Source organism: Microtus oregoni, unplaced genomic scaffold (genome assembly GCF_018167655.1).
Source record: "Microtus oregoni isolate MIOR12 unplaced genomic scaffold, Mior012 000054F_ref0000373, whole genome shotgun sequence".
Taxonomy (NCBI): Eukaryota; Metazoa; Chordata; class Mammalia; order Rodentia; family Cricetidae; genus Microtus; species Microtus oregoni.
The window spans coordinates 11925399-12069577 of NW_024543830.1; the positions used below are offsets into that span (position 1 = coordinate 11925399).

The 144179-nt window shown below is 44.0% G+C and overlaps 1 protein-coding gene across 3 annotated transcripts; it reads right to left on the reverse strand.

Annotated features, from left to right (window-relative positions):
- Positions 1–22357: 22357 nt before the first annotated feature.
- On the reverse strand, positions 22358–72819 carry Lrig2 (leucine rich repeats and immunoglobulin like domains 2). Of its 3 annotated transcripts, none has more exons than XM_041638025.1 (18): positions 72368–72819; positions 59587–59652; positions 56145–56219; positions 55791–55925; positions 53753–53896; positions 53494–53637; positions 52873–53016; positions 52524–52667; positions 47503–47583; positions 45301–45372; positions 44952–45020; positions 36584–36747; positions 33958–34278; positions 32180–32461; positions 30863–31312; positions 29719–29820; positions 28499–28786; positions 22358–26639 (listed from the first exon to the last, which is right to left on the reverse strand). In XM_041638025.1, the coding sequence occupies exons 1-18, from the start codon at positions 72613–72615 to the stop codon at positions 26422–26424; spliced, it is 3147 nt and encodes a 1048-aa protein (XP_041493959.1). In that variant the 5' UTR covers positions 72616–72819; the 3' UTR covers positions 22358–26421. The 3 variants fall into 3 exon arrangements, with proteins under 3 accessions (XP_041493959.1, XP_041493958.1, XP_041493957.1); XM_041638024.1 differs by having other exon boundaries at positions 29719–29847; XM_041638023.1 differs by having other exon boundaries at positions 29719–29868.
- Positions 72820–144179: the final 71360 nt, after the last annotated feature.

Genomic DNA, 144179 nt, shown 5'->3' on the forward strand with positions numbered 1-144179 from the left:
GCCCAAGCAGACAACAGTGAATATACACAAGAATCACTCTTGATGATGGGGAGTGTCGTGCTTTCTCAGGGATCAGCAACCTGATTCAAGTCTCATGGGTTGTCATCATAGACAGAGGGGACCAGGCATGGACATGAACTGGTACTGGCACAAGCCAAAATATGAGTTCTCATATTTTAGATTAATTTGTTTTTCCTCTAAAAGGTGAATGTTAGGAGGAGAGTATAAGTCAATGGTGGTCTAATGAACTGAGTGCTCTTGAAAAGTGCACGAAAAGAAGGAAGGGAGGAAGGAAAAAAAGGAAGGAAGAAAAGACGGAAAGAAGGAAGGAAAGAAAGGAGGAAGGAGGGAGGGAGGGAGGAAGGGAGGGAGTGAGGGAGGGAGGGAGGGAGGGAGGAAGGAAGGAAGGAAGGAAAGCAGTTAAGCTTAATCTGCTTAATCCTTCTAGAGTTGGGGAAAAGCTAAAGGGAGAGACAGACAGACAGAAAGGAACAGAAACAGACTCAACAGTACCATCAGTCAATTGGATCCTTGGACAACTTCAACTGACTACTTCACTACATTAACCAAGAGCTGCAGAAGCCACACTCTTCTCACAAGCCCTTAAGAAGCAGCAGTAAGTTCTATGACCTTTGTGGCTATAAAACAAACCTTAACACATTTGAAAGAATAGAAATCATATGACCTGTGCTCTCGGGCTACAAGGAAACAGAAACTAGAAATCAGCAATGAAAAGGCAGCTGGGAAACACCAGCACAGCCGCCCCATGAACAGCGTATTTACAATAACACATGGGTCAGAGACAAAGTAGCATGAGGAATATCCAAGCGTCTGAAATAAAACAAAAATATAACTTATCAAAATGTGCAAGATGCAGCAAAGTCACTGTGGAGCAAATATATCTGGCACCGACTGTGTGTGTTGGCAACAAAGGAGTAGTAAAATCACTCATCTAAACCGAGTTTAAGGTCAGCAGGAGAGGCTGGGCAGCAGAACATGGCTTTAATCCCAGCACTGGGAAGCAGAGGCCTCATCTACATGGTGAGTTTCAGGCCAGTCAGGGCCACATAGGAAGACACTATTTCAAGATAAATATATAAACAAGCAATAAAGTCAACAGAAGAAAAGAAATAACGTAGGCTCAGCGGTGCGTGCCTGTGGTCCTGGGTGTATAGTGAACGAAAATGAAGGCATGACTGCTCCTGTAAGGAGGATTTTATTGTAGATACGAGGGAGAAAACAGTCATAGGCATCAGGAAGAGTCCAGAATGAACACAACCAGCAGGATAGACTGGGCCATGAGAGGAGGTTGTGGGACGAGCAAGAGAGGGAGACAAAAGAAAAATCAAGAGAACAAAAGAAACCAAGAAAGCATATGGCCAAAATAGCTGGGTTATAATATAGGAAAGAGAAGCTGGGGAAAGGCAAAGGAGGCTCAGGCTGGAAAGGTTTAGGGTAGGGACAGATGCTGAGACAAGCCAGGACTCTGTAACAGGGACTTGAGATGCTGGGACAGCCTGACAGTCAGTGTCTGCTTTGATACCCTAGTAGGCATCTCAGTTAAGCAAATGCCCTGGGTTCTTTGGGACCAAATACTTAGGAGGCTAAGGCTAGATGATCACATGAACTCAGGAGTTTGAGGCTAGCCTGGGGTATCATAGCAAGACCCTGTATCTTAAAAAAAAAAATAATTAAAGAAACCGAACAGGAAATCAATAGAGAAAGGCAGTAAACCTAGAAGCTGGTTCTTTGTAAAGATCAGTAAAATCCATAAGCCTTTAACCAGACTACGAGAAAGAAGAGATATAGATTACTGGTATCGGAGATGAAAGGGAGGTTATCACTACAGTTTCTAATGGGCATTAAAAGGATAACGGAGTAATAGTACAAACAGCTCTATGTCATAAATTTGACCACCTAAGTGAAGTAGGTTAATTCCTTGGAGAGAGAATCTGCTTAAATGCAAGCCAGAAAAAAAAAAAAAAAACGGACAAATCTGAACAGGCTTTTGCGTATGAACAAGTTTGAATCAATGATAAACCGATTGAATAAATTAACTGGTGGATTTCATCAAATGTTTAAGGAACCACTGATACCAATTCTTTCCTCTATTCCCAAAGACAAGAGCAAAAGTAATGTTTCCTTATCACCCTATGAAACCAACATGGCTATATCACCAAAACCAGTGTCTACAAGAAAAGAAAATGTCTACCCAATAGTTCCTGTGAATATAGACACAAAACTTCTCAGCAAGGGGCTAGAGAGATGGCTCAGCCAATAAGAATTCTAGTTGCTTTTGCAGAGGCCCTGGGTTTAATTTCCAGCACCCACACAGTGGTTCACAACCTTTTGTAACTCCAGATCCAGGGCTTCCAATGCCTTCTTTTGGCCTCTGTGAACGCTGCATGCACATGGTGCCAGATACATGCAGGAGAAACACCCAAACACAGAAAATAAAAACAAATCAGGTGGGAAGTGTGTGTATGTGCATGCTGCGGCCTATGTGTGGAAGTCAGAAGACAAAATGCAGGAGCTGGCTCTCTCCTGGGTGAGTTTGGGGTGAGGGTCGAACCCAAGTCATTAGGCTTAGTGGCAAGAATCTTTGCCTTCTGAGCAGCCCGCTGGCCCTCAATAAGATACATTAAGGGGAGTGGTCAGAGTGTAATATATACAATAAGGGTATATCTTATAGTGTATTACACTATACTATAATAGAAGTATAATATATAATAAAATTAAATTTTATTATAAATATGTGGAACCAGGAATAACATCATACATAGGTTTCAGGTATTCACTGGGTCTCTTAGATCCCTCGAGGACGGTGGGGCGACTCTTCTTTCTGCACTTTCACATGTGTGTGCACACATATGTGGGTGTGTGTACATGGAGATATGAGGTTGATGTCACCTTCGGTAACTCTTCCAGCCTATCAGCTGAGGCAGGATCTCTCAGCCAAACCCAGAGCTCATTGGCCTAGCTAGTTCTCCTAACCAGTTTCCTTTGAGGATCCGATTTTCTCCTCTGAGACTGGATGAATGACAGGTGGGTCGCCATGCCCACCTGGCATTTAAATGGATTCTAGAGATCTGAACTTGGGGCCTCATGCTTGCGCAGGAAGCTCCTTACTACCAATCCATCTCCCAGTCCCCTGGCAGCCTTTCTTAAGAGCCATGTTGGCTGTGGGTGAGGGAGACCCTCTCTAGCAAGGCATCTCGAACCTTCTCCAGTCATGACCCCTTTTCACCCAAGAAATTTCTATGTGACTCTGAGTGTATTTGTATATAAAATAGGTAAGCTAATCAATTACTGATAGTAAATCACTCATTTATTTTAAGTAATTATTTGATCATCACATACTTTTATAATTTGTAGTAAAAACGAAATCAAATTTGCATACCAATGAGAGGATGTGCATATTTACTTTTACATAAAGGATTAAATCTTGATCCAAACATTTGATACTGCCTAAGAGAGAACATGAAGGTTCTTCGGAGTTCATGGATATTTTGATTTTATAGTCAGTGCTGGAAATGTCACTTTGCATAAATAGTATGCACACTGCTAAATGCCATAAAACAAAAATTTCTGAAATGGCTGGAAATTCTTTCCTCATCCTAAGCTCAAGATAGCAGCTCAAACAACAATTTTTCCAATGAAACATGCTAAGACAGTCGGATCCAAAGATCTTAACATGCTGAGTAATGGTGATAGGGACATTCTGAGACTTCGTTGTCTGTAATTAAACCATTATTTTCTCTAAGAGCAGTTCACACTGCAGTTCACAACACAGTAGCCTGGAGTTTGAGCAGAGCTGTCTGGGACAGCACAGGCGTCTCCTGGCCAGACAGTACGCACAGGGCACGTGCTATGGTCCAGATCCAAGGCCACAGAGAAGTCATGTGATACAACACAGGGTTGTCCTCCCAGAGACACCTGATTCACCATGAGTTGGGATTTCAGAATTAATTTTTGCTTGTTAGATATTCAGAAATCACTTACTTTGGCCAAATTTTCCAGTACTCCTACACTCAGTTACGAGCCCCCCTTTGGGACTCGGTTTAAGAAGCTCAGCTCCGTATGAAGAAGACTGAACTATGGAAGAACGTGACACAACCATGGGGGAGGTGTTGTTGAATTCCCAGAGTGTACAGCACCACAAATAAGCTCTCGTGTGAGCTCTGGGCTCTGGTAACAGTGATGGAGTGATGTAGATCATCAATCTTAAGAATGAAGAGTTCTAACATGGGGTAACTTCAGCAGGTGAAGTCGTCCACGCATGGGGACTGGGTTGGGGGTAACTACTCTACCACTAAGTCACACCTCAGCCCCTTTCTACTCAATTTTGCTGTGACCCAAAACTGTTCTAAAAAATTGTGTTTTGGGGGACTAGAGCTCAGTAGGTGAAAGCATTTGCCCGGCAAACCTGGCAACCTAAGTTTGGTCTCTGGAACCCTCATAGCGGTAGAAGAAGGAATAACGGAAGTTGTCCTCTGACCTCTACGTGTATGCGTGCCTTGCATGTGCTCATCCTCACACACGTCATATACACACTATTCATTATGGTTTATAAAATCATCTTTGTTACTTGGAAAGTAGAAAGGCCACTGGCAAAAAGTCTTTCTTCCCTACCACCAACTGACTCAGCGCCTTGCCATCTGTGACTCACCTGGCATAACTTCTGGAGAGTTTGTCAAAAATATCCTTGGTTAGGGTGGAGAGATGGCTCAGAGGTTAGGAGCACTGCCTGCTCTTCCAGAGGTCCTGAGTTCAATCCCCAGCAACCACATGGTGACTCACAACCATCTGTAATGGGATCTGGTGCCCTCTTTGGTCTGGTGGCATACATGCAGACACTGTATACACAATAAATAAATAAATCTTTTTTAAAAAAGCTGCAAGCATATATATATATATATGTATATATATATATATATGTATATGTATATATATATCCATCCTTGGTCTTCATAAACACCAAATGTGGGACCAGGGATAGATGCTTGCTGCCAAGCCTGAGGACCTGAGTTCAAATCCCCTGGAAGCCACGTGGTGGAAGGACAGATTCCCATAGGCTGTCCTCCAATCTCTATCTACATTGTGTCAAGTATGAGAACCTCTGGTTGCTCCTTCTCTGAGATATATATAATCTCAAGTGTGTCCAATTGGACAAACTTGTGACTTTTTATGCCATAGCTCCCTCCTCCAGGAGAAGTGTCTGGAGTTAACCTGCAGAAACCAGCCCTTCCCTCCACCCTCTCTAAGCTCCATTTGAACTTCAGGTGCTCAAATGCCAACAGCCAACCGGGAATGTTTCCATGTTTTTCCTGAACGCTGACAAGACGTCATGGACAAGCCTGGTCCCTGGAGTCTGTTGGGAGAAGATGCAACAGTAGAAGGAGTACCGACTTCCCCCCTCAGCTAAAAACAGCACAGGGCAATCTCCCTTACCTCCAAGGGCCTGCTGTGTGCAGAAACCAGAGAGCAGGGGAAACATCTGGCATGTCTGGCCCGTCTCCCTCCCTCCTACAGTTTCTCCAGCGCTTCTTCCAGGAGACAGGGAAAGGAACCGCAGATCTCCACCATCTCCACACTGTTTAAGCACCAGCTTTGACCTAATTCTACTTCAAAGCACTATCCTCTCCCTCCTACCTCCCACAGACGCCCACCCGCCCAACTGGCTGGGCTGCCAGAGAGAACACCGCCGAAACTTAGGCCAAATGGGAACCTGGGATGGTAAAGCCTTTGAGAAAACAGCTGTTTGTTTGTTCGTTTATTTTCGTGTTTTTGCTCCTGTCTTTGATTGCAAGGGCCTGTTGGGGAAAATAATAATCCTTTGCGCTTTAGAGGAGGCTGCGCCGGGCTCTTCCAACCTTCATTCCACTTCAAAGCAACTCCGGGAAAGGGGGTTGGAAACAGTATGCTTTAGCTAAAAGGCCCTGTCAAACAGTCCTCCTCCTGTTCCCTGCCTCCTTCACTGTGGCCTTTATTCTTATGCAATCCCTGAAGGAGGCCCGTGGCTGCAACGGACAGAGAACTCTTGCAGCTAGAGACGCAGGGTCCTGATTTCAGGAGCAGCAGCCTCCGCAGTGGCTCTGCCTGCCCCTCACCCCAACTGTGGGTCCTCCTCCTCAGGAGGCCCTGCGGGAGCAGATGTCTTTCAGGCTGTCCAGCATTGCTCCAGCCTCCACCTCAGGTCATTTCCCTTCTGAGGAAACCGCCCAGTGTGTGAAGCTTCCCTTCTGTGGTGACCGGAAGTGCTCCTTTGTTTCTCTTCCTGGCCCTGGCCCTGTGGGGGCGGGGAAGGATAGAAACCTGAGGTTCGCCCAAGTAACCTCCCTCCCAGATGCTGGATTGTTCCAGGCCAGCTGTGGCAGTGAGCAGTTGGCGTTTCTCCCAGGATCACTGCTTGGGTAGCCACCGGGACTCAGACCCCTTCCGGTGGCGTTTCGCCCTGACTTTCTCCGGCCCTCTTGCCTCTTCCCCTTCATTTCCTCCTGGGGAAGCCGTGGAAACTAGAACTCATTTTCCCTAAAGCCAATCTGAAAACATGTCTCTGTCATGTAAAGTTGACCACAGGCCCTGGAGAGACGGTTCACTGGTTGAGAGTACTGACAGCTTTTGAAGGGGACCTGGGTTTGCGTCCCAACACCCACATGGTGGCTCACAGCCGCCTGTAACTACAGTTCCAGGGGATCTGCTGCCCTCTTTTGACCTCTAAGGAAGCCAGCCACACATGAGGTACACATACATACACTTAGGCAAAATACCCATACACACAAGATAAGAATAAATCTGAAAAATAAAAAGAAATCTGACAGCCAGTGTTGGTGAGAATGTGGGGGGAAAGAGGAATTTTATTTGCTGCTGGTGGGAGTGCAAATTAAAACAGCCATTGTGGAAATCAGTCAGAGCCTCCATAAAAAAATTAAAAATAGAATTACCATAAAATTCACCTATATCATTCCTAGGCCTTGGTTTCCACAGTCCACCTTTGTGGGAAGCCAAGGCCGAAGCTGGAGGCAGGAACAGAATGAAGCTGGGACCATGGAGAGGTGCTGCTTACTGGCTCGCAGGCTATGACCTTCTAATATAACTCTGGACCGTGTGCCCAGGGGTGGTACCACCCACAATGGCCTGGGCTTGCCCACGTCAATCATTAATCAAAGAAAATGCCCTACAGACTTCCCTATATGCTAATCTGATGGAGGCAATTCCTGAGCTGAGGGCCCCTCTTCCCAGGTAACTCAAGTTTGTGACTAGTTTGACAAAACTAACCAGCTCACCTGTAAAATGTTGTTTGTAATGCTATAGCCCCTGGGATTATGGACAGTTCCAAGCCTTTTTGCTACCATGTGCCCCTCAACCTAGACCCAAGCATGGAACCAGGCATTGGCTTGTGGTGTGTCTGAGGAGCCGTAAGCATGAGGTTCTGACCCAAGCTCCGCTCCTGAGACCTTTGTCAGTGTGACCTGAAGTCAGACCGCATTCCTCTCTGGCCCTCAGCTTGTTCACTTGTGAAATGAAGTCAGGAGTTAAAAGGATACCTAGACTTGGTCCTGCCTTCTGAACACCTCCAGATACCACAAAACGTGGGTTCCCTGCTCAAATCTTGTTCTCTGGAACATCAGCATCTCGTCAAGCTCCCCAGAGGTTTGTGGTGTGGTGTTCAGGTGCTGTATGTGTGGGAGGGATGCAGTGTGTGTTGGGTGCTGGGGACTGAACCCCACACCTCATGGATGCGGACTGAACCCCACACCTCATGGATGCGTAGCTGCCATTCATCCACTAAATCCTGTTGGGTCCGGTTTGAAAGCCACTGACGAGAAACGCTCCATTGCCGCCTTCAATATTCAGATTTCTAAGAAAAGTGATGATGTTCTCATCCAGCAGAGAGCAGCTTTGAGAGTCTGCCTTGTGGTCCAGGGAGGATGGATGGCCACTTGCCTGTGAAGGGCCCGCTGATGTCCTGGGTGGCTCTTCTACGCTTAATCATTCCCAGCATGGGAAGAAGCGGCTCTCACTACCTCCTCAGACACCTCAGTTCAGCAATTCGCCTCCCTCTCTGCAGCTTTTGTTCTAAATGCTGTGGATAAAGCTGGTACCTATCCCCAGAGTCCCCGTTTCAATGGCCTGAAAGCTCTTGAAGACACTGGCAAGTACCTCTTGACTATGAGCCCTCTTTTTCTGTTTCTATTGTAACTGCCCTCAATGACTCTGTTAATATCTCTTGTGTTCATTTATTTTCTTTGATATATTTTAAGTGTTTTGAATAACTTAGATGGACCTTGAGCTCCCTACATAGCTAAAGATGGCCCAAATCTTCTGATCCTCTTGCCTCTACCTCCCTAGTGCTGGGATTACCTAGTACTTGTGCCACCCCATGCATGGATTTAAGCATCACTAGGGGATGAACCCAGGACTTCACACATGCTAGGAAGCATTCTACCCACTGTGCTACATCCCCAGTCCTGTTAATAGCTCTTACTTGGACCACACAACAGTTCCTTACTCTTTGTGGTGGTTTGAAAATGACCCCCAAAAGAAGTGGCACTATTAGGAGGTGTGGCCTTCTTGGAGCAGGTGTAATTGTTGGAGGAAGTGTTTCACCATGGAAGCACACTTTGAGCTCTTATATATGCTCAAGCTGCATCCAGTGTTTCAAACCATTTCCTGTTGCCTGCAAGCCAAGATGTAGGACACTCAGCCGCTTCTCCAGCATCCTGTCTGTCTGCAAGCCACCATGTCCCACCAAGATGAGATTGGACTAAATCTCTGAAAATGTAAGCCACCCCAACTAAATGTTTTTCTTTTATGAGTTGCCATGGTCATGGTGTCTCTTCACAGCAATAGAACACTAAGAACTCCACTTCAGCCTCTCCTTCACAGTCCCCACAGTGATTTTCCTAAACCAGCCTTTGTTTCATCACCTCTGCCCACAAGTTCTCTACCTCCCAACCAAGACCAGACTCCTCCCCTGTCATTCAACCAAGACCAGACTCCTCCCCTGTCATTCAAGGCCTTTCAGAACTTGAGCCTCCAGGACATGACTCTTCTATACCTCCTTCAGGCCAATCATCGCTTTGAGGTGATGTGAATAAGGGCTATTGTATAGTATGAAAATTTAACTGTGATTTTTACTATACCGTTAATAGCTTCCAATGAATAATAAATAATCCACTTTGGGCTCAGTAAGCTGTGTTGAATTCTTTTCACAGGATTCTCTTGGTTGCTGGAACCCCCATCACTGCCTGATTTTCATGGCAAAACATTTACAGGAATGTCGTCAGGGATGCTACAACCTGTCAGGGGTGCTGGGTGATGTGCAGAGCTCAGGTGGGAAACACTCCCTGCCCTTGCATCTTCTTACTGATGGCTTCTCTCTCTCTTCTAGGGTCTACCCCAGTCTTAACCCCCAGCCCAGAGCAAGCATATCACTTGTCTTTGCCACCTGAGTGTTTTTAATATGGACAAGTATGCAGGGACCGGGAGCATGAATGTTCCTCTACCTAGCCAGAGCCTACCTTCCTGTGCTGCTGCTCAGTGCCCTTTGTGAGCTAATGAAATGAGCATCCTTGACCAGTCAACCATCTTTATTTTCCCAGCTTCCAAATAAACAACCCCCTGTTCTCATCAGCAGCCAGAGCAGGGACAGATCCACCACTCCTGGGGCGGATGACGTGGTTGTCAGAGCACTTGCCCCTGGGTGTCAGGGGACACACACACTCAGACTCCTCCTCAATGCGATTTCCCAGGAAGGTTATGTCCATCAGTCAGAGAGCACAGGTGCCTGAGACATGCCTTCCTGCTTACCATCAGCGGCCCAGCTGCTTAATGGAGAACGTGTTTGCTAGGCAAGCTCCAAGAGCTTTAATTTCAACTCCCCGTGGTCCCCTAAACTAGAGGAGCATCCAGTTACATTCTGTCTGCTCTGAGCCTTTCCGGCTGGGCAATCTGGACGGCGGGTGGGCTCTTTCAGAAGTCTTATTTGGCCTGAGAATTGGAATAAGACGGTTACAGTGAGAAAAGCTTCTATTAAGAACTGCCCTGGATGGCGCTGGGGAGATAGGTCAGTGATGAAGAGAACTGACTGCTCTTCCAGAGGACCAGGGTTCAATTCCCAGCACCCACATGGCAGCTCACACTTGTCTGTAATTCCCCTCCCAGGGGATCTGACACCCTCACACAGGCATACGTGCAGACAAAACACCAATACATAAAATAAAAGTAAGTTATTAAAAAAAAGAAAGAAAGAAAAGAAGGACTACCCTGGAGTGCTAAAATTGTGGCTCAGACGGTAGAGTGCTTGCGTAGCATGCACAAAATCCTGGGTTCGATCCTCAGCACCACATTAACCAAGTGTGGTGATTCACACCTGGACTCCCAGCCCTGGGAGTAACAGTGGAAGGACAGTTCAAGGTCGTCTTCAGTATACTGCAAGGTCCCCATCAGCCTGAGCTAAGACCCTGGGGAAGCGGGGTAACATTTGAAGACTGGTCACTCCAGCTCTGCTTTCCTCCTCCTCTGGCCTACACATACGCCCAACGAGCTGGCTGGTCTTGAGCCATAAAGAGAGGTATCAATCGAAGAGGCTACACAACAAATTCCCCCACAGAACATGACTCCTGGGCAAACAGCAACTGGAGCCACCTTCAGTGCCCCAGGGTAGTGGCAAGGTTTTCGACCTGGCCTGAGAGATGGAGCCCTGTGCAATGGAAAAAACGATGCCTCTGGCAGATAGTGGGGAGCTATGGTTTCTTCTCTCCTACCCACCCCCTTTCTCTTCCAAGCTGATCGCGTTTCCACGCTTAGTCAGAAGACTTACGGGATAGCTTTGCATCCCCTAGGAGCTTGTCCAGATAAACTTTTGTGGGCTAATTAGTGTTGTCATCTGTGCAAGGTCCCTTCCTTCCTGTCGGTCATGACTATGTACTGGACAGCTTCCACGCGCTATACTGTGAGCTCTGGGTAGAGACGAGAGCCTCTGAACTCTGAATGGAGCCCCTGGAGAGTCTGAAGATGAAGATGTCAGTTCCTCCGGCAGAAGAACAACACAAAGCCAGGGCATTTCAAGGTGTTTCCTCCACTCCTTAGAGCACAAGGAAGTTATAACTGGGTCAGGAGGTAGAGGCGCACGCCTTTAATCCCCGCACTTGAAAAGCAGGGGCAGGCGGATCTCCATGTGTTCGAGGCCAGCATGGTCTCGAACAAATTCCAGAACAGACAGGGCTACACAGAGAAACCCTGTCAAAAAGCTGTAACGGAATAGAGAAGGTGAGAGCCTGGCAGCTGGTCCGAGGAAATCCTACACAATATTGATGAGACACCCCCCACCACCACCACCACCACTCCAGAGTGCACCAAACCAGCTCTCAAGTACAGAATAACTACAGAGGGACAGGTAAGACATGGGGCAGGGACCTCTCAGTGGTAAACACTTCCACTTTTCTTTTCTTTTCTTTTCTTTCCTTGGTTTTTCGAGACAAGGTTTCTCTGTAGCTCTAAAGCCTGTCCTGGAACTAGCTCTTGTAGACCAGGCTGGTCTCATACTCACAGAGATCCACCTGCCTCTGCCTCCCGAGTGCTGGGATTATAGGCGTGTGCCACCACCGCCCATAGCACCTCCACTCTTAAGCATACACACACTCATTTTTCTGGGTATTAGCCCCTGAAACGTTTGTGCCACCCAAGGCCGACCAGACAGCGAGTAGGAGGTTGGGCTGGGACTGGAACCCGGCCTCCTTCAAGTCCCACACTGCCTGAAACATGCAAGTCTAAACAAAAACCAAAGAGCTGGACCCTGATCCAAAGGGGTAGGATAAAAGCTACAGGTACACTTCCCCCGTCCAGGGCATCCTCAGTGACGTCATAAGGCTTTTGATAAGTCGGATCAGAGTGCCTATTCATGCTTTAAACAAGGCCTCAAAAATACCACTCATTCCCTGTCCCCTTAGAGACAGGCGCCCCAGTGTCCAACCCGGAGTCATGATGAGTTGTCAGGCCCTGAGACGAATCTGCATGGGTCCTTTATGTTCCTACATACTGTGCTTCTGCCTGAAAAGCCGTGTGCTGTAATTGGTGCCCAGTGGAGCCTTGCTACCGGCCCTAGGTGTCTGAAGCCCTGACTTCTAGCAAACAGTCTGCCGATCAGCTCCTCCATCCAACTCTTCATCTGTAAATGCTTCTTCATGCTGTAGATAGTTTCGAGCCCTCCTCAGTGCCAAGCTCTGAAACCACCAAGTCGAATTCAATATTTGCCCGCGTTGCTCAGTATTTGCTAGCGGAGAGAGGCACAGCAGGAGACCTTCTCAAGAGGTCTTTCAGAGAGTAGGGACTGAGAGATGGCCCCAATCTGTCCCTCTACCTCGGGAGTGGGAGCTGCAAATGAGATCACACCTGGAAATCGATTTGTAAATAGCATAAGGTGAGAATGGGCTGTGGAGGGAGGGGAGGAGAGGAGCCGAGGCGGAAGGCCAAGAGAAAGGACTGCAGCCTCGGAGCAGTCCGCTTTGCCTGAAGACCTCCGCTAGCCCGGCCGAGCTGAGCGTTCAGCCATGGGCTGGGAGCCCAGAGCATGGCCTGCAGCATCGGAGAACGAAACCCGAGCTATAGCCTCACCCTCCCAACAGGCCGAGCTGCCCTGGGCTTCGTCCTGGCAGCGGCCTAGAACTTTCGGAGCCTTGTACCACCCCGGACAGATTTAGAGTCCACAGTCTGAGCCATGACAAAGACCAGGCCTTTCCTCCGTTGTGCAAGCCGAGAAGCCGGATTTCCCTGAATGCCCTTACGTAAGGGCATCCTGAGCAATGGTGGCCTGGGTAGCGCCGTCAGCTGCCATTCTCTGTGCTGAAGCGCCACCTGGAGGCCAGTTCTCGCTCAAACCGTTGTGTAGTAGAACTTTCTAAAAGCAGCCTGAAGCAAGAGATGCCTTGGAACAAAAAGGCAAAATATGGCACCTTTTGAAAGGTGTTTGTTCACTGCCTCCTGCTGTTTGATGATGGGATATTCAAGCGCTGAAGGACGCGGCTTCTCAACGGGACAGGATTTCTCCTTGGCTTGGGACCACAGCGGTCTTGTCACCTCTTCTCATGAATTCTAAAATCTGGATCTGAAGAGCCCACGTGCGGAGAACTGCAGCATCTCCAGCCTCTTCGTCCACCTACTGCAAAATCCAGAACTGACCAACTTGGGAAGAGGGCCTGGGGTGCGTCGTAGCTTCCTCAGTCAGCTTCCGGACGCTGAGCATGACCACGCACCGGCTGGGCTTAAAAGGCACCGAAGATTAAGGCGATTGTTTAAAATGGGCTCCAAGTTGTTTTAGCCTGAAGAAATTATAAGTAAATGGACCCAGGGAACAGGGAGTGTCCAATACAAAGAAAAACGGCTCAGGAGCCCAAACTGAGAAAGAGGATTTTGTTCTTAAGGCAAGCAAACAAGCAAAGAACAGAAGGGCGGCGGGGGAGGAGGGGGCACGAACCAACGGACACACACGACCTTTCATTTTTCAGATTTTTATGTTTATTCCTTTGGCAGGTCAGCAGTTTAGCTTCCCAAAGACAGAAAACCCTGAGTATTTCAAGCAGGTCCTTGTCAGAAAGAGGAAGATGCTGCCGGTATCAGAAATACCCGTCTCAAACCATATTACAAAGTCATGGGAACAAAAACAGCAAGGTATTGACTCAAAAGCAGGCCTGTTGATCAAAGGGATCGGATAAAGGACCCAGAAATAAGCCCACAAAGCCGTAGTTAGCTAACATTTGACAAAGGTGTCAAAAACACACTAGAGGAAAGATAACCTGTGTGACAATGGGTGCTGAGAACATGGTTTCCACACCTAGGGGAATGAGTAAACCTGTCTCTATCCCTACACAAAGATCAACCCCACGTGGATCAAAGACTTGAACGTCCTTCCTGAAGCTTTGAAAGTGCTAGGGAAAAAAAAAAAAAAACACTTCAAGATACACAGGCACAGGCAAGAACTTCCCGAGAAGAGCACCCGCTGTACAGCAAATAGTGCCAACAATCGGCAAGTGAAATTACAGGAAACTAAGAAGCTTCTGTTCGGCAAAGGAAGAAGCACCAGAGCCTAGAGGATGGTAATAAGGCCTTTGCCAGCTACACATCTGGCAGTCCCTTGTATGTACAGAACAGCACAAATTAAACACCAGGGGAAAAAAATCCAGCCAAAAACAAGCTAATGAACTGAACAGAGAGAGAGTTCTCAAAGAAGGCACGCAGATAGCCAATACGTACTCAAATAAGTGTCGGCACCCTTATCATGGCGGTGCAAGCCAGAATGGCTATTACCATAAAAACAAATGACAGTCCCGGCAAGACTGTAGAGAAAGAGGAATCCTCGTCACTGCTAGTAAACCTGCGCTGTGGGCGTTAGTATGGAGGGTCCTACGAAAGCTGAATCACTGAACCGAGGGCAGGAGAGGCGGCTCAGCAGTTAAGAGCACTCACTGCTCTTGCAGAAGACGTGGGCAGTTCCCAGAACCTACATGGTGGCTCACACATATCCATAACTCCAATTCCAGGGGATCCAGCACCCTCCTCTGACCTCCATAGTCACCAGGCATGCATGTGGTGCATGCACACAGGCAGGTAACACCCATACACAGAAAATGTTTAATTAAAAAACCCTGAAACTAGAACTACGCTTGAACCAATTATACCACTCTTAAGGATACGCCAGACAGATTCTAGGTCAACAACACATTCCGGAGATAACTTGCCTGTCCTCGTTCACTGCTGGGCTATCCACAATGTCCAGGAAATAGAACGAAACTAGACGTCCATCAATATCCTAACAAAGAAAGAAATGTGGTCATAAAAAAGAAAGATGTGCCCACTGGTATAACCGTGGCATGACCCATGGGTAACTGACCACTTCTAGACTGAATCTGAACCTGTTCCGCAGGAGAGGATTTAATCTAGTGAGAAGCTAAGGAGGCCACAGCGTACTGGGAGGAAAGTAGCTTAAATGTACTTAAAAGTCCTTGGATTTATTTCTAAAAGTTTATGGTTTCTAATTATTACATTGAATTATTTGTGTGTAGGGGGCACACATGCTACAGCATGGGCATTAAAGTCAGAGAACGACATGTGGGAATAAGTTCTCTCCTACCATATGGGCCCTGGGGATTGAACTCAAGTCATCAAGCTTGGCAGCAAGCCCCTTTACCTGCTAAGCCATCCCATTAGCCCAATATTTAGGCTTATATTGATATAATGTTACTGTCAGCCTTGGTCAGAGAAGCTTCATATTGCTGTGGTTACTGCAGAGATGCGTAACCAGCGGAAGTGCTGAGAAAACCGACAGCTGAGTGCTCAGCCCTGATTGAGACTCAGAGAGCATCATGGGAGAGGAGGCGGAGAGAACGGAAGAGCTGGGGGGCGGCGGGGAGGGGTGGATGCTATGGAAATGCTCAGCTCTGAATGAGACTCAGGGAGCCTCGTGGGAGAGCCGGAGATAACGTAAGAGCTGGAGGTCAGGGGGATGCTATGGAAAGCCGTTAGACTTACAAAAGCTGAGCTGGGTATGGTAACTTATGATTGTCAGCCCAGCTGAGGCAGGAAAGGTCCAAGGCTAGCCTGGGCTACATAATGAGGCTGAGGCCAGCCTGACTGTCTAGTGAGAGCCTGTCTCAAAAATAAATAAAATGCTAATGTTTGCCTCCTTCTGGTTAAAATTATTTCACATGATGCTCACACAGTGACCTTGTGGAGTGAGGATTGTCATTACTGTCCCGCAGAGAAGAAAACAGAAGTTAAAAGAAATTTAGTAATTTGCCTGTAATACAAGTGGCCATAATGGGAACTCAAGCATTCTGGCTCCAGAACATTTGTGATCTTCCAAGATGTCAGCTCCCATTCCAGCGAGAAGCCAGAATGCTAAGTACTGAAGATAATATTCTGAGAAGCAATTCCGTTTGCCAGGGAGCGCTGTGGGATTCCTATGCAGTGATGAGGACTGAATTACAAGGGGAACGTCTGGGCCAAAGAGGATCCCCAGTCAGGAATAAGGCCCACTGACGGTCTCGCCACACATGACACTTTGTAGAAGCCTCAAAATGTGTTGCCCTCAACCCCGTTTAAAGCAGCTGAGTGCTCTGTCCTCTTTAAAATTCCATGCATGCATTCGTAATCACTGTTCCTTAATAGAGTCTTTTCTGGGAGTTAGGAAACTGGAAAACAACTGGGGGCACAAAAATATGCTGGAGGCGGTCTTGGGAACAGCTCCCCGTGTTTGAGAAGATCTACAGGACTCCAGCGCTGAAAGGGCTTCCAGGGGCATCGCAGGACGCGTACGTGAGTCCTTGGCATCAAGGGTGCCGTCCAGGCTCCACCAGTGGCTTACCGAGATCACATGATGTGAGTGTGCGCAGAGCCAGTCAGAATCTCAGTCCCACTGAGTCCTGGCTCAAGGGCACTTTCCACTTCTTCAAAGTTTCTTGTTTCCAAGCCAAATTTACCCAGGAACCCAAGTATCCAGGGCTGGCCCTAGAAAACCAACCTTCTCCCATTCTCTACCCAGAGCCATCTCAGACGGGGGGAGGAGAAAGGAGGGTACACTCCATTTTGAGAGCCGGTGATGTACGGACCGCTGTTGAGCGCAGTGCTTCATTTGTTATCCACATCACCTTACAACGAGTCTCCCGGAAGCAAGGCGTGCGTATTTGCATTCTGCAAATCAGAAGGGCGAGGTCCGCAAAACCAAGGGACTGGCTTGAGCTTCTGCAACTGGTAATAGACGGTAGTCGGACTGGAGACCTGCCAATGACTTTTAAATTCATGTGGTAAATGCAGGGCCCAGCTGACCGGAAGACACCTCCGTGTCCTAGCCGGCCGTCTCCACAGGAAGTGGGCAGCGTCTGCCTAGGCGTGGGACTCCCACCATAGATGACAAATTGTGCCCTTTAGAAGCTTAACATTTTGTACTTTGCCAAGATGCCCTTACTGAGAACCAGAGGAAGGCAGAGGAAGCAGAAGGAAGGACACATTGGAGTTTGTCGAGAAAGAAAACAAGCCTTTTTTCAAGGGAGGGGAGAGGGGTGTTCTGTTTGGTTGGTTGGGTTTTTGTTTGTTTGTTTTTTGTTTTTTGAGACAGGGATTCTTTGTGTAGCCCTGGCTGTCCTGGAACTTGCTCTGTAGACCAGGCTGGCCTCGAACTCACAGAGATCCGCCTACCTCTGCTGGGATTAAAGGTGTGCTCCACGGCCGCCTAACAAGCCTGTTCTTAACCAGAGCTATAGCAAAACCATAGCTTGCCTTTAGGAATCCCCAAACTCTGCTGATCTTGATCTTCCGCCACTCTCGTTAGTCATCTCGCTAGCGAGGCCCGCACTATGTACAACTAGGACACAAGAGGGGACTTTAAAGAAAGTGACGAACCAGTCCTGACTCTTTCCTGGACCGAGGAAAGCAATGAACAGAGGCAGCTGAGAGGCCTCCCTAAATTAAGGCTGCCCAAAGACAGAAATCTGGAAACATTCACAGTTGAAGGTGTGGGGTCCTTCGCAAACCTCTCCTGACCTCCCTGGGCACTGACGTCTGTTGCACTCTGGGTAAAACTGGGAGACTGGTGGCTCAGGGCTAGGAGAGGTGTCAGAGAAGGCTGGTGCTGGTGGCACAGGCCCACGGGGCAGCATGCCTGCCAACATGATTCATGGCTTCCCCCCAGACCTGCAATTTATTATGATTTTGTGTTTCTCCAAAAGTCAAAAGTTCTCAACATCACATGCTTGAATTTTCACCTTAAAAGTCCCCTTTTAGTAAGAGCAGCTTGTGCAGTCCCTGAGTCCCCTCCCTCCACTCCCAAGGGACATGTGTAGAACAAGGCCGCCTGGGTGGCAGCAGTTCCTCTTGGAAGAGAAATGTGTTTCTTCTCTGCCCTGCTGTTTCTGGCAGGGGACACACACTCCTGTGCTTGTCTCTGGAGCTTGCTCCAAAGGATAAATTATACAGGCAACCATCACTGCCAACAGCAGCCGTGTGCCCCTTGTTTTCAAGACTGAGGGACTCACACTGGCTTTGATAGAGCATTTAGAAAAGAGACAAATTGAAACTACTTGGGTCTTGGAACTGGAGTGGTGGTCAGTGGGTCGGAGCGTGTTCTGCTCTTGCAGAGGACCTGAGTTCAGTTTCCAGCACTTGTATCAGGTGGCTTACGACGGTTGTCACTACAGCTCCAGGGGGATTTGACATCTTTGAACTCTAATCTCACGTACTGACACACGCATAAACACACAACTAAAAGTAATGAAACTACATCTTTAAACAATCCAGTCTTTCAAATGCCTCAAGAGCTCCTGGCTGTTACTCTGTGTATGGGATTCTATTGAATCTGGTTTCTCCTTGGAAAAGAATAAAATAGGAGTTTACAAGTGTTCACTAAGCTGGGCACGGTGGGGCGCACACTCAGCACTCACAAGGCAGAGTCGGGCAGATCTGAGTTCTAGACCAGCCTGATCTACGATAGCAAGTTTCAGGCCAACCAGGGCTACATGGTGAGACTGTGTGTTGATAGATAGATGATAGACAGACAGACAGACAGACAGATGATAGATGGATGGATAGATAGATAGATAGATAAACAGACAGATAGAGCAAGCACATACTTTTGAATGTTCCAAATACCTTTCCTTGGCTTTTGCTCCTAGCCACACTCACTTTCTGGCGATTTCCTCCTTTCTGGCGAGCCTACCCATCTGCGATCCCTGGGGTGGATCAGACCACAGCACACCAGCCAATCTGTTTGATTTCCCATTTCTCCTCAGGAAATCTAAAAACGCTAAGTTTCTAGGATGCATTTCAAGGTACAAAGACCTGGAGAGGGCTGGGAGATGGCTCAGCAGGCAAAAGCACTTGCTGATCGAGTGTGAGGACCTGGGTTTGACCCCCAGAACTCACTAAAACCAGGCGTGGTGCCTCTGTCATCCAGGGCTCCTACAGGGTGCTGGGCAGCCGAGACAGAACTCCCAGCTCAGCCTGTACAACAGAAAACAGGACAGCCCCCCTCAAACAAGGTGGAAGGTGAAGACTGACACCCACGGGTGTCCTCTGAGTGCCACATGCACACCACACTACACCCATGTGCATTCCACCTCCCTCTCCCTACACACATGGGAGGGGGGAAATTAAAAATAAACAAAACACTGGCAGCTGGCTATGGTGATGCATATTTTTAATCTCAGCACTCCGGAGGCAGAGGCAGGTGGATTTCGGTGAATTCAATGTCACCCTGGTCTAGATAATAAATGCCAGGACAGCCAGAGCTACATAACAGAGAGACCCTGTTTGAAAACAAAACAAAACAAAAAATCAAGACAAAACTGAACATGGTGCCAGACAGGTGCCTACCCTGGAAGTGGAGCAAGAGGATCACAAAGTCAAGACCCTACTCTGCTAATAGTGAGTTTGAAACTAAAGTTTGAAACTAAACATGAGACCCTACCACAAAACAAAGATAACAAACAAAATTAAAACCAAACAAAGCAAAACAAAACAAAAACCCTCTGACGGGGACAGAGTACAGTCTCTTTCAGTAGAAAGCTTTGAGGCATGTGACTTTAGGCAAATCACACAATCTGGGCTGAACTCTCTCCCTGCAAAAGAGGTATCCAGCCAGCTGGCCGGGCTGTTGGATGAGTACCTACTGAGGCCGCTGTGGTGTTCGACGGATTGGATAAAGAATCAGTTTAGAGGAGGCTGGAGAGATGACGGCTCAGAGCAGGTAGTGTGATTGCAGAGGCCCCAGGTTCAGTTCCCAGCACCATATCATATAGACAGTTTCTTTATTAACCAATGGTATTCACAGCATACAGAGGGGAATCCCACATCAACCAAGTGCTCCTAACCACTTAGTCATAACCTCTCCAGCTCCAAATCTGAGATGTCAAAAAACACTGGCTGAACAATGCAGCCGAGGTGACAAATTCAACAGTCTCGTTTCAGCCACTTCCACAAGCTATGTGACATCCATATTGGCAATCCATCTCCTTTGCAGACTGACCCATGCATTTTCTTTTCCCTTAAACTACCTTGTGATAGTTTCCCTGGTAACAAACCACAGGCTTCCCATTCCAGAGAGCATTGGCTAGAAACACAGCAGGCCTGCAGAATAACCTGCACTTAGCAGAGGAGGAGCTGGCACACAGAGAGGAGGCTGTGCAGCACTGCTGCTTCTAGTCAGGGCTTCTGGACGGAGGTGTGGTCTTCAAATTTCAACTGTTCTGTAGCAGAGGGTTAAAAGGAACCGTGAGGAATGAGTACAACCAAGCCCCCAGTGACCACATGGCACTGACAGTCAGAGAGGTAGCCATCCAGAAGGTTGCAGACTGCTCCAGACTGTACTTGCTACTTGTCCTTGAAAAAGTACAAACTGAGCAAGGGGTCAGAAATGCTTACAGATAAGAGTATCCACCTCTGGAATATGCAGTTCAATTCTTCTACTTGCATTCTTTCTGGTTTTGTGAGTGCATGTTCACCTGAGGGTGCACGTGTGTGGGGAAGCCAGAAGAGAACCTCGGATGTCATTCCTTAGGGGTGGCCCTTTGTTTTTGCTTTTTTAAACATAGTCTCTCACTAACCTGGAGCTCACCAAATGGGCTAGCGTGGCTAGGATCAAGCCTAGCTAGGATCTGCCTGCCTGCTTCCTCCTCCACAGCGCTAGGATTATAAGAACACTCACCATGCAGGGCTTTTAACAGGTTCTGAGACTCAATTTAGGACTTTTCTGAGCTCTCTCCCTAGCACCCCTACCCCCACTTTTATTTTTTTTTAAGACAGGCTCTTATGTAGGGCGGATTGGCCTCAAACCAGCTATATAGCCAAGGATGGCCTTGCACTCCCTGTCTCCTGCCTCCACCTCTCAAGGACTGGAATTATAGACATGTACCAGTAGATCCACCCTGTATACTTTGTCTTTTTATTCATTTTTTTATGGCTCTTAATATTCACTCATGTTTCATAAATGTATTGCTCTGTAGCAAGCAAGCAAACTATATGGACATCTCAGTACTAGGTTAAAAACTTCCAAAATTTTCAGTGTGAATGGGTATGGGTATTTTTACAACAGCAGGATATTGCTAGAAGGCCCTAGAGTATTCCACTCCAGACGTAGAAGAAAAGGTAATGAAACTATGGTGTTGGGTGTGCTGCTGCATTCAACTTTACAAGCGAACCAAACGATAGTTGTTTCTCCATCAGAATTCAGTAGAAAAATCACGAATCTTCTAGCTCGTTTTCACCCTGGGAATGAGCAGCGGCTTCATTCCTGTGCTTTAGACTGTAGCCAACGCATGGTACTCAGTACCAGAAGGCATCCTAGCTGAAAACCCCTGAATCCGTCAAAACCCGATTCAACCCCTACCTTCGCTGCTTGACAGCTTCTGGCCTCTGGGTATATGGCTTCACTGAAGCAGTTTCCTTAACTACACATGCAGATGAAAGTAAGCGGAGCTGTCCGTCTCATCTGTACCCCCCAGACTGCTGGGAGAGTCGGTGAGTGCACCCCAAAGCACAGCAGATGTACACGATGAGATCGATGTGACAATCCCAGTCTTCAAAGAGCTGACCCAAGTTGGTGGAGCAACAAAGTTACAGAATACTGATATTCCTCAAATACGTTAACCAAAGACTTTACCAAACTAGAAAATATTGCTAATTCTCTCCTTGTAGAGAACTCTTTCATGGCTCTTGAACCATTTGTCTCCCAGGACATAGCACCACAGAGGACCTCTGGAGGGACAAGAAGAGAGCACACAATGCCTGTCCCACGCAGCTCAGTGCCATGGTGCTGCCAGCACTGGGCACAGAAAGGACTTGGTGATAGCAAGAGAAAAGCGATCTCATTTTAACTTGTTTAACTATTCATAATGTTAGGTATATTTCTAAAGAGGAGTCTCTCTGCTGATGCAAATAATTCCGATCAGACCAAATTAGACCGAATAAAAGATGCCCACGTTTAATGCAGCGCTCCCGGGTGGCTGGGAAAAGCATGGTGAGGGAAAGAGCAGGGGAGACCACACAAATCCCGGAGACCACGTGTTCCTTTTCTGGGTGGGAGCCTAAATAGCCTGTGGGAGTGGTCCTGACCGTCCCTGGGGAGGGGTCAGTGCTTGGCAGGCTTTCCCGGAGGTGGAGTCTGAGGGGTCTTAGGATGGATGCCAGGGGCTGGGGTGATGCTTCCAATCATCCCAGGCTCCTTGGATATAGGGGTGTCAGAGGGCTGAGATCTCTTTTGACCAAACATCCCAGAGCCCCTGGATATAGGGGTACCAAGGGACCTCACTTTTGACCAAATAACTCCCCTCAAAAGGGCCCAAACAGAGCACACTCTTCATTCCTATACTTTAGGCAAGACAAATGATTCACGGTTTAGCTTTATTGACATTACAGTAGACAGGACGAACACATGCTCTATAAAATATACATTCTTATGTGAGAAAATATAATCAATACCGCGAAACAGCCACACTGAACAATGTGGCTTGTATATCTTTAGAGGTGCCTTATAGGAGGGCTGCTTAGCTGGCAGCCTCTAACGGGAAAAGAGAACAGAAGACAGCAGGAAGCAGAAGTCACTTGTGGGCGAAGAAGCCATCTCCAGCAGCCAGGACATACTTCAAGGGTACATGAAGTATGAAGATCAGTTTCTCTTTGGAAACAGTCACAGTTGCTACAAACTCACTGCATGTCAGAACACCAGGTGCAGACAAGTCAAGCTGCTCTGCACCCTCACTCCACCACTTGGTCATTACCAGCGCTGCAAAGAAACAATTCACAACCGAGAAGGAAGAATCATAACTTAAAGCACACGGGGCTGCGAGTGCTTACCTGGGTTTGGTTCCCAGGACACCACACACCAACCTCTCCTTCCCCTCCCACCTTCTCACAAAGCCTACGAGTCTTGGGTTTTCAGATGTTCTAAGTGCAGTTTCTAATACATCCCTAATTCAGAAGCTTGGTACTTCTGCCAACAAACTAATGTTCAAAAAAGAACAAGAACAGAAAAATCTAGGCTAAATGCTGTATCCTTAGATCATGTTTCAAACAAAAAGTTTAAAGTGGAAAGGGAGGTGCAGCACACCTCCATACTGGACTGGCAGAGAGCACCACCAAACAGAAAAAAACTCAGCTCAGCCATTTATGGTCCCATCGTTTTTATAACCACTCATTAATCTGTAGCAAAACATTTCAGCCAAGGCTGCAGCTCAGAGGTAGACCACTTGCCTGGTATGCAGGAGGCTATAGATCAATCCCCAGGACTGCCAAAAGGAAAAAAAAGAAAAAACCCAAAGATAGACCAAGTTTCACACAAAAAGAGAACAGATGTGGGAGAACATGAACTTGCCACTCACAGAGTTGTAGGCTCAAGGCCCAGCACCAGGGGAAAACAGCCACACTTACCGGCAGCATGTCAGTGCATAGCCAATGAGAAAAGGCTATCCTCACACACTTGGGTAAAACATCCTAAAACTGCAATGCCAACTCCACTCCAGTTGGGCTCCATGGGCAAAACCAAAAATTAATCAAGACAGACAAATACCTATAGTTGCCACATTTGAGAGGGTGAGGCAGGAAATTGAGAGTTCAAAGCCAGGGGGCTAAAAAAAAAAAGCAATATTTTTTTTAAAAATCAGAGTAAAGAGTTATAATACAACACAGGCTTAAATTTTTTGTTGGAGGAATGGCACTTGTGTCAGAAGTATAGGGTTTTTCTTCAGAGAAAATAATGCTACAATTTCATGCTTTTAGCTGGGAACACAGATCAGATTCCTTTGTTAACCAAAGTCCCAAATGGCTTGGTTTAAAAAAAAATCCTGAAGTGTACTAAACCAAACATAAAGATCAAAGGACAAACTCCCAAGCTAATGACAACATGGCAGACGTCACAGGGACCTTGCCCGTGTTCCACTCCATCGGAGGTCTCTGTGCAGTATGGCTAGCAATGACGTCTGCACACACTTCCCCACAAAAGGCAGGTTATTTCCATCACCAGAGAAGTGTACTTTATACCTCTCTACAACCAGATGCACATAAAGACTTCTCTCATGTCCCCCTTTTCACAGAATGGCTGACAGTGCCGAAACTCTTGGTCCTTTACAACCCTTCACTGGGCCACGTACAGCCTGCTGAGTGAGAGTCACCTCACCAAAAACTGCCTGGGCAAAGCTTCTGAGGTGGGGTCTTACAGACAGCTGTTCACAGGGCTGGATTTCACATACTTCCTATCTGGACAGCAGCCTGCAGATGAAGGTACAACCAGCAGAAACCCATCAGCTGGAAGAAGCACTGAGGAAATGCCAATTTTATCACTATTGGAGGGTAGACACTGCTTGGTCAAACATGGGCAAGTTTTTTCAGGAATTCCTTTCTCTAATGTAAGAAGCTATTGTTATTCTTAAAGCAGAAACAGGCTCTTCCCATCTGTAGATGGATTCCTAATAAGTTATGTAACAAGCCAGGGATATCTGGGAGGGAAGTCCAACATTTCGCAACCCTTAGGAGACCAGCCTGACACCCCAGCAGAAAGGTTACTGCTGAAGCTTGGAGGTGACGTCCTGGATGAAGTATTTCTAGAGGACTGGGTCAGGGCCTGCTTTCTACCCTGACAGATCACAGCTGACAGCGCGCTGAACTCTGACCACAGAACAAGCGAGCGGCAGCACACCTCCACTCTGAGCCCACGTGCTGGAGCACTGCTACTCCAGAGACAAAATGCAGCTTTTCAATCCAGACGTGAGTCTGTTTACTGACACTGTTTAAAAGCAGAGACTGTTCCCTCCCCTGAGCATTTCTTAGACCATTAGTCCTGTTTTGGGGAAATAAATACAGCTAAAGTCAGAGCAAGCAGCATGACTCTTGATCTAGCTAACAGCTGACAAAGGCGGCTCTTTACTGAAGTAGCACAATCCTCTCTGGTTCCTGGAGAGCTGGAGAGCGGCTTAGAGCAGCTAGTAAACAGCCTCTTTCCGCAGTAAGAGTCAGATGTGGCTAGCCAGGGCAGCACCAGGAAGGGGCCGGCTCTTAATTTCTAGTCAGACCACTATAAAACTGGAACACAGTCCAAAAGGAAGAAAGCGTATGGTCCAAAGGAATGAAAGACTATAATAATTTTTTAAAGGTTCAAAATGAAAATGAAGAAAACATGACCATTTAAGTAGGAGGCTGGTATTACACAGAGGACAGGCTGAAAGCACGTGACATTTCGTTAGCATTAGTGTTGACATTTGTTGTTTACATAAAGTTTTTTGGCTCCCGAGGGCACACTTCCCTTCTTAATACACTGCTACATTCGTGGAGATTAAAAACAAAGTAAACATAAAAAAAAGAACAATCTTTGGTTTCCTTGTCATCAAAGCACTTTGCTGAAAGAAGACAATCCCCAAATAAGCCATCTTCTATGCTCACAGGGCTGTGGCAAGGCTGCCGGGCTCTGGAAGAACAAGACATTTATGCTACGAGAACAAGGTTATCACCTGGCACTTGTAAACAGACGGTGAGTGATTGGATGCGCGGACCTTCAGGCGTGAAGCAAGCAGTTAATTACACCAAGCTCGAGTTTGTGAGCACACAATCACAAAGTACCCTGTCCCTCTACTTGAGCTTCGTGACAAAGTCTTAGAGCTTTAAACAGAGTTTGTAGACCTCACTAAACTAAGTTATGCAAAGTCTATGATCTTGAGAAGTTGCTGCCCATACAGTAACTAGATAGGCATTATATATAATTTGGGCATATCAAAAATATTTACACTGTAGCCAACACACAAGGTCAATGAGTAGAAAAATTATTTATAAATGTACATATATTTACAATGACATCCCTGGTTATAGGGACAAAACAAACATACAACACACACACAAAAACAAAAAACAACTCCAGAAGAATACAAAAGCCTTTGCTCTGGTACCAGTTGGCGAAAGGATTCCAGCCGAAGACCTTGAATATCAAAGTCTCGGCCTCCATTCTCGAGTCTCAGTCAGACTCAGGAGAGCTCAGAAGTTATCTCTGTTCCTTGCTTGGAAGGCAAAGTAAAATGTCAAAGCAGTAATGTCTTCTCACGACCATTCTGAGGACTGGGGCAAGCCAGCAGCTAAGCAGCAATGACACCCTTCATGGCAGGCAGTGCACACCTAGGCATGTCACTGTGAGGCCGTCTGGAGGGACACTTGTCCATCGTCTTCTGCCGGGGCTGTGACCTCTCAGCGTGGTACACACTTCTGTAGTACATTTCTGCCAGCCACTACCTTTTCTTCGCCAGGTGTAAGGCCAAACATCAGGCTACTTTGGTGTGGCCAGATATAATTCGAAGCAAAGAGTAATGCAAACGCTGACTTTGGGGGTTCTTCTCAACTCTGAGGTAGTAAATGAACCAACCTGAGTCTCTGCTCAGACTTTCTCGTGGACGGGCTTCATGTGCCCTCACTACCATCTTGAATGTTCCGAGTCCTGCTGAAATCAAAAGTGTGGTCATGTAACTTGTGGCAGGACACAGGTGAGGAGCAGTTTGGATCCCTCTCTGCCAGGCCCTCATGTCGCGGAAGCTGTGGTGACTCAAGGACAGGCTGTTGGCAAAAGGGAAGCAGGCCTGGTTCTCTGTTCATGTTCCACAGAGGCCGCTGAAATATTTCTGAGAACAAGAGACAAGAAATATCATCAGAGACAGCAGGAATTTCAAAATTAATTTCTTGGTATCGTTTTTTAAAAATGTGTATGGGTGTTTTGCCTGCATGTATGACTGTATATCACATGTGTGTCTGGTACCCAAAGAGGCCAGAAAAGGGAACTAGATCTCCTGGAACTGAAGTTACAGACAGTTGTGAGCTGCCACGTCAGAGCTGGGAATCGAACCCAGGTTCTCTTTAAGAGCAACAAATGTTCTTTATCCCCAGCCCCCTGATACCCTTTTAACCTAATCATCAAAAGAAGTAAAGATGCCCAGCATCCTTGATAAGGACACTGAGATCACAATGCCAACATTAAAAACAACAACAAAATAAAAACTGGAACTACAAACTACCAAACCTTTATATTCAACAGAACTAAAAAGCTAGTTTCTAATACCATGCTTTTTTTCTTCACCTGCAAATTTAGTGGCTTTTCTGCTTTAAAAACTGTGTTGGCTAATTTCATGTCAACTTGACACAGGCTGAAGTCATTGGAGGGAATCTCAACTAAGAAAATACCTCCCTAAGGTGGGGCTTATCGGGTTATAATAAATAGCTATATTTATCAGACCGGGATGAAAACCTGCTAGCTATCTGATGGAGAAGGGTCATCTGTCTTTTGGTTAAGGTCATTTGTCTATCTGTTGCTTTCATTGGTTAATTAACAAAGAAACTGCTTGGCCTTTGATAGGACAGAAAATTAGGTAGGTGGAGTAGACAGAACAGAATTCTGGGAGAAAGAAAGCCGAGTCAGGCAGACACCATGGATCCAGCCACCAGGTCAGACATGCTGAATCTTTCCTGGTAAGACACCACTTCGTGGTGCTACACAGATTATTAGAAATGGGTTAATCTAGATTTGAGAGCTAGCCAGTAAGAGGCTAGAGCTAATGGACCAAGCAGTGTTTAAAAGAATACAGTTTCTGTGTAATTATTTCAGGTAAAGCTAGCCATGCGGAGCTGGGCGGGAATGCAGCCCACCGCAGCTCCCTACTACAGAGTGGCACCCAGACATGGTAACTAACTCCACATAAAACCTGAAAAAACACTATACCTTCCTGTGTGACCCTGTGATGTGGGATTCCCCTCTGTATGTTGTGATTATCATTAATGAATAAAGAAACTGCTTTGAACCTATAGCAGGGCAGAACTTAGCTAGGTGGAGAAAATTAAACTGAATGCTGGGAGAAAGGAAGAGGAGTTAGAGAGAAGCCATATAGCCCTACTGGGCAGACGCCGGTAAGCCACAGTGTTGTGGCGATATACAGATTACTAGAAATGAGTTAAATTAGTATGTAAGAGTTAGCTAAGAAGAAGCTAGAACTAATGGGCCAAGCAGTGATTTAAATAATATAGTTTCTTTGTGATTATTTTGGGGCTGAGCAGCAACAAGTGGCCTTCCTCACAACAACCCTGCAATTACTGCCCTGTGCCCCATTCCCCATGTTCTTCCTCTGAGAGGAAGTGACAGCTGATTGGTCCAGAAAGAGCTCTGTTTTGCTGACAAAAGCTAGGTATATGGTGCTGTGATTGCTTGCCTGACAGAAGAGCAAACAAAACACGTTAGGTTTTTCATGCTGTATGTGTAGCACTTCATATCTCCATTATTTAAATGAAGATAAGTAAAGACCTCTATTTGACACTAGCTAATTTGTATACTAATATAATATAGTATAATAAAGTATAATATAGTATAATATAATATAATAGTATAGTATACTAATTTGTTTCCTGTGAAATGAGTGTACTACCGATAGAACAGAAGGGCAGATCAGGTGAAAGTGAAATCAAAAGTTCAGAAAGGAACAAAAGCATCCATTACCACTGCTCATCTGTGAGAAGGGAAGCTTCTCAGTCATCCTCTCATGGTTGGTGGGAAAGGCAGAAAGCTCTCTCTCTGTTGATGGTATCAGACTCTCCAGAGTAGCAGCATCTTGGGGAGGATGTGATAAAAATGTCTCTTTGGGCATCTGAACCATGAGGCTGGACAGAGTCTGATCCAGAACATCCTCCTCAGCAACATAGGTGTATGGACAGTATTCTCGGGTCCTCGAGTAGATGTTGGCATTGTCATAACAATCTGAACAGATCACCCGGGTACCAGTGCCACCTAATAAGATGGGAAAGAACCCATATGCTTTTCTGTTAAGGTAGAGTTTTGTCATAATCAACTTTCTTCTACAGTTGTAACGTTTACTACACACTTACTTTATAAACCAGGTGAGATTTCAAGGTCCTTATGCGAATTAACTCACTTTTTCCTTACAGCATCCCCATGGAGCAGATACAGTTCTCTCTCCACTACTGAGAGTTACGACAGGAGGAAGAGCTGAAATGTGCACCTAGGCATTCCGGCTTCAGAGCCCATGCTCTTGAATTCTAATGTTAAATCTCTGTCTAGCCTACAGAGACTAAACTCCAACTTTAGTTTTAAGACAGGCCTGAACCTGTGCTCTGAGATACAGCTTGGCTTGAACAAACGAAAGCATGGCATGAGAGCCCATGTTACTTTTATCAGTCAATCAACAGTAACTTCTCACATTATCCCTAGTCAAATCCACCTTCCTGGGTCTGTCACCTTCTACAGAAGTGAGGGGGGAAGGGCAAGAGGAGGCTCTAGTCACTTTAGTAGGGGACAGCCCTTTGAAGTTCTCCATTATAGGCTGAGAGTCATATTTTACTCAGTATCTACCTGTCAGGAGGAGAACCTAATGTCCTTTGGATGCTATCTGAAGGATGCTCATCTCTAAAAGGGCAAGAAACACTTGAAAAGAGTTTCTAAAACATCCTCTTCTTGTGATGACAGAGATACAAGAGCCTTGGCTGTGTCCTTCAATTCCTGTTTAAGGGTAACGTGTTTTGTTTTTAAGATGGCTCCTCTGGTTAAGACTTTATAGTCAATTTTCATTCCATGTTGCATGAAGTTAAATGTTCTAAGTATTTTACCTTAAAATATTGCCTCAGGCTAATAGGAAAACTACAATGAACAATAAACCCACTAGAACAGGCTGAAAGTGTAACTACGAACAGTAAAGTGCCTACCGTCAGTGCCTTTGTGTATGTATCCGTTGGCAGGAGGCATAAGTTGCTGATGACTGCCTGCCTCAGAGTTGCTGTAGCCTTCCTGTGGTTCAGACAGTGTTCCTTGGGAAGACAAATAGCTGGGAATGTCTGCAGGCAAATTAAGCTCCTCTGTAAAGAGACATCTGTAACTCTCAAACTCAGGCAGTTGAAGTCAACATTCAGAAGGCAATTTTATAAATATGTTCTACTTTGACACTGTCCTGGAAAACGGTATGGACTTGGGACCCCAATAGCTCGTCATATTCCCTTAGCATAATTTTTTAAACTAATGTTCTTCTCAGAGTTTCATTTTAGAAGTATGACTTGGTTTGCCTAATGTATAGGCTGTGGGTTCACTCCCAGAATTACCAGCGGGGGGTTGGGGGTGAGCGGTTAACAAAAGGAAAAACAAAAAACTAAACATTAAAATCTTATCTACAGCTACACTTTAACAATCTCTCTACCTGGCTTGCTTCTCTTGCAGACCCTGGGTAAAAGACCTAGTCACACACAAGGGTTCAACTCTCCCCTAAAACAAACTATGGTGGAAATGAACCTTAGGCTCTATAGAAAAATATATATATCAGCTAGGCATGGTTCACCACACCTGTAATACCATGCCAGCACACAGGAGGAGGAAGCAGAGGATCACTGCAAACTCAATGTCAGTCTGTAGTTCCAGGTCAGTCAGGGCCATACACTGAGATCCTCTAAAAAGAAAAGAACAAACTGGGCACGGTGGTGCACACCTTTAATCCCAACACTCCGGGGGCAGAGGCTAGTAGATCTCTGAGTTTAAGGCCAGCCTGGTCTAGAGATCAAGTGATGATAGCCAGGGATACACAAAGAAAACCTGTCTCAAAAAATCAAAAGACCAAAACAACAAAAACCCCACAAGAACAAGGAAACCATGCCTGTAATACAATTTTAAGAGCTAAATTTAGGGGGAAGTATATATAGTATATACAAATTCTTACAAATTTTTCCCCAGATAGGTTATTTTCATCAGAAAAAGTTCCTTACATCTCTTAGCAAGTAATCAATCACAGTACTCAGCTTTTTTATTTTTTACTAAATCCTACAATCCTAAGAATACGCCATGTGTCATCTGGGTGCCACTTACCTGTATTTGTGATACTGTAGTCTTCATTTTTCCTTCTCATATGATAAATAACAATGACCCAGATCAAAGAAGTGCCAACGACACAGCAGACCACAACAATGATGACAATGCCAACTGTGGTCCAACCATCATCCTCATGTCCAATGCTATTCTGAGAAGAGTCACAATTGGGGGATGAAATGACATTTAAGTAAATATGTCCTCGTTCTGTCCCAAGGGTATTAGACATAATGCAGGTATATTTTCCAGCATCTTCTAGCCCAGCATCTACAATGATGAGAAGCTGATTGGCTGCAGCAAAGAAGTGTCGTTCTGTTACTAAGAGCGGCCCATCATCTTTGGTCCAATTGAGGCGAGGAGCAGGACTCCCTCCAGCTATGCACTGCAATACTGCCGTTTCACCTCGAGTGATGGTCTTGTCCTCCAGAGGTCTAACAAACGAGGGTGTCTCTAAGAGGAAGTAAAAAATACTAAGTTAGGAAATTGATACCCTAAGACTATTAAGAGTATGATGAAATATGTGGTTTTATGAAGATTAACAGTTAATGTTTCAGAAACACAAAAGCCTCAAAAAAGAAAAAAATCTAATTATGAACTGGTTATGATGATGCATGGCTGTAAACCCTCTCTACTCAGGAGGCCAAAGCAAAAGAATTACAAGTTTACAACCATTTCAGCAAATTAGCAAGACCTGTCTCTAAGAGAAAGAAAAGCAGGGTTGGGATGCTAGCTCAGTACAGCACTGGCCTGGCACACACAAGTCAGGGCTACCAGCCATTAGTGCTGGGATTTCTACTGTTTTTAAGACACGTTATCAACATAACCAAGCTCTTGATCCTTTTGCCTCAGCCCTCAAGTTAACACACTTCTTTTAAAGGTTTTTTAACAATCAGATCAGAGTGGCTCACCTGTAACACATAGTGAGTTCTCAGGAGTTATAGAGTTTTCCTGGGCTATGGGGGTAGTGGGGGAGAAGGAGGAAGAGATGACCCCACAAAACTTTGTATCTAAAAAAACAGAGACCTGAACTGCCTTGGATTCAAGGCATACATTAAAAAACATGTTTTAGCCAGGTAGAAGTGGTATATACCATTAATCCCAGCACTTAGGAGGTAGGAGGAGGCAGATCTCTTTGATCAGCCTGGTCTACAGAGTATGTTCCAGGACAATCAAGGCTACACAGAGAAGCCCTGTCTCAAAAAAAAAAAAAAAAAAAAAAACAAGAACAACAAAAAGTTAAAAAAAAAATCACATCAAAACCTCCAAGCAGCTCTCAGAGGCTCCAGTAAAGCAGTGGTCCTGACAAAGTACGCATACCTAACACAGTGAGTGAGGCGTTTGCTGAGAGGCCGCCTGCGATATTCTGTGCCATGCAGCTGTAGATGCCCATGTCTTCTATCTTCACGTTGGCAATGAAGAAGACATCATCCTCAGGCATGACATGCATTCGTCTTTCTCGGGCTGCAGGAAAGTCAGTACCACCGTCTTTCTGCCAGGAAATCTGAGGTGCAGGGTGCCCTTCTGCAGCACATTCTAATCTGGCCATGGCACCAGTGCGAATGGTTAGATCCATAGGAGTTTTTAGAAAAGATGGCATCTCTGTTCAAAAAAAATTGCAGAGAAAGTAGGCAAAAAAAAAAAAAAAACACGCACAAGCACACAAATCTAATAAATCTAACAGGTGAAATTCTGATGTAAAATGCTTCATTTCTTTGAGAAAACATATTCTCTGGACTGCCAATGAACCCAGCTTCTAAAAGCATCTTTCTCACCAGCACCTGAATGTGTGGAGCACAGTAGCACTGTATTTCTAGAGTACACACCACGCCTAGTGACCATGCCAATGAGAAGGAAGTCAGAAAGTCAAAGTCTTTCCTGAATGTCAGTTTAGAACTTGATATTTAATACTACTCTTTCACTTAGAAAGTTAAATGAGACTTCCCAATCTAATATGAACAAGTGTGAAGAGAACCATGGGATTTTTTGTTTGTTTGTTTGGTTTTAATTATGCTTTTAAAAATCTAACTTAAGGGGGCTGGAGAGATGGCTCAGCAGTTAAGAGCACTGGCTGCTCTTCCAGAAGTCCTGAGTTCAATTCCCTGGAACCATATGGTGACTCACAAACAACCATAATAAGATATGGTGCCATCTTCTGGCCTGCAGACAGACATACAGACAGAACACTATACATAATAAATAAATATTTTTAAAAATCTCATTTAAGAAACACTGGAGCAGGGTTCAGAGCTGGAGAGTTACCTCAGTAGTTAAGAGCACTTGTAGGACTTGGGCTCAATTCCCAGCACCCAGACGGCAGTTCACAACTGTCTGTTACTTTAGTCTCAGGAGATCCAATGCTGTCTTCAGGCCTTCATGGCCATCAGGCATGCATGAGGTACAGACATACATGAAGGCAAACCACTCACACACATAAAATAATAAAATAAAATCTTTTTTAAAAAGCTAGAAATTCAAAAAAGAAACAGGAATAGGACACAAATATATCTTTTGGTTGCTCACAGCCTAAAATGCTGTAGTTACTCAGTTCTCATAGACAATAAACTAAGTTGCTTTGGAAAATTTTTCTTATAACTACTAGGAGAGCTTTATTTTCAAAATCATTAAGGCCATATCGGAGAACTACGGAGACCACTGGATCTGGAGATGTCCTAAACACTCTTGAGTATAGAGGACACAGCTAGCATATTAGAAAAGAATTCATGGTTTTCAAAGAATTGTGGTTTTGGAAAGAAAATGAAGACCATCAAAAGAATGTCTTCAGGAGAAACAGAAGTAGGAGTAAAGCATCTCCTGGGGCAAAGAGTACAGGACAGCAGGTAGGGGGGTAACCCAAAAGTCCACCCCTGCCATATGCCACAACCAAGAGAAAATAACACTGAGAGTTCCCTCCAAATGTGGGGTGTGACCTAATTTTCTTGGTCAAGTGACTTATAATTTAGGTGTAAAAAGTACTTCCAAGTATACCTGCCCATCAGCATGGCCAGATAGGCCAGACAGTCATAGCATATATTCCAGAATTATACAAATAAGCAAAAAAGAAAGTATTTCAAAAGTCAAGTAGCACAATTCCTTACCATTCACAGTCAGTTTGGCTTTCTGTGAATAATTAGAGCCAAAGTGATTAGTGACAATACACTGGTATTTCCCTTCGTCTGTGAAGTTCACATTGAAGAGGTGCAGGACACTAGTGTATTCCAGAGCTTCTTCAGCCTGCTGCCGATAGCGAACAAAATTCTCAATATCCACGTCATAGAGGATTTCACTGTCCTTGCGCCACACAGTAGACATGGGTGAATCACTGCTGCTCACCGCAGTGCACGTCAGAGTCACATTAGCACCTCGCAAAGCAACTGTGCTTTCAGGATGTGTCCTCATCTGAGGCTTCAGAAAATCATCTAAAGGGAATAAATGCAAGTGGCCAAGTCGGTTATTTTTACTTCAGATTCAATTTTAAAACAAATACTGTAAAACTAAAAGCTTCATTCACAGGGGTTAAGATTGAAGGAGACTATAAAGAGCTTAAATCCCTTGTTGTTGGTTTTTTATTTGCTTTGTTTTTTCAATAATTTATTTATTTATATATTTCATTTTGATTTTTCAAGACAGGGTTTCTCTGTAGCTTTGGAGCCTGTCCTGGAACTATAATTTATTTATTTTTATTTTGTTTGCATTGGTACTTTGCCTGCCTGTATATCTGTGTGAAGGTGTCATATCTTGGAGTTATAGTCAGTTGTTAGCTGCCATGGTAGGTGCCGGGAATTGAACCTGGGTCCTCAGGAAGAGTAGTCAGTGCTCTTAACTGCTGAGCTATCTCTCCTATCTAATCCCTTGTTTAAGGTGAGAAAAGTAAACTCCAGTTAAACAGTTTGTTCAAAGGCATTAGGCAGTGACAGAAGGTGGGCTGGAACCCAAGTTCTGGATGTCAGCATCCAGTACTCTTTCTACCATCCCTCAGGACTCTTAGATGCTTACTATCCATTTCCTAAGCATTACCAATGAGTGGGGATAGATGTGGAGAAAAACCTTATGTAAGAATTTCACGATAAATTCTAATTCTACCATACCATGTATGTACACACAATATGATATTTATGTTCCATATATAATGATACATATACAAAATGTTTATGATAACCATTGTCATTTCTGTATAATACAGAAAATGGGAACAAAAACTTACTTTTTCAAGGAAACTACTAATAAATACATGACTTGAAAGTACTTTGTACATAGCTTTGACATTAAATAGTGAAGAATTCAAACAGGATAAATTCACAAGTGAAAACTGGTTTAGGACTGGTGAGTGCACTATGGATTCATAAATAACAACATTATGGATTCAGAGAAGCTGCTACGGAAATCCTGAACCAGTATCTTTACCAGGTAACATTCCATCGTGCCTTCAAAGGTGTAAGTGGAATAGTATAAAACATATGGTATGAGGCAGACCGGTGGCACACACCACTAATCTCAACCCTTGTGAAGCAGAGACAGGCAAATGTCTGAGTTCCAGGCCAAGCTAGTCTGGTCTGCATAGTGAATTCGAGACCAGACAGAGTTACACAGTGAAACCCTGTCTCAAAAACATATAGTATGCCTTACATTTAAAACTAAGTAAAATTCAAAGCATGACAGTGTAAGCAGAATTCAATCCACTGTAAAGAAGATTTAATTATATAAAAAAAAACTTTCCAAGTTGAGAAAAAAAAATAAAAATTTATTCTTGAAATCATAAATGTTATATTCAGGACATACTGTCTGAACATACTGTCTATGACTGTCTCTACTGTCTCAAAGATATGCTGTCACTTTGAGCCCTAAGAAACTGCATAAAGGGGCTCGAGAGCAGTTAACAAGAGCAGTTAAGAACACCAGGTATTCTTGCAAAGGACCCAGGTTCAGCTCCCAGCACATTAGAGCTAACAACCTTCTGCAACTCCAGTTCTGGAAGGATGTGATGTCCTCTTATGGCCTCCCGGGCACTGCACACACAGACATGCATGCAGGCAAAACACCTACATACATAAAATATAGATGAATTAAAAAAAGAAAAGAAATTGCATTTGGGGCAGGGAAATGTCTCAGTGGGTAAAAGAGTTTCCATCAAGCCTAACGACATGATCCCTCAACACTCCCAGTGGAAGGAGAGGACTGACTATCCCAAGTTGTCTGTCCTTTTACCAAAAACTACATCCAAAAAATGAAATTGGTGATTATAAACACCATAATGTTATATACTTAAAATTGCTGATAGCCACATAAACTAATGCATTTTCAAAATTTGTCTTGTTGGTTCTTTTCAAAATCTACTAAAAGTCTTCTTGTAGAAAAAAAAATACATAATGATTCAGAAGTCTTACTTCTAAAGTTAATAATTAAAAATCCTGAAGTCTTATCCTCAAGTTAACAATTCCTCTCAAATAAAGCCAGTGAGAAGGGAGCACTGAGAGGGTCCCTGCATTATAAAGACAAACAAGAACAGTGAGGAAAACAACCATTTATAAAACACTAAGTCAAAGAATACAAAATATATCCTGTATTTGCAAAGGACAGAGAGCAACACCACAGGGCATAAGATGGGCTGTCGAAAGCCATCTGGGGGTGGGTTTTTGTTTGTTTGTTTTGTTTTTGTTCATCTCCTTTATTTTGTTGTTACAATAGTTAAGAGAAATTTAAAAACTTGAAAACAGAAATACAAACCACAGACAAAATCTCTCAGGTCCACATTCAGGATGCTTTGCCCTGCTAACCACTCAGGATGCGCACAGCTGACATTCACAGAATGGTGAAAGTTGTTATCCAGCAGCCACTGAAGCAGCCACTTCAAATGACAATCGCAGAGCAAACTGTTTGTGTTCAGAACACTGCAGAAAGAAAACAAGGAAAAGAACCTTTCATTTTAGCTTTACTCTAGTTTCTCCAGTATAACTTTGCTACACATTTATGTATAGCAAAATGTTCACCTAATTGTAAGAAAACAAACAGCCTTAATTACATGTCAGTGTTATGAAATACATCAAAAAAGACTGAAGGACAAGAGAATCATTTTAGATTAAAGACAAGTAAAGAGTCATTTCATGCATGCATGTTTGTTATGAGACAAGAGTTACCCAGGCTGGCCTCGAACTTAGAATCTCAGAAATACACAATGACACCTACCGACACAATTCTTGTTCGTGGGTAGGGGTTCTAAACAGGGAGGGATATACATGTGTATATATTATATGCATGTGTATATACTTCTGTGTGTTTGGTTTGTTTGCTGGAGATGGGGACTCATATATTCCAGGATGGCTTTGAGTTCACTGTACACAGGGATGACCTTTAACTTCCAGTCCTTTTGCCTCCACATCCCAAATGCTAGGATTTACGGTTGTGCAACACCACATCTGGCTTAACTGGGAACTAAACCTAGAGTTTCTTAGGCATGCTAGGAAAGCACTTTACCACCTAAGCTGCATCTCCAGTCAGGGTGATATTTCCGATATTGGAAAAATTTGAAGATAAGCAATATTCTAGATATAATTTTGTAAATGTTAATTTCATTGAGTATGAAAATGACATTGTAGCTATGTAAAAAATGTCCCTGGTTTTAGAAAATACCTGCCAAGCTATTCAGAAATAAAGTATCATAACATCTATAATTTTTTATTTTAATATGTGTTGAAGTTTTTCCTGCATGTATATGTAATATGTGTATATGCCTGGTGTCTGAGGACATTTGAAGAGAGTATCAGATCCCCTGGAACTGGAGAAACAGATGGTTGTGAGCATGAAATGTGGGTGCGGAAAACCAAACCTGAATTCCCTGCAAAACCACCAACTGTTCTTCACAGCCAAGCCAACTCTCCAGTCCCTCAATGTCTTTACAACTTTTAGATGGTCTGAAAACAAGACTTATATGTACAATGTCTACATAAAAACTATATATGTGCAGAGATGCAAAGGTGAAGGTAAGAAAAGAACAAGGGGCATTGGGTAAGTCTGTCAGAAGGTGAATAACTAGTATATTCTGGTGAAAGGGGTGTGGATAGTCATGTATCGGGCTTATGTTCCTGACGTTTAAATTCTTGAAACATTGTGGGCAAGGCTAGTCACAGATTTTGAAGCACTGAAAGAGCTCTATGTGGGAAGTATACTGCTATTTTCAAATTATTTCATCAAGACTTAAAGCACTTTAGCCCTCTGGCAATATACTTCAACTCAGAGTGAGAGTCACTTTTAAAAAATGTTGTCTATAAAACAGATCCCTTTGAGGGATCAGTGTTTTTCTCTCCGTGATCCCTTAGCAGAGAAAGCAAACAATTTGGGGAACACTACAACTCATTCTTTGTGCATGATTTAAATCTCTATTAACTAGGTGGGAAGGGGGATCATGCCACAGTACATGTATGGAGGGTCACTCCTTCCACTGATCTGGGAATCCAACTCAGGTCATCAGCCTGGGAGCCTAGAAACTGTTTTTACCTCTTTAAACCATCTACCCAGCCCTTAAAATATTTTTAAGTCTGCACTTATTAAAATTTCTATGCTTTTTGGCGTTCCTCCTCACGCTTTGTGATACTCTTGAGAGTTACATATAAAAGATACTTTTTGCTAATATTTTATTATATAATATTCACACACTTCAGGGAAAACTCTGTGTGTGCGTGTACACTGTTAGGCTCTTGTAGGCAAAGTAGGTGTGAGAGGGGTAGAAAGCAAAGAGAGAGAGAGAGAGAGAGAGAGAGAGAGAGAGAGAGAGAGAAAACTGTACTTGAATTGAGGTTGTCCTCATGTCTCAGCTTCCTAACTGGTAGGATTATAGGGCCTGAGTCACTACCCTTGCCTGATAAAGGTTTTCTTTTCTTCTTTTAAAGGGAAACAGGTAATATAACCACGCAAGCATTGTCTGCCCTATTTTTTAGACACAGAAATCAAGACCTAGCAGATTTATAGTGTGGTGCCTAGTGTAGATAGCAGATTAGAATCTGGAGCTGTCCCAGCTTTGTATAAGTAAAAAGGTAACAGCCCCCAACCCCCTCCCAGCTCTCCTAGATATTAGTAGCCCAAAAAATACACTGCCCGTGTCCTCACTGCCATTAATCAGACTTAAAAAGAAAACCTCAGGAGATTCTATAAGGGCAAGAAATAAAAGCCTCTGGACCTGTGACCCAAGGAGATGAGAGCTATGTGCCATCTATCAAGCACAAAGAGAAGCTGAAAACCAAGAAGTAGCAGTAGAAGGAACTGCACCCACTGCACAAGTATGCAGTCAAGACCTGACGTGGTCAAGGCAATACAGTGCAAGACTAGCAAAAAAAAAAATAAATAAATTATATATCAATCACTAGATGGTATAAGCCCTTAATAATGGGGGGCACATTTCTATGAAAATAAAAACAAGGTTCAGTGGCTAAAACAAACTGTAAACTCAAGTTTCTAAATCCAGAAAAGAGTAGCATGGTGGCACACACCTTCATGTGGGAGGCAGAAACAGGTAGATCTTTGAGTTCAAGGCCAGCCTAGTCTACAGAGTGAGTTCCAGGACACTCAGGGATACACAGAGAAACCCTGTCTCAACAAACAAAAACAACAACAAAAGATTAACTACAATGATTCTTAGATGTTGGTCTCAAAGCATCTTCAGAGTTAGGATGAATCTTGGCAACTATCAGTTCCACATTTCCCCAGTTTCCACCCAGCAACATGCAGGAAGGCAGGCTATACAAGACTGATTACGATTACAGCATCTCTCCTGATGCAACTAACAACTTTGGGGGAAGGCTGTTTCCTTATGTACCAAGTCAGGACGCTGGAGAATAAATGGAAACATTATCTCAGAAAGCTGGCGAGAGGTACGAGAGCAAACTAGAGGACCGAGAACTCAGTACAGACTGACAAATCTACACTACAGAAACCACAAAGGACACAACAATTCTCTCTCTATAACCACTCCTTCCCCTTTACTCTTGTTTAAAAATAAAGCCAGTTCTCATTAGCTTTGGCTCATTATTTATAGCGCAGTGAGAATAGTGCTTGACCACAGTGGCTTTTTTAAATTAGCTTTGCTGGAAGTTTTCAAAGCTTCTCAGCAGGTTAGGAAGCCAAGTCAGGAACTGGCCACCAGACATAAGCTCCAGGATTTACCTTCGGATAGTTCTTTTTTTTGCTAGTCTTGCACAGCTAGTCCTAAAGGCTCCCAAAATACTCAGAAGTTTGTGGGACAGCCAGAACATGCTTACTTATAAGGAAAAACTTTTAAGTTTTTCCAGGAGCTTTATAAACATTGGTGTCTTAAGGTCAACCTGAGTTCCTTAAAACTCTCTAGTCATACCTGACTTTATGTCACTCAAATATGATATTTTAGTCAAACTCTCCAATTGTGTACTCTTAAACGGAAATACAATCCAACTCACTTTACATAACAACTATATTGTCATGAAAATAATGATACCCACTAAGTTTCTGAATTCTGGAGAGCTCTATAGATAGAGGAAGGCAATCATATCCCCCCTAAAGATATAGTTTGCCAAGTTGTTCCAAGTCATAGAAAGCCTAAGAAAAAACAGAAATGAGTTCCTTAAATCTGGAAAGAGAACAGTAAAGAACCAGCAACTTGACTGGTTCAGTCATCATCATCATCATATTATTATTATTATTACTATTACTATTATTATTGATGAATGGTCTTCCTAAGTAGCCCTGACTGACCTAGAATTCACTATGTAGGGCTGGAGAGATGGCTCAGAGGTTGAGAGCACTGACTGCTTTTCCAGAGGTCCTGAGTTCAATTCCCAGCAACTACATGGTGGCTCACAACCATCTGTAATGAGATCAGGTGCACTCTTCTGGCATGCAAGCATACACGGAAGGGATGCTGTATACATAATAAATAAATAAATCTTAAAAAAAAATTCACTAGGTAGTCCAGGATGTCCTGGAACTCAGAGATCCAACTATCTCCCCTACTTTAGTGTTGGGATTGAAGAAAGGCGCCATTATGCGCAAGCCCCATAATTAATTTTTGAAGTGTTTTATTTGTGTGTGTGTGTTTGGGTATTTTGTCTACATATATGTCTATGTACCAAATGCATGCATGGTACCCTCAGAGGTGAGAAAAGGGCATGGGATCCCCTAGGACTAAAGTTACAGACAGCTGTCAACTACCATATGGGTGCTAGAAAGTGAAGCAGGGTCCTCTGGAAGAGCAGATAGGGCTCTTAACCACTGAGCCATCTCTCCAGCCCCCATAATTAATTCTTGCTTTAACTTTGGATAATAATTTCATAACTCCACTAATTCCTTCATCAGAATTCTACAAGTTCTGAGAGCAATGGTACAAGTACCAATGTGGTTATTATAAATAATCAGAAACCTGTTCTTGTCTAATCTTCTCCATGAACCTTTGTCATCACAGATGATTATATTTTACTCTGATGTGTTCCTGAAAGTTTCTGCAAACAATATAATACAAAAGTGCTTCAGCTTCAAAGAGGTTCATGGGAAAATGTGGTTAAGAGCTTGTTTTATTATGCAGTTATTCCTGTGGCAAAAAAAATTCAAAATTATGATTGCTAACACTATAGCAGATAGCAAAAACTATAAACAAATTTCTAAGAACTTGAAAAAAACTTCCAAAGTATTTTAACCAACAGAATATTTAGTATCACTTAATTGACGTTTTCCAGGTAACATACCACATAAATTAGTTTATTGCTTCCCTTTTCATAAGGCAAAGAGATAAAGAATTTTCAGGAAGAGTTGGGTGTTATAACATGCTACTTGGGAGGCTGATACAAGAGGGTCACTTAAATCCAGGAATTCAAAGCCAGCCAGGTCGACATAATGAGACTATGGTGGTTCGAATAGCTATGACCCCCCATAAACTCATGTGCTTAAATGCTCAGTTAATAGGGAGTGGCACTATTAGGAAGTATGGCCTTGTTGGAGTAGATGTGGCTTTGCTGAAAGAAGTGTCACTGTAGAGGCAGGCTTTGAAGTCTTATATGCTCAAACTAGTGTGACAGTCTCCTTGTGCGGCCTATGGATCATGATGTAGAACTCTCAGCTCCTTCTCCAGCACCATGTCTGCCTGCATGGTACAAAGTCCTGCCATGATGATAATACACTGAATCTTTGAAACTGTAAGCCAGCCCCAAATAAATGTTTTCCTTTATAAGAGCTGCCATGTCGCAGTGTCTCTTTACAGTAATAGAAACCATAAGACAGAGGGCCCATATAAAAAGGGTTCAAGCAGGGCATTGTTGGCACATGTCTTTAATCCCAGCACTTGGGAGGCAGAGGCAAGGAGATCTCTGTGAGCTCGAGGCCAGACTGGTCTACAAAGCAAGTTGCGGGACAGCTAAAGAGTGAAACCCTGTTTCAAAAAATAAACAAACAAGCAAACAAACAAATAGGGCTCAGAACATAAGAGGCTTACTCTTGCTCATTCTTGCTGTTCTGAGTGCATGCCCACACTCTCTGCCATCTGAGAATGAGGGGAAAGAAGCATCTGCAAGCCAGGAAGAGAACTGATACAGTGGCATAATCTTCTGGTGTCTTGGTTTTAGACTTCCCAGCCTCCATAACTGAAATAAACTTCTTTAAGCCAAAAGGGGTCGGGGAGGCTCAGGTGGTTGTCACGATGATTAAGTAGATAAAGATAGTTGCCATGAAAGCCTGGTGACCTGAGTTTGATACCAGAACCCATAGATAAAGGTAGAAGAAGACAAGAATCTACAAAGTTGTCTCAGACCTCTACACATATGCTACAGCATACAAGCCTCTCCCCACCCTACACATCAAGTATACAACATACAAATTTTTTTTATAAAGTCATAAAGGCTAGGGATAGATCAGTGCTAGAGCATTTGCTTGGCTCTAGCACTACAAAAGAAAAATTTCAAAGTGTTAGCCAAGTGATCCCAAAGTGAAGCTGAAATCAGAAAGTAGACTTTTATATAAAATTTATCTTGAGACATTTGTCAAAAATAAGGCAAGGTTTGAACATTAGACTACACAAGATCACATTAAACTAAAACAATCCCTATCTATTTAGCCTAGGGGATCAGGTACCCTCACAGAGACACATATGTAGGCAAAACACCAATGTACATAAAATAAAAACAAACCAACTGTCTATAAAGAGAGAGAGAGAGACCATGATCCAATCGAGTATACAATGGATGAAGAACGAATGTCTCTTCAAACCGTTATTTCACTGTATCTCCACATGATCTAGGGAACCACTCCTCCCATCCTGACAACAGTCAGTCAGTCTCCAGCTAAGCAATTTGTCTACTGTGACAAGTTATAAGGACAGGAGTAAATCTCAATCTGTGGTAAGAACCAGTTTTTACATTTTCCAACCTATTACAAATCCGTACTTTAATAAATGTGTTTAAATGTTTATCTACCATATATGTGTGCACAGATGTTGTGTGTGGGGGGGTAGCATACACATATGCCACATTCTTTTCGGGGACATGGTGGACAATGGCAGGGTCTCTCTACATAATCCTGACTGCCATGGAACACACTATGTAGAACAGACTGATGTGAAACTCATAGGGATCCTGCCTGCTTCTAGCTCCCCAGTGCTGGGATTAAAGGTGTGTGCTATCGTGTCTAGCAACTTGTCATGCACTTATGTGGAAGTCAGAGGGCAACCTGTAGGAGTCAGGTCTTTCATCATGTGGGTCCCGGAATCAAACTCAAGATTGAAGGCTTGAAGGCAGGCACCATTATCCATTGAACCATGTCACTGTCCCAAAACTAAGTCCTTTATAAATTACTACAAACTACAAAGATGTCATAATTATATCAAATTGTTGTACAAATTCCTACAAGTGTTCTCTTTATTTTTATCACTGACTTGTCATGAACTGATTCTATTGCATGCCCTTTGAGTAGCCGCTAGCCAAAGCGCTTAGAATATTGATTTTCCAACACTACAGTTTAAATTAATAACAATTCCCAGCTAACTCCCTTAACAAAGAAAAATCTCTAAACTAATAAAAAACAATTTTAGGGGCTGGAGATATGACTTAGCAGTTAAGAACTCTTATCATGCCAGGTGGTGGTAGCGCACATCTTTAATCCCAGCACTTGGCAGGGTGGATCTCTGAGTTCGGAGCCAGCCTGGTCTACAGAGTGAGTTCCAGGACAGCAGGACTGACCTCCTTGAACTCATACATGCATGTACGTGGTGCACTTACACATAAAATGATTTTTAAAAAATACATAGAAGATGCTGAAGAAATGGCTCAGTGGCTAAAATCACTGCTCTTTCAGAACCTGAGTTCAGTTCCCAGCACTCACAAGGCAGCTCACAACTGTCCGTAACATCAATTCCAGATGATCTGACACCTTCTTCTGGACTCCACAGGCACCAGAAGCATACATGGTACACAGATATACATGTAGGCAAAACACTACACATTTAAATTTTTACTTTAAAAATATGTGTGAAAAAAGTATAAAATACTATCTTTTTCTACTGTAATATTTAAATTGCTGAGCATTTTAGTAGTTTAAATACATTAAAATTAGTAACTCAAAATCGTAGAGCAACTTCACAAAGTAAAAGAACAAAATCCACTGCTACCCACCTTAACCAATCACAAGGTAAGAACTGGAGACACATGTTTCTGATAGTCCAGAAAGTAAAGTACACATTCGAGCCCAGGAGTGGTGCTAAGGATTCCTACTTGTGAGCACAGGCAGCATACGCTCGGGCATGCTCAGTGCCGGGTATCTTTAAATGACACCAGCACTGAAACAACTCAATATCAACACTTCTAGATCTCCTGCTTAAATTACATGCTTCTGAAAACACCTGGGTCACCGTCTTTCTTTACAGACAATGAAGAGCTACAGAGATGCTCAGTGATTAAGAACATTGTCTGCTCTGCCTGAAGACCCAGGTTCAATTCCTAGCACCCACATAGTGGTTCACAATCATCTGTAACTCCAGTTCCAGAGGATCTTATGACCTCTTCTGGCCTCTGTCTCCACCAAGCACACAAATGGTGTACTTTACATACAAAAAGCACTAATAATTAAAAGAGGAAAAAAAAATACTTACAGTTCCTTTAAGTGAGTTTGAGAAAAAGCATTTTCTTGGATAGACATTATAGCATTGTTGTTCAAATCTCTGAAATCAAGAGAAATGCAAAATCAGTAGCCATCTCTATAGTAAAGCTACATAAATGCTTTATTGTTCATGTACACCTCCCAGGGACAGCAAAAGTTGTTTTGTTTTGAGGCAATCTCAGTATGCAACCCTGTCTGGCTTTAAACTTGCTATGTAGACCAGGCTGACCTCAAACTCAGGAAAATTTGCCTGCCTCTGTCTCCTGAGGACTGAGATTAAAGGCAGGCACCACACCCAGCACAAAGATTCTGCAGTGAGCAAATATATATGAAATACTTACAAATACTCAAGGGATTCAAGACCAATGAATGCTTTCTGTGTAATTGACTTAATCTGGTTTCCTTGTAAGATTCTGAAATAAAATAAAATAAAATTAATTAAATATTTATCTATACAAAGTATACTAAGTTAAAAGTTTATAGTGTGGCTTAGTAACACATTTTAAAATTACTTTTAATTATGTGTCTATGTGTAGATGGTGGGGTAGAGGTATGTTCATGTGAGTGCTGTGTCTATGGAGGCCAGAAGAGGACATCAGACCCCTTCAAGTGGAAGTTACAGGTGGTTACGAGCTGAGAACCAAACTCAGGTCCTCTGAAAGAATAGAAAACATTCCTAACCTCTGAGCCATCTCTTTAGCCCCTTTAATGGCTTTATTGAGACATAACTGAGAGAAAAAAACTATACACACTGAATTGGGGCTTAATGAAAGCAAGCATTTATTTTAAAAAAAGTTATGAACTTACTAATTAATGCAAAGCGCAACATGAAAACTCTCGACATTTCAGAGCTCCTCTGAACAGTCATCCTATCCACTAAACTGCTGATACTTTGCCACTGCTACATGAGGTTAAATTCCCCACTTCTCTCCTTAATAAAAGATGGTCATATTAAAGACATTCAGACAAGTATAAATATTTGGAGAAAACCTTCTCAAAAAGATGTAAAATGCTTCATAGGAGAATATTTTCTCCTATTATTAGACATATTCCCCACATATCTCATGATTAAACATACTACTGCTCAACTACACTTTCTTAAAGCATTTATTGTCATATATCAATCTGTTGATTTCATTGGTTAAGCAATAAAGAAACTGCTTGGTCCTCATAGGTTAAAACATAGGTGGGAGGAGTAAACAGAACAGAAAGCTGGGAGAAAGAAGCTGAGTCAAGGAGTCACCATGATTCTCCCACTCCAAACAGACGCAGGTTAAGATCATTCCTGGTAAGCCAGCTCGTGGCCTACAGCAGATTATTAGAAATGGGCTAGTCCAGGTGCGAGAGCTAGCCTAGAAGAGGCTAGATAGAAATGGGCCAAGCGGTGTTTAAAAGAATACAGTTTCCGTGTAATTATTTCGGGTAAAGCTAGCCGTGGGGGCAGCCGGGTGCCGGGGACGCAGCCCGCTGCTCCTAACACAACAATTTATTTCTCTTACTTGAATGGAAAACTCTATTCTGTAACTTATTCAAATCCCACATGATTTAGAATGCAAACTTGTCACTATAGAAATCAAGTATGGCAGGAGGCTGGAGAGATGGCTCAGTGGTTAAGAGCACTGGCTGCTCTTCCAGAGGTCCTGAGTTCAATCCCCAGCAACCACATGGTGGCTCACAACCATCTATAATGAGATCTGGCTCCCTCTTCTGGCGTGTGGGCATACATGGAGGCAGAATGTTGTATACATAATAAATAAATAAATCTTTAAAAAAAAAAAAAAAAAGAAATCAGTATGGCAGTTCCTCCAAAAACTGAAAATAGAACTACCTTGACCTAGCTAAGCTACTGGTAAATATATACCTGAAGGACTCTGAGTCAATATGCCACAGCCTAGGTGTCCACTGAAACATGGATGGATGAAGGAAAGGTAGCACATATATACAACACAATTTTATGCAGCCATAAAGAAAAATGGAAGTTTTGAAATTTGTAGAAAAATGGATACAACCAAATGTTTTCTCTCATAAGCAGAGGCTAGACTTAGAATTATATACATGTGTGTAATAAATGTGTTTGTAGGTCATAAAACTGAAAAAGGTATCACGAGAGGGTTGGAAGAGATCTTAAGGAGGGTGGGAAATACTGCATGGTACATAAGTCCTAAGAAAGCAGAAGGAACTACCTGGATGTAAAAATGAATCACCCAAGCAGAGAGGAAGTGGGAAGAGGACAGTAGGGGAGGGGAATGAATGAGAACAAGGAATAATAAAACATATGGATGGATAACATTCTATGATAAAACCTATCTCTTACAATGCTAACCTGAAACTAAGAAATAAAAAAATACATTTCCATAGGAATACTTTATAAATAAAAAGCACCTGAACAATAACAAACTATTTGACAAACAAACAAAGCTCCTTCCTTTAGGAGATGATAGAAAGCCTCAGACTTTCTAGCCATATAAAAAACACATTATCCAATAACATTTAGAATTGCTCCTTGAAAAGACCTTATATACACAAACACCACAGATACATACAATTTAGTGAGACTTTTGAGTCCAGCAAAGGCTTCACTAGCATCTTCTATGGCCCATGAAATTTCATTGTTTCTCAAATCTCTGAAAGTGTCAAGGAGAAAAAAGTTGTTAATCAATATGACTACCATAAACTAGGCAAGATCATGGTATGGCAGCATAAAAGGATACATGCTAATTTTGACCCTTGTTTTAACAATTATTACAGTGAAAACTCAGTCCTACTTTTTAAAGGATTATTTTTGATAAACACAGAAGAACTAATAAATTAAGCAGGCGTGTTAGCACATGCCCTTAGTCCAGCACTCAGGAAGCAGGCAGGAGGATCTCTGTGAGTTCAAGGCAGCCTGACCTACATAATGAGTTCCGGGATAGCCAGAACTTCAGAGAGAAACGCTGTCTCAAAAATAAAAACAAACAAATAAGCAAGCAAGCCAACCAACCTGCTAAGGTTACTAATCTTTCTAGTTAACCACGTCTAATTGTACTAGCCTATTAAAAATTGTAGACAGGATCCTACATAAAGAAGGGTTTCAAGATAAAGAAGATAGATAACAGCTTACAAATGTAATTTTAGATTAATGGGATTTCTGGGTGTTTCAAGCCTTCCTCTGGGCCCTTAACCTTAAAATAGCTCAAAAAGTAATACCAACACAAAGCTTCACAGCTCAAGAGCAATCTAACATTCCCCTTGGGAATCAAAAAATGGTATGCCCATGTGCTAGAGTAGTCACTGTGTTTTCTTGAAAACTATGGTCTTTTAAAATCCACCATTCCATTCTCAGAGGAAGTACAATTGTATATATCATGTGCTGATAAAATATCAGTTATATTAAAAATATTCAATCACAAAAAATTTAATCAGTTTGCTTCCTAAAGCCATCTTACACTAAACTAAGACACATGCTTTCTGATTTATAAGATTACATAAAGAGGCTTCTTTTTTTTTCCAGACAGGAGACAGGGTTTCTCTGTGTCACAGCCCTAGCTGTCCTGGAACTAGCTCTTGTAGATGAGGTTGGCCTCGAACTCACAGAGATCCACCTCCCGAATGCTGAGATTAAAGGTGTGCGCCATCACCGCTCAGCTGAGAGATTTCTTCTTACTTAGCCCTCTTCAAGCAAAAACGCTAATATAGCTCATAATTAGTAAGGTATGGTGGCACATACCTTTAATTTCAGCACTCCAGAGGCAGAACTCTCTGAGTTTAAGGCCAATTTGGTCTACATATACAGGTATGTTTTTGTATATGTGTATGTGTGTGTAGGTTTGAATGAGAAATGGCCCCCTTAGGCTCCTACAGTTGAGTGCTTGATCCTCAGTTAGTGGAACTATTTGGGAAGGATTAGGGGGTGTGGCTTTGTTTGAGGAGGTATCACTGGGAATGGACTTTAAAATTTCAAAACCAGGTCAGGTCCAGTCTCATTCACTTTATCTCCATTTTGTAGATCAGATGTAAGCTCTCCATTACTGCTCCAGTGCCCTGCCTGCCTGCCTGCCGTTACATGTTCCCCACCATGATAGTTATGGACTTACCCTCTGAAACTGTAAGAAAGTCCCCCAATTAAATGTTTCCTTTTATAAGTTGCCTTGGTCATAGTGTTTCTTTCCTTTTTTTTAAGATTTTTATTTATTATTATGTATATAGTGTTCTGCCTGCATGCCAGAAGAGGGCACCAGATCCCATTATAGATGGTTGTGAGCCACCATGTAGTTGCTGGGAATTGAACTCATGACCTCTGGGAGAGTACACAGTGCTCTTAACCTCTGAGCCAGCACTCCAGCGCGGTCATAGTGTTTCAACACAGCAGTAGAACTAAGACAGGAGTCGGTATCAAGAACTGGGGTACTGGTGTGACAGGCCTAACCATACTGTTATTTAAAGAGATATGGTAGACTTGGGACTTTGGATGAACAAAGCAGTTGAATGTTATAGTAGGGCTTAACTGGGCCACCCTAGTAGGAGCATGGAAGACTAAAGTACTGAGGGCAATGTGTCCTATGAAGACCCGGTTCAGAAGGTTTCAGAAGAGAAGAATATTAGAGACCATTCTTGTGATGTGTTGGCAAAGAATGTGGCTGCTTTCTGCCCTTTGTCCAAAAAAATCTGTCAAAGACTAAATTGAAGAGGTTTGGACTAATGTCACTGGTAGAGACTTCAAAGCAGCCTAGCACTAACTGTGTTATGTGGTTATCAGTGATCACTATCACACAGATCTACAATGAAAAGGAGCCAATAATGCAAAAAGAAATAGAAAATAAAATATAGAGTTGGGGTGGGGAGTACACTGGAGTGTATGTAACACTGGAGCCAAGCAAGCCCACAAAGATGAGAAGTTTAAAGAAAGGTCTGATGCTAAATGGAATAAAAGGAATGGTACCTCAGGGCAAAAACCAACTCAGCTAATCCTACAACTTATAAAAAGGAAAGTTTATGTCGCAAAGGAAATCACCAAGTCAAAGGTTATGCAAATGTAACTCATGGAAGAGACCATGTTTTAGCCCACGCAGTGGAACTTCACACTCTGGCCACACTGCTCTGGGTTTGATCAAGGATACAGGAAAGGAATTGTAGAATATCCCTCAGCAATTAGGGAAAGTCGCTTAGGCAAGGTGTGTGGCAGGGGAGTCCCTTCATGGTGGCCCAAAGAGGCAATTTCATGAAGCCATTAAGGTGAAACCTGGGTAATTACATTGGAGATCCCAAGATGATGGCGATGCCAGAACTATAGACACCTGTCAAGAGCTATAGACAGGTGTAGAACCCGCCAGAGAAACGTGCTGCAGTCAACAAAGCTGGAAAAGTGGGATATAAAAAACCATCTACACTGGGCATAGAGATACAGAATTTGGAATTTGCCCTGCTGGGTTTCGGTCCTGTTTTGGTCTAGTGTTTCCTATGCCCTTTTCTCTCTTTTGGAACGGTAATGTACATTCTGTACCATTGTATGTTGGAAATATTTGATTTTTGATTGTACAGGGAATTATAATTAGAAGACTGCCTTGAGTCTCAGATGAGACTCTGGACTTTTTAAATAGTGTTGAGACAATGAAAGACTACGAGGGCTTCTGAAGTTGAACTAAATGCATTTTTCATCATGATATTGCTAACAACTGTATAGGGCCAGGGAGTGGAATGTGGTGGTTTGAATGAGAACAGCCCCCATAGGTTCCTATGTTTGAATGTTTGATCTCCAGTTAGAACTGTTTGAGAAGGACTGGGTTATGTATGTCCCTGCTGGAGGAAGTGTGTCCTTACTGGAAGGGGTGTGTGGCTTTGTTAAAGGAGGTATGTCACCAGGGTTTTTGGTTTTGAGGTTTCAAAAGCCCACACAGACCCAGTCTTTCTGTCTTCTATCTGGGGATCAAGATATGAGCTCTCAGCCACTGCTCCGGTGCCATGCCTGCCTATTGCCACACTTCCTGCCACACTCCCTGCTATGCAAGAAAAGCCCCAATTAAATGCTTTTTCCTAAGAGTTGCCTTGGTCATAGTGTCTCTTCACAGCAATAGAACTAAGTAACTAAGTATAATAGTAACTAGACAGTGTGCATCATAAATATGAGAGTATTTTCTTATATTTTTTATGTCTCCTTCTCATTGGTGGTTAGGTCCCAAAATTTGGAGCCTATCTCTTTCCTGAAACCATTTATTAATTTTGAATGTAATAATCACCAAGTATTCTAATCAAGAGCCATTAAGAATTTAAATTATGAGAAAGGGGCCCCTAAGAAAGACAAAAGACATTCTTAGGGGGAAAGGATAGAACCCAGGAGATAGAAAAGTAGGAAGAGGAAAAACAAAGTAGAAATGTTTACATGAGAAAGGAAGCAGGGGAGCAGGAGAGGATGAGTAGAATAGGGAAAGGAAAGGGTAGGAAAGAGTCAATTAAATCTATGGATATGGTTTTAACTAAACACACCAAGGCTGAGGGAGTCTCATGGAAGAGGGAGTGCAGATGCAAGGGCAGGAAGAAGGGGGTGGAATGCTGTGGAACACTGTCCTCCGGGCATGACACAGCAGAACAATCTTACTCTCAGAAGTGGTGCTCACCCACATAAAATGAGGCCCATCCTGGAGAAAACCAGCTGTCAGAGGGTTATCACTGTCCCAAAACTCACCCCCACACACCCAACCCTTGGTCTCCTGAGCAGGTTTTCCCCATCCCCTTCTACAGTGCCTGGTAGATAAGTGCTTCTCAAGAACACAAACCTCTTGTAAGACTTGTCCTGTACTCTGGCATTACACAAGTGCTACTAGTGCAATAAAGTGAAGGCTGGCTGCCCAGATACATAATTCATCTAAGAAAATAAATTTCATAAAGAAAAAAAGATGAGGTCTCACAGGCACTGCTACCTGAGCCAGATTTCTGTAAGCAATGAAATTCATCAATGGTCCTGCTCCACTGAACAAAGTCAATAATCAATCGAGAGCAACAGCAGCACATGGACGCGCACTTCTCTCTCTCTCTCTCTCTCTCTCTCTCTCTCTCTCACACACACACACACACACACACACACACCATTTAGCCAAGCACGATAGGACATGCCTATAATCCCTGTACCTGGAAGGCAGAGCTAAGCTACACACTGAGATGACGTTAGTTTCTTTTACGCAAAGCATGAAGATGTAGCTCAGCAGTAAAGTGCTGGCCTAGCACGCTCAAGTTTTACACCATAGCACTGCCCCCAAAGAACCAAAAATCACACACACAAACTACCACAGCGAGCAGACTGCTACCACTATCCACCTACATCCTTCCAGACAAGGCTGGAGTTCTGTACACTACCCACCAAGAGAACAAGCAATGACTGCATTCTAACACTGCCAACTGGCATGGAAAGGCTTTGATGTTATGAGATTAACTCAGAATTAAAGTGTAAGCTGCAGTAAAATTTATTTATGGGACAGAGAACAAAAGAAGCTCAAAATACTAGCATATATCCATTTTCATACTGATTATTTTCATTCATTTGCTTAGTTTCAATCTAAAACAGATTTTAAAAAACAAAACAAAAACTTACAATGTTTGAAGATTGGAAAGAAACCTAAATACACCATCAGCAATATGAGTGACTCTATTGTCACCTAAATTCAATCTCTCCAGTAAACTCAAACCCACAAAGGCAGATTCATCAAGGCGGGTCAGTTGGTTATAGGACAAATCCCTAAAAAACAAAAAACATTGAATGTCAAAAATTATTGTATTTAGCCCAACCTACAAATTTTACTCCATTGACATGCTAAGTTTAGGGTTTCTAACAAAGACTGAGTAAATACGGATGCTAGCTCTCATGACTACCATGAGCTAAGTAATTTACTCCAATCTGCTCTAGTCTCACACCCTCCCACCAAACACCACTCAACACTTACAGTTCAGATAGTCTCTGGCAGAACTCCCATGCGTCGGGGCTGATTCTTTCAATAGCATTCTGGCTCATATACAGTTGCTGTAACATTCGCAAGCCATATAGCCACCCCTTGCTCACTCCTGTAAGGTTATTATGTTCCAGTTCTCTGTTCAATTATAGAGAGAAGTGAGTAACTCAAAACAAGACGTTCAATACCAAGATTTTAAATCTCCCTTAAATGCTTTGACAAACAGACACCTTTGCTGAACTCTAGTGACCCAAGAAACTTAAGATCTAGCCCTAAAGGGACTAAGTATCTATAAAACAAACACACCAAGTGGTATTGGATTTCTGATTCAGATAAATTCTGGTGAGTCAAAACAATGTAATTTATATTGAAAAACTTAACAAAATTACCAGTTAAATAAAAAAAAAAACTTAAAAGTCTCTATGAAAGCATGGGTGAGGCCATGCTTCAGTCTTGGAGGGGAGGAGGGAGGGGAAGAAAGTGAAGGTTTTAGCATGTTACCTCACATCAGAAAAACCATGTATCTCTGTTAACTAAGCAACTACACTAGCTATTTACACTAGCTATTAAAAGCCCAGCAAGAGTTCTCCCAACTCTCCCCATCCCAGTACTTACAACTCTTCCATATTATTCAAGCCAAAAAATGCTCCATCTTTGAGTATGCTAATTCCATTTCGCTGCATTTTCAATGAGCGTAAAGAATCAAGACCTTGGAAGGTGAGGCCTTCTACAGTTTTAATCCTGTTTCTTTTCAGCTCCCTTGAACAGAATATTTCAGTTAGAAAACTGGCTGAGTTACTCTAACAGTAATTTAAATAGAAAAACAGCTGTAGAGGAAAACTTGTCTCTTACAATCCATAATTTTGATACTCACAAGAATTGGAGATGAGGCAGCTTGAAGACTTTAGGTGGAATCATGCTAATTCGGTTACGATTTAATTTTACCACTAATAAAGAACCCGATAAGTTGTCAAAGCAACCGGCCTCCAAGGTGGTTATCCTATTATTACTCAAATTCCTAAAATGACAAGGTAGAAGCAAAAGAAAAGAAACAGTGATAACTAACCAAAGTCTGTAACTCTGGCTCCAATTCCATCACTTAACTATACACATTTTGTCAAATCATTTAATTGCTATCCCCACAGCCCCCCAAATCATGCTTTTTTTTTATGTCAGAAAAGTCATGTGCCAAGGTTGTAAGGAAGTCATGGGACACACACACCATGCAAAGGTATGAACACCAAGCATCGTGCTTTTTGTGTGTGTATTCATGTGTATATGTTGTCCAGGTGAATGTGCATAATGTGGGGGGAGGGGTTTAGAGGCAAGAGCAGTATGGGGGAAGAGAGGACTACCTCTACCATTCTCTGACTTTAATACCTCAAGACAGGGTCTTTCCTGAAACCAGAAGCTCAGTCACTCATGGAACCAGGAGTCCATCATTTTGGCTAGACAGGCTGGCTGGCCATCGAACTCTCACTACCCCCATGCTGGAGTTATAGACACACACAGCCATGTCCCTATTTTCATATGGGTGTTTGGGATTTGAACTCAGGACCTTGTGTTTGCAGAACCAAGCATCTGTACCCACTGAGCAATTTCCTCAGCCCCTAACTATTATTTTAGTCACAAATTACTTAATTGTTTTCTCCCTACATCTACAAAATTAATTCTGTTAGGGCTGAAGGTACAGCTCAGAGATGGAGTGCATATGGCAAGGTCCTGGGGGTTTGAGCCCTGATATTGATAAACATGGGGAAGGTGAGACATGGTGGTATATACCCTTAATCCCAGCACTTATAAGACAGAGGCAGATGGGTCTCTATAAGTTTAAGGCCAGCCTGATCTACCTGATAAGTCCCAGGCCAGCCAGGAAAACAATGTGAAACCCTGTCTCAAAACAAATGGGGGAAAAGTAAAGGTCTACTTCATTTAGGATGTTACAAGGTAGTGTGAATGAGCATGCTTTAGAAACTGGCATGCAAGCTAACTAACATCATTACACAGGATAAGCTACTATTTAACAAACAATAACAAAGCATTCCTAGTTTACTTTTTACAAAACTGCTGATTAGGACTGGAGGTATAACTCATGGGACAGCAACTGCCTAGTGTGACAAGATACTGATTTGGTTCCCAGTACCAAAATGAAAAACTCTCAAACTAAATCTTGTGCTGACAAGATGGCCTAGCATATAAAAACACTTGCCAAACAAGCCTAACAACCTGAGTTCCATCTCCGGGAAACAAATAAAGATGGAAGAAAAAATTGAGCACTATTAGCGCACACCTTTAATCCCAGCACTATGGAGGCAGAGGCAGGGGGATCTCTTCAGTTCAAGGGCAGACTGGTCTACAGAGCCAGTTCCAGGACAGTAGGGATATACAGAGAAACCCTGTCTCAAAAAACCAAAAGAAAGAAAAAAAAAGCAAGCAAAGGAAGGAAGAAGGCAGGCAGGAGGGAGGGCGAGCGGGAGGGAGGGAGGGAGGAGAGAGACAGAGGTGGAAGACAGAAAACAGTTGCACAGAGTTGTCCTCTGACCTTCACACTCTCACTGTAAGATATTACATCACCCCATGTACAATAACAAACAAATCAATGTTACAAATTCTAAACTTTGCTCTCAATGCCTAGTAATTTTTTTTCTGGCAAAAGAGTACTCTTTCTTTTCGGGTGAAGTAGAAGAATAAATAACTCCAAAAGCCCAAAACTAAGCTTATTTTACACATGAATATCAAAATTAAATAAACAGCAGACATTTGAGGGAATGTGGTAAACCAAAGAATTACAGAAATGCACTTTAAAGAGGATCCAGAAAGCAGGCAGTGCCCAGCCCACTGTTCCCTTGCAGTTTACTCAATAAATTATCCTTCTAATCAATTCAGTAACTCTAGGTCTCTATTTTACTTACAGGTATTTCAGCGACATTTGAGGGAATGAAGACGTCTTGATTTCTGTTATTATATTGGAACTGAGGTCTAAACTCTCGAGAGCAGAGTAAAGCTGAAGTGCTTCTGCATTTATTTCCGGTATTAAATTATGGACTCTATAAAACAAGGATTACACTGAAGTTATTGCCAATGACCCATTTCAGGCCACAAGGAAACTAAACAATTAGAAGAAAACATATGGACTTTTTAAAAACAAATAACAGGTACTGTTATATTCCAGTGACAGCAGATTGATAGGAGGTGTTGGTTCTCCAAAACACATACACACACCAACATACAATTCATAATTTAAAAAATATGAAGTTTTAACTTACAGTGAAAGCAGAGTAATATTAGGTGTTGGTTCTCCAAAGTATGGGATCTCTGTTAGTTCATTGTAATTCATTTTCCTAAGCAAAAGAGAAAACAGTTTTGAAATTTTAATGGTAGAAATTACCTCCTGAATTCTGGTTTTTTTTTTTTTTTTGCTAATATGTTAGTGTATCCAAATTCGGAAAAGTCTATGATGCAGAGTAAGTTAGACTAATATAAAATGTGGTTTTGGAGAAATTAGAACTTTTCTTCTTTTATGTAAGATTTTTATTATTTCTAATGACATGAGAAGAAGAGGGTTGTACACATTAAGTGCAGTGCATCCCCTGAAGCTTAAGTTACAGGTGGTAGTAAGTCACCCAATATGAATGATGGGAATCAAAGTCAGGTCCTCTACTAACCTGAGCCATCTCCCCATCTCTGAGAACTTAGAAATTTTAATGTGTTACTCCATAGTAAATGGCTTACCATTAAAATCAGTATTAAATGCTAGATGTGTTTTTAGCACACCTGTAACGCCATTACTTGGGAAAAACAGAAAAGAGAATGTAAGTTCAAAGTCAGCCTGGATCATAACAAAAAGACCCTGTCTCAAAAAGCAATAGCAACAACAACTACAAAAATCAGTATTACAAAGGCTTGTTCCAGATATGACGATGACACACGCCAGAAATCCTAGACCTTAGAAGATGGATGTAGAGGATGCATACGTCCAAGGCCAGCCCACACAGTACATTCTAGTCCAGTCTAAGCTATGTAGTAAGATTTCATCTTTTTAAGAAGGGGGGTTGAAAGGCCAAAGAGTTATGGTTTCATTGTTAAGAACATTGGATGTTCTACCAGAAATCCCAGGTTTGATTCCAGCACCCATATGACAGCTCACAACTGCCCTGAACTCCAGTTCCAGGGTATCTGACTTCCTGTTCTGGCCTCTGTGGACCCTGCATGCATGAGGTGCACAAATACCCATTCACATAAAATAATAAAAACATTGTTTTTTTTTAAGGGAGTTAAGAAGTGCTGTAATTATATTTTAATTTTAAAAATGTTTAAAAAGGGGGGCTGGAGAAATGGCTCAGAGGTCAAGAGTACTGGCTGCTGGCTGCTCTTCTAGAAGTCCTGATTCAATTTCTAACAACCACACGATGGCTCACAACCATCTAGAATGAGATCTGGTGCCCTCTTCTGGCAAGCAGGCACACATGCAGAAAGAATACTGTATACTTAATAAATAAACAAATGAATCTTTAAAAACATGTTTAAAAAGGAGGAGGGTGGAGATATAGCTCAGTGATAGGAGAGTAGCATGGCTGCGAGCTGCCTCACATGCTGTTGGGAATGGAACTCAGTCCTCTGGAAGAACAGCAAGTAGTCTTAACCACTGAGCCATCACTCCAGCCCTTCTTTCAATTTTTTTCACGCATCTCTAGATTAAATATTCCCACATTCAGACTGGAGAAATGGTTCAGGCAGCAAAGTGCTTGCTATCCAAACATAAGGATCAAATTTAGATCCCTAGCACCAATGTAAAGCTGAATAGAGTAGTACACATCTGTACACCCAGTATGGAGGTGGAGGAAGTAGAAATCCCTGGTATGAATGACCAGCCAATCTAGCTGAGTCAGCGAGGTCCAGGTCGAGAGCTGCTGTTTCAAAAACTAAGGTAGAATGAGGCCGAGAACCTGAGGCTTGACAGGTCATAGGCCCTAGAGGGAAATCTACTACTATTCTGTTAAATGAACACATCAATAAAACGACTCTTAATGACATACTGCTATACCCAAAGATTAATGTATCTCTCAACCCTTATCAGAGAAGCTTCTTCTCCTTGAAGCAGGTGGTAATCAATGTGCAGAGAGTAAGAAACTTTGGAATGCTCAGCCCTAAATGGGATATCTGTCTCATACCCCTCCCATCAAGGTTCAGGGATGCATGAAAAAGAGGGGGCAGAAAGACCCTAAGAGTCAGAGGTGGCAGGTGACCTCAGGAAAACAGCTGTCTTCTAACACAAAACAGGGCAAATGTACACACGAACTCACAAAGACAACAGCATGCACAAGACCTGCACAAGCTCAAACCAAACAAAACCCCCTGGGAACGTGAACACAAAGTCCCATTCCAAGATAAAAAGCTGTTTACAATTGGTAACTGCTGGGAGAGAAAATCAGTTTGTTTTCAGTGGAGTGATATTGAGTACATCAACCACATCAAGGAAGGCTCCATGTTCAGAAATAGCTAGCCAACACAAATTACCATGTTTGTTTAGAGATTTTATTTGCTTGCTTATTTGTTTGCTTAGTCTTTGTTTTTTTTTTTTTTTTTTTTTTTTTGGTTTTTCAAGACAGGGTTTCTCTGTAGCTTTGGTGCCTGTCCCGGAACTAGCTCTTGTAGACCAGGCTGGCCTCGAACTCACAGAGATCCGCCTGCCTCTGCCTCCCGAGTGCTGGGATTAAAGGCGTGCTCCACCACCGCCCAGCTTAGTCTTTGTTTTTTAAGAGAGAGAAAGAGTACTGATTAGGTGCAGAAGCAAGTGGATTCTGTGAATTCAAAGCCAGACTGATCTACAAGCTGAGTTCCAGCACTCAGGAGATAGAAGCAAGGGGTGGGGAGGATCTCTGAGTTCAAGGCCAGCCTGAGCTACAGTGTAAATTCCAGGACAGTCAGGGCTACACAGAAAAGCCCTGTTTTCAAAAGAAGAACAAAGTCAAAAACAAGAAAGAGAGAGAAAAAAACATGAAGTTGGGTGGGGAGATGTGTGAGGATCTGGGAGGACTTGGAGGAAGGGAAAGAATATGGCCAACGTAATTCATTCTCTTCTCTCTTCTCTCTCTCTTCTCCTCTTCTCTTCTCTCTCTTCTCTCTCTCTCTCTCTCTCTCTCTCTACCTCTCTGTTCTTCTCCCCTTCTCTCTTTCCCCTCCATAACCCACTAAATAAATATCCAACTTCACTCTGCATGGTGTGCCTATCCATGTCTTTGTCTCTCGCCTACCACCACGTGGGCTCCCTGCCTGGGACCAGCGGCCTGGTCTCATGGTGTGCCCATCTATCTTGTCTCTCCTTGTGGCCTGCTGCAGCCACTCAGGGAACTGCACCGTCCCTGCCTGGGACTGGCTGCTCTCAGGACCACTGCCTGCCGCCATATGGCCTGCTGCCACTGCTTGGAGACCTGCAGCATTTTTGCTGATGCAACTGCCAGGGATCCTGCAGCATTTTTATTTAATCCATTATAGTCAAAATATATAAAATTCTCAAAGGATAAATAAAAACATTATTTTAAATAAAAAGGTAGGCAAGCAATTCAGGAAGACACCTAATGTTCATCTCTGGACTCCACAAGCACGTCTAAGAGCACAGGCAAAACACAAACATACACCAAAAAATACTCAAATTCATAATTGGGTTATTTCAAAGATCATAATAGTAAATAAATAAAAATAACTTACACTTCTTGTAATGTTTGTGATTCCAAGCTGATGTTCCAGTTAGACAACCGGTTATGACTCAAATCCCTGAAAAAGACAAATATACATAGCTTAGTGGTGGAAGCTGAACCTCACATAAAAATAAAACAAAGCCGGGCGGTGGTGGCGCACGCCTTTAATCCCAGCACTCGGGAGGCAGAGGCAGGCGGATCTCTGTGAGTTCGAGACCAGCCTGGTCTACAAGAGCTAGTTCTAGGACAGGCTCCAAAACCACAAAGAAACCCTGTCTCAAAAAACCAAAAAATAAATAAAAAAATAAAACAAAATGTGAGCTATATAGATATATCAGTGTTAGAGAGACCAAGATCCAGGCACTCCCTAATGTGTTCAAGGAAGGGAGGAAGTACAAAACTAAAATGGAAATACTGGAAGTCCTACTAAAGGTAAATTTTTAAAGATTCATTTTAGCCAGGTGTACATGCCTTTAATCCCAGCACTCAGGAGGCAGACTACTCAGGCAGAGGCAGAAGTTTTAGGCCAGACTGAAGGTAGGGTTATAGGCACTTAATATGGTCCTTTGCAAGATTCCTCTCTTCAAGAGTAGTATGTGTCCTTAACCTCTGAGCTACCTCACCAGCCCCTAAGTGTGAATACAGGGCATGGCACTGAATTGTCTGTAATTCTCAGCACTAAGAAGGTAGAAGTAGGAGGGTCAGCCAATGTGAGGTTTGCCTGGTATCACAGTAAACTCTAGGACAGTCAGAATTACATAGTAGTCTCAAAAAGAAAAAAAAAAGTGCATTGAATTTCATCATTACCAAAATAAATGCTTATGAATAAGTCCATCCAAATTTCAAAACAGATTTAATACTTTTCAATTTTCAATGTGTTTGTAGTAATTTAGAATATATTAATATGGTTCCATAATAAAAGCAAAAGCCAACTATGGTGATCCATACCCACAATCTCAGCACTTGGAAAGCTGAGGTAGGAGGAACATAAACCTCAATCCAACCTGGGCTGTACAACAAAAATTTTGACTCAAAAACAAACAAGCTGGGTGTGGTAGTGCACTTGGAAGGCAAAAGTAGACAGATTTCTGTATCTCTGTGAGTTCCAGACTATAAGGCTACATAGTGAGAAACTGGGACCCTGTCCCCACCCCACCCCCAAAAAAGTTAAGTATAAAAGAATAGAAAGTCTTCAATCCTTGTCACCAGCTTCCTAACAGTTTGTCTTTTTCCAATAGCAACAAATGAAACTACTGTGTGATTGCAGTCCTCCAAATGTTTTATGCATACACAGATGATAATGAACGTTTGGTTCACTGGACCACATTGGACATTTGGTCCCTTGCTTTCTTCACTTAACAATGAGTTTCTTTATCTCTTGTAGTGATTATATAATGCCAGATTAGCTGTAAACCAATCTGAAGGTAGAAGTCACAAGTCAAAATGAGTGTTTCTATACTAAAACTTGAACTGAGCTGCATATGCAATGGTGATACACAAAGGCTAACACTAGCATGTAAGGCTAACCTGTGCTCATAGCAAGACCCAATCTCAAAAAGCAAGCAAACAAAACTAATTGCATCCTTCAGGGAATTGGGTTTTCTTAAAAGGAGCTATTCAGCTTCTGGAAAAGGTAATGAATCTCATTCAAATTATGTTGATGATGGTGACAGTTTTAGCTTAATATTTATTAAGTGGTGGACAGTCTTCTGTGTTCAACTAGCTAAATTAGCACAAAACTACAAGACAAATATATTTACAATCCTCACATTTGCCAAGCATGCAAACTAATAGCTTGTCAACCCAAAGTTACACAACTAAAAGTAGAGAAGCTATTTATTCAAAATTTCTTTCCATCTCAGACAAGTAGTTAGAGTAGAAATTTCACTAAAGTTCATCCTGAGCTTAAACTTTTGAACAGTCCTTTTAAAATTCACGTGGATGATTCCTGTCTTTACAATGTTACAGTGGATAGAATGTAGTCCACACGAGCTGTTTGCCCAAGAGACTTACTATATGTCTAGCAATAGGGACACACTGGAGAAACACTACAGATCAATTTATCTCACTGTGCCGCAACAGGCAGTTGGCAAGTGCATGCGGGTTTGAATGATGTCTCTATCACAGCAGAGCAGTTTTTGAGCTAGATTCAAGCCTGCATATCTTGGCCACTTTCATTTAAGAGTGTAACTTATTTACACTCTAAGCATCGTTATTATTTTTCAATTGATGGTACCGACATCAAACTATATTTCTAATTTTAACAATTTATTTTCATTTTGTGTGCATTGGTGTTTTGCCTGCATGTATATCTGTGTGATAGTGCCTGATCCCCTAAAACTGGAGTCAGAAAGTTGTGAGCCATCATGTGGTTGCTGGGAATTGAACTCAGAACCTTTGGAAGAGCAGCCAGTGCTCTTAACCTCTGAGCCATCTCTCCAGTAGGAAGGAGAGCAATCAAGAGTTAGACTACCAACAACCTGGGAAGATGACTCATTAGAAAAGATGCTTGCCATGCAAGCATAAAGAACAGGATTTGGATCCCCAATACCCACACAAATGCCATGTAGGCCCAGAAGCCCACCTATAATTCCAGCACTCAAAAGGCAGAGACAAGATCCCAAGAACAACCTGGCTAGCTGAGTTCTGAGTTCAGTTGAGGGACACCTGCTCAAAGAAACACTCCCAATACCAACCTTGGGCCTCCTCAATCATGTGCACCAACACTTGCACAGATACATATGTTCACACATATGCAAACATACACATAATAAGAAAATAACTACCAGGAGGAGTAAGGGTTTGGTAAGGCATCCCCGACACTGCTATGATTATAATGAAAGCTCCATCTGTTCCCTTCAACTACCCCCAAAATGTACTTAACAATCAGTAACCTTTCCTGTATTTATAGTGTAAACATCTCAGTGAAGGCTTTATGGCTCCGAGTTGTAGATTCCCCTCCCACTCATGCTACGGGGAAGCAGCATGAATTATTAAAGTGCTCGGTATCATCCAAAGCCTGAGGTGCCATTACTGTGGTTGTGCAGTGCTCTCAGGCTGTAAATTATTTACAGAATGCCCAGAGAAGTCACAAGCTCTGCAAGGCACTACAAAGAATTTCTGTAGCCACAAAGATACAGGAGTTTTCTTCTGCTCAGTCAGGTATGTCCACTTCTGTGTCAATAATCTTTTTGTTTTCAAGAATCATTGGACTTAGCCAGGAGCAGAGGCAAGCAGATCTCTATGAGTTAGAGACAAGCCTGGTCTACAGAGTGAGTTCCAAACAGCCAGGGCTACACCGAGAAATTTGTCTCATTAAACCAAATAAATAAATAAAATATTAAAGCCATATCTATATATTGATTCTGAACTCTGACTCTATAAAAAAGATAGCAGTAAAAAGATAGCCCATCAAAGACTTTGTCAATATATTAGGGTACACACCAATATCATATTCCCATTAACACCATTTCTAAGAATCTATTATACATATACAATCATACAATCTTGGAAAACTATCTACCAAGAAGTTATTGTATTAAAAAAATCGTAAACGAAACCTACATGCTATCAAGATGAGAGAAGTTAAATAACTTACGAAAATTCCATCCTACAGAGTTCTCTGGAGCCAGTTAAAATATACAACACATATTTATATAAACTACACAGTGGCTTCATTTATGTTTCAAAAGGAAAAAAGATCCATCTGTAAAACGTCTACTCAACAAATAACAGTGTTTTTTCTTAACTGTGACTAAAGAACTTTTACTTTCCCACTTCAAATGTCTCCATGAAAAAAACCTGCTTAAAAACAAACTCATCCTAAGTGGTCAAAGGCCTAAGTAACTGAGTGCTCAGCTGCAGAGAGCCATCCATCAACCTCCCCACTCCCACACAGCTCTCCAAGGCTCAGAGAGCATCTCCAAGGAGAGCTAGTGGACAGAGAGGAGAACTATGAAAAGCTAACTTCCAGACATGGTATGGCTATTGCACTCACTAACTTGCAACTGCTGTGCTATCTGCACAAAATCTTACCAGCCAAAATTCCAGCACGAATGCGGAGGAGCACCCCCAACATCATGCCCAACCTCAGCAAAGGAGCTACTGACAACCTATGACTGAAGGAGGGAGAGTCACTCACAAACACACATAATTTAAAACAATAAAATACATCTTTTAAAAAATAACAGGCTAGGTGTAGTGATACACACCTGCAGTCCCAGCACTCTGAGACAAAGGCAGGAAGACTGTAAATTGGACAACATATAGTAAGATTGTATCTCAAAACAAAACAAAAATCAAAAGGAGAGACAACAAAACAGTCTAAAAATAATGGGACAATGCTGTTGATTATATCCTATACTACACATATAATATATATAATATTCTATACTATACATTTTCCATTATTTGTGAGCATTTCTGAGAATCAACTGAGTTCATGTCTTTTTCGGAGACTATTATTATGAAGTCAAAACTTTTAAATGTGAAATAGACATTAAAAACAAGCTATTTCCAGGCAGTGGAGGTGCACGCCTTTAATCTCAGCACTCAGGAGGCAGAGACAGGTGGATCTTTGAGTTAGAAGCCAGCCTGGTCTACAAAGTAAGTTCCAAGACAGACAGAGACAGAGAAACCCTGTCTCAAAAAGCAAAACAAAAGCTATCTTACCACTTAAAAGTCTTCGTTTAAGGGCTGGTGAGATGGCTCAGTGGGTAAAGGCACTTGCTGCACAAGCCGGACAACCTAAATTCTAAGTTGATCCCTGGAACCCAAGGTAAAGGAAAGAACAGATTCCACAAAGCTGTTCTCTGACCTCCACACTCATGTACCACACAGACGCACATCAGGACATCAGGTCTACACACATATTCATGCCAAAACTCTTTTATTTTAATTCAAATAAATAACATGTGGTGAAGATCTAATTACAAAGTCATATATCAACTGGGTTTCTCATCACTAAAATAACTCGTGATTCCTCAATAACAAACATAGGTTTTGTTTATTTTTTTATTATGTTGTGGGAGGAATTTAAATTACCTCAATTGCTGAGCCATTTCACCATATTTCTCCATCTTACCCTTTAAGAAACCTGAACCTGAACCTGAAGCTCGCCATTTCAACTAGACTGGCTGGCTGTCCAGCTCCTGGGATCCACCTGTCTCCACCCAAAACACTGATGTCACAGCCATGTACAGTCATGCCCAGCTTTTAAATGAGTGCTGGAGATTTTAACTCAGGTCACCTTGCTTTCACAGCAAGCACTCTTACCCACTAAGTTCATCTCCTAGTCTTTCAATGGCAACACAGTTAACCCAGCACCAGGTTTAACAGCGTCCCAAAGAAAGACTTGCATGTTCAGAATTATCTATACATTTTCCAATGAAACTAGCCATGATTTAAGTTATATGAGTAAGATGAAATAGTATTTTGAAACAAATATATTACAAACAAAATAAGAGAAACCCAAAAGAAACAGTATTTAGTTTTCCATTATTTCTACAGTGTACTTTCTGCTATTAAACTGTTTATCACTTAATTGTAAAATTGTTCATCACTTGTTATCCTGGCACTATTTTACAAATAATATAATAGAAAGTTATATACTGTAATATAAAATAATATTACAAGTAACATAATTATATTTTTATATAAATAATATAACATTAATAATATTTTTGGAAGCAGGGGTAAAGAATACACATTCTTTTTAAAAAGTTTATAAACTATTCCATTCTTCTAGGAATTGTCCTAAATATAAAGCTAGTAATTTGGTTTGAGAAAAATTAAGTTGCTTTGATTTTTGATTTTTTTTTATTTGTATCAACTGAACAACCTAACGTTTTTCATGACTAGAGGTAATAGAAAATAAGTTGAGTCATTTACTTTGGCACACTAAAGAAAACATAAGAACACATTCACAGCCCTTCTCTAAAACATTTTTGCTAAGCTTTTAATATGATCTTTCTCCATTGGTTAAATGCCAGTTTTTCATTAGGCGAGGACTTTAAAGAATAAAGCAGAGTTGGGAAGATGGCTCAGCAGTTAAAGTACTTGGCAAGGTTAAAGACTGGAGTTCTGAGCCCCAGAACCCACATAAATGTTGTCTGGGTCTGCTGGTCCATCTGTAAGTCCAGTCCCCAAAGGCAGAGACAGGAGTTCCCCCAGCAAGCTAGCTAGCACAACCAGATCTTGGTTTACTAAGAGTCCCTCCCTCAAGAAATAATGTAGAACAATCTTGCACTCTCTCTCTCCCTCTCTCATAAAAATAAATCAAAAACAAAACATGTAAAATACATAAAATTTTAGAACACTAAGATTAGGCTGAATAGATGGTCAGCCTAATGTCTTAAAGGGTGCACAGTGCTCTTCAGGAGGACCTGAGTTCAATTCCTAGCACTAACATCAGGCAGCTCATGATACCCTGTAACTCCAGCTTCTTGGAGATCTGATGCCTTCAACCTCCAGGCACTTGTACAGAAACAAACACACATACATACACACACACACACACACAAATTAAAAATAAAAACATATCCTATTTACTAAGTTGAGAGAAATGTATTTTCAAGCATTAGGAAACTATGCAATTATAGTAATAAAAATTAAGAGCTTGATTACTCCCTTGTTTATGCATGCTGTATACTAGAAATACAAAGTGATTTATTATTTTTTAATTTATTTTGTGTACATGGTGTTTGTTTGCATGTATATCTACGTATCAGGAGCAAGCTTGGGACCTGTGAACAAACGGAAGAGCATCAGATCCCCTAGAACTAGAGTCACAGACGGTTGTCACCTGCCACTTGAGTGCTGGGAACTGAATGCTACTCTGCAAGAGCAGCCAGCGACTCCAACTGCTGAGCCTTCTCTCCAGCCCCTACAAAGTATTTTTAATAAAAACAGAACATGCTTGGGACACTGATTAGTACTTAAGTGGGTTCTCCAAAGCATAAAGGAATTTTTGAAGACCTAAGTAAAAACGGATCTCCTAAATTGGCATTTAAGAGGCAATGACAATTTGGGCTACAGACAGAGCTCAGAGGACTTGCCTAGCAGGCACAAAGTCCTAGCACTCTAAAACCATTTTGACTAAATGGTTCTCCACTAACACTGCATATACATATAAGTGGAAGGATTTAAAAACACAGGTTGAACATTCCTAACCAAAAAATCCAAAATGCTTCAAAGTTCTAAACTTTTGAGCAGCAACATAATGACACAGAATGCCACAAGTCAAAATTAGACATACTAGTGTCCAATGTGATGGTTCACAGCATGATCTTAGCACTCAGGAGGCAAAAGTTGAAGACTCACAAGTTTGAGGACAGCATGGAACTCCTTAGCAAGGCCTTGTCTCAAACAACAAAAAGCTCTGCTCTCTGGTCCACCTAGCTATGAGCAAGCCACTGCGTGCTCCTGCCACGGAGTCTTCCTTTCCATAAAAGACTGCATCTCTCAGAACATGAGGCAAAACAAATCCTTCCTCCCTTAAGTTGATACACACCAGGTAATTGGCCTTAGCAACAAGAAAAGTAACTAATATAAAAAATTCATACTAAGAAGTGGGGCTAGCCAGGCCGAGGTGGACACCTTTAATTCCAGCACTCTGGAGGCAGAGGCAGGAGGATCTCTGTGAGTTCAAGGGCAGCCTGATCTACAGAAATAGTTCCAGGACAGCCAGGGCTACACAAAGACACCCTGTCTTGGGGGTGGGGGTGGGTAGAGCTGTTGTTACAATATGCTGATCTTGTTTTGTGGGCCTTAAAACTGGTCTGCAGGAGAAAAGAGAAATAATTTCTCTAAACTATGGTTTAGAGAAGCTCTAGAACATTAAGACACACAGGTTAGTGAGCCACATATTGATACCACCAAAATGCTGATAAAAGTATAAACAGTAGAGGCTATGCTCATAAAGCTTCAGAGAACAAGGACTCTATTGGAAATTAGACTAGACAGCAGTCACATTACAAATTCTGACAAGGAACATGGCTGCATTCTGCCTGTGTTTTGAAATTTTTGGTGAGGCTGAATTCAAAATAATTGACTAAGTTTGATGGAAGAAAATTTAAAACAGCATACATTCAGACTGGGTCAGAGTTACTTCTTAGTATGCTTAGGAAAGTTTATAGTGAGAATTCAAATCAGAAAGTGGACAGGATATGGAAAATAAGCAGTTGAATCAGGAAAAGAACACGAACCTGCTTAAAGCCATGAAAAGAGTATAAACAAATCTGCTATATTTGTTGAGAAGGCACCATTAAGGAAAAATTACACACTTTACACAGGGACAACAGGAAAGATGCCTTGAGTGGAAGACACCATTCATCAAAGGCACCGACTTGTAAAAATGAAATTCATTTGAAAAGAGAATACCTGAACTGAGAATACAGTCACACAGAAAATAAATATTTTCAGCTAAGCAAACACCCAACAGCCCCTATAGCTGTGGTCTAACAGGGTTAGGTAGGTAGGTACTAGTTTTACAAGCACACAGAACGCAAGAGTGGGAAGTCTTGGAGGCTTGAGTCAAGGTTCCAGAAAGCCAGGCCAGGAAAACTATAGAAGGATCAAATCCCCTGCAGGGATACCCTAAGTAGGTTGCTATGCATCTATCTGTGAAGAGGGAACCAAAGGTGCAATGGAGAACCTAAGATACTGGTGATGCCAGAAATGTGTTAAGTTCAACAAGGAAAAGTGAAGGCACCAAATGAAGAAGGCCCAATGGAAAGACCGTATGTCTCCTATGCAATGTATCTAAGGAAATATGGTGCTACCCAAGCCCACTGGAGAACTGAAGATGCTATCACAGTCCCAGATACGACATGGAGCTACAAGGTCAGGTGTCTGCCTGACAAGTGATTCAGTCTTCCTTTGGTCTGATTTCTTTTGTTATGTATTATTTCCCCTTTAGGAATAATACTTATTCCATTATACATTAGAAGTAAGAATCTTGTTTTTTGATTTTGCAAGAGGCTCCCAATTAAGACTTCTTTGGCCTTAGATGAAACTTTGGACTTTTTGTTTGTTTTGTTTTTGTTTTTCAGGACAGGGATTCTGTGTATCTCTGGCTGTCCTGGAACTCAATCTATAGACCAGGCTGTGCAGTGATATTTCATTTGTATTTTAATAAATAAAGTTTGCCTGAAGTGCAGAGAGTAAAACAGTTGCACTGCTCAGCCTTACAGTCCAAGCAGTGGTGACACACACCTTTAATCCCAGTAGCCACAGTAGTTTGCCACAGAACAGGTGGTAGTGGTGCACGCCTTTAATCCCAGCACTAGAGAGGAATATAAGATGGGAGGAGATAGCTCTCACAGTCTCATCCTGAGATTCCAGGAGGCAAGACCACCATTGCAGACTGAGGTGGAGGTGAGACCCGGCAGGCTGCTTTGCATTTCTAACCTTCAGGTTATGCTGTTTTAAACAATTTCTGTCTCTGGGTTTTTATTAATTGTGCTACAAGGCTGGCCCCAAACTCAAGAAACTATCTGCTCTGCCCTCTGAGTGCTGAGATTAAATGCATGTGCAACTACGGCCCAGATGACTTTGGACTTTTGAACAGTGCTGAAACTGTAAGTTTATGGAAACTCGATGAATGACTTAGCTAGAGTTATTCAACAGAAACTAATGTTCTCTATGTAGTAAAGAATTAACCTGTTTACAACTATTCTAAAGGAACAAATGGAAACAAGTCTTAGTTATTGTAATGAAAGCAGAATGGGGGACCAGTAAGATGACTCAGCAGGTAAAAGTGCTGGCTGCCAAGGCTGACACCTGAAATTCAATACCTGGGACCCACATGGCAGAAGAGAACTGACTTCTATAGGTTGTCCGACCTCCACATATGCATCAGAGCATGTACATGCCCATCCAATACACTCAATAAACAAACAAATGTAATTAAACAAACAAACCTTACAATCCCCCCCCCCAGGGGTGGTGACTCACACTTGGGAGGCAGAGCCAGGTAAACTTGGGTGAGTTCTAGTCCTTGGAGAGAGTTTCAGGCCAGCCAGAACTATACAATAAGATCCTGTCTCAAACAAACAAACAACAACACACACACACAAAACAAAACCCCAACAACAACAACACACACACACAAAACAAAACCCCAACCAGCAGAAAGCAGGCAGACACAGAAAGGGATTGGGAACAATGCCAGTTCTCACCATGTGAGCCTATGGGAGATACTTCATATTCTAACCATAGCACCAACTATATGGCGCTCTGAAAAAAGGAGAGCTATAGAGACAATACAAAGCTCAGCCAGTTGTGATGATCCACACAAGTAGGACAGGCTGAAAAGGCAGAAGCAGAGGTAGAAGGACCACAAGTTCCAGGTTAGCCTGGGCTATACCTTTGTGTTGGTAAGATGGCTCAAAGCAACAGTTCTCAAATTGTGGGCCACAACTCTTTTGGGGGGAATCAAATGACCCTTCTCGGGGGTTCGCCTAAGACCATCAAAAAACACAATTTATATTATGATTCATAACAGTAGCAAAATTTCAATTATGAAGTAGCAAAGAAGGTCATTTTATGGTTGAGGTCATCACAACATGAGGAGCTGTATTAAAGTGTCACAGCGTCAGGGAGGCTGAGAACCTGACTCAGAATGAGAGTATCTGCCATTAAGCTTGAGAGCAAAAGTCTGATCCACTGGGATCCTATGTTAGAAGGAGAGAACCAACTTCCGCAAGTTATCCTCTGACCTCCAGACATGGTCATACATACAAAACAATAAAAAAATACAATAAAATATTTTTAAAAAAGAAAAGAAGTTACAATATTACCTGGTCCTTCACTTTATGAATATGGATATATGCTTAATTAAATAAAACACGACATCAAGTTCTGTGCCCAACTTTGAAAAATCAAATATTTTAGAGAATTGCTAAGACAGATAATCATAAAGACCATGCCTAATAAATTTAAAAAGAAATCAGAGCTGTGCTTGAGGTGTGGCTCTGTAAGACAACAGCTGTCTAACATGCCTAAAACCTAGATTCCATACCCGGCACTGAAAAAAAATGTAAGATAACATAAGGAGCCCTAAGTATACCTGATGGTTATGTAGCTAATAGCAATTGCTGAAGAATGCTTCAGCCTGGACTTAATACAATTCTATCCTGAGCAGTCTTATGAGTTTTTGTGCTAATGGAAGAAGACTCCATTTCTGTTAAGAGAATCATTCTCAGAGACATTCCACTCCAACTGAAAATGTCAGTTTCATTACGGACATTTAAATTTTCTGACTGCAAACTGGGAATGATGGTGCAGCACTGCGTAAACTCAGGCAAGAGGACAGACAGCTGAAGGCCAGCCTGGGCTACCTGAATGCATCCTCTCAAAACAAACAACTAAATGTCAGCCTCTGGTGACATTCTGCATCTCTGGTAACATTACTTCTAATGTTTACCTACTAATGATTTTCTTTTTCAGTGCTAGTGATCAAACCCCGGCCTTCACACATGTCAAACAAGCATGCTCGGCAAGCCTGTATGAAGGATCTCCAAAAGTAGGCCATATTTATTTCAATGACAGTTACATTAAGTCATACTGTGTTCACACTTATGTTTAAACAGTCTAGCATAATCAGGTAGTTGTCTCAACAATTTCTTCGAAAAAAGACACCTGCTGTATAAGGAAGATGCTATGCTAATTCAGACTACACTACATGATAAGAATCTTAAATTCTGGGTCAACAAAACTAGAATTAGCTACAGCTGTCACCACCATAAGATGGCAGAAGCTGTGTTACTATATTCCAATTCTACGCTTATGGTAGCAGTTGCTAACTTTCTCAATGAATACACGAGTTAGCTTCTTCCCACTCTATACTACCCTATAAGTCATACTGCAAATCTATACTTAACCTCTGCAATGCAGATGTTCCACCTGCATTCTATTTTCAATGACAACCCAACCATTCTTCATATTTTAATTACACCCCAAAGCATTTTCAGTGATAACTCTTTTTCAGCGGTAACTAGAAGACAATTAATAAGCACGTCGCTCAGCTAGTGGCAAAAATACATAACTGTATGATGGTGGCTAAGAAGTCCCGTAATTACAGTATTTAATACCTACGTTGTATTTAATACCTACTGACTCAGACCAATGAGCGCTCCAGGTGCCACTAGCTAATACAAGTTTGTCAGGATATGGAGTCGGACTCCTGAATCTACTCATCCACTCACTGTATTGGACTCTCATATATAAACAAAGAGATCTGATGTGAAGGTTCTCTGCCTCAAAGCAATATAGTGAAAACAAAGTATCGTGATTTGGGAAGAAAAAAAAATCTTTCCCTTCTTTAAACTGACGGCTTACAAAAATATTCGGGGTCGGCAATGACCTTCCTTATGCATGATGAGGTTTTTCAACCCCGTCAAGTATTCAACCTGGAGCACACAATGAGCCAATGGGAGACCTGGGGACAAAAGAGAGCTCGTGTGTCTTTTGGGAGAGATCGTGTTTGCATCACGTGCCCGCCCAAGGACCAGTCAAACTGGAACACAAAAATGATGCAGCCCAAAGAGGGCTTCACGCTTGGAGCCGGCCCAAGGCCACCCAGAGCACCCGCTGTGCTCAGGATGCCAGAGTCCAACGTTAACCATCTGCAGCCCAGAACATCACCAACTCCCCGGGGCCCCCGATCTTAGTCCCAAACTTCCCACGAGTCCCGGCAAAGCTAACACTCCAAGTTCACAATCTCCGCAGGGCAATTGCCTTCAGAACCCGGGTTGGCGACCGAGACCGCGCCCCTCGGGCCCTCTACTCACAGGCTGGAAGTGTCGGGAGGCAGCGGGCCTGACAGTGCCCTCCAGCCGGGCGCGGGCAGCCTCCTGCGGCTGCAGTCCAGCAGGGGAAGGCGGCAGGCGCAGGGTGCCGGGCACAGGCCTGCCCGGGCAGCGGGCAGCAGCAGCAGCGGCAGCAGCAGCGCCTGCGCAAGGACGAGCAGTAGCGCCAGGGGTCCCGACCCACAGCCCAGGAGCCGCTGCTCCCAGACGCCGCGGGGCGCGGCCGCCATCTTCCCGCGGCCGGGACCCGCTCGAGGACGGCGGCTGGCTCGGAGAGGCGGCTGTCGGACAGATACCCGGAGGCTGGGCCGCCACCCGGAGCCCCGGCCGTCACCTGTCCCCCGACAAGGGAAGCGAGAGGTGGCAACCACGCGACCGCGGGGGAGGGGGGCGGCGGTCAGGGGCGTAGAGCTCAGGCCCTGACAGACACCGCTCGTCCGCCCCGCCCCGCGACGCGACGTCCTCACGCTCAGAAACCAGCCAATCGGAGCCGCACGACTAGGTTGCGTCGGAAATGGAGTCCACAGGGGGCGAGGCCTGAGATATCCCCGCCCCTTAGAAGGCGTGACTTAAAGCGGCCCTGCCTCCTTTTCCGCGCTTTCTCTGCAGTTCAGCCGCTAAGCCTCCGCTTGGGGACGCACTGGGTCCTTAAAATAGAACGACGTTCGCTCCTCCGCGTCTTCACTGCGGTTGACGTGTTGTAGCAGTGGAAAAGGACCTTTTCTGTAGACTGCAGAAGGGAATGGCAAAGGGCTGCCCTCCTAGCTTTGACCATGTCGGCCTCCGGAGCCCAAACACGGCGGCCTCTGCGGCATGTGCTACCCCGAAAGAGGGCAGCAGCTGGTACTCCCGGCGCACTGCAGGCTCTCTGTGGAGCGACTTCATGGTCCTGGTGGCAGAGACGATGTGCAGACATCTGTACACCTCCAGCTTCTGCTGTAGCCAGGAGTTCCGTAAATGTCTCTAAGGAAAAAAAAATCTTTCCTCGGTTTGGGAGACCATTGTCCATCTTCAGAAAAGCAAGCGGGGCAAATAGATAAAGGGTTGTTTGCGGGGAGGGGGTTTTCTGGTTTCTGTTCGTGGTTTTTGAGCAATCAGCAAAGTGAAGGCTGAGAGGAAGTCATCCTGCAGCGGATTCTAGCTACCTGTGCCTCTCAGCCGCGTGTTGCCTACGAAGTGAATAAGACTGAAAAATAGTAATAAGACTTACTGACATGTAGTGTGTTTATACTTCTCAAAGACTGCTTGCAAGCCAGGCGTGGACCAGCGCATCTGCAGCCCCAGCACTTGAGGTTGAAGCAGGGTGAGCCCAAGTCCCTGCTCAGCCTCATGTACAGTTACACTTTGTTTAAAAGAGGAGGAGGAGAAAAACAGGGCGGGTGAGATGGCCCAGCGGTAACAACCTTGCCACCAAACATATCGACTTGAGTTGGATCCCCAGACCCCACATGACAGAAGAGGACAACTACTTCTGGAAGTCACTGTGGTCTGACCTCCACATGCATACTGTGGCACTTAAGCAACACACACACCACACGCACGCACGCACACACAAGCAAAAGATCCATGTCTAGTTAAAAATACTGTGGCAACGCTGATCCAGTGCTCCTGCTCAGAAATTCGGAATTCTATGTATTTAGAGGCATTACGGCCCAAACCCAGAGCCTCGTGCCCATTGGTCAAGTGCTCTACCACTGAGCTACATCCCAGCCCTAAAATCTTACCATTTTTTTGGTCTTTGGAGACAGGGTTTCTCTGTAGCTTTGGAGCCCGTCCTGGAACTAGCTCTTGTAGACCAGGCTGGCCTCGAACTCAACAGAGATCCGCCTGCCTCTGCCTCCCGAGTGCTGGGATTAAAGGCTTGTGCCACCACCGCCCAGATTAAAATTAATTATTTAAAAATACATCTTTATTTTTTTCTTTTCTTTCTTTAAACAGCCCTAACTGTCCTATAACTCACTATGTAGACCAAACTGGTCTTGAACTCACAGAAATCTGCCCAGCCTCCCCCAGTGCTGGAATTAGATGGATGGACCATCATACCCAGCAGATTTGTTTTAAATTATATTTAAAACATCTCCATCCCTTCACCTTCCCCTTTTTGTTGTTGGCCTTTGTGTTTTGTTTTGAGACAGTGTCTCACTATGTAGCTCTAGCTGTCTTGGATCTCACTGTGTAGACCAGGTTGTCCTTGGAACTCACAGAGATCCCCGTGCCTCTGCTCCCCAGGTTCTGGGATTAAAGGCATGCACTACTATGCCTGGCTTGTTTTTGGATTTTTGAGATAAGAGTCTTACCATGTAGACCAGGCTAGCCATGAATTTGCTATGTAGTCTAAACTGCCTCCACCCTCCTGCCTCGGCCTTCTGAATGCTGGGATTATAGGTGTCCACCAGCACACCCTGCTCCTCTGCTGCTTTTGTTGAGCCCTTCTCCTCTCCTCCTGGAGGCCATCACTGGATGGCTCTCCACATAAGAGGATTTGGGATTGTCAAATGGCTTTTATTATTTGTGTTTCTCTTATTATTTGCTAATAAACATGGACTATTTTGGAAAATAGGAAGAATGTTTGTGTTAACGGCTCCATTTCACCTCTACTGTCAAGGTCTACATTCTTTGTCTAACGTGTATTTGCCGTCAGCCCCCAGCCTAACTATCTCTTGATTTCCTGTATCCCCTCACCATCGTGTCCATATTCCAGTCACAGATAATTATGACTTTTCATAAATTGGGCACAATTTGGGCCATGAACATCACTGGTTCCCTGCCCACTTCCCCTCAGAGGGCACTTCACGTTTACCTTCAGCTTCTGTCTCTGGAGGTTTCTCTTTTATTATTGAAGCAAAATGTGAGGCCAGAAAACTGATCCAGATATCGGACTTTATCAAAATGTAAAACTGTGGGAGCAGGAGAGGCGGCTCCGTGGTTAAAAGCACATAGTTCCTAGCACAGACACTAGACGGTTTGAAACCCAGTTCCAGGGACTCCAGTGCCCTCTCCTGGCCTCTCAGGGTCTTCTAGAACAGGAACACCAGCTAAGCCATCTCTCCCACCCTGATTGTTTCTTCAGTGTGTATGGTGTTTTGTCAGCAGGCATGTCTGTGTACACATGCACGAAGTGCCTGACAAGGAGGGAAGAGGCCATGGGATCCCCTAGAGTCACAGAGGTTGTGAGCTGCAGTGAGGGTGCCTGAGATCCAATCTAGGTCTTCTGCAAGAGCAGTCAGTGTTCCTAACTACGGAGCCATCTCTCCTCCCCATCAACCACGATTTTATTTGTTAACATAGGGGTCTCACTATGAGGTCCAAAGTGGCCTTGAACTCAAGGCCATTCAGCTTCAGTCTCCAGAGTGCTTGGGTTACAGGCATACACCATCACACCTCACAATTTTATTTTAATATAGTCAAATTTCTTATTCTTTTATGGTTAATAACTTTTAATATCTATAATTACTTACATCTACTCCAAAGTGAAAAAAATATTCTCTGATAATTTTCTTCCAAAATAGTTATAGTTATGTATATGACTTTTTGGTCTGGAATTTATTTAAATTTTACTTGGGAGGCAGAAGCAGGCGGATCTCTTGGAGCTCAAGGCCAGCCTGGTCTACAGAGCTAGTTCGAGGACAACCAAGGCTACACAAAGAAACCCTATCTCTAAAAACCAAAAAAAAAAAAGTATTTCTTTTTATGTATATGGATGTTTTGCCTGCACATCTGTGCACCATGTGCATGCAGTACCCACAGAGACCAGAAGAGGGCATCAAATCCCCAGGACTGGAGTAACACACTATTCATTGTAAGCCACCTTATGGGTGCTGGGAATTGAACCTGGAGCCTCTGGAAGACCACCCAATTCTCTTAACCCATAAGCCATTTCTCCAATCACTAATTATTATATGTGTGGGTACACAATATGTGGGGGGGGGCGTGTATGCCATGATTTAGCATAGAGGTCAGAGGTCATCCTTGGGAAGGAGGTTCTCTCCCTTCACCTTCATGTGAGTCCTAGGGCTTGAACTCAGGTTATTAGCTTTGAGCAACCAGCACTTTTATCTCCTGAACAATCTCCCTGGCCTTATATTGGTTTTTGCGAGTGATTAAAAAAAGATCCAGTGGCTCAGAGGTTAAGAGCACTGGCTGTTATTCCAGAGGTCCTGAGTTCAATTCCCAGCAACCACATGGTGGCTCTCAACCATCTGTAATGAGGTCTGGTGCCCTCTTCTGGCCCGCAGACAAACATGCAGGCAGACCACTATACATAATAAATAAATAAATCTTAAAAGAAAAGATCCAGGTATCACATGTTTTTAATCCCAGCACTCAGGAGGCAGGGACAGCCTGCTCCCTGTGAGTTTGTGACCAGCCTGATCTACATAGTGAGTTCCAGAACAGACAGAGATAGACAGAGAAACCTTGTCTCAAATCCTCCCCCAAACACACATAAAATAACTATAAAAAAAGAAAATATCCAATTTTTCTCTCGTGTGACAATCCAGAGAACTGAGCTTCACTTAGTGAAATATCCTTTCAATCACTGCTCTGAGGTTCTATGTCATAAATCAAATATCTAATTAACAACTGATAGCTATCAAAAGTTAATTTAACTTTCCCTGGGGCAGTACTATATTTTTTATTACAGTAGCCTTCAAATATATCTTGGTAACTGGCTCAGCAAGTTGGTCTACATTTTTCACAACTGTATCTTTGCTGTTATTTTTACTTTGCAATGCCATTCTTATTGTTTTTTTTTTATTTTTGGATTGCACTAAATCTATATCTAAACTTGGGAGAACGTGAGATCTTTACAGAAAGCAACTTTCAGTCTAAGAACATAATACAGCTTCCACGTCCAGTTGGTCTTTACATTTTATTACATTTATTAGCTGGGTGCTGTTGATATATGCCTTTGACCCCAGTACTTAAGACGAAGAAGCAGGTTGGTTCTCTGAGTTAGAGGCCAGCCTGGTCTACAGAGTGAGTTCCAGCCAGGACTACACAGAGAAATCCTGTCTCAAAAGACCAAACCAAGCAAGCAAGCAAGCAAACAAACAAACCCCACCATTTGTGTAAGACCAAAGCATGCCTGTAGAGCTCAGAGGACAACTTCCAGGAATCAGCAACTGGATTCTCTTCTTCCACCGCGTAGGTTCTGGTGTCTTCATGCTGAATTCCAGCCAACCGGGGCTGGATAATTAGACCCTGTCTAAAGTAAATAAATAAACAAGCAAACAAAACAAGTGAGCATAGCAATACACACCTATATATATAACCCCAGTATTTGGGAGGAAGGAGCAGGAGTATTAGAAATTCAAAGCCAGCCTTGACTACATAGCCACTTTGAGGTCAACCTGAACTTCACGAGAGGCTGGCTAACAACAACAACAACAACAAAAAAGCTGGGTGGTGCTGTGTGCCTTTAATCTCAGTACTTGAGAGGCTGATCTCTGTGAGTTCAAGGCCAGCCCGGTCTACAAAGCCAGTTCAAGGACAGCCAGGACTACACAGGGAGACCCGTCTCAAAAAACAAAACAAAAAACCCAAACAAAAAAAGTGAGACTCAATGGTATAAACTTCTCTGTACTCAGAAGGCATCAACAGTAGGATTGTTGTAGGTTGGAGGCTAGCCTTGGCCAGATGGTAAGTTCTAGACTAGCCTGAGCTAGTAATACATATGAATAACTTAATAAACAAAAACCAAAACAAAATTTCAAAATAAAACAAAACTCGGGCCTGGTGGCTCAGCCAGCTGGTGTAATCCCAACAGTCAGGAATCACAAGTTCAAGGCCAACATGGACTACAAAGTGAGTTTAAGTCCAACCTGTGCAACTCCGTAAGATCCTGTCTCAAAATAAAAAATCAAAAAGTGCTGGGAATGCAACTCAGTTCTAGGATGCTTGCCTGTCATGTACAAGGCCCGAGGTTCAATCACCAGTGCAAAAGGGAAAAGCCAAAGGACCTGCTGTTCCAGAAAACAACTCCGAACAAGTCTTAGTAGGGAAACGAGGAAGAAGTGTGTGCACAGGCAAACAGTCAAACACGGCAGAAGGGGGTATAGGACTAAAGTCCCACACTCAGGAAATGTATGGCCAAAGGTCACAGCAAAGAGTCAAACACGACGAAATAGCTTAGCAGGAAAATGAGGAAGAAGAATGTGCATAAGCAAATAGTCAAACACGACAGAAGGAGGGGTATAGAATTCAAGTCCCATATGCAGGAAACATATGGTCAAAGGTCAGAGTACAGTGCGATGGATCAGCCATCAAACACGCTAGGGGCTGGATGTGGAGCTCACGGTAGAACATGAGCTTAGCATACTTGAGGCCCTGGTGTGTATGTGTGCAATTGCATGCACACACTAGAGCTATTTGTTAGTCAAAAAAAAAAAAAAAAAAGACTGCTCACACTAAAAACAAAAATCCTGTCAGAACTTAAATTTTTTTTTCTGCAGCAGGATTTTTTTTTATTTTTTTATTTTTTATTGAGAAAAGGAAAAAAAAAAGTTTCCCCCTCCTCCCAGCCTCCCATTTCCCTCCCCCTCCTCCCATCCTTCTCCCCCTCCCCCCACTCCTCTCCCCCTCTCTCTCCAGTCCATAGAGCAGTCAGGGTTCCCTGCCCTGTGGAAAGTCCAAGGTCCGCCCCCCTCCGTCCTTGTCTAGGAAGGTGAACATCCAAACTGGCTAGGCTCCCACAAAGTCCGAACATGAAGTAGGATCAAAACCCCATGCCATTGTCCTTGGCTTCTCATCATCCCTCATTGTTCGCCATGTTCAGAGAGTCTGGTTTTATCCCATGCTTTTTCAGTCACAGTTCAGCTGGCCTTGGTGAGCTCCCAATAGATCAGCCCCACTGTCTCAGTGGGTGGGTGCACCCCTCGTGGTCCTGACTTCCTTGCTCATCTTCTCCCTCCTTCCGCTCCTCATTGGGACCTTGGGAGCTCAGTCCAGTGCTCCAGTATGGGTCTCTGTTTCTATCTCCATCCATCACCAGATGAAGGTTCTTTATAAGTAACTTGGCCTTTTTCCTCACACTAAAAACAAAAATCCTGTCAGAAATTAAAATTTTTTAATAAAACCTTTTAATTATTTATATGAACTACATTATCACTCATATATCAGAGATTATCTTCAAATATTTTATTTATTTATTTATTACATATACAATATTATGTCTGTGTGTATGCCTGCAGGCCAGAAGAGGGCACCAGACCTCATTACAGATGGTTGTGAGTCACCATATGGTTGCCGGGAATTGAACTCAGGACCTTTGGAAAAACAGGCAATGCTCTTAACCACTGAGCCATCTCTCCAGGCCCCTCATCTCTCCAGCCCCCAACAAAAACCTTTTTTAGAAGAAAAATTTAGAGACTTTCCTTGAATGTAGGTAGAGAAGGTGTGACAGAGACTACCTCTTGTCTCTAAAGACATTCTATTCTTCCAGATAAGCACACTGTAGCTGGGCACATTCCCCCAACCTCTGCTTTTTTCTTGGTTCTGGCTTTCATTTCTTTCTTTCTCTCTTTCTTTCTTCCTTTCCTTTCTTTTGGTTCTGGTTTTGGTTTTTGGTTTTTAGAGAAACAGAGTCTTTCTATGTAGCCTTGGCTGTCCTGGAGCTCACTATGTAGACCAGGCTAGCCTTGAACTCAGTGTTCCACCTGCCTCTGCCTCCCCAGTGCTAGAATAAAGGTGTGTGCCATAACGCCTTAAAAATTAAGAACCATTTAAGTGGCACACACCTCTAGTACCAGACTAAGGAGACAGATCTCCTCTACCACAAGCAGACCTCTGTGAGGTTGAGGCCAGCCTAGACTATATATGGTGAGTTCTGTGACAGCCAGGGCTACATAGAGAAACTCTGTTTCAAAAATAGGTAGATACATAGATATGTACATATGTACATATATATATACATGCGTACAGACATACATAGATTGATAGATGATAGATAAATATATAGATACATAGATAAATATGTAGATACATAGATAAAGTTTTAAAAAAGGAAAGTTTTGAAGAGAAAAAACTGGTTAGAATAATGGAATACAGCATTCCTGTGTCTTGGGCTAGGAATGGTAGAATACTTGCCTGGTATGCAAAAATTCCTGGGCTTGATGCCCAACACAGCACAAAACCTGGAGTGGCTGTCGCTGTAATTCCAGTGCAGTGCAGAGGAGGAGGTGGCCTGAAGACCAAAAGTTCAAGGTCATTCTCAGACACACAGGGAGTTGTAACACTGTCCTGAGCTGCAGGAGACCCTATCTCAAACAAATGAACAAACAAACCCACAACAAGCAAGAGAGTTCCTGTTGCTCATTGTCCTTATTCAGCTTTGGTAAACTGATAATTTGTTAGGTTTGGCCAGTGAAGAGTCCTTTATTGTAATTTTTCTTAAGATTTTTTTTTTTAGGGGGTGGGGAGGTTGAGACAGGATTTGTTTGTGTAGTCCTGGCTGCCTGGAACTAGCTCTGTAGACCAGACTGGCCTCGAACTCACAGAAACCCACCTGCCTCTGACTCCCCATTGCTGGGATTAAAGGTGTGTGCCACCACCACCCGGCAAGATTTTTTAAAAATGTGATTGTGTGTGTGTCTGTATGCATGCCATGTGTATGCAGGTGCCCCACTGGACAGAAGAGGGTGCCATATGTACTGGATCTGGTGTTACTGCTTGTGAACCGAACCTGGGTTAACTGCAAGGGCAGCAAGGGCATCGAATTCAACAGATGCTCTTCACCATTAAGCCACCTCTCCAGTCCTGATTTTATTGAATTGTAATTTGCATTTCTCTAATTGCCTTCAAAGCCAGACATTTGTCAAATGTTTATCCCATTATTCGAAACGTTAGTCAAAGCTGCGGGGTGTGTGTGTGTGTGTGTGTGTGTGTGTGTGTGTGTGTGTGTGAAGCTCAGTGTAAGAGTGATAACATAGCACGGACAAGGCCCTGGCGGTTGATGTGGGATGTCCTTCTGTATATGTGTTGCTTTTATTGGCTAATGAATAAAGCTGTTTTGACCAACAGCTTAGCAGAGTAGAGTCAGGCAGAAAATCCGAACAGATACAGAAGGAGAGTAGGTGGAGTCAGAGAGAGACCCGGAACCTTGCCAGTAAGGCACAGCCTTGTGACGATCCGCAGATTAATAGAAATGAGTTAATTTAAGATATAAGAACCAGCTAAAAATATGCCTAAGCTATTGGCTAAATGGTGTTATGATTAATATAAGTTTCTGTGTGATTATTTGGGTCTGGGAGGCCAGGAAATGAATAAGCAGTCCCTGTTTGCAGGTGATTTCATCTTTTATAACATAGTTTCTTTAATTAACTTATTTTAAAGACAGGGACTCATGTGGCCCAGAATGACACTAAATCCACCATATAGCTGAGGCTGACTTCGAAGTCCTGATCACCTTTCTCCACCTCCTAAGTGCTGGGATTATAGTCATATGTTCTCATCCCTGGTGATAGCAATATTTTTAATCTGCCTGCCTGTCTATCTAGCTACCTATCTATCTACCCACCTACCTACCTATAATCTCACACTATAGCCCAACTATCTATATCTATTGTCTGTCTATAAATAACACTAGCCCAGAGAATCTACATACCTGAGACCAGGTCTCATAGCCTTGAACTCGCTACGTAGGCTAAGCTGGCTATGAATTCATGGCACTCCATTTGCCTCGAACTCTGGCATGCTGGGATCACAGGTGTGAGCTGCCACACCCAGCTGTTTTTCACTTTGATGCAGTCAGATGTTCTCAAGCCAACCCTCCCCCCCCCAAGAGTGTTAGTCAGCTTTTCGTCTAGGTAACGAATATCTGAGATAGCCAAGTTATAAAAAAGCGTTTATGTTGGCTTCTAACTCTTGAGATTTCATAAGTTTATGTTGGCCCCATAATATTGGCATGCTACAGCGGTAGGGCATGGTAGGGCAAGCGTTCTTATCTCGTGGCCAGGAAGCAAAAGAAAAAAATGAGTAAGAGGTGCTTGGGGTTCCCTGTTCCTTTCCGTGCCGTGACCCCAAGGAACTGACGACCTCCCATCTGGCCCCACCTCCAGATGGCTTCCACTCCCTCCCAATAGCATGCTCTTCCAGCCCCGTCACTGAGGGAGCTTGTGGTTTCCACACCGTTCATGGTTCTTAGATTTCTTATTGTTTGTTTAGCTTCTCTCCATTGATTTGGAGACATTAAGAGTTTGTTTGTGGCCAGGCTGTCGTGGTGCACACCTTTAATCCCAGCACTTTGGATTAAGAAGTAGGCAGATCTCTGAGAGTTCGAGACCAGCCTGGTTCACAAATTGAGTTCCAGGACAGCCAGGGCTACACGAGCCTGTCTAGGTGCTGAGGGTGTTACTTGTTTCTTTAGACAGAGTGTCACTATGCATCCCAGACACATAATCACATTGGAGAGTCCCTCGAAAAGATCTAGAAAAGCTGATGGGGTCACACTACCGAGAACCCAACTGTTCCATTCCTACAGGTAAATCCTGGAGAAAGTCCTACCCATCGATAGAAAGGGACACGCACACGAGCGTTAACTATGGAAAGTATGGCTTTCAATAGTTGAACCTTAGCAGCCACCCCATGTCCACCAACTAGAAAAGACAGGGGTACAGGAGCATGAGAAGAGATCTGCACACTCAGCAGAGACTGGAAAAATGGTAACAGTAAGCACAGTTTAGACAAAACAACCAAGTTCAAAGTATGCAAAACAGAGGTAGTAACAGCAGGAAAAGCAGAGACAAAAATAACAAGCACCAGGTGAGGATGTTTCAGGGAGCTGGAGACAGCAAGTGCTTGCCTAGGGTTTGGGAAGCCCCGGGTTACATCTCCAGCCCCTCATAACCCAGGCATGGTGGTGCCTGCCTATAACCTCTGCATCTGGGAGGCAAAGGCAGGAGGATCTGACATCAAAGGTCATCGCTGGCCACATATCCAGTCTGAGGCCAGCATGATACCCTGTCTCAGCAACACAGACACAGAGCAGGGGGTGGAAGAGATGGGAGTTTCAGGACACTTAAGGTTATATACGGAGAAACCCTGTCTCAAACAACTAAATTGAAAAAGAAAGAAAAGAAGAAGAAAGAGAGGTTAAGACTGCCCTTTGAGATCTGCAAAAGCCTCTTAAACAAACACTGTGTGTGTTTTGTGGCTGAGGAGAAGGAAGATGCCAAGCATGAAGAAAACAGCGGCATACTTCCTCCACTCCTGTCGGGCTGGGGCCAGCAGAGAAGCTCGTAATTCTAGGTGGTGAATTAGAGTGTTGACAGCTCAGCAGGTAGACACCAGGTGTCCGCACAATGGGTACCATTCTCACTCCTTTTCCCCAACTGCATACCCAAGGAGCCTGATTCAGCTGGACGGAAGATAAAGGGCCTGACTTCCCACCTAGCCATGCCCCCTGATTTCCCGTCCACCCCTCATCCTTGGCCTAAACTCTGGTTTCATGCTTTGAGGGTATAGGGAGGAGAGGCTTGACCATGCTGACTTCCACCAGCCATCATGTCAGCCAGACCCTGGGCTGCTTGAGCCTCTGAGCACATCTGAAGCAAGCCACACTTGGGGGTTTTCAGTTTGCCGGGCCACGCCCCAGGCCTGCTCCTTTCCTCTTTTCAAGGCTGGGAGAGAATCAAGCTTCCTGGATGTGATGGTTAATGACTCTTGGGAACCTCAGAGTCTGGTTCTTCTCAGCAATCAGCAGGTGCACTCATGCGTTCTTGGGCCCTCCGAGCTTCAGCCGTTCACCAGCCTTCCAGGCTGGAAACATACCCACAAACTCTTTAGCTCACAGAACACCGAGGGAACTTGTGTGCGTGCCTGCGTGAATGTGTGTGCGAATGCCCAGAGGAAGCTGAAGGCCAGAACATGGAAAAAAGCCAGAAGCCTGAGGCTGGTCATTAGCTCCAAGCCTTCCTGTCCCTGAGTGGGCCCCAGTGTTCTGCCAAATTGACAGCCCTTCGCTGTATAATAAAGTCCTCGATGATTGTCCTGATGGTGTCCCCAGAGACCTGGGCCCCGGGAGGTTCATCTCCTGCCAACCCTGCTTCCTTGGGTCCACTTCCTATGGAAATGAGAATGCCCCTGCGACTCCCCCAACCGTTTCACTTCCCCAGCAGAATGCCTATCCCCAAGGGACCCCGATCCCGGGGGCTGTTATGACAGCAATGATTTATTAATTGGACTAATGAGAGGCCTAGGCAGGAAGAGAAAGAGAAGCTGGCAGACTGGAAAGGAGGCTGAGAAGCCAGGAAGAACTTAGCACACAGAAGAACGAAGGAGATTTCAGGATGGAACCAATGGCCCACACTCTCAGTATTTCGGGGAGGGTATGTGTGGGGGGACTTAGAAGACAGTTTAACAAACTCATATTCCTTTTTTTACTTTTAAATTGTATTTATAATTATGTGTGCGCAGGATGGAGAGGGCATGGCATCTCTGTAGAGGTCAGAGGACAATTGCATGAAGTCAGCTTTTCCTCTGCCTTTAGGCTGGTTCTGGGAATTGAACCCAGGTTGCCTAGACTGAGCAGCAAATGCCTGGCCCATGCATTATCCATCTCCATGACATTTATAAAAAGACAAAGTCATCGGTAGCCCAGGCTGGCTTTGAAATTCATATGTATCCAGAAATGACCGCAGTTTCGTCAACCTTCTGCCTCCACTGCCCAGGCCTGAGATCGTAGGCTACCATTCCTTACTAAAATTCGCATCCTTCCAAGTGCTGAAATTGCTGGGGTATAACTGCTTGCCCTATCCTTTAGGAGTCCAAACTCACAGCCAATGTGAGACATGGCAGGAAGTGAGGATCAACACACAAATAAGAGCATTTACTGAGCATGTCTCTGCTCTGTAGACCAGGCTGGCCTGAACTTGGAGACTCTCCTGCTTCTGCTTCCTGAGTGCTGGGATTAAAGGTGTGAGCCGCAGTCACCTGATAACACTAAGCCTTCATCTTAGCATCTCTAAGACTATGAAGCAGAGATGTTTACCCTCCTCTGCTTTTACAGATGAAGAAACTTGCCAGTGAAATCGTTTACCTAAAGTCACTGGCATTAAGGAGTGTCTGGGCTAGCTGTATACCATCCTTTGCAGTTCTGGCCTCATCCCATTGCCTTTCTTCAGGAATCCACCTTTGTCCTGAGTTCCTACATGGTAGAACTGGCAGGCTTCTTCCATAAGGCGATCAGTTGAGGCTTCCTATTTGTCCACAGAAAGCTCCAGTGTGACACGGAGGACGAAGGTCATCAGAACTTAGCTGACGTAGTTAGAACCCGAACCAAGCATGAGGCAAGCTGCCAGGGAGCAGCCTGTTACACCCACAGGCAAGGATCCTTCAGAGCATCCAAGTCCAGCTTCCTGCCAGATCCAAGCCGAGGCCCGCGGGTGCTGAGTGCGCGACATTTTCCTCAACAGTTCTGAGATTGAATTCTTGTTCTTTTCTGTCAGTGAGGCCAGTGGGGTATGGTGAGTCCTTCCTGTTTGTCTGAAGAAGCAGTTCCAGCTGACCAGCCACTGGGAACCTACTGCTTAGGCAGCTGATACAGACAGCAGAACAGCACGTGGAAAATAGGACAGATGGTCAACATTCTCCTGGGACTGAGAGTGGCCTTGCGGAGAGGAGCCAAGGGTTGAGGGCACAGGCACGAGAGCAGAGTTCACGCATGCCTACCTAGCTATTCCCTGACCTGGGCATAATTCACTTAAAATAGAAAGAGAGAGTTTATGATTATTACTTTCTGTGTGTGTGGACCTGAGTGTATGGAGATGTAACACACGTTTGCGGTGCCTGCCCAGGTCAAAAAGAGGTTCTGGATCCCCTGGAACTGGAGTTACAGGTGGTTGTGAGCAGTCATGTGGGAGCTGGGAACTAAGCCTGGTTTCTCTGCAAGAGCAGTAAGTGCTCTTAACCACAGAGCCAACTCTCCAGCCCTTCATATTTCACTTCTTAAAGTAATAATAACAAATGATTGTCGGCACTTTGAAACCACACGGGCAAATGTCAAGTTAAAAAGGAAGCCTGCAGGGGTAGAGAAGTTGGTAGGGCACCTAGTGCAAAGAAAACCCTTGGTTCAAGCCCCAGAACTACATAAACAAGGTAGGTGCGGCAGCACGCACTGAACAATCCTAAGCCAGGTGGTAGCAGGAGACAGAGGCGGGCAGATCTTTGTAAGTTCAAGGCTGGTCTGGTCTACAGAAGAAGTTCCAGAACATCCAGAGCTATCCAGAGAAACCCTGTCTCAGAAAACAAAACAAAAATCTAGCTCTTGGGAGGTAAGGTGGGGACAAGAGGATCATAATCATCATCAGAGAGGCTTCATCCAGCAACCGATGAGAGCAGGTACGGAGACCCACAACCAAATCTTAAATGGAGTTCAGGGAAGCCCTCAGACTAGGGGGAGGAAGGGTTGAGGGAGCCACGGCAGTCAAGGACATCACAAGAACACAAGCCACAGAATCAGCCAACCGGGGCTCTCATGGGCTCACAGAGACTAAAGCAACAAGCAGGTCTGTCTGGGTCTGAACTAGGTCTTCTGCATATAATGGTTGTTTTTTTTTTTGTTGTTGTTGTTTTTGTTTTTTTTTTGTCAAGTCACACTCACAGAGTACATAAATTGTCGTTTATGGAGCTACTGATACAGTTCAATGGTGTATACTTTGCTAGCATGTGTGAAGCTCTGGGTCTCACCCTCAACAAACACACACGCGCACACACACACACCCTGCCTACTTTTTTCTTCTATTTTAGCCAACAGTATATTTTGTAGTTTACAAGAAAATACTCTTCATTTCCTCCCACCCTTTGCCCTTTCTCCTGGTTCTTGTTCAACTCCATCTCTGACCCATGCTCTTTCCACAGAGTTCAGAAGCGTGTGAGCAGGGGAGAGGCGTCTATCAACAGGGGTAGCCAGCGACTGGGCATTGCGTCACGAGGCTTTATGGCAGTTCATACGGACAGCTCATTAGCTGGAAGAGAAAGACGCACAGGCAAGACTTGCTGGGTGTGGGAGCCCATCTGATCCTCAGATCGTCCTGCAGGTAGAAAGCATCCATTGTCTCCTCATTTGCAGATGTCTGAAAGACTGAACGGAAGCCATGGAGGCTCACAAGGCTAGAGAAGCAGCTGGCGGTGGAACACTTGCCTAGCCTGCACAGGGCTCTAGATTCAATCCTCAGTACCTAAAAAAAAAAAAGAAAAGAAAGAAAGAAGAGTGTCCTCTCCCTTCCATCACATGTAAAACTTTTATGGGTGTATAAAACAGAAGTATATATGTACTAGTATAAACTCTAAGTGCACTGCGTATAATTTGTTAACACATATTTCGACCACTCCCCATTTTATACAAGGAGATAATATTCTAAGTATAATCCGAGGATCGCAATACCATGTATATAAAATGTGAAGATAGGACATAAAGCACCAGGAGGTGGTTTAAAAATAAAACCCCACCTAAATGTGACTTGGCAGGCCCTGCCAAACGCAGAGGCGTGTCAGAGACTAAACACGGCAGGGCAAGGTTAAACTGTAAATCAAATCTCTTATAATCATGATTCTGGAAAGATGTTCAGCAGGGTTATATTCAGGAAGCTTTGGAGGAGGACATGCACACTTCTGTTTCTCTCTCTCTCTAATGTAACTAAGTATCTGAGTGCTCCAGGACTCAGCAACGGAACGCTCAGGCAATATGAAAGCATGTATTTGCATGCGACAATATCTAGTAACATTTTTCATAAAAATCAAAACAGGGCCTGTCACAGCAAGGGTTCTGCCACGGGACTGCACCGCCTAACCTTGCAGGTGCATCTCCTGGCTAACCAAGGAGACAGGAACGAGACGGTCCTGCCTTTCCCAGTTATCCCACTCTTCCTTTGGAGAGCGGCACAGTCCTGGGGAAACTAATTCCGAGGGACATCCGGAAGGGCAACCCAAGTCTCCTAAACTGATTCGGTCCTCACGTGCCTCTGAGCTCCTCTTCCTGCGTGCTCTCTGCTCTCCTTCAGATCTGACAGGCTTTCAGGGCATGTAATCCCTTGCTGCCACTTCCCTCCCACGAGGCAGATCCCATCTAGGCTTCAAGGTACAGCTTGATGACATTTTCCCCAATCCCAGGGGACCAGAACCTCCTTGGCCCTGTCATAGTCCCAAGTGCACACCTCGACTATAGCTTATCACACGGTAGGCCAATGTGTCTCTCTGCCAGTGTGCCTTCCACGTGATGAGAGCTGGAGAACAGGGCCTCTCTCTTCAATCCCGAACACCAGAGAGCTGTTTCATGGTGACTAAAGTGAACCGCTTCAGAGAACCTACGTTAACATCCTGGCTCTAGAATAAGAGATGTAGCTTAGCGATGGAGTGTTTGCCTAGCGTGTGTGCAAAGGCCTGGGTTTGGTCACCAACACCGGAAAAACAAGATAAGAGATCCTAGCTTTACCACTTACTGACTCAGTAACCTAAGATAAAATAGTTAAGTTCTCTTTGACCCTTTTGTTTGTTTGTTTGTTTTGTTTTTTGAGACAGGGTTTCTCTGTGTAGCCCTGGATGTCCTGGAACTCACTCTGTAGACCAGGCTATCCTCAAACTCATAGAGATCCACCTGCCTCTGCCTGTCAAGTGCTGGAATGAAAGGCGTGTGCCACCGCCTTCCGGCTCTCTTTCAGTCTTGACAAATTTCTTTATCTGTAAAATACAGATTAAAATTCAGTAGGATTCAGTGGGTAGGGTGCTTGTTACCAAACCTAGGACTTGAGTTCCATGCCTGGGACTTATCCTATAGAAGAGAGCAGACTCCCAAAAGTTGTCCCATCCCCCTCCCACACACACTGTAAATAAATAAATAAATAAATAAATAAATAAATAATAAAATTCAGGTGAGATGGCTCCATGGGTAAGAACACTGAACTCTGCAAGCAAGAGGCCTGAGTTTGAATTTCAAGCATCTATGTAAAGAGCCATATTTTTCAAAACCACCATATTTTTTAAAAACATGATTTACTTATTTAATTTTATGTATATGGGTGGTTTGTCTGCATGCATATCTGTGTACCATGGATGTGCCTGACACCTACAGAGACAGGAAGAGGGCATCAGATTCCCTGGAACTGGAATTACAGATGTGAGCTGCCACATGGGTGCTGGGAATCAAATCCAAGGTCCTCTACAAAAGCAGCCTGTACCTCAGAGCCCTTGATCAAGCCCTGTGAGAACATGTCTTAATGTAATGATGTCTCTTTAATGCCAGAAAGGCAGAAGGCTATTCTAGGAGTATTACTGGGTCCCAAAGACTTTGACCCAGGGAAATAGGAAAATAAGGGAACCTTTGAAGGCTTCAGCTCGGTCTTTGCAGTTCTCAGTAATTAGGGCACCTCTGAACATCCCACTCTACGACAGCCTTTTCTGCTCTCCACGTTTTCCTGAATCCATGGACACCTAAACCCAAAGCACAATGGTAACCTTTTTTTGTTTTGTCTTGGTGAATAGGTTTATGGTTTCTTTCAATATTTTAATTTTGTCATAAAATGTTAATTCTATGTTCAGTTAATACCACTTGAAGGCCAAGCCAGGAAGATCAAAAGTTCAGGTCAGCCGAGGCCACATAGCAAGACCTTGTCTCTAAATAAACAAACAAATAAATAAATAAATAAATAAATAAGGACCGAGAGATGTTGTAGCAGTTAAGAGTATTTGCTTTTGCTTTTTTTGTTGTTGTTGTTGTTGTTGTTTGGTTTGGTTTGGTTTTGAGACAGGGTTTCTTTGTGTAGACCTGGCTGGCCCTGGCTGGCCTGGAACTCGCTCTGTAGACCAGGCTTGTATTGAACTCACAGAGATCCACCTGCCTCTGCCTCCCAATTGCTGGGATTAAAGGCGTGCGCCACCACTGCCCAGCATACCTGCTACTTCTGTAGAGAAGCTAAACGTAGGTCCCAGCACCAATATCTGGTGGCTACAACTACCTACAGCTAGAGAGTATCCAGAGCCCTCTTCTGGCCTCTTTGGACATTTGCATGCAGGTGTGCACACACACACACACACACACACACAGAGAGAGAGAGAGAGAGAGAGAGAGAGAGAGAGAGAGAGAGAGAGAGATAAGACACATATGCATAAATAAATAATAAAACAAGCATTTTCAAATAAAGAAAACATCTGAGAACATTTAGTATATATAGTTTCAACAGCACAAAGAGGGGGGTTCTGCCATCTCTTCTACAGACCCAACTTCAGAAGTAAATACTTACATTTCTTTTCCTTTAATTTCAACTTCATTAAAGTTTAATTGACATACTAGTTATTTAATATTTAAAGAGTACTTTTTTCTGGGTTTTGATATATAGATGTGTATACCTCTGACACCATAACTCTCACCACGTGAAAAATACATCAACCCTCCCTCACTCCTAAATTTCCCATGCTCCTCAGCAATCCACCCGTCACCCCTTATCTTCCTGTGCTATCTGTGATCAAGCACCCATCTGCTTCCTGTTAACAGAGATTCATGTATGTAGTCTTAGAGTTTTGTAGAGATGAAAAATCATATGGACCTTTTCCCCAGATGACGACTTCTTCTTCTTCTTCTTCTTCTTCTTCTTCTTCTTCTTCTTCTTCTTCTTCTTCTTCTTCTTCTTCTTCTTCCTCTTCCTCTTCCTCTTCTTCCTCTTCCTCTTCCTCTTCCTCTTCTTCTTCTGTTTTTTTGTTTTGTTTTGTATTTTTGAGACAGGGTTTTCTCTGTAACTATGGAACCTGTCCTGGAACTAGCTTTTGTAGACCAGGCTGGCCTCGAACTCACAGAGATCCACCTGTCTCTGCCTCCTGAGTGCTGGGATTGAAGGCCTGCGTGCGCCGCCACTGCCCAGCACGAGTGTGTATTCTTGTCGAGGGGTAAGAGGAGAGCTTCAGGTGTCATTCTTTATGAGCTTGCTGAGTTTTGCTTTGTTTATTTGTTGTTGTTCTTTGTTCTTTCATTTGTTTTGAGAAAAGGTGTTACTAAGTAGCCCTGGTGGTCCTGGATCTTGCTATGTAGACCATGCTGACCTCAAACACTCAAAGATCCACCTGCTTTTGCCTCCAAGGGCCGAATTAAAGATTTGCACCACCATGTCCTGTTGGCTTTTGTTGTTTTTAAATGATCGATTGATTTTGCTTTTTAAGATTTATTCATTTCATGTATATGTGTAGGTCCCCAAATGAGTTTCATATGTGTGCAGTACTCATAATGGCCAGAAGAGGGCATTAGATTACCTTGAAACTTGAGTTTGCGGGTGTTTGTGACCCTTCTATTCAGTTCTGAGAACTGAACCCTAGTCCCCTGGAAAAGCAACAAACGCTCTTAACTGCTGAGCCAACCCTTCGGCCCGTTACCCTCCTTGTTTCTGAAGGCAGTTCTCTCACACTGAGGGCTGGGTGTTGACAATTAAACTGGCCGATTAGGGAGTTCCAGGGATTATCTGACCCCAGCTGCCACCACCAGGGTTAAAAATATACACCGCTAACCCCAGCTTTGTAAATGGGCACCAGGGAATAATTTTCTGACTGAGCCATCTCCTCAGCCCCCATTTTATTTCACACATTTCTGATGATCGAAAGCCTCTCTTTACGTAGATCAGATAAAGACAATTTCGCCTTAAAATTGTGCCCTCGAAACCTACAGTCTCCACAAGAAACATTAATAATATTTGAAAATAGCCAACACTTCTGTTTCTCTAAGTTAAACAGACCCAAGGCCTTTAAAAATTGGTATTAAGGTACAGTTTAATTTATGACTTCATTGGCCGTGACTTATTTCTTCTGAAAGCCCATGTACACAGTGACTCAGCATATGGGAAAAGCCATGTCAATTTGTGTTTAAATTCTGATATAGCTTCATTCATGATATGGAGTAAAGACTTAATCTTACTATACCTATTTTTTCTTTTTCTTTTTCTCTTTTTTGGTTTTTTGAGGCAGGGTTTCTCTATAGCGTTGGGGCCTGTCCTGGAACTCACTGTATAGACCAGGCTGACCTCGAACTCACAGAGATCCGCCTGCCTCTGCCTCCTGAGTGCTGGGATTAAAGGCGTGTGCCACTGCCCAACCTCTATGCCTATTTTCTAATTTGTGAAACAAGAATGGCACCATTAAAAAAATATTCCAAGAGCAAAACCAGAAAATGTATGACAAAACCCCTGCCCAGTGTTACCGTCCTTGAGTGTTCCCCAGATTTTAAAGGGTTCCCCTAACATACAGCATATGCAGTGTGTTTTGTTAAGCCCAAATCCATGGGTCCCCACAAAAGCCAACAAAGGAGACCAAGTCTCATATGTAAAAGCAAAGAGCCTTTATTTTAATCAAATTTGCAAACTTGGTCTCTCCACATGTCCAACATATTGGAATATCCAGAGAGCCCCAAGCTCAATTAGAATTGGGTTTTTATAGTAGTAAAGGTGGGGGTGAGGGGTCTCTGAAGTTCAGGACCCCTGATTGGCTGACTTTTGTCTAGGGGTGTCCCGGTGAAGTGCTCAGGCAGGTGTTTCTATCTACAGTGCTTGGAATGCCAGACATTTCCTTTGAATGGTCTGCTCTTGGGTGGGGGTCAGGTAATCTCGGCCTGCCAGGCATTGTCTCAGGGTAAACTATTAAGACTCCAGACTCCATTTAAATTCATCGATGGCCAGAGGCCCAGGTGTTACGGAAAAATTAAAAATGCTGCAGGATCCCCGGCAGCAGTAGGCAGCAGAAATGCTGTAGGTCCCCAAGCGGTGGTAGTGGGTCACGTGGCAGCAGGCAGCTGGCCCTGAGAGCAACCAGTCCTAGGCAGAGATGGCTGCTGGTCCCTGAGGGACCTGGCTGGTCCCCAGCAGGGAGACATGTGGCTGGCGAGCAAGACATGGATAGACACGACATGCAGACTGAGGTTATGGAGGGGGAAGAGAGAAGAGGGGAGAGAGAAGGGGGGGGAGAAAGAAGAGAGAGACAGAAGCAGGGTAAGTGGAGAAGTGGAGAGAAAGGCAGAAGCTGCCTCTCCTAGAGGAAGGTGGAAAAGAGAGCAAGCTCAGGCGGGAAGCTGAAGATCAGCTTGCCTCAGCCAATGGGGGAGGGAGTGGGCGTGGCTTGTCTCTTAAACAGAGGGAACAGTCATTACACCAGGTGATAATGGTTGGAAGTAAAGAACTTCCTTTGGATGACCTGACCAGACAGCTTTCATGGCTGGCCCCCACATGTATGAAGATCCAGATGTGGCCCACACAAGGAAGGGTTCTTTGTCGGTTTTGTTTGTTGGTTTCTTGGTTGGTTCTAATGATTTAACGAAGGACTTCACCCACAGTAAGTGAGCACTCTACCGTTGAGTTATGCCCCTCTTTACTGTTATCTTGAGATGGGCTTCACCAAGTGCTTAGCCTGGAAGAGCAGCCAGTGCTTTCAATCACGGGGTGTCTCTCCAACCCCTGTTTAGATTTTTGTTTTTAAATTTTGTGTATGTATATGCAAGTGTAGTGAAAACACATGCTGTGCTCCTAGTGTTGTTTTTACTTATTTTATGTGTATAAGTGTTTTATCTCTGTGTGTGTGTGTGTGTGTGTACACCATGTGCTTGTGGTGACCTTGCATGCCAGAAGAGGGCTTTGGATCCCCCAGGACTGGAGTTGGAGTTGTAGCATGTTGTGAGCCACTATATGGGTGCTGGGAACAGAAATCTTAGCTCCTCAGGAAAAGCAGTGAGTAAGTGTTCTTACCTGCTGAGTCATTTCTGTAGATCCTGATTTTTGCTTTTTAAATGAGCCTTTTTTATGAGTTAATTGGGGTCAAGCCAGAGGTCAATAGTAGAGTACTTACCAACCATTTACCAACAGACTGGTCTGCACAGTGAGATCCAGGGCAGTCAGGGCTATGTAGAGAAACCCTGTCTCAAAGAAATGATAGATAGACAGACTAGACAGACAGACAGACAGACAGACAGATAGATAGATAGATAGATAGAATAACACTACACTAATATTTAGTGAAGCTGGATTGGAGAGATGGCTTGGCAGTTAAATGCACTTCCTGCTCTTGCAGAGGACCCAGGTTTGGTTCTCAGCACCCATGTGACAGCTTGCAGCCATCTGTAATTCCAGGTCCAGGTGATCCAACCCCCTCTTCTAACCTCTCTGCAGGTACTAGGCACACATATAATACACACACATACATGCAGGCAAAACAACTATACACATAAAACAAAATATCTTGGTCAGGATGTTTGAGACAGAATCTCCCTATATGAATTTGACTAGCCTGGAACTCACTATTTAGACCATAGAGATCTATCTGCCTGCCTCTGCTTCCTGAGAGATGGAATTAAAGGTATATGCCACCACACCCAGCTAAAATAAAATAGTTTAAGTTTAAAATAAAGTGTATATTTGCATGCTTATGTGGATCCCTATATATTAGAGCTGCAGTTCAGCTGCGTGGCACAGCTCTCGCTTCACAAGTAGAACCCTGAGTGAGATCTCCACCCCCACAGACAATGAGAAGAGATGTCTCAGTCAGCAAATGGCGTGTGTGTAAGTCTGATGATGTGAGTGCAAACCTTAGACTCTGTGAAAAAGGAAACCTCGATGGCACCAGCTGTCATCCCAGTGCTTGGGAGACAGAGACAGGCAGGTCCCTGGGATTCCCAGCCAGCCAGCCTAGCCCTAGTAGCCATCTCAGGCCGGTGCAAGAATCTGTCTCAAAACAACATAAAACAAAACACACAAACAAAAAAACCAAGGACTGGGGTTAGGGAGACGGGTCAGTGGCTAAGAGCACTCTCTGCTGTTGCAGAGGTCCCAAGTTCAGTTTCCAGCATGCACACGGTGGCTCACAACCGTCCTTAACTCCAGTCCCAGGGGATCTGATGCCCTCTTCTGACGTTTGCCGGCACCAGGCATGAACGTGGTGTGCGCATACATACATACAGGCAAATTACCACTCATACACATAAAATAAAATAAATACAAAAGCAAAAACAATGAAGGTGCACAGCATCGAAGAAATAACACCTGAGGTCCACTCTGGCTTCTGTGTCTATTAGCACATAAGTACACCAATACAAATATGCACACACACACACACACACATATATATATACACACACACACATATATATATATACACACATATATACACACACACACATATATATACACACACACACGAGTAAGAGAGCCTGTCTCAGTGGCACAGGAGGATCAGGAGCTCAAGGCCAGCCTTGGCTACGTAAGAAGTTAGCGGCCAGTCTGAGCTACAGGAGATCCTATCTCACAAAAACACACAATGAATAAAATGTGTATGTATACGTAAAGTACTCAGAAATACTGTGCACTGCTCAGCGAGTACATAATGCTTGTCTTCTCCATTTTTAACAGAAGGCATCCGCGGACACAGCAGACCCAAGAGGACAGAAGGACCTTATAGAAACAAGGTCACCACTCAGAGGACAGAAGGACCTTATAGAAACAAGGTCACCACTCAGAGGGGACTTGTCCGTTTTTCTTTCCTACAGTCTGCTGGTTTATCAAGTTCTCCAGTGCTTATTCCTTTGTCCTCTCCAGAAACCCCATCTCTCTGCCTCTGTGTGCAAAACAGCTGACCTCTGTTCCCTGACTCCAATCAGCCTCAGGCTTCCCTCCACCCAACCCCTGGGAGCCTCCAGTCTGGCTCTTTCTCTTTCCCTTTCTTCCTCCCCAATAACCTTTTCTTTTTTTTAATGATTTATTTTTATTTTATGTGCATTGGTGTTTTGCCTACATGTATGTTTATGTGATGACGTCAGAACCCCTAGAATTGGAGTTAAGACAGGTGTGAGTTGCCATGTGGGTGCTGGGAATTAAACCCAAGTCCTCCAGAAGAGCGGCCAGTGCTCTTAACCCACTGAGCCATCTCTCCAAACCCACCCCCATCCCCTATAACCTTTGAATGCAGCAGAAACCAAGGTGACTTCCCCATCAATCTGCATGCTGCTGCCTCCCTCAGAAGAAAGAAGCAGCAACTATTCACAAATTTAACCATGAATAGTTAAATTTAATATTTAGTTAAATTTAAATATAACCATAATTAGTTAGATTGGAAATTTCAATTATTGTGACTTATGAATAAACATTTGAAACACACAATTTAAAACAAACATTTAAAGTATATGGTCCCTTACTTATTGTTATATTTCATTGGTGTGCAGCCTAGACTGGACACCCTAAGGACTGATGTCTGTGAAAAGTGAGAGTTTAAGGTCCAGTGGGTAGGGTGGTACATGACCTCTGTTGGTCCTGGGCCAGCCTGGTCTACATAGCAAGTTCCATGCCAACCAGGGATATATAGTGAGACCTTTTCTTTGGTGGGGGGGGGGGGGGAGAAGAGAAGAGAAGAGGAGAGGAGAAAAAAAGGGAAAAAGGAAGAAAGGGAGGAAGGATGGATGGAAGGAAGGAAGGAAGGAAACAGATGAAATTGGGCAATCAGCCATCGTCAATTTCTGAATTCACCGGGGTGAGATGCCTGAAGGTCACTACCTTCATACAGGACTGACTGAGGGCAAAATGGAAGGAAGCCACAGACTATTCAAGGGCTGGAGTTGTAGTTCTTCTGGTAGAACCTGTACCTAGCCTACAGGAAGCCCCGCATCATACTACACCGGTAGTTTCAGCACTCAGGCAGAGAGGCAGGAGAAGCAGAAGTTCAAGGACTGGGAGTTGGAGGCCAGTCTGGATTACATGAGATTGTCCTATTGTCCTAGTTAGGGTTATTCTTGCTGCAATGAAACACCATGACCATAGCAAGCTGGGGAGGAAAGGGTTTATGTGGCTTACACCTCCACATTGCAGTCCATCGCTGAAGGAAGCCAGGACAGGAACTCAAGCAGGGTTAGAACCTGAAGGCTGATGCAGAGGCCATGGAGGGGCACTGTTTACTGCCTTACTCCCTTTGACTTTGCTCAGTCTGCTTTTTTTTTTCTCTCTGAACTACACAGATTCATCCAGTCTAGAGGCTGTTGGGGCAGAGCCCGAAGGTTTCATGACGTCAGAACATTCTGCAGAATTTGGCTGCCTTACCTCCTCCCTACCTGAGCCCTCACCTCCACCCAATCCACCTCCCACACCCCTGACCAGATTCACCCCAAACCTTTTGCAAGAGTTTAAATCACTTCCCAGACGGACCTCTGCCCCAGAGCCAGATCCGCTGCAGAAACCCTGCAGAAACCTGGGGCTGGAGTTGAGATACTCCGGGGTTCCACTGCCGTCAGAGCTAGAGGGGGCAAAGGCAGGAGGCGGGAGGAAATGGGTCACTGCCCGGGGCTGGCAGGAGCAACTGCTAGCTTGAGTTTTTATTCTGGGAAGAAATCTTTGCTCCTTTTCAACAGTGACCTATGTGAACCCTCAATTCCAACAGCAATAAAATGGGGCAATAAAGCTGGGAAGAAGGGCTGGCTCCACAGCTGTGAGGCAAGAGTTCACTGGCAGGAGAAGACGGACAGAAAGACCGGTACTTTCCCGGGACGAAAGAAACAAAGGCTGAGGGGAAAAAAAAATTGGGAAGGGGGAGAAAAACAAAAACCACGGACTCTTTACTAATTGCCTATAAATGATTACACACCGAAACGTTCCATCACTTTTCTCCTTCTGTCTCCCTCCCTCTTCCCATTTTATTAAACACCCTGTCTGCTCAAGGTGAGGTAAGGGTGAGCTAAAGGGGAAAGCAGCCGCAGAGTCAAATCAAGTGTGGAGTTTGGAATCATGGGAACAGGAGGGCTCCTGGCAGAAACCCGTGTTTGCTCCATGTGTCCTGGAAACACCCACGGCATTGGCGAAGTCTTCTTCCAACAAACAAGATTTTAACATGATTTTGCTATAGCCCGCGTGGTGACCTGATGACCTTTTGGTCTTCGTCACATCCTCTTCTCACCCACCGCTGCCCCAAATCTTTTTTTCCTTGGCGTCCCCGAGTGTCATTTACTGGTGGGCAGCAGAGGGCGATCTGGCCCTGAAGAATGACCGGGTCAAACTCCCGAGCTGCTAATGACTTGCAGTTCCATCAACAGAACGCGACAAAGGGACATTGTCACGAAGCTATTGCCTTTCCATTCCAGAAAGCGCTACTGCCTTGGCTGACCCTTTCCCCCTCCCTCCCACTTTCCTCGCTGCCCTCCGTCTCTTTCTCAACACCGAGCAGCTGGAAATGAACGGAATTCACAGTGGAGAAAAAACAAACCCCAGGGCCTGCTGAGGGAAACCATAGGAAAACGACCCAGTGGCGTTAACAGCTGCAGGAGTTTCTTTCCCTCCGTCCCTCCCTCCCTTCCCCCCAAACCTTAGCATATCTAACTATCCCCTGCAGAACTTGTTAAAACACGGCTTCCTGCACCTCACCCTGGAATTCTGTTTCAGCAGTCCGGAGGGGCCCAGGCATTGGCATTAACTCTTCCGAGGGACTCTGTGGGATTCAAATTTAGAGACTAGGAATAGACTGTTGCAATTTGGGTCAGGAGTTTGCTGGGATAACTTTCTGATAAAATGACCTCCCCCAGATCCTCCGAACTCTCAAGCTGCAAGACTACATAGATCAGCCAACTGCTGTCCCCTCCCCCTTGGAAAAGGAGCAGAGAATGTGTCAACAAAAGCATTGTTTGGAGGGGTTTGAGTCCAGATAATAGGCCGCTTCTCCATTGACTGTTTCTTTCATCGCTGGCTGGAGAATCAGAGGCAGCCTCTCCTTCACCCCTGGGCAGGAACGGCTTCTCCTCTATACTAAAATGAATAATAATTTCTGAGCCCAGTTGTCCTCTGTCCCTTGTCCAGCATTCTCCAGATCCAGGACCTCCAGGGGGCAGAGCTGTGTGGAGTGAGCCCTTGTCCTCAGGACACCTAGAAGCCCTTTCACTCATGAAGAGAATTCCTTCTGCTCATTACCAGAAGATAAAAGACAGAAAAGGTAGTACCGGCTACATACTTCCCCCCTGTGAATTGTTAGAGGTAGTGCCTCCAAGAATGGTAGACCACATTAGCACCCCAACACCTCCAGATCAGCCCCAGAATCCTAGGCCAGCCAGGAGTTCATGATAAGACCCTGTCTCAAAAAGAAAAAGAAAACAAAAAAGAAAATAGAGGCAGTGCCTTCTGTTGTTTGGGTTGGCTGCTTTTTTTATGGTGCTGGGGATCAAATCCAGGACCTCCTGAGTCCAACTAGATGGCTTGCCAAGGTGGCGGGCTGTTGGGAGGTGAGTGGGTCATGAGGGAAGGACCCTAATAAATGAGGTTCGAGGGAGGGTGTTTGTCCTTTCCTGTACCCTGTAAGAACACATAAATATCATTGTCTAAACTGGGTAAGGAGGCAAACACTTGTTAACCCAGCATTTGGAGGTGGAGGCAGGAGGATTAAGAGTTCAGAGGTCAGGGCCTGCAAGTAAGTGAGCACTTACCACCCAGGCCAGAAGACTAAAGTTCAACACAGGAACCCACCAAAGTAAAGAGTCTACTCCTTCACATTGGCCTCTGACCTCCGCACGTGTGCCAAGGCATACACTTACTTGTGTGCAAGTGTGCCCTTGTGTGTGTGCTCACACACACACACACACACACACACACACACAAATAGTAAAACTCAATTTTCTTTGGGCCGCCAATCATCTCCCAAGTAAAGACATGGAGAGTTATTATTAATTATGAATGCTGGGCCTTAACTTAGGCTTGTCCCACTACCTCTTTTAACTTATAATAACCTGTTTCTATACATCTACATTTTGCTCCAGGGCTTTTTACCTTTCTTTCATTCTGCATGTCCTACTTTTCTGTCTGTCTGGCCCCTGGCACCTCTCTGTTGTCTTCTTTTCTTTCTTATTTTAGTCTAAATTCCTCCTCCTACTTACGCTCCCTGCCTGGAAGTTCCCCCTCTATACCTCTTCCCTCACTATTGGCTGTTCAGCTTTTTATTGGACCAATCAGGTACCTGAAGCAGGCAAGGGAAAACAGCAGCACATCTTTACATAGTTAAACAAATGCAACCATCTTTACATAGTTACAGTATGTAAAACTAACTTTACATAGCTAAACACATATTCTGAAACATTCCATTTTTTAAAAAGTAAGGTAAAAGAATTCAGGGTTAGCATCGTCTCAATAGGAGTTTGAGGACAGTTTGGGCTATCTGAAATCATGCCTCTAAAAAATAATAATAACCACCTCTTCTAAGGAACTGGCTCTCTCTCACTGGATACCAAATCTGCTGGCACCTTGATCCTCAACTTTCTAGTCTCCACAACCACAAGCAGCAATTTCTATAGCCTTTTGGGATACCCGATTTAAAGCTGGACGTGAAGATAGCTCCAAAACTCAGAGGTAGAAGGAGAAAGATGTTGAGTTCCAGGCTACCCGGGGGTACAGCTGAGATCCTAATCTCTAACAAACCAAGAGCATGTTTCAGCCAGTGAGGTAGTTCAGCGGGTAAAGCTGCTTCCTACCAAGCCTAATGATATGAATTTAATCCCAAGGTCCCTTATAATGGAAGGCAAGAATGGACCCCAAGTTGTCCTCTGATTCCCACAAAAGCACCATGCTGCCATCAACCTGACCACAACAAAACAGAACAGTAACAACAAAATGACCAGTCTTAGGTCTTCGGTTACTACTTCCTACTCTAACACAAAGGATGCTTCTTGTCCCCGATTGTCACATATGCCAAAACCAGCATAATTATCCTAAAAAAAAAAAAAAAAAAAAGCTAAAATTTCTCCAAAAGGAATGAATTCCAAGGCAGCGAAATCCCATTGAGACCCTTCTTTGTCTGCTACTAGGGGATTTTAAGTAGAAGTTACAGAAGGCCATTGTTCACCACTGAAGTCCTGTACTGGCCCCCTGACTAGGTTAAAACTCAAAATGGAGTTGCTTGTACTTCCATATCACCAATGCAAAAGAAGCTAGCTTCTCTGACCTTCTAAGAACCCAGGCAAAGTCCTGAAGAGGACAGTTTCAGTATGCCTGGTAATCTGTTTATTCTTCCTCGGCTCTTACACAGAGAAACCAACCTCAACCAGGCCCTTATTTCCTATTGTCCTATCCCACCTTCAAGATAGGTGACTTCCAAGTGACAAATGTGATTTGTGAGTCTTTTTGTTGTTGTTTTGGTTTTTGCTTTTTTTCAGCCCTTCTCATTAGAAACTGGTTCATCTCTTCTCAGCCCACTGGGACACTTATTTTGTTTTGTAGAATGAAGTATTACACAGTTTTTGAACAAAAGGAGACTGTTAAGATAGCTAAAACTGCAATTCTGCCAGGCCGGGTGGTACGCACCTTTAATCCCAGCCCCCAGGAAGCAGAGGCAGGCAGATATCTGTGTTCTAGCTCGGTTTGGTCTATGTAGCAAATTTCAGAACAGCCCGGGATAACTAGGGAGATCCTGTATCAAAAAATATAAATAAGAGGGCTAGAAAGATGGTTAAGAACACTTACTATTTTCCAGAGGACCTGAGTTCAATCCCCAACACCTTTGCCTAGCTTCCACTGGCACCTGCACATGCCTACATGCAGACATACACTGGTTTAAAAAGGCATATAAATAAAATAAATATTGTTATAATTTCGTTCCTTGGTAAAATGAGTTACCTCAGGAAACTTATTCCTAGCTCTTATAAGAGGAAAGGGGTAATTTTCTCTTTGACTGTTAGATCTTATTTATTTATTTGTTTGTTTGTTTATTCATTCATTCATTCATGACTTTTCAAGACAGGGTTTCCCTGTGTAGCCCTGGGTATCCTGAAATTCACTTTTAATTCAGCTTTAAATTAAGAGTTTCACCTGCCTCTAGAATCAAAAGCATGGTGCCACCATCACCTGGTTTGTCCTCTAGTTCTTTTTTTTTTTTTTTTTGTGTCCTCTAGTTCTTAAACTGAGATGCCTTGCTTAATACATAAATAAGAAATAAGAAAAACTTGGATTTATTAATATATGTGTGTTTTCATATGCTCAGTGTAAATGTCTAGAAGTGTTTCAAAGAAAGTGTTTAAACTTTAGGCTTAAATTCTCCAGTATCTGAAATAAAGAAGAAAGGATGGAGAGATAATAATTAAATATGTATCCAGAAGTGACAGCCAGGAAAAGCACCTCAATACAAGCGAGATATGTAACACGGATTAAAGTACATGTGCCCAGTTTGTCATCGAGCACAACAGAAGTGAACCATACAGAGACTGGCATGCTCCCTCCTTAAGGATGGCATGCAAATGCCTGAAACCATCAAGATTTTGTTCCCTCAAAAAGGAAAAAGAATGTGGGCAATGGTGGTGCATGCCTTTAATCTCAGCACTTGGGAGGCAGAGGCAGGCGGATCTCAATGAGTAGGAGGCCAGTGAGTTTGAGGCTAGTCTGGTCTACAGAGCAAGTTCTAGGACAGGCTCCAAAGCTACACAGAGAAATGTTGTCTTGAAACAAACAAACAAACAAAAAACGACCAAGAGATGAACTGTAACACTGCTATTTACAACCCAGGGGTCCTTGGAGCAACCTGCACCATGTCCTGGTGTCACATTTTTCTGCAAGGCGGGGGCTGCCCAGCATCTCTATAGAATTACTGCTCTCTCCACTTCCCAACTCTCTTGAGGTTCTAACTACCTGGCCAAATAAGAAAGAGCGCTGTCTCTAACTTTGGCCAGTTTACTCAGCCCACCATCTCCTCAGTGGTATATCCTGACCCGACAGCACCCCCCCCCACACACACACACCTGCCAAAGCAGTAATCTTCCTGACCTTTGACCCTGACTCCCAGTCATTGAGCCAGGAAGCTGGGCCCACTGCAGGAGGAAATCTTGACCCAGGACAGATATGTTGGGGTCCTGTGCATCCTGATTGCAACTGGGGTAGCATCTAGATTTTCTCAGGGCCATTCCCAGTGTCTACCCCCCAGATTTCAAAGACTGTAATAAACCTTTGTGGGGCGGGGTGCATGACTTTGCTGTTGTTAAAAATTATCTAGTCCTTCTCTTTTTGGTGCAAAGAAGATCTTTAAAACTAAAATTTCCTTTTAAAGTATAAATTTCTCTTACTCTTTGTCTATAGTTTCTCAAGATAACTAAAATAATAAATATATCAGAAAAACATGTTTTAGAAAGGCAAATTGTGGTCTTCTCCAATCCTATTTGAAGGTGATCTAGTGAATCTCCATGCCCTAAAACAATCCATATTCTAATAGAAAAGAAAGACTGAGAAGCAAGCCAAACTTGGTGACCCATGTAATCCTAGCCCTGGGCGGCTAAGGCAATCAGATCATGAGTTTCAACTAGTAAATATAGTGAAGCTTGGTCCTTAATTTTTTAATTCCATTTTTTATTTGTCTGTGTGTATGCATTTGCATGCGTGTAGTACATACTCACCTGCGCTCACACAGGCACAAACATGTAACACAACAATAATAAAATACAATGTAAAAACAAAGTTGTGGTCTTTGCTTTATAACTCATCACAGCGCCGCTGTCCAACTGCTTTAAAGGAAGGTAACTACGGGTCAAGAACACTTACTCCAATTGCCCTGAATGATGCATCCCACTATGGAAAAGGTGAAGCTTTATAGCCACAGAACTAAAGAAAGCCATATATCAATTTCCTAATTACATGGGTGGAAGCTCCAGGTAGGCAGGCTCCAAAGCCAGGAAATCTTTTCTAGAGACTCACAGATGTTATCTCTTGGTACTTGTAGGCTTGGTGCGAGCTTGGGGAAGCTGGGCTTAGTGACACATTCCAAGAAGTTTACCTATTAGCCGGGAGAATGTTGGGTCAGCTACAAAGTTAAGTGGCTGTTAAGGGACCCAAGACAGCCCAAGATAACTTTGGCTCTGGACTGAGCACATTCCCCGGTCCACAGTCTTCTATCAGACAAGCTCGCAATATCTGCAGGATCTTCAATAGAGATACAGCGTCTTCAGAGGACTTCAGGCCCACGGTGCTGAGGGGGTACCCCTTCAGTAGTGACTTGGGTGACTCTGTGTGATGCTCCATTCGAGGATCATATCCCATCATTTTGTGCTTCAGTTGCTGGGTGACTCAGCAGTTGGGCATGTTTGAGTCATGTAGGCATCACCAGCTCTGCTTCTATTTCTTCCTTATCTTTACCTCCCTCTGAAGCCGGCTCCACAGGCTCCTCCAATCCTCACTTATTAATTAACACTTCTCCGCTGCCTTCCGGCTGCTCATCCACTTCCTCCTCCAGCACGTTAGCATATGCTCTTCCACCGACTTGTCTTGGCACGAGAGTGATTACTCTAGCTTTTCCACCATCCCCAGTAAGCCCTCAAAGTCGATCGTGACTTCATACTTTCTTCTAGTCGTTTTTATGGTCTTATGTTTTAATCTGTCTGGCGAAGCTTTTGATGAAATCAGTGTTGTTCCATAAGCGATAGTGAATGGCCTTCCAGCCCTGTGTTGTACCCAGACTTATTTATGGTCTGCATCAATCGCTGACCAAATATGATCAAACACCAATTGGGTAGATATGGCCTTTGACAAACCAAATCATTCCCAGGTCGAAGGGCTGAGATTATAAGGCTGCATTTGGAGGTAAGACTATACCCTCTGGGCTTTCATTTTCATAGGGCATTATGAACGGCCAGGTGAACGGTCTTTTTTGTCATTGTTTTGTTTCGTTGAGACTGTTCCCTAGCCGGGCGGTGGTGGCGCACGCCTTTAATCCCAGCACTCGGGAGGCAGAGGCAGGCGGATCTCTGTGAGTTCGAGACCAGCCTGGTCTACAGAGCTAGTTCCAGGACAGGCTCCAAAGCCACAGAGAAACCCTGTCTCGAAAAACCAAAAAAAAAAAAAAAAAAAAAAAAAAAAAGAAAAAGAGACTGTTCCCACCATGCAGCTTTGGCTGTCCTGGAACTCATCATGAAGACCAGGCTGGCCTTGAATTCACAGGAATCCATCTGCCTCTGCCTCTGCCTCTCAAATGCTGGGATTAAAGGTGCGCACTATCACATCTGTCTGAATTATCTATCATTAATGGGGCTTTTTTTAAGTTTCTTTTTTATTTTAACATGTGTGTGACTCTGTGCGATTGGTGCCACACTGGGGGAGGGGTGCCTAGGAGAGGGTGTCGGCATTCCCTGGAGCTGGAGTTACCTGCAGCTGTGGGATGTTTGATAGTGCGCTGGGAGCCAACCCTGGGTCCTCTGGAAAAGCAGTGAGGGCTCTTAAAACTGATGAGTCATCTCTCCAGCCCATTCACGGACCTTCGAATTCCAACCATTTTAATTCCTAGTTTTTTGGGTGTTTTGTTTTATTTGTTGGTTTTTGCTTTAGTTCTGAGATGAAATATTGCTGGAACTAGCCCATAAACAAGACATCTGTCACCTGTGTTTTCTGATATTATTGCGGAACATGAGAAGATCACTTTTGTTCTTGTTTCTCAGAGTATGTGGTGAGTTTCTTGCTCTGTACACTACTGGGCCTGGTTTGTTCATATTTGTGTGTGTGTGTATATATATTAGTCCAAGCCTCTTCATGAATCTGTGCCTCTATTCCTTTGTGTTGTTCTTTTCCATGGATCCTAGCTGAATGAGATCCTCCAGCAGGCTCCGTGCCTTCAGATATACGTTGTTGCCGGTTGGAATAGGCTCCCTATCACACTCTCCACCCACAAGTCCGACTCAGTCCCCCTCCTAACTCCTCACCACGTGCTATAGTTACAACTTTTGTAGTTGAAGTTGTAACACGAAATGAGCACGAGGCACCCTAGAGGCTAAGGCGGAAAGATTACAACGTGGCGGCCAGACTTTGTCTCCGAAAACACAGTCAAGGAGTGATAGTGTATGCTTACAGCCCTAGGAGCCAAGGCAGGAGAATGGACGGCTTAGGGTCGCCTGGACTTCAAAATGAGACCCTGTCTTGAGGGGGCAGGGGAGGGGGTAACTAACCTTGAGAACCAAGACCCTGGATAAGGTGACCGCTCTGTTCACTGTGGTAGAGGAGGAGGCTGGAAAATCTGTTGTGAAGACTTAAAGAGGATAAACGAGACAGGCAGAAACCGTGGTCATAATTTTTAGGGTATAAGCCTGGGTCCTAGAGTTTCTAAAAAAAAGTAAAGTGGCAAGCAAGAATGAAGAGCAGAGAGAGGAGACCGGCTCGATGTGGACAGAACAGGAAGAAGAACAGATAAAAAAAGGCCCTGTGACCTCCAAGTCTACTCCCAGGCATCAGCTGTGCAGATGTAAGGTGTTCTGGTCTTGGCTCCAGTCTGTCTGGCAAGGTAGTTTGTCTGCTAAATCCTCAGCAACATGGGAGAGAGATCTCTTCCTGGGAGACAGGGTCCTCCTCTACCTGGCACCAGGGCTTCTCCCAGTATGAGATTACTGGAGAATTCCAAAGTCCTGGAGACCATTGTCTCATTAATCCACAACCCGAGAGAGGAACACAGGGGCTCCTTAGAAGACCTTCCCTCCTGCCAGGACCTAATTCTGCTCTATTTGTTTTTAGATCTCCATCTTGAGGGATTTGGGGTAATAGGTTGCAGTTGAAGGGAGAATTCCTGAGCTATGCTGGAGCAAACAGCGGGATGATATTTGCCTAGTGTAAGTAATCACGCAACCCGGAAACTCCTGGACTTTCCTCACCCTTAGAAGTGCAGTCCATTTCTGCTGACAACTCTCTCCTCCATCTCTGAAGACACTTGTGATGAACCATCTGGTGGTTTGATGCTGACTGTCCCTAGCCACCAAAATGAGTCCTCTCTCAGTCTGATGTATGTCCACATTATGAGTTATCAAAAAATAACAAAGAGTCAATGCCAGTAAAACCCTTTAGGGCTAAAGTGAAGCAACTAAGAGGCAGGGAAGAAGTGACTCTTAGGTCAGGCCTGCCTGGAATCCATCAGGAATTTAATTCTGTCTGTCCCGTGAATGACGCATCTCGAAAATAATACTGCTCAGGGTTAGCACTCTGAGGCTAACACTCTCCTTCTGCAGACGTCCAAGGAAAACCATTGCCAAAGTGGACAAGGAGAACACACAAACAGTCTCCAGGGACAACTACTGGGCCAGTGAGATGGCACGGCAGGGAAAGCACTTACCTTGCAAGTCTGACAGCCAGAGTTCAAGCTCTGGGACACACCACTGAAGGAGAGAATCATTCTGTGACCGCACACATGTTCCCACACTCACGGAAGTCCTTCACACACACACACACACAATAATCATAGCAATGATGATGATGAAATGCCTTTTTAAAAAAAGAGAGAGAAAAATATTTAAAGAAAACTAATTTGAAAATGAAGAACCTCTTTATATATGGATTTCTTAGGAGACCAATACCCTGGACCTGTAAGTCCTTACGAGACACCGCTTGGAATGACAGCGGTAGGACATGCCTATTGAGTTTTGCTTACAAAAGAATAGTAATGATATAATGATGGGAGAGGCTAGCACCACTCATGGTTCTAGTTCGCAGCCCAGCAGCTTGGTAAAGCAGTCTCCTAAGCTTTGTCTTAGAAGGCTTATATGATATAAGAGGAACATAATTGTATTTAAAGTCTACGGAATCAGCCAGGAATCAATCAGCATGGGCACACAAAACTGCACCAAGGTCCCAGGTATACTAACTTAGCTTGTTTTAGGACCCAGGGAATCTGCTGTAGCTTTACACTGCTGCCTTACAGTTTTGATCCTGAAACTTTAGAAAATTTTGATTTTGCTGGTCAGTGGTTGTTCACACCTTTAATCCCAACACTCAGGAGGCAGAGGCAGGCAGATCTCTAGGAGTTCGTGACCAGCCTGGTCTACAGAGTGAGTTCCAGGACAGCCAGGGTTACACAGAGAAACCCTGTCTCAAAAAACAAACAGGAAGAAAGGAAGGAAGGGAGGAAGATAGAGGAGAGAGAAATTAAATTTTTAAATGTGTTTTAATTGAGCTGGGTGTAGAGGCATAGGCCTTTAAGCCTAGAACTTAGGAGGCAGGGGCAGATGGGTCTCTGAGTCTGAAGCCAGCCTGGTCTACATAGTGAGTTGCAGGCCCACTTGTTCTACACAGTGAATTAAGCCTCTGAGGTAGACAGATTCCCTACTGCCCTGAGTTTCACTCTTAACGAGGAATAAAAAGAAAAGCAAAAGTCACCCTCAGGGACTCCAGAAGGCCTTAGAAGATCCTGGAGACTATTAGTTGTGCATAACCGGCTGAATAAGGGACAAAGAGCAGACCTTTTTTTTTTTTTTTCTGCTCCTTTGATCCAGTTTTCTCCCTAGAAAGTAGGGCATAGGAAAGACAAGCTATCATTGAATTTAGTAAGGCCACAAGTCACCAGGATGTGGGAGATGCCAGCCCTGGATGCTTTCAAAGGAATCCATGTTGAGATCCTCAGTCTGTTTCTCCTTGAAACTGATGTTGATAGGCTGGGTGGGTGTGGGGTGTCTGCAGCCCTGAACTACTGCCTTCCACCTCCTTTTCTTAATTCTCCTCATCCTTTAAAGAACAACAACAAAAAGGTCACTTCTTACCCCCTCCCTACCCCACCCCCGCCCCCCAACTCACACACTCTGGATCCTTCCTGTTAAGGATGCCCTACTACATTGCTGAGTGTAAAGCCTTCTCATTCCATAATTTTAAACCATTTTTTAATTTATTTTTGTTTATCATTTATTTATTTGTTTGTTTGTTTATTTATTTTTGAGGCACAATCTCACTATGTATCTCTGGCCATCTGGAACTAGCTCTTGTAGACCAGGCTGGCCTCGAACTCACAGAGATCCGCCTGTCTCTGCCTCTGAGTGCTGGGACTAAAGGTGTGTGCCACCACCACACTGCTTCCTCCACAATTCTTATCTCCCCTTCTCACTCCTCTCTTTTCTTTTTCTTTTTTTCTTAAATTTATACTTTTGCTGTTGCAATTGTTGTTTTTTGTTGTTTGAGACAGGGTCTCACTAGCCAGCCTGAGCTGCCCTGGAACTGCCCATATAGCCCAGGCTAGCCTCAAAGTTACAGCAATCCTTCTGCCTCTGCCTCCTGAGGGCTGGGATTACAAGTGTGCCACCATGCCCAGTCTCAATTATTTTCATCAAGGGGCCATAAGCACCACCCTCCTTTCCCCAAAGCTTTATGAGGCAAACTACCAATAAACTTTCATGACTTAAGAAGTGAATTACGGGGCTGTCAAGGAGGCTCAGCAGGTAAAAGTGCTTGCCATGAAAACCTAATGGTCTGAGTTCAGGCTTCAGAACCCAATAAACGTGGAAAGAGAGCCAACTCCACAAAGTTGTCCTCCCACCTCCACAAGTGTGCCGTGGTACTCTAACACACACAGAGAACGAGAGAGAGAGAGAGAGAGAGAGACAGAGACAGAGACAGAGACACAGAGAGAGACGCACACATAAAATAAATTTTCAAACTTTTTTTTTAAGAAGAGGGACTAGGTGTAGTAGTAGTAGGACCGGTTTAGTCCTAGAACTTTGGAGACAGAGGTAGGCAGAGCTCTGTGAGTTTGAGCTGTGAGTCTACATAGTGAGTTCTAGGACTGTCCGAGTTACATAGTGAGTCCCAGTCTCAGAAAAGAGGAGGAGGAGGGAAGCCTAGAAAGATTGCTCAGTGGTTAGGAACACTTGTTGCTCTTCCAGAGGACCCAAGCTCAATTCCCAGCACCCACATGGTGGGTCACAACTGTCTATAATTTCAGTTCCAGGGGGTATCTGATGCCTTCTTCTGAACTCTGAGGGCCCAAACATGCCGATGTGCACATACATTCATGGAGGTAACTCTCGTACATATAAAATAAATATAATATAAAAAAATTATTGTTTTAAGTCAGTATCAGCTACATAGGAAGTTTGACACCAGCCTGGGTATAAGGTCCTGCTTTAAAAACAGCAAGGACAGAAAGTGAATTATCAGCCCAGACTGGTAAAATAGGCCTGGAATCCCTCTTACTTGAGAAGCTAAACTATATAGGGCTTGTGTTCAAGGCTTACTTGGGCTACAGAGTGAGTTCAAGGCCATCCTAGGTAAGTTATCAAGACCCTGTTTTGAGGGCTAGAGGCAGAACTCAGTGGAAGAAACTTGCCCAGTCCTTGTGAGTCCCTGTAACCACCCTCAGGATCTCCCCTCCCCCCATGCCTCCCAAAAGGAAATTAATAACAAAAATGTACATTTCTGTTGTTTTGAGAAATACTACTTACAACAATAATTCTTAAAAATTACAGCTTTCTGGTCTCTGGAATTTTTTGTGTGTCTGTAATTCAAGGGGGTGTTACACAACACCAAAGCTTATGAGTTTGCTTTGGCTTGGCCTGGCTTGGTTTTTTGAGCTCCGGTTTCAGTATGTAGCCCATCCTGACCTTGAAATCTCAATCCTCCTGCCTCAGCTTCCTGGGTGCTGGGTGCTCAGATTACAGGGAGGCATGACCATGCCTAGTGTAAATAGCAACTTCAAAAGGAGCAAGAGTGGCCAGACATGCTAAGACAGATCTGAGCAAGAGTGGCCAGACATGCTAACACAGACCTGAGCAAGGGTGGCCAGACATGCTAACACAGACCTGTACTACCAGATAGAGGAAGAGAGACTGCCTAGTTGAGCCACAGAGGGAGTTGTAGACCAGCTTGGGCTACAATAAACCGAGGGAGAGAGAGAGAGAGAGAGAGAGAGAGAGAGAGAGAGAGAGAGAGAGAGAATATGAACAAGGAAGTACATGTTTTTTCAAAACTTTTTTGCTGTTTTCAATTTTTTATATTGCATTTTATTTGTTTGTTTATTTGGCAGCGGGGGGGGGGGGGCGGTGGTACCTACCATGGCACACACGTGGAGGTCAGAAGACAGCTGTTAGAGGTCAGTGTCCCTCCTCTACCCTGTGTGTCATTGGGGTTGAACTCAGCTGTCTGGCTCGGCAGCAAGCGTCTGTACCTGATTAGCCGTCTCTGCAGCCCAGCATTGCAAGGGTGTGAGATATGTGTTACTTTGTTTTGCCTTGTTTCAATCAAAGGTGGCTGCTCAATATTGAAAAAACTCCCACCCCTTAAACCCCCCATTTTAATCTCTCCCACCTTGAAAACGCTTTATGCAAATATTTTCACCACCACCCCCTCTTTTCTGCCCCAGGTAAATCATAACCAGCTTCCCCACCTTGCATCCCCAGAACCTGTGGCCTCCAGATTCTTTTAAGATTAGCCAGTTTCAAAAGACTGTGAGGTGGGACTCCAGTTGATGGGGAAAAGACACAGTGGCCGCCTGCAGAGAATGAAAACCAGGTGGACTTCTGCCCCTGCGTGCTGGCTAGCTTGGTTTGGTTTGTGGGACCCTTTGTGTGGAAAGAAATCTCCCTGCTGAGTTGCATTTGCTTTGTTTGTGCGTTCCCTTGTAGGACACCAGAATTATTTTTTGTTTCTAATGTGTACTTCAAACTCACTGTATAACCAAGGCTGTCCATGTCCCACATGTTCTTGTTCCTCTTGCCTCTGCCTCTCAAGTAGAGAGTGTAGGCACCACTATTTGGCTTCAAAGCTTAAAAAAAAAAAAAAAGTACAAGAGCAAAAATTCATGAAGATTGCAGCTGTAGGCCAATGTTATTTCTGGGAGGAACCAGAATGTCCAGGACTTGCCTTCCCCACAAAGTACCACAGCATGGCAGCTCCAGAACTGGGCCAAAATAGTCTGCAGCTTCCTCTTTAATCGCTTCCTCCCCACCCCAGCTAGCAGCACTGGTTACTCACTGTGAGTCCAAGAGCCTCAGACTTGGCCAAGCATGAGTTGAACCCCGGGGGCACTCTTAGGTAAGGGCCTAAACTTCCCTGTGCATGCTTCCAATCTATAACATGGAAATTATCTACTCTCTCTTCATTATTACCGTGTTTGTTTGAGCTTTTATTCATTGTGTATATAGCATTCTACCTGCATGCATGCCTACCGGTTAGAAGGGAGCACCAGGTCTCGTTACAGATGGTTGTGAACTGTCATGTGGTTGCTGGGAACTGAACTCAGGACCTTCAGAAAAGCAGACAGCGCTCTTAACCACTGAGCCACTCTTCAGCCCCCTTTTGAGCTTTTTGAAATAGACTCTCGTTAATGACCTGAATTTCATTATGTAGTTAGCTTGGAACTCAAAACAATTCTCCTGCCTCAGCCTCTAGAGTGTTGGTATTATATGCATTTTAACACAATATTAATAAACCATATATGCCCATACTGGGCACTATACCGTTTATCTGAACTTGGCACCTTTTCATCAGCTCCCATCCTACTTCATATTCCAGATATACATGAGCTCCAAGACTGTTGTGTTTTGGTTGGTTGGTTTGGTTTTTTTGAGACAGGGTTTCTCCATGTAGTCCTGGCTGTCCTAGATAGAACTCACTCTGTAGATCATGCTGGCCTCAAACTTAGAAGTCTGGCTGCCTCTGCCTCCTGAATGCCGGGGTGATAGGTGTGCGTCTCCGCCACCACCGCCTCCGCCTGGCAAACTCCAAGTGTTAGGAGTCTTACACTGCAGATCACCACCATGGGAATAGGGAATAGGCCCCAATCAGACATTCAGTGGTAATTAGGCCTTACACCTGCCAGCTCAGGCGGGCACTCCAAAAGAGACTGGTCAGGGAGAAGTCAGTGGGGCAGATGGGCAGGCAGCACATAACCAGAGGTGGAAAAAGGAGGCGTGGGCTGAAGAGATAAAGGCAAAGGCCTGGCCAGAGACTGAAGGACAGGCAGCACAGGCCAGATAGAGGGAGTCTACTTTTTACCTTTGGTATTTCCTCTTGGTTCCTCCTGTCCTGTTTTGAGCTGTTCTAACTTACCTCCTTCAATCCCTGACAGCCTTTCTTTCCCTACCACGGTTACTCTGTAGTCCTGCCAGATTCAAGGCTTTAGAATGAGAGGGGCCTCACTTTCCTTTAGACCAGTGTTATGACATTTTTTTTTTTGCTGCGGTTAGTTTTGTCGATTTAGTTATTAATTTGTCTCGAAAGCTGGCACAGAGTACAAAATGCATTTGATTCCATGATTCAAGTCCTATATTGTAAGTTAGAGCCAAACCAAGTTCCTGCCTGAAGCGTTCCTAACCCTACCACACAGTATATGGAGATTTCAACATGAGAACACCAGTTGTAACCTGAATTGATGATGCAACCTCGGACTCATTTTGTAGCTTTTCCTGTAACTGGGCTCAGAGAAAGGGCTCATAATTGTAACTTCACATTTTGGGGTAGGGAAACTAAGAGACTTGAGACAGGATCTTGTAATGTGGTGTCCCAGGCTGGCCTCAGAGCAGCAGAATCCTCCTGCCTCAAACCTCCAGAATACCACGACCATGGGTATGACCCCTACACCTACATGGAAATTTTCTTCGATGTAGTATTATGTTGAAAAGTCACCTGATCTGCATTTATACACACTCTATTATTCTTAATTTTTTTTTCTTCAAAACACAGAGGTGGACATGAAGGCAAACTCCTGTAATCCCAGCACTTGGGAGCGGGAGACAGGAGAATCGGGAGTCCAAGACCTGCCTCAGCTACACTAGCAAGTACCATGCCAGCTTGGACTTCATGAGACCCTGTTAGGGGAAAAAAAAAATAAAAAAAAAAAAAAAAAAAGAAACAACATAAAAATGTATATACTAATTTCCAGTGGTGGTTCTCCGGGCTGTCCTCCTCACAAAGGTGGGTGTGTTAGGGGAGAAGCGGGGGGGGGGGGGGGGGGGAGGGGGGGTTGGGGGGGGGAGCAGTTGAGGAAAAAGATTTGTAATGGGGGCAAGAGAGGAACAGCAGAACCGAAGCTGTAAGCGACAAGCTCCCCAGGATGGAGTCCTGTGGACAATAAGGAATGAAGCCTGTGGATTCAAGAGCTGAGTGATTCAACCAACACCATTTGTTAGAAAGAAAGACAGACTCTGTAAGGGAGGGGTTCTAAGGGAGGACACCTGCCAAGTGGCAAGGATTTTTAAAAAGGCTACAGAACAAAGAAAACAGTAGCAGGTGAGAGATAAAAGGGTGGTTTGTCTTCTCCTAGGACACAAGATGGTGAAGCCAAAGGGCTTTGATCCGTGGGGCATCTAGGGTTGACAGCAGCGGTTTGTCTAACCGCTTGGAACTGGTCCTGGTTCCTGACCAGCTACCTCTCCTGTTTCCGGTCTCTCTCTCTCTCTCTTAATTTTATTTATTTATTTATTTATTTATTTATTTATTTATTTACGACAGGGCTTCTCCGTGCAGCCCTGGCTGTCCTGGAAGTCACTCCATAGACCAGGCTGTCCTTGAACTCACAGAGACCTACCTTCCTCTGCCTCCTGAGTGGCTCCACCACCACCAGCTCCTGTCTCCTGTCTTAGAAGTGATGGGATTTCCTCTCCCTTTATCGCCCATCTCTCCATCTCCTTCCTCTACTCTACTTTTCCTCTCCTTTCTCCCTCTCTCCCTTCCCTTCTACCTTTCCTCTCTCCATCAGCAAATCCGTATTAACTCTTTATCAGATCCCAGATCTTATGCTCGCTTCTACAGAGGAGATCCAAAAGTAAATGCCATGGTGAACACCTCGAAATCGACTGGTCAGAAGGCTGTACCGAGCTTTAGGCTGTGTGAAATGAGCTAACACCCAACCACATCTCTGTGGGGAGAGGTGATAAGAAGGCGCCCGGAGGAGACGCATGCGCAGTCAGCTGTGATGCGACCCAAAGGAAGACCTCCATTAGGCCAGGCCTCAGCTTAGTGACAGCCTCATTTCATCGCTTACAGTTTGTGCCAAGAGCTCCTGACCAATTCTAGGGAGCCACTTGCCAAATGCTCGCTGATATTCAGCTCCTATCTGTGGAATATGCTTATTTTAGAGAAGGCTGTCTGTTCCCACCTGACAGAATCGGTTTCCTAGAGCACAGCCATAGGGCAAAGAGGAGGATGGTCCAACCTACTAGTCCATTCATGTGATTTTTAAAATCCATTATAATGGTATAATGGAAGTAGGTGATTCTGTTTTCTTTGACTCTTGTTAAAATTAAGGAACCCAATAAACCTGTTCAATATCTATTGATAAATATTGTCACTACCAACAGAAGCTTTTTAAAAAAGAAGTATAATTTAGCTTCATTGTGAGCTTGAGGGCATACTGCTCTGAGTTCCAGGAGAACCAGTCACACACACACACACACACACACACACACACACACACACTACTCAAATAAATAAATAAATAGGGAAAAAGGAAGAAAGAAGCCATGAAGGAAGCCCTGCTTTGCCTGTGCATTTTATTGTGCTAGGGGCCTTCCCCTCTTCTTTCACCCTTCACAGCTCCAGGGAGGTAAGGCCCCAGGGTTCAGGGCCCAGGTTGCCGAGGAGCCCTGCTGCGCAAGCTCAGTCCCTGGCCTCACGCCAGGAAGCAAAACAAACCTGGAAAATCTGGCAGAGCTTGAAGCTCAAACTGCACCCCCGAAATACCAGGCCTCCAACCCAGGGTTTGGAAGGAGGCCTCTAAAATGAACAAAAAGTGTGTCTCCGAATCTAACTTGAAGCAAAGCCTCCTTGTGCATTCTTGGTGATCATCAGGTTGAAACAATTCCTCCCTGGTCACAGACAGAGCAGGATGGCCTTAGGAAGCCGAATGGAAAGCTATGGCATGATGACGGCTTTGTCCACCCTCTTCCTTCCCCTGGGGACAGCAGATTTCATCCAGGTCACAATGCTGTTCTGGCTCACACTTTATCTCAGCTAAAAATACCCGAGGTCTTTCTAGTTTACTTCAACCTGACTCGAATTTCATAACAAAATGTGTGTATTGTAGCCAAGTGTGGTAGAACACATCCGTAATTTCAGCATGGAGAAGCAATGCAGAGGGGTCGTGAGCTCCAGGAGAGCCTGAAATACACAGGGACCCTACCCTGCTCCTCACACAAACAAAGCCAATTGGTAGGACTCAAACTTTCAATGGATGCTAATTAAAACCACCGTTTGACAGCAACAGGTGTGTGCATGTGTGTGCACGTGTGTGTGTGCGCGCGCGCGTGTGTGTGTGTCTGTTGAACTACATCCTAAGCCCAGGATCTCCTACCATATGCATATTATAATAATTATAAGGATTATTTTAGTCCATGAGATTCAGGAAATAAAGGCAGTGAGAAGCAGAAATTGAAATCTAAATAAGCCCCTCTCCAGAATCTTAAGCTGTTCTCAGCTCCTGTGGCTGAAGCTCCAGGCAGCATCCTTAAGGTGGAAGTGCCTTCCTTCCGTTCTTCCTTTCTCCTTTTACCTCACTCATTCCTGGGTATCTCCTTCTCACCCTCATTGTCGTGAGAAAGGTGGGAAAGGGACTTCTACTGCCCTCCACCCGGCAGGGTCCCTGCCTCCACGGAGGCGGAGTCGTTAATGGAGGCTTGTGAACAGTTCCGCCCATTTCAAAAGAGCCCAGTAGTAACTGTGAATTCCTTTGAGGATACCCAAATTTATTTGTTTTTGTGGAAGATCCCAGCAATTGTTGTGGTTGGCCCGCTTATCTTAAATGGGGGAAAAGAATGAACCATTTATTGATAAGCATTGAGATATGACAAGAGCTATTTAGTGGTGAAGAGATTAGGAAACTGTAATTTAATCTCAGGGAATAGAGGGCTGGGGTGCAACCCAACAGTAGAGTGTTTGCCCAGCATGGGGAGACAGGACGGACAAGAACCACTCAGGCCACCGTACAGGACTTTGTTGAAGGTACAATCCAAAGAACGAAGATTTTCTGTTCCTTGAGCAGTATTTACACAGAGACTCATTGTGTATTACAAGGAAGGTCACCTGGGCTTTGGTGTCTAGGTCTCTGATGAGGACCTTGTACTTTCCACTAGCTATACTATCAGCCTTGATGCACCATGAGAACCCGAAGCCAGAGGATGATACAAATTAAACCACAAAAGCATTATGGAGCCAGATGTGGCAGCATTCACCTATTATCCAAGTACTTTGGAGACGGAGGCAGGAGACCCGCTTTGAGCACATAATGAGTTTCGGGCCAGACTGGGATTCATAGTGGGACCCCGTCTCCGTGAAGCAATGCAAAATAAATAATGGGACTTGGAAAGCAGAGACACACAGGTCAAATCTTGACTCAGTGTTTTTGCTGTGAGTCGCTGAGCAAATCCTTGAACTTCTCTGTGCATTAGCTTTCTCATCTACAAAGCAATAGCACCTACCTCGGAGGAATGCCAATCCCACTTAAAGGGCAAGGTGGGTGCTGGCTGTCCACCTCAGGGCAGAACACTCGCTGAGTACCCACCACAACATAAATAAGTTGCAAGGTGCTTGGCATGTCCGATCTACTTGACAGATGTCATAAAACAAACTTTAAAGGGCCATGATCAAATTTTGCCTTTCGTTGTTACATAAGCACGCTCACCCCTATATCTGCCTCCCCCTCACTCTCTATTAATAGGGCGTTTCTGGATGGTGCTGAAAATGCCCTTTGTAGCCAGGCACGGTGGCACACACTTATAATTCCAGCACTCAGGAAGATGGAGTCGCCAACTCAACAAAAGCTAAGAAAGAAAGAATGGGAAGGAATGGAAGGAGGGATGAAGGAGGGCCCGGAAACAAGAGAAGGGGTGGTGGGTAGCAGGTCTGAAGGGTTGCAGTCAGTCTGTTGACTCAGCGAGGCCCACAACACAGGGTCTTTGGACCTCTGCCCCAGAGGGAAGCAAGAGATAAAGAAGAAAGGCCCCATTCTCTGAAAACGCACCCTTTAATGGGGAGCCAGAAGTCTTTGTTCTGCCTGGAATGTCCCCGTGTCTCTCACCTCACTGCTATTCCCTTGGGAAGTAAAGGACACTCATCTAGAGCTTGTTTGGCTAACTAAGGAAGTTGTCCCATGAACTGGGTACAAAGGCTCATTTTGGATGACCCCCTGAGGAAGACTTAGGGATGCTCTGCCACTGCCCTCACTGAAGCGCCTGTCCGTCATATGAAAGGATCTAAAGCACCATTTCCATCATATCCTTCCTCATCTAAGACACGGGACAAAGAAGATGGCTCAGTAGGCAGGGTGCTGGCTGCCAAACCTAATGACCTGAGTCCAGCCCCACCTTCACACATGCCCTTGCATGTACCCACACAATGAAAAAAAAAGTAATAAATCTTTTGTAGAATACCCATAACATTCCATTGTCCGTAAAACTAAGCTCAGCCTCCTTAGCTTCCTCTTAAGACCTCAGCTGCGTCCCCTGTCTCCCAATGACGTCAGACGGCTGCGGTCATTGTCCCCTAAGCACATCCTGAAGCCTGGCTCCTCCAGAAAAATCTCCTAATTCCCCCAGTATTCTTTCTCAGGAATCTTGGGGTTATGGTTCTTTGCAAATTTTTCTTAAAGCCTTTAAGAACATGTACAGCTGCGGGACAGGCCTCCTATCCCATCCCAGCATTCGGGTAGGTGAGGCAGGGGACCGGCTGTCAATCAGAGGCTAGCTTGGGTTACAAAGTGAGTTCCAGGCCAGCATGTGGGCTACACAGTTCAAGTACCTATCTTTAAAAAGAAAGAAAGAAAAAAAAGTAAACCAGGCAGCGGTGGTTCACACCTTTAATCCCAGCACTTGGGGGGCAGAGGCAGGCGGATCTCTGTGAGTTCAAGGCCAGCCTGGTCTACAGAGCAAGTTTCAGGACAGCCAAGACTACACAAAGAAACCCTGTATAGAAAAAAGCAAAACAAAACAAAAATGAGACAAAGAGAGGAAGGAAGGAAGGAAGGGAGGGAGGGAGGGAGGGAGGAAGGGAGGGAGGAAGGGAGGGAGGGAGAAGTGAGGAAGGGAGGAAGGGAGGGAGGAAGGAAAAGAGTAGATATGATGCCACACCCAGGAAATGGTGCTGGTGCAGGGGCCCTTGACTATGGCACTGGCAAGATTGAAGAAAGCAGGTTACTTGAGTCTAGGAGTTGGAGGCCAGCCTGGGCAGCATAGTAAGAGAGTAAGATCCATTCAAGAGCCGGGCGGTGGTGGCGCACACCTTTAATCCCAGCACTCGGGAGGCAGAGGCAGGCGGATCTCTGTGAGTTCGAGGCCAGCCTGGTCTACAAGAGCTAGTTCCAGGACAGGAACCAAAAGCTACGGAGAAACCCTGTCTCGAAAAATCAAAAAAAAAAAAATCCATTCAAGAGAAGAAAGGTTAGCAGGTGTGGTGGCACACACCTTTAATGCCAAAGTTCAGGAGGCAGAGAGAGGAGGATCTCTGTGAGGTTGAGGCCAGCCTGGTCTACCGAGAGAGTTCCAAGACAGCTAGGACTACATAATCAAGAGATCTTATTTCAAAAAAATAAAGGAAAGAAGGGACGGAGGGAGGGAGGGAGGAAGGGAGGGAGGGAAGGAGGGAAGAAAGGAGGCAGGAAGGAAGGAAGGGAGGAACGAGGAAGGAAGGAAGGAAGGAAGGAAGGAGGAAGGAAGGAAGAAAGAAAGAAAGGAAGGAGGGAAAGGCTGTTAGATTAAATCACAGTTGAATTCATTGTTGCCCTCTCAACCTTATCTACTTTATTTTTGAGACAAGGTCTCCTCTGTAGCCCAGACTGACCTCCAACTCCTTCTCAGGAAAGCCCCACTCCGCCAGGTTTTGAGACCTGATTCACTTTGCCACCTTTGCTCACAATAAATAGCCCTCCTATTGCGAAATAGGACTGATCCTCTCTGTTTACTGAGGAGCAGAAAACTGAGGCTTGGAGAATGAAGAAAACTGGTCCATCTGAATGACGTGGGAGGGAACAGTATGGGTATCTTCAGACTGGAGCATCCCAACAAAGACTTTGCAATTCTGCCGGTTATTTAGTCTCTTCAGGGTTTGGGTGGCAACCTGGAGTCTAAACAGTCACTGCGGGTCACTGGACCTGGGCTGAAGTTATACATTTCTTTAACTTTTCTTTATCTTATGTTATCTTTTCTGCAGTGTTGTAGATGAGCCACGGTCTTGCACCTGCACCTTCTAACAGTTAGAGTCTAACTGAACTACCCACCCCTGCCCCCACAGAGAGGATTTAGAAGGTGGGCAAGTCAATTTAGCACCTGGAGAAAGAGAAACATACTGCGAAACAAAATCATACCCAACTTTAAAATTCACTGTTTTTCTCTTCCGGAAGATTCCCAGGACAGTTTGTCAGGGCTGTTTTTCATCACTCAAATCGCTATGCTTGAAAGGCAAGCGGAGCTTAAATATAGCAGCAGCGTCTCTGATGTAACATTCTCTGGCCTGGCCAGGACAAGCCTTTGACATTATTAACCTTTAGGAAGGAAGGAGAAGGAAAGAGTGTCCCCAGCCACCAGTGCATGAAGGAGAAACTCCTTTTCCCGGCCATTTTCAGGGCAAGGGAAGGGAGAGTGTAAAGAGGAAAAAGGAAGACTAGGAGGATGCTAGCCATCTGTCAGGTTTCTGGGCTTGGCTCTCTCTGGCAGGCCAGTCAGAGCCAAAGCCAGGTAACAGCAGTTTGCCGAGGCGAAGGTGGCCAGATGCCCTGCCCTGGGAACCACACAGCGCCCAGTTTCCAGTTCCGCCCACTGCGTTTTGAAAAGCGATCTGCCTAAACCGACCTGTGGAGTAAGGAGGCCTGCTCTCTCCCCTTGTTGCTCTTTCCAAGACCTCCCCTCCCCCGCCCTTTAAGAAAACTTTAAGGAAACTTTAATTCGAAAATGGGCTGAAATACACACACCAAAGTGGCTGTCGTGGCTGGGGGCTGTAGCACAGTGTGGAGAGTAGCTCCTTGCTGCTCACCGTCACAGGAAGAGTGGCTCAGCGGAGGACGTGTGTAAGGGGGAAACACTGATAGAGGAGCTGTTCACCTGTGATCTCCACGGGACCTTGGTTTAAACATGTATGCACTCTCTTTCCCGCCCAGAAAGAACCCTATCCCATAGGGTAACTCGAATTACTCATTTCCACTGTTAGTATGTCTCAACTCCTGGGGTTCTTTTTTCATAGTCATTTTGTGGTTTTGTGTGTTTTTAAGAGGCTCAGCCCAGGCTGGCCTGGAATTTACTATCTGGCTCCCGATGTAGCTCCTGCCTCTGTTCCCCAAGGGCTGGGATTTATATGTGGGCTGCCACCCAGCCCAGCTTGTTGTTACTGCTGTTGACAAATAATGCAGGCATCCATTTAATTTAAACATTTTCTTCATTAACTTAAATTTTAAATGTTATGTAGTATACCCATAAATAAAACATAAATACAAAACATCCAGAGGGTTAGGGAATGCTGTAAAAGCCTTAAAAAAAATCAAAGCACTGGCTTGAAGTGGAGTGTGTACCACATGGCTATACTCCAGCCCTCAGGAGCAGAGGCAGGAGAATTGCTTAGGGATTGGAGGCCAGCCTGGGCTATGTAGTGAGACCCTGGCTCTAACAGACAGACAGACAGACAGACAAGCAAAAAATACTGGGCTGAAGTTGACTTTCAGCCTTCTGTTCTTTCCAGAGTAGCCTATAAACATCAAGTGTGGTCTTTATTATAATAATGATAATTTTAATTATTTATATTTTGAGATGCTATGCTACCTCAGCTGGCCCTGAATGTCTGGGCTCCAATGTTCCTTCTGCCTTAGCCTCTGAAGTTGCTGGGTCATGCACTGCTACAGGCCTTAACAGCAGCATAGTTTGGGTTCTCTGTGTGTTTTATATTATTTCCTTCCTTCCTTCCTTCCTTCTTTCCTTTTTTTTTTTTTTTTTTTTTTTTTTTTTGACATGGCCTCATGTGTAGCCCAGATTGGATCCAAATTCGCTGTCTGTCCTTCTGCATCCCTTTCCGTGGTGTTGGGATTACTAGTGTGCTTCCCCCCCCCCCCCGCTGTGCACGTGCCTGAATCTACTTCAGGGTGCCAGAGCCATTTTTTCTCCTTTTGAAGGTGAGTCACAACCGCGTGTCGTGTCCGCTCAGGGCGAACTTGACCCCAGATCCCCTAGCAGGAGGGAAGCCCTCTACCGGCCTTCAGCTCTCAGCCTTCACCCTGCTGCCTGGAGCGAGCTCCAGGAAAAGCTTGCTTAATTCCAAACGAGCAAAACAGAGCTCTTCTCTGGAATTCAAGCCCGGTTTAGAGGTCAGAGCCATTCACAGCCCTGCGCACAAAGAACCGAATAGTCTGTTTTCTCGCTTACCCGGCGCTGTGAGGGGCGGGAATACACATAATACAGAGGTCTTACTTAAGTTCACTTCATTTTGTAAGTTAATTTGTTAATTAAAAAAGAAAGTAAAACAAGCGGGGGGGGGCGCGGGGGGGGGGGAGCCACTGGGTTCACGTAGCAGAGTCTGTCTCGGGTTGGGGATCTTCCTGCCTTCCTGGTACTGGGATTGCAGGCCAGAGCCACCTTGCCTGGAATAAGCAGGTTTTACAAAGTTCAAATTTTTCTATTTTATACAGTAGAAATAAGTTAATAAAAACACAGTGGGTGGGTTTTTATTAGACAGAAAGGAAGGTAAAAAAGGGAGAAAAGGCACCGTAGCCAGAGGCCGCACAGCCTAAACCCATCCTTTACTTTCCCCGTCCTCACAGCCACTGGGGCAGGAAAGGTTATCTTTAACCTGTCCAAACCTAAACGCCCCGCCACCCGCCAGAGCAGTCTGTCAAAGGTCACAGAGGCTCGAAGTGGGCCAGCTAGGAGCTGAAGCACTTCCTCCTGCCACTGACCCGCTGACTGCCTCCACCTTCCAGGGCCCCAAGGGAGGAAGAGGTATCCCCAAGCCTTCACTGAAGACACCAGGTCATGTAGCCAATGAATATCGGAGCTGCCACGTGACCAGAACTCTGGTCTTGAGCCCAAGGCAGGTCGCCTGTTTCAACAAGAAACTCGAATAAAAAAAAAAAAACCAAAAACCAAAATTTAAATTTGAAGCAGAGTTGGAAATTGTGAAGAGACTTTTAAAGTAGATTTATTTACTCTTTTTTTTTTTTTTTTGGTTTTTCGAGACAGGGTTTCTCTGTGGCATTGGAGCCTGTCCTGGAACTAGCTCTGTAGACCAGGCTGGTCTCGAACTCACAGAGATCCTCTAGCCTCTGCCTCCCGAGTGCTGGGATTAAAGGGGTGCACCACCATCGCCCAGCTGGATTTATTTACTTTTTGTTTGGTTGTTTTGTGTTGAGAAAAGCGCCTTGCTGTGTGCCCTAAGCTGGTCACAAACTCTCAGCCCTCCTGCCTCGGCCTCCAAAGGCTAGCACCCGACAGGTGTGCGTTACCACGCTCTGCCCAGAACTTCTTTTATTAGCAGTGGTAAGGTTTTCAGTTAGCATAAGACACAATGGTTCCATCATGGCAGAATTTTACTTTTTATTTAGCTTTGAGATATGGCCTTGCTCTGTAGCCCAGGCTGCCTTGAGGTCATGGTCCTTCAGCTTTAGCCTCTAATGTGCTAGAATCTCAGGTTTGTGATATGATGCCAGGAAAAATCTGATATTTCATGCGGACTGTAACCATATTGTGACATATAAATATTATTCTAGAAAAGATATTCAAAAGAATATGCCTGGTGTGGAGGACTTGAGTGATGGATACTACACTGCCCCTCTCTGCCCTCGCTGTAGCTCTCTCTCCTTCTTGCCTCACTTTTGAGCTCATGCCATTTTGGGGGAGGGGTTTGTTTTGTTTTGTGTTTTGGTGGGGTTTTTTTTGTTTTTTTGTTTTGTTTTGTTTTGAGAAAGAGTTTTCTTGGTAGCTTTGGAGCCTGTCCCGGAAGAACTCATGACATTTTGAATGGAAAACAAGTCACTACTGCTTCTGGAGAGCTGGGGAATCATACAAGGCCTGTTTGTCTATCTTCTTCATTGGCAAAGGTTTTGTTAGCAGGGCTCTGGTGGCACACATCTTTAACCCTAGCACTTGAGAGGCAGAGGCAGGCAGATCCCTGAGTTTCAGGACAGCCTGGTCTATAGAGTCCCAGGGCAGCCAGCACTACGCAAAGAAACCCTGTCTCAAACCCACCCCTGCTCCCCACAGAAAAAGGAAAGAAAGAAAGAAAGAAAGAGAGAGAGAGAGAGAAAGAAAGAAATAAAGAAATAAAGAAAGAAAGAGAAAGTAAGGTTTTATTGCTGTCATTTTGAGATAAATGATAAGTCTCGTTTTGTGGCTCTGACTGGCCTAGAACTCACCTTGTAGACCAAGCTACCTTAAACTGGCCTTGAATTTCTCATCCTCTAATCTCCACCTTTTTGGTGTGGGTCACGTTCAGTTCTGTGGTGTACTGAGCCTGAGACCCCGGTCTCTGTGCCTGTGAGGCAAGTACTCCACCAAGAGAGCTGCCTCTAGTCCTTTGGTTTGTTTGGGGCTAGCCTGGCACTACGTAGCCAAGGTTGTCTTTGAACTCTACCCAACGTTGCCTCTCAACCTCCTGAATCCTGGGATTTTAAGTGTGTGCCATCATCCTTAGCTCTACCCACTCCCACTTTTTTGTGTGTCAATCTCATTATATATTTTATATATATATTATATAAGCTGTCTTGAACTTCGGATCCTCCTGCCTCTGTCTTTTCCTGTGCTTAGGATCACAAGTGTGTACTACCATGTGTGATCTTTGTTAAAATTATTAACAGGCAAAATGTCCTGATTGTCAAGTGTGAAAAAGGACTTCTTCTTTTTTTTTTTTTTTATTTTCGAGACAAGGTTTCTCCGTAGCTTTTTGGTTCCTGTCCTGGAACTAGCTCTAGTAGACCAGGCTGGCCTCGAACTCACAGAGATCCGCCTGCCTCTGCCTCCCGAGTGCTGGGATTAAAGACATGCGCCACCACCGCCCGGCTAAAAGGACTTTTTAAAAGCCAGAATGCCAATTTGGTAGTTCTTATCTATAATCCTAGCATTCAAGAAACTGAAGCAGGAGGATTATGCATTTGAGGCCAGCCAGAGTAACATACTAAGATTCTGTCTCAAAAAACAAAAGGGAGCTAGAGAGATGGCTCAGTAGTTGAGAGCACTGGGTGCTTTTCCAAAGGATCCAGGTTCAATTCCCAGCACCCACACAGCAGCTCCCAATGTCTGGAACTCCGGTTCCAGGAGATCTGACACCCTCACACAGACATACATGCATGCAGAACACCAATGTACATAAAAATAAAATTTAAAAAAGTAAACAAATAACTTAAATATTAATCAAAATAGAGAGAATTGACCAACATTGCCTAAAGTTAATTATATATCCAGGGAATATAACTGGAAAATAGAACAGATTTTTAAAATTATTATTTAATATGTTTGGTACAGTTTTATTGTTGCATTTTTGTTTTTCCAGACAGGGTTTCTGTGTGTAACAACCCTAGCTGTCCTGGAACTTGATTTGTAGACTAATCTCCCCCAAACTCAGAGATGCTCCTGTCTTTGTCTCTTAGGGGCTGGAATCAAAGGCATGAGGCATCACTGTAGGGTAAAAGGGCAAGCCGAGGAAAGCCACCCTGCCCTGAAACCAGAGCCAGTGAAAGAAAAACACCCTGGCCCTAGAATCAGACCCAGTGAAAGAAATATGCCCTGACCCTAAATTTAGAGCCAAAAGGTTAAAAAGGTCCAGTGGAAAAAAACACACTTTGGCCTTGAAACCAGAGCCAAATCTGCCCCTGACTAAATAAGCAGAAAATCAACCAATCTCTGAGTAGGAAAATTAGCCAATCCCTGAATGTGAGATCTAGCCAATCTGAACTCAAAGGACTGAAATCTGACCAATTCCCACCCTGAAAACATCTCCCTGGAAAGGCTCTGCCCCTAAGAAGCCCTGTATAAACCCCATGCCTCTTACCTGGCAGAGGCAGCCATTCTCCTGAAATCTTTCCTCCCAATAAATCTCTTAAAAGAGGTTTGGGTGAGACCTTTTCTCGCTGGAATGGAGTGGAGGAGAGAAGTAACAACTTTTTGCCAGAAGAAGGCTGTAACACTTTGGCTAGGGAAACCCTCCCCTAGCAGAACAGAGTTATTACACTCTGGGAGAACTGCAAAATTGTAACGACTTTGCTGGGGAAACCCTCCCCTGTGAAGCGGAGCTGTTACATTGGGGAAACCTTTCCCTAGAGCAGGGCAGTAAGCAGCTATGTTTAATGTGAACTGTGGTATTTCTTGGCTCCTTACTGTCAGAATACTTTTCCTACTGAGCTGTAACACTTAGTATTCCTCCTTGGCTACCAAATGTCAGGATCCCTTTCCATTTGAGCTGCAATGCTTACAATAACCATCCAGATTAGCTTTTTTGTTTGTTTTGCTTTTGCAAGACAGCGTTTCTCTGTGTAACAGCCCTGGTGGTCCTGGAACTCACTTTGTAGGTCAGGCTGACCTCAAACTCACATAGATCCACCTGCCTCTGCCTCCGAAGTGTTGGACTCAAAGGCATGTGCCACCACAGTCCCGCTCAGATTTGTTTTTTTTATTTATTTAGTATGAACTTATGTGTGTATGTGTTGCTGGGGATCAAACCCAGTACTCTGTGCATGCTAGGCAACTACTCGACTGCTGAATCGCAACCCCAGACAATATTTGGTACTGTTTTTAAAATTATACCTAATGTAACATGGGAATTAAATTTAAAACAAAGACTGTGTTTTCTATGTAGAATAAGTGACATCCTGAAAATTGTCGTTTCAAAGTCTTCAAGGAGCCAGACTTGGTGATATACGCTGGTAATCTTGGCTACTTAGAAGGCTGATGCAGGAGGATTGCAGAGTCAAGGCTAGTAACTTGAACTTTTGAGTGAGACCTTGTCTCACACAAATAACAATAAAACCTTGTAATAATTGGAGTGGCGGGGCTGTGTTCGCAGCACCCCGGCCGCCTCACTAGCTTATGCCCCGAAATACCAACACACAAATTGTATTCATTTAAACACTGCTTGGCCCATTTCTATCTAGCCTCTTCTCGGCTAACTCTCACATATTAATTTAGCCCATTTCTAATCATCTGTGTTGCACCCCAAGGTGCGCTTACCGGGAAGATTCTAGCCTACGTCCATCCTGGGTCGGAGCTGAATCGCGTCTGTCTCAGAGAGCAGAGCTCTCGCCTCTCTGAGCTCACTTCCTCTTCCTCCCAGCATTCTGTTCTGTTTACTCCTCCCACCTATGTTTTAACCTATGAGGGCCAACCAAGCAGTTTCTTTATTGCTTAACCAATGAAATCAACAGATTGATATATGACACTCCCACATCAAAACCTATACAACCCAAAGTGAGTTTCAGGTCAGTCTGGGCACTGTGATCCTGTATCAAAATAAAAACAGTTTTTAAAGGGGGTAGAAGTAGTGAAAAGGCAGTTTAGTGGGGGAGTGCTTGCCTGGTGTGTAAGAAGCCCTGGGTTCAATCCTTGGTACCCCCCCCCAAAAAAAAAACCCAAACAAAACCTTTAATGATCTCTGGAAAAAATTGGCATAGAATATCCAAACATGTTTTATGAGCACTTAAAGCAATTGACCCTAACTGCCAACGTGGATCCACTAAGGGCAAGTTCATCCACTCAGCAAATATTTATTGTGTGCTTTCTAGGCTCCAATCACTGGAGGAAGAACCAAGAATGAGACAGAAACAAAACAGGCCAATATCTGTTTCTTTGCCAGAAGTCAATCAACAAAAAGTCACAGAACGATCGTGAGTGCCGTGTAAGAAACCCCAGAGCTATCTGTGACCTCACAACCAGCAGAATTAGCTGTGGTGGGGGGTGCAGGATCAGGGCACACCTCTGTGAGGACGCAGTATTAAAGGATGAGCAGAGATGAGGTGGACGTGTGAAAAGTGCTGCAGACAAAACCTAAAAACCTGCTGTGAAAGAAGGGACCAGGAAAGAGCAAGCTGGCCAGGCTGAGGACGGAGGCAAGTGCAGGTTCTCGATCAGTCCACAGCAGACAGGGCAAGAATGAGACTATCTAGGGGGGGGCACACCTGTGATCCCAGCACTCAGAAGGCTGAGTCAGGAGGATCAGGAGTTCCAGAACTTGGGCAACATTGGTGAGACACTGTGAAAAGAAAGGGGTAAAAAGACAGTGCAGGGGGAAGGGAATAGGAAGGAAGGGAGAAAAGGAGGGAGGGAGGAAGGGGAGGGAGGGAAGAAGGGGGAGAAGGAGGGAGGGAGAGAAGGAGACCAAATAACAGCAACCAACAGCAGAGCTCTCTCCTATGGCAGCAAACTCTAAAGTTGCCAACTCAAAGTTGTTTGCTGACTGACTGACCATTTTCTTCATGTTTGAGCATCAAGACTCACTTAAAGGCAGACTTGATGGTGTATCTTCTGGTCTAGCTTACCAATGGTTTTTGTTTGTTTGTTTGTTTGTTTGGTTGGTTTTTTGTTTTTTCCCAAGACAGGATTTCTTTGTGTAGTCCTGGTTGTCCTGGAACTTGCTCTGTAGACCAGGCTGGCCTCAAACTCACAGAGATCTGCCTGCCTCTGCCTCCCAAGTGCTGGGACTAAAGGTGTATGCCACCACCTAGCATCTCACCCACCAATGTATTCGTGAAGAAAGCACTTCAAGATTGTAACTGATCCAGCTGTGGCCTCCCTTTCTCCCGCTTCCTGTATCCAGTGTGCTGGCGCTCAGCTGTCTCCTGTTTTCCAGTCTTCTGGGGCTTCCCCCTAAAACTGTCTTTCTTATCAGTTTCTAGAGTGTGGCCTCCTTTACCTCATGCATTTAAGCAAAAGTGCCTCTAAATAAAAAAAAATCCAAATGACTTAATTTGTGTTTATACTTATCAAATCATCGAAGATGTAACTACTCTGAAGATGGGAATCTGGTTTGTTTTGTTCATAATTCTAACCCCATGCATGTATCACCAGGCCCACTCTGTATGTGAATTGAACAAGTTGCAGAAGTAAGTACACATTTACACTAGACAGTTATAGTTTAAGCTCTTTAAACAATTTGGCTCAAATAATGTTGGTTGAGATACTGATGTTTAACTGGACAGAGATCTCTTGACTCTTGCTGAGACATGTCTGGGTGGTTTTGTGAAACAACTAAAAATCAATAATTCATGTACACAGAAAATGTTGTAATTGTATGGATTCTGGATGGCACAAAGCAATGAATGGCATTGTGACAGACTTCTGATTCCAAAGGACCACAGACTGGGCAATGGCTTGGGGGAATACGAGTAATTCAACAAGCTAATTCATAGCAGCAAGCATAGATAAACTACCCCTGTTTGAATTGAGGAAAGGGGCAAAGATGATGCTGAGGAGAATAAAGTAGACACCCAAACAATAGAAAAGGCCTTGCGATCCTCCCAGTACATCCACTTCAAGAGGGATGCTCTGGGTGTTGAATGTTAGAGCAGTGGTTTCCTTTTGGAAGGAGGAAAGGGGCAAGGGGCCATGTTTGAGATCGGGAATAGAGAAGTTTTTTATTTTATTTATTTATTTATTTATTTATTTATTTATTTATTGAGACAGGGTTTCTCTGTGGCTTTGGAGCCTGTTCTGGAACTAGCTCTTATAGAACAGACTGGCCTCGAACTCACAAAAATCCACCTGCCTCTGCCTCCCGAATGCTGGGATTAAAGTTGTGCACCACTACCACCCAGCCAGAATAGAGATTTTTAAGGAACTCATAACCTCTGTTCCTTGATGTGGGTGGTGACTGTGTGGATGAATAATGCCCTGACCTGTGCACTTATGAAATGTTATTTTATATGTACATTACATATAAACTTAAATGTAGACTAGACTGGGGAGATACGCTGAATAAAAGGTTCACTGAATTTAAATGAAATAATTACATTTTGCCAATTAATATCATAGGTATTGTATATAATCTAATATAGATGCACGCATTTAATCCCAGCACTACCTATGTAGAGGCAGGTAAATAACTAAGAGTTCAAGGCCAGCCTGAGCTACATAGTGAGTTTCAGGCTAGCCAGGGCTACATAGTAAAAGGCTGTCTCAAAAAAGAAAAACCAAAAGAAAAAAATCTTTTTTTTTTTTTCCTTTCTTGTTTTGGTTTTTCAAGACAGGTTTTCTTTGTGTAGCCCCGGCTGTCCTGGAACTAGTTCTACCCGCCTCTGCCTCTCTAGTGAGAAATTAAAAGTGTTCACCATCACCCACCAGTTTAGGGCAAGTAATCTTTATTGCGTACGTTTAAGTGGTTTCCTTTGGTCTCTAGTTTGGTGGGGGATGTTATATTAGAATGGCTGCTGAATAAGCTGTAATACCTATTGCTGCAGGGTGTGGGGTCCCAAAGAAAGGGACTTAGTACCCTGGCTTCTCAGCACTTCTTACCCAGATCCCTACCCTAAACCAGTTCAGTCCAGTGGTGCCTTCACTTCCCTTCCTCCAGCTTCCTGTTCCTGTATACACGCACCATTTTGGCTGCTTGCTCTCTCGGCCTGTTACCGCCTGGCTGGCTCCCTCTTGGACCTCCACTCTTGGAGTCATGGCCCTCAACGCCTCTCTTGGTCCATTTATCTTCTCTGCTCTTCTCTCTCTCTTTTCTTCCTCTCCTGCACATCCCCCTCCTCTCTGCTTGGTTTGGACCCTTCCAGATGCCTCTGGCTGTAAGCTCCCCTCATTTTGACAATAAAACCCTTCTTCTCAACCATCTAAGGGGTCGCGTCCTCATTTCATTTACTGGGCTGTGGAGTAAAGGGTGTATTTCTGTGCTATTATTGAAATATGAATTGCTATAGCCTTTTTGGAAAGCAATTTGGCTATGGCTTTTATTTTTAAAACTCCACCCTCCTTGACGCAGCAACTTTAGTCTTGTTGATAAGACCTTCAGAAATTAAAAAAAAAAAAAAAAGAAACAGGAACGGAATTTCAGTTTTAACAAAACTACTGAAGTAATCATACATAAGACTTACTAACTGCCAACATTTTACATAACAACACAGAGACTGTAAAAACAGGTAGAGTGTTCCATATCCAAAATGCTTTCTTTTCTCCTAGACAGTCCTTCTCTCTCTCTCTCTCTCTCTCTCTCTCTCTTTCTTTTTCTTCTTCTTCTTCTTCTTCTTCTTCTTCTTCTTCTTCTTCTTCTCCTCCTCCTCCTCCTCCTCCTCCTCCTCCTCCTCCTCCTGCTCCTCCTTCTTCTTCCTTCTTCTTTTGTTTTTTTCCAAGACAGGGTTGTAGCCCTGGCTGTCCTGGGCTCACTCTGTAGACCAGGCTGACCTCAAACTCACAGAGATCCACCTGCCTCTGCCTCCTGGATTAAAGACATGCAACACTACTGCCTGGCATCGAGTAAAACATTTCTGTAGTAGAAGATTCACACACACACTTACACAGAGAGAGAGAGTGCAGGGTTTCTCTGTGTAGCTCAGGCTGTCATGGAACTCACTCTGTAGAACAGACTGACTTCGAGATCTGCCTGTCTCTGCTTCCTGAGTGCTGGGGTTAAAAACGTGCACCACCACTGCCCTGCAAAATTGCAACTTTTAAGACAGTGTTTTTTCCTGTGTGATCTTGCCTATGATCTGTACTGAAGAGAAGATAATACTAACAGGAGAAAGCACCTGTCAAGGAGGGAGAAGAAATGGGCACCTCACAGGACCAAGCTGGCGTTCCCTAGCCTCTCTCCCCTCCCTTTTGCAGGCCTCCCATTCCAACCTGTATCTGTGGGTCACTGTGACCCAAGCAACTGCACTCCTCTCTTCAGGACTGGCCAATGATTCACCTTTAAAGCCTCCTTATTTCCCCAAGGTTCCTTGGGAAAGAGGAAACACTTCAGGAGAGCAGATAAAGCCACTGTATTGGCATCATTCACATGCCTGTTTGAAGGCTGTAGGGTTTTTTTTTTTTCTAAATCGATTTAGTCCAAAGTTCATGAAATTGACCACTGAGAGTTGGCCTCCTGTCTAAAGGTTTAACTGTAAGCAAACAATCTAGGAAAAAATTATTTTAAGATCTTGTTTTTGATCAGACTGTTCAAAGAAGGTCTTAAGTGGGTGAAAGTTCAGTAGGCTGAGACAATAGAAGCATTGGAAGTAGGACATGGCCTCCACTCACTCTTAAAGCCATGCCTCAGTTCACATTTGCTGGTCTCCTTCACGGGACAGTATGGACCGAGTCACCCCTCAGAGTGATTCTCTTGATCTTTACTATTAGAAGAGCCAATTGGAAGAGACTATGTCCAACATGGGTTGCTCTTCACCCGGCAGATACCTCAAGTCATCTTCTGTGATTTAAAAACAAAAGGGAGGGCTAGAGAGATGGCTCAGTGGTTAACAGCAATGGCTGCTTTAGCAGAGGATCCAGGTTCAGCTCTCAGAATCCACATAGCAACTCACAACTGCCTGTAACTCCAGTTCCAGAGATTCCAGTTCCTTCTTTTGGCCTCTATAGGCAGCAGATATATATATGATACACATACATACATGCAGGAAAGTATTCATACATGGAAAGTGAAAATAAGCCAGGCAGTGGTGATACATGCCTTTGATCTCATATGTAGTAAAAACTAGTCTCAAAGGCAGGAGGATCACAAGTTTGAGACTAGCTTTTACTACATATGAGACTCTGTCTCAAAAAAATAAAAAAAAATTCCTAGCATGGGGGAAACCTTTCCCAGTTCTCAATACTCTATCCACCCCTCTTCAGATTACTGTCCAAACCATTATCAAAGTGCCTCTGGCTGATTAGATTTTTGAGACAGGGTCTTCCTGTGTAGCCCAGGCAGGCCTCTAACTCACTATCCCTGACTTCAGGCTTCTAGGTGCAGGTGTGGGCTGCCACACCCAGTCTATGCCCTGACTTGAACCTTACCTTTCAACCTTAGCTCTGAAAGATAGAAAAATGAACTAATCCTTCATTTATGAGCGTCTGCATTAGGAGACATGCAAACTAATGATTGCTTCAAGCATGGGAAGGCAGTTACATGCCTATGAGTTTGCTGATGAGATTCACCTGGGACAACCGTTGCTCTGTGCTTTCTGGAAAGGTCCAGATTTTGCTGGTCTTGAAGTTCAGACGTTTCTTATTTTGGAAAAATATTATTTTAGCTACAGTCTCTGTATCACTTACTCATTTTCTTAGTGACTTTACTACAGTTGGGATAGAGTACCATGACCAAGGGAACTTATAAAAGAAAGCATTTAACGGGGATTAAAGTTCCAGAGGGTTAGTGTCCATGATGGCAGAGTGAAGGCATGGTGGTAGGAGCAGCTGAGAGCTCACCTCTTAATCAGCAAAGAGGAGGCAGAGAGAGAAAGAGAGAGAGAGAGAGAGAGAGAGAGAGAGAGAGAACTGAGAATGAGCCATTTGGATCTCAAAGCCTGTCCCCAGAGACACACTCTTTCAACAAGGCCACACCTCCAAATCCTTCCTAAACATTCCTACCAGTTAGGGACCAAGGATTCAAACATATGAGATTATGGGAGTCATTCTCATTCAAACATATTCCACTCCTTGGTCCCCATAGGCTCATGGTCACATCATAACACAAAACATATTTGTTCAACTCCAAAATCCCCATAGTCTTTTAGTCTCAATATTATAAAAAAAATCAAAAGCCCAAGTCTTCTGAGAATAAGGCAATCTCTTAACCGTAACACCCTGTAATATAAAAAAAGCAAATTACATACCTCCAACATAGAATGGCACAGAATATCCATTACCATTCCAAAAGGTAATAAAAAGGGGCATAGCGAGGAAATATGGGATCAAAACAGACAGGAAGCTAGCAAGGCAAACTCCAAATCCTATAGCTCCGTGTCTGATGTCAGAGGGCTTGAATGGCCTGACCCTTCCAACTTTGTTGACCACTTCAAACTTCTCTTTCTTGAGCTTGTTGCACCTCTTGTGTGAACCTCTCCTTGGCAGGACATCTCATGGCTCTATCATCTCCAACACCTAGCCTTCAATTGAGCAGCTCCATGCAGTAGCCTCTCTGGGTCTCCATACAGGGACTGCCTGCCACGTGGCTTCAGCAACTCCAAAGCTAGCACTGTGTGGACGACACTGCCACCTTTGGTTACCAACTTGGGCTGACCATTCTTGAATAACATTTGCAGGATATTTTATTTGTTACTGATTCTTAGGAACAGGGCATCCCTTAGGCTTTTCCTTCCACGTCTTGGAAGCCTAGCTAGGTGGGCTTTGACCTGAGAGCATCCCTCCCTTGACTCCAATGCAGACCAGGCCTTGCCTCAATCCTCGTATTTCTTTCAGCACAAGTCTTAGTTCCAGCATTAAATTTTCTGGTGCTTGTTTTTTTTTCTCTCCAAACTGTCTATAATTTTGCAGTTCTTTTTGCCTTACGTGGTCTTTTTCATTGTAACCTGCAGAAGAGTGATTACTAATAACCACCAGACAGAATTACTAATAACCACCAATAACTGTCTCAAAATCTTTTTACTAAAGAAATTGGTCCATTACTTTTAATTTAGCCTCAGGAAAGTTTTTGTTGTTATTATTGTTTGTTTTTGTTTTTTGAGACAGGGTTTATCTGTGTAGTCCAGGCTGTCCTGGAATTCACTCTGTGGACCAGGCTGGCCTGAAATTCAGAGGTCCACCTGCCTCTGCCTCCTAAAGGCTGTGGTTAAATATGTGTGCCACCATTGCCCAGTAGAAAAGTTCTTAGACTGAGAGCAGAAGGCAGTCATATTCGTTGTCAAAATATCACAACAGTCCCTAGACCATTTGCTAATACTCTTTTCTGAAGCCTCTGGAGCTGGGCCTCATCGTCCACTTTGCTCCCAGCACCACTGTCTTCCAGGTTCCTGCAGGGATGACCCCTTAAGCCCTGCTTAGAGCAGTCAACCATTTTCTTAGTCCAAAGTCCCAAAGTCTTCCACGTTCTTCCTGAAAACAAGTATGATCAGGGCTGTCACAGCAAGACCCCACTCCTTGTACCAACTGCTGTCTGAGTTACGTTCCTAATGCTGTAAAGAGACACCAAGACCAAGGCAACTTATAAAAGAAAACATTTATTGGGGCTCACAGTTTCAGAGTTTGGAGTCCGTGATTATCATGATGGAGAGCATGGCAGCAGGCAGGCATAGCAAGAGAGACAGAGAGAGAGATACAGAGACAGAGAGAGAGATACAGAGACACAGAGAGAGAGAGACACAGACAGACAGACAGAGACGGGGGGGGGGGGATTGGGAATGGTGTGGGTTTTTGAAACCACCTAACTGACTCCCAATGCCTTCACCACAGATAGCTTTTTCAATAAGGCCACTCCTCCTAATCCTTCCCAAACTTTTCCACCAGCTGGATTCAAGTATGCAAACACATGAGCCTGTAAGGGTCATGCTCCCTTAAACCACCACTTGCACCTTGTTACCTATCAAAATGTTCAGCACATGCAACCGAACTCAGGTCCTCTGAAAGAGCAGCCAGTGCTCTCAATCATCAGGCCATCTCTCCAGCCTTTTGTTTCACAATTGGCAGGTTCAGCCCATCCTAACAGAGAAGCACGGTGGTAGGAGGATGAGGGAGCTGCTCATGCTGTTTCCACCTTCAGCAAGCAGAGCAAGCTGAGTACTGATGCTTGGCTTTCTTTCTCCTTCTTATTCAGCCCAGAGCACCAGGCAGCGGAATGGTGCAGCCCACAGTTAGGGCACTTTCGAGAAATATTTTTATAGACATGCTCAGAGCTATGTTTCATGGTGATTCTAAAGCCAGTCAAATTGACACCAATTAGCCTTTATAGCTTGGTTTGCTCTGCCAGCAGTAATGATGTCCAACGCTCTCAGGAAAGGCTGCGGGAGAAGAAATAGCTGGGCTGGGGAGATGGTCCATTGGTCACGAAGGACCAGACTTTGCCTCCCCGGAACCCATGTAAAACTGGATATGGTAGTGCATATCTGTAATTGCAGTATGCCTACAGTGATATGGGAAGCGAGGACGGGAGAATCAGTGATGTCCTAGCCTAACACACACTTTAGTTAACAAGAGACTCCACCTTAAAACAAGGAAGAAAGTAAGGACTGACCCTGAGGTTGTCCTCTGACCTCCACACACGTACTGTGGCTGGAATGTGCCTCCCTCGTGCACACACCCATACCCATATACATATGCATACATTTTTAAAGGGGGGTGGCTGAGGAGATGGCTCAGTGGGAAAGCCATGCCAATATGAGGCGTGTTTGGAACCCCAGAACCCCCATAAAAACCAGGTAGGTGTGGCAATTTCCTGTAATGCCAGGACTCAGGAGACAGAGACAGGGAATCCCCGGGAACGAGCTAGCAAACCAGGCTATTGGAATTCTTGAGCTCTATATTCAGGGAAGCGTCCTGCCTCAATAAATAAAATGGCGGATAATCAAAGACAGCCGGCATCAACTGGAACTCTCCACACTCACATTCACACAGTGCGTGAGCACCCACACATGCATGTGAGCCCCCCCAGTCCCCAGACTGCCTCTACATCGCCTGCTGCCCAGCTCTCGACTAGGACCATCTGTGACTGAACTGCCTGTTCTTCTGAAGGGTATTGGGCTCTGAGATGTGTCTAGCAAAAGAGTAAATGCAAGCAAGACACATGTCCCTTTATAGATAGGTTCATCCTCTTCTTCATATAGTCACGGCACAAGACACTATAAGTCTACTAGATGCAGTAAATAGTGTAGTTATTTTATTAAGGGTGTGTGTGTGTGTGTGTGTGTGTGTGTGTACCACAGAACCCACACGGAGGTCAGAAGACTCTTTCTAGTTTTATACAGGTTCCAGGAGTCAAACTCAGGTTATTAGACTTCACAGCAAGCGCCTCCACCCACCAACCAATCTCATTGATCCTTTCATGTCTTTAGGAGGTGCAGGTGTCTGCAGCTACTGGTGTCTTCAGACTCCATGATCCTGATGTATTCTAACTGCTTCATCTTGTTAAGCTGCTGGCCTCTCCTCTGAAGGCATTTGAGTTTGAGACCCCTGACCCTAACCCTTCTAATTGCACTCAAACACATTAAAACATCTTATCCTTTTAAAATGTGCCCCCTTGGAACGTCAAGTCTCAGGCACTCCCTTAGCTACTCCCAAAACACATAAAATTTTTGAGTGTCTATTTAAGGATCTAGGTCAGTTCTTAGAAAGGCTTATCATCTTAGGGAGCCTTTGAATTACTGAAGGGGGGAGGGGGGGAGGGAAGAAGAGGAGAGGGGAGGGAGGGGAAGGACTTCTCCGGTAGTAATCGTTCTCTGAGCGACTCTCCAGCAATTCTGTTCCCTATTTCTTATTGCCAATAATTCCTTCAGGTTTTAGTGTAGTAGTTTCTAATTCCTTCTCTTATGCCCCAAACTATTTTCATTTGTTCCACAAATTGTTATTAAATATTAAATCTTTACTGTGTGTCAGGCATAGGTATTGGATAGTAGAAATAGAGTTATAAGCAAAACTCCATCCTTCATGAAGGAAGCTTAAATTCAGTCAAGTGAAGAAAACATTTTTTTTTAAAGACAGGATGGGTCTCAGAGTGAGTAGGCTGGCCCGAAACTTACGGGTAGCCAAGGATGACCTTGAACTCCTGCGCCTTTTGTCTCTGCCTCTCAAGTGCTGGAATTTTATGGGCTTGTGTTGCCACACCTGGTTTACTGAGTGCTAGGGATCAAACCTAGGACCTCGTGCACGCTGGGCAAACAGTAGCCAGGAAACAATTTCAGTAGTCATAATAGACAGCCTATTATTCATATCTTAATACTGAAGATTTAATGTATTCTGGCTCTAATTCATAATTACCTGTCTTGCACATAATCTTACAAGTATATCTTTAATGTAATCAAGAGATGTTTATCTCAATGCAAGTAATTAAATGTTAGATACATAATAATAAAAGGCATACCTGCTAACTAGTATGTGCGTAACTGGCTCAATAGCTGGGGAGAAATGTTAATGGCATCAGAGTTAGCAAGTGCTGGCCTTATTCCATGTACAAATAGGCTAACACCTCTTAGTCTCATAGCCACAGACTACTTGGCTAGCCCCAGTCAGTTCTCCTTTAGATGCACTCATCGGAAACAAGAGAAGAGAGAAAATGATATATTAGGGACAGATTAGCATTGTTGATAAAAAGAAAATAACATTTACGTCTTGCTGATGGCCTTTAATGAGTCAGAATGACCAATGGTGTCATTGCAATTGCTTGTGGCTCAGGGCTCTCCAGACCCTTCTCTCCTTCAGCCAGCAGGCTCTTTGGAGTCTTTTCTTTTTTCCCTTTTCCTTTTCTTTCCTTCCTTCCTCCCTCCCTTTTCCCTACTGCCTCCCTCCCCTTCTCCCCTATCTTCCTCTTTCATTCTTCCTACCCTCTCTGTCTTTCTCCCTTTTTGAAGGGGATAAGATCCACAAAGCTAGACTAGCCTTGAACTCCAGATCCTTCTGTTCCCACCTCCTGGGTGCTGGGATTTCAGGCATATTTGTCACCTCACCTAGCAAAGGAATTCTTTACTTTGGATCCAATCTTTAGGCTCAAAACAGAATTCTTTTCTTTGGATCAAATCTTTGGGAGCAGATTGCTGCAGCTGTGATACAGTCTTCTGTCTTCCAGATGATTTTCAAATTTCCTATTGATGCATGCAATTCCAGAGAGTAGCAAAAGTGATTTAGGCAGTGTTTAGAGAGTTCAAGCTAATAGACTCTGGCAGCTCATACAATGGGAAGAAAAGTTCATCCTATGGGAAGAAAAGGCTGCTAGATAGGGCTGGAAGAGAGAAGAGATTCTGGACACAGACCAGATTCCTGTTTGAATCAAGATTACGAAAGCTAAAATCAACAAGGACATGCAAACTGAATACGGTGGTACACACTTGCAACTGCTGCACTTGGGAGATGAAAGCAGAAGGATCGGGGTTCAAGGTCACCTTCAGCTACAAAAAAGTAGCTTGCGCTATGAGACCTGTCTTATAAAGTGTGTGCGTGGTGTGGTGTGTTATGTATACAATCCCATGAAGCATTAGAATTCTAAGCCAGCTCTTTCAGATTTATCATGCCTTTCTCTGTGTAGAACCAAGTTGGGGTGAAGGACGATTTTTGACAGTTTGAATGTCTACGAAAGACATCACAGGCTGAAGCAGCCAACATCATGGTCCCGAAGAATCAGGGCAGCACTGGATCTGGAGAGCATTGGCTATATATAACTGACATCAGGTGCTAGTGGCCTAGAATCAGTGTGTGTATACATTGACTTCAAAATGTCAGAGTGTTACTGAGATCTTGGTCCAGACCCCCCTTGTCTCCTTAGTCCTTGTGATCTGTGTTAAAAGCCTTCATGAGACATACAGAGAGTGGCATAAAAGACAGCGCTTTTTGCAGAGCACACTCTCAAGGGGAGAGACCAAACAATGGCCACAGGGACCGCTGTCCCAAGCTACATTTTGTATACACTTTATAGTGTTTTTTAAGGGATCTTTAGTACAAGCAGACTTTCCTGAAGGACTTTGATTTGTCCAAGTGATAGGCCAGTTTAGATGGAGCGAGCTATGCTGTGTCTTTATTCAGGATCACAGGAACCATACTGAAGTGAACCAGAAAGAAGATGCTTGTACCAGGTGCAAGAGCTATTGGGTACAGTAATGAAGAATGTGGTTCACTCCTCACTGCCAGCAAATGGAGTTACGGAAAAGAAAGGAATGCATGTGTGTAGTCCCAGATCTGAGAGGAAGAGACAGGAAGCCATCATGGGATGCTAAACCCAGTGAATACAAGTTGGATGAGATGCAGGCTCTTTATATCATCCCAAATATGTCCCAACAAAGTGTCAATCAACTATGAAAGGAAAAATACACCAGGTGGTGGCAGTGGGGCACATCCCAGTACTTCAGAGGCAAAGGCAGGCAGATCTCCATAAATTTGAGGCCCCTGACCTTAAACCCTTCTAATTGCCCTGAAATACATTAGAATATCTCTTTATTCTCCTTTTAAAATGGTCTGGTCTATGGAGCTCATTCTAGCACCGCCAAGGTTAACAAAGAAACTCTGTCTTTAAGAACAAAACAAAACAAAGCAAAATGACAACAAACAAGCAAAGAAAAACCACTGCTCTTGAAGTGAAGAAACTTGGGAGACACCACTTTGACCAAGTAATTTGACAGCCAGAATTAACTTAAGCAGCAATGCAACAAACCAATCTGCGATTATAAATAGTGCCACCACCACTTGTATTCCTGCTAAGAATAACTTGAGTCAACCAACCCATGATTGAACATTCTACAAATGTCTTCAATATGTCATGGCCCTGCATGCAGAAAATCTGTTCCTGATTAGAAAGTAAAAGTGTGAGTGAGTGCTTGCCTAGCATACTTCAGGACCTGGGCACGACTCACCGTACCACCAAAGATACTTGATAAGTGGATATGATCTATGATCTGGCATGCAATGTACTATCATGTTTCTGGGACCATGGACGTATGTTTTAATGAGACTTAGAGATTGGAAATTATGATTTAGTTGGAATTGGCTTCTTAGTCTGCATATCTGTATTGTGGCTATGAAAGATGATGTCTTTGTTTTTTTTTGTTTGTTTGCCTTTGATATTTCGAGACAGGGTTTTTCTCTGTGTAGCCCTGGCTGTCCTGGAACTCACAGAATTCTGCCTCCCGAGTGCTGGGACTAAAGATGTGTGGCACCCCTGCCTGTTTGATAATGCCATCGTATTTAAGGAATACATACTGAGGGATTTATGGGAAAGAGACATTACTTCAACAACTTAATCTCAAACAGGAAAATGCTGACACATATACTGTACCTGTGTGCAACCATGAACAAATAAACACACACACAGGGGAGGGGTGTGCCATTTGCCTAGGCTGCTAAGAGAAATAACTGAAATTAGCAAATAATCCATACATGCTGACAGCAATTCTGAGAATGTGTTCTAAAGACTCTTTTTATGGGGTGCTGCTAAAGACACTTTTTATGGGGTGTCCAGCACCCATTTGTTCTAAGGTTTGACAACACACCCATCAGGAGTCTCCAATCCCTGTGAGTCACTCTAGTTAAGATACCCAGAGAAGATTTGTTTGTTTTGAGACAGGTTCTCATGACATAGCTCTGGTTGGCCTAGAACTTGTTATGTAAACCAGATTCAAACTCATAGAGACCCACCCGCCTCTGCCTCTGCAGAGGTAGGATTAGAAGCATGCCCAGCAAATACAGAACCTTCTGAACACAGTCAGTTCAACTCATTTCAACTTTGGTCCCCCAAACCATTCAGCAAAACTGTTTTTTTGCTTTCATCTTCACACTGGGTGATTTCGGTCACGAATTCCCCACAAATTCTCCTTCTTGAACAATAGAGGAATCCATTTTCTGATAAACAGGTTGAAACCAAATAAATTCCAACCCTTGTATAATACAAAGATGAAACATTCTGGACCCAAAGCTCAAAGCTAATTAAGAACCAGCGGGGACCACAGATTGAACCACCTCCAACCCCCTCAGCGATGCTCTTTGTTCGCCTTCTTTGCTGTTGTTCCTATATCGCTCGCCACAGGAAGCGGCCATATCGAAGCCCAATTTTTAGTTGTTGCTCTTATGAAAAGAAAAACAAATAGGTGGTTTATTCTAAGAATGTACAGGAACTTATACTCTAAACGTCCATAAATACATATTCTAGGAACCCTTATCACCTCCGAACCCCACTACACCTTCTCTTTCATCTTTTAAAACATCCTGTTACATAAATTGCAGCTGCATCTATGGCAGGAAGAATAATAAGGTAATAATTGGTCAGACATCAAAAGCACTTGGGTGGGCCTTCTACAGACGGCTCGTCTTTCTCCCACTGAAGCCCTCCTCAGGTTCCCCCTCCTTATTAATCCAGTTTTTTGTTTGCTCCTTTCTTCTCGTTCCTTTCTCCTGAGCAATTACTATGAATTTTTGCCAGGTCAGGAATTTTTCTCACAAACAAACCTCAGATTAATAAAGAAATAACCAGACAAACAATGTCTGAAGATCAGATGTAAGGCCTTTTGCAGGCACACCCCGCCCTTTGATTTCTTTTCCATATTGACCGGGATTCATTGGTGGAATTGCACGTCCTCAATTTTGGACAAAGGAGAGGAGATTCCCCCACCTGAGCTATTTGAGGAATTTCCTATGAATTTCACGGCATGAATCTGCAGCTGTCCTCACTGTCCAGGATTTGAAGTAAGAATCACCCAAATCGCCCCTGCAGGCTGGGAATCTCAGACATCTGTATATACTTCTAGCAAATAGTTGATTATTTAGGGACAGGAAGTGCATTTGAGGTCATTCAGCTTGACCTTTCATTTGTAGGAAACAAATGCTGACAAGCTAGAGCTCGATTATTTCTCCCAAGCAGGCACAGCCTCTGCTTCCAGGCAGACATTGCTGGACAGCTCTCGCTCGCCTCAACCCTTATCTCTGGCTGGACTTCCGGAAAGGCTCGCTTGCAAGCAATGTCCGCCTCTCTTGCACAACTCTTCAGAGTTTGGTAGTTACTCATCTGTCCCAGCTAAGTTATCAGCAGGCCTCATTTTGATTTTTCAGGGCACATGGAGTGAATGGATGTGTGCATATATAAAAGGAAATGGGAGGTCAGATCTGGAAGCAAGCCAGAAGTCACAAAGCAAGCTAGCAATCCCAGCACCAACGAGGCTGAAGCAGGACTGTCAAAAAATTTGAGGCTATTGTGAACTACCTAGTAAGTTCTGGGCCAGGCTGGGTCATGTATAGTAATACCTTGTCTCAACTAATTAACTAACTCAATTAAAAAAATGTTTTGTAATTTTTGTGTGTGTATTTTGTTTCTTTCGGGTTTTCTATTTGTTTGTTTGATGCAGAGTCTTTTGTCGGAAAGGTTGGTCTCGAACTTACTATGTAAAGGAAGGTAATCTCGAACTCCTGATCTTTCTGTATCCACTTCTCTCCCAAGTGCAGAGATAATGGGTGTGTACTACCATGCCTGACCCATAGTTCTGCTTTTTTTTTCCCTTGCTTATATGTAAACTCTATTTTAATAATAAAGATAATATGAAGGGGTTTTTTTAGTTTCTCCTGAATGCTAGCAACTAGCATATATATTATTTATTATCATATATTATTTATTTATTTGTTTGTTTGTTTTGAGACAGGGTTTCTCTGTGTAGTCTTGGTTATCCTAGAACTTGCTTTGTAGATCAGGGTGGCCTCGAACTCAGAGATTCACCTGCCTCTGCCTCCCAAGTACTGGGATTAAAGGCATGTGCCACCATACCTGGGTTTTTGTTGTTTTCTGAGACAGAGTCTCTCTATGTAGCTTTGGATGTCTTGGGAACTCACTCTGTAGAGCAGACTGACCTCAACTTCACCGAGATCTGCCTGCCTCAGCCTCTCAAATAGGAATTAAAGAGTGTGCCCAGCTTAATGTATTTTATTGTCTAAACTATCAAGGTTGAACTGTAGGTGCTGTTCAGTTGATAAGAGATCTTGCATAAAAAGCACAAAGACACAGGTTTAATTCCCACACAACAAACCAAAAATGTAGGGAAGTAGAGGCAAGAGAATCTGAAATTCGAGGTCTTCCTTTGCTACTTAGTAATCTTGAGGCCAACCTTAGCTACAGGGCCCATTCACAAAAACAAGGTCTACACGCGTGATCTCAGCATTCACGAGCCTGAGGCTGGAGGAACAAGAGTTCAAGATAATCCTCATCTACATAGTGAGTTCAAGGCCAGCAGAGGTTACAGGGACACCGGCCTGAAAAGTTCAAAATAGGAACCAGAAAGATGTCGATAGGTAAAGGTGCTTGCTGACAGGCCTGATGACCTGAGGTCTATCCCCGGGTCCCACGTGACAGAAAGAATTGACGTTTACAAGTTTTTCTCTGACATCTGTACCTGTGTGACACATGTGCCCCCCCCCAAACAAATAAAATGCAAAATAACTGAAAACAAAATAAGCAGACAAAAAATAAAGCATAGATATTAGTGCAGGTAGATAGAAGAGATACTAGGTGATGGTGGCACATGCCTTTAATCCCAGCACTCGGGAGGCGAAGGCAGGTGGATCTCTGTGAGTTTGAGGCCAACCTGATCTACAAAGAGAGTTTTAGAGCAGCCAGAGCTACACAGA

What these genes read in the sequence shown, in the direction of transcription:
- Lrig2 (XM_041638023.1), bottom strand. Translation starts at nt 72,615, where the DNA reads ATGGCGGCCGCGCCCCGCGGCGTCTGGGAGCAGCGGCTCCTGGGCTGT. An exon ending in TGCCAGAGACTATCTGAACT is followed by an intron (nt 52,668 to 52,872) that starts GTAAGTGTTGAG and finishes TTTGTTTTTTAG; the next exon opens with GGATTTGTCCTATAACCAAC. An exon ending in CTTTCCAATCTTCAAACATT is followed by an intron (nt 47,584 to 52,523) that starts GTAAGTTTTTGT and finishes TGACACTTTCAG; the next exon opens with AGATTTGAGAAACAATGAAA.